At 37.8% G+C, this 144,179-nt stretch overlaps 2 long non-coding RNA genes across 2 annotated transcripts; both read left to right on the top strand.

The window, feature by feature from the left end:
* Positions 1–42,498: 42,498 nt before the first annotated feature.
* Positions 42,499–52,305, top strand: LOC136266880 (uncharacterized). Its single transcript, XR_010706340.1, has 3 exons — positions 42,499–42,572; positions 42,675–42,712; positions 52,252–52,305. It is a non-coding gene; the product is annotated as an uncharacterized lncRNA (long non-coding RNA).
* A 6,657-nt stretch (positions 52,306–58,962) lies between these two features.
* Positions 58,963–80,151, top strand: LOC136267314 (uncharacterized). The gene is made up of 3 exons (XR_010706624.1): positions 58,963–59,023; positions 59,761–59,811; positions 79,877–80,151. It is a non-coding gene; the product is annotated as an uncharacterized lncRNA (long non-coding RNA).
* The last annotated feature ends 64,028 nt before the right edge of the window (positions 80,152–144,179 follow it).

The following is a 144,179-nucleotide window of genomic DNA, read 5'->3' as shown; positions in this document are numbered from 1 at the left end:
CATACAGTGCAGTTTGTGGCTCTCTTAACACAATAACAATTTAGCTATATCTCTTGAAATAGTTAACACTAAATTTATCTATATAGCCTATAATACAGCCACCTCATGATCATTGGCTAGACTTATAGACTGTGGCCCATTGTTAACTGATCTGCACTTCAGAAAGAAATATTACATAGGTGTGGGAAGATAATGGATCACTTCAAGATTTTAGTTGAACGTTTCACTATGTATATATACTACATCATAATTAAAGCATTGAGATAACACACTCCTACCATAATCATGCAGTATATTATATTGTAATGTCATGCTTTACCAATTCTCTCTATTAATTTAGTGTTAATGTGCTATGGAATAGCTATACCATATACAGTACGTACCTGCACCTCTTAACATGCTTTTGACTCTAGTAGTGATGCATTTAACATAACTAAGAACATGGTGCATGGTGTGACCTAGCTATCATAACTGGTATTTAATCCCTTATTACTGATCGGAAAATAAGACAAAGTGTCTATAAAGAAATTAAAGTGCATGTGTATGCATGGTGCATGTACAAACTTTACCATGCTGTGGAAGTGAACAACTAAGTACTGTATATGCCGGACATTGCCAGTAATGGTTACAGGTTTAAATGAGACACAAGTGTCACTCTGGCCGACAACATGATACAACAGCCTTTAGTAGAGCTATACAGAGTAGAGGGTATGTAGAATAATATATATATATATATATATATATAGTATAGAAGTTAGTGATGACAATTATCGACAAAGGCCTTGCTATTCATAATTGATGCAATTAAACTGTGTCTGCAAGTATAGGGTCAGAGGATCAAAATTGCTGAAGCTGAAGACCACACAAAAGTATCTATTACAGGTGTACTAATTTATTAATGAATGGTTTTTAATTGCCCACATGTACACATATATACACAAAGGTACAGTACCCATACTGAGTTATACAATACAGCTATATACAATTAAAATACGCACAACTTAAAAGAAATGTAAACTTACAACAAAAAATACAACAAAAGAATTCATAACTGGCAACTCAGAAAATATAATTAAATTGAAGTACATAGCTATAATATACTGTTTATCCACCTGCTAGTGTTCAACTTGTCCAAAGGTAAGACATGATGATGGCAACCATTAGGATTCACAATTCCCAGCTAGGCCACAAGTATAGCTAATTGAGTGCGTGGATGTTGACGTGTCATCAATGGCATACCGCCATATAATCTTGATTGATTTAACTGACCATGAAAACACAGTGAAACTAGCCTAAAAACTAGCCTAAAAACTCGCCCTAAAACAGGGTGCTGATTTCCTCTGGGTTGTCGTATTGTGGGTACAGATTGGTGGATTGGTCTGCTGAGTATGTACTGTGTCTTTGTGTTTCCATTGCTTCCTCTTCAGGTAGCTCGATATGACTTTGCATTGAACTGGGATCTGATGTGGCTCGTCTGATGTGGAAGCATCTTGCAGATAGTGGTCGGTTCTCGGGTCGGTTGAAGTGGTGTCTACCTCGGTGTCTACTGCCTATGACTGACGCTCTTAGATATCCCTCGCTTTGCCGCCCAACAGTTTGTTCAAATTCTTCCTCTTCTTGGCTAGCTTCATCCAGCGAGCCCAAGTCAGAGCATTCTGATGGAGTAAAGCTACTTAGACTGGATCGTGACGCTAATTCGCTGACTGAATCATTGAGCGAGTCCATTCTTTCTCTAAACTGTGTGTCTTGCTCGCGGAACGATGCTAGCTTTGCTCTGATCTGCATTAGTTGTGCATCTACGACGCTTATCAGTTCAGAATTCCTAGTACTATCCGAGGTAACACTGGATGGCAGATGTCTGTTACCAAACGATGCTCTCTTCAGCAGTGAAATGTAAACTGGATGAGGCCGAATATCACCACAAGACGAGCTCTGTCCGAGGCTCTGTCTGTTGTCGCTACTGGTTCTCCTGGACACGAATGTACTGAACAGATGATCCATTTCTCTTAAAAACGCTTAAAATATGCTGTTAACTTTTCCGTATCTAATTTACTGTGACCTCGCTGCATGTGATCGAGGCTGTTCTATAAGATTTAAGAGGCCAGGGCGCGCGCGTGGCGGAATTACTAACAGCGTGACGTAATATAATAAATAGTTAAATACTCATGCACGTAGATCATACAACAATAAGCATTGGTATGTATTCACTGCAAGCTGAATGTTCTGTCATATTACAAGAGGAGTATGTACTAGTCCTGGAAGAATGCAAGGTGGAAATATGCCACTGAAACTCTTACCTGAAAATATGCTGAGCAAAATTAAGTAGCCAACATGGTAAACTGATTCCACATGCTAGTCTATAATTAATATGGCCATACAATTTAATATTATTGTATACCATAGATTGAATAGCTGTGCAATCTACGTTTTTTACTACTTATTCTAGCCGAGGGGTAGGTAACGACCTGAAATTTCGCAGATCACCTCTGAAATTATTTCTGGAAGATGAAATATTGCCTTAAATTTGTGCAGTTTAAAATGAAAATTTGACGATCGAAAAGATGTAACGAAAATTTACGGAATTTTACGGACACAGAAATTTAAGGATTACTAATTTTAAATATACTGAATTTTACGTAGGTAGTAATAAGTATATAGTTAGGTAATAAGTAGTAGTATGGTGTAGTTTTCAGTATGAATTATACCACCGGTGCTACAGCTCCTCATCTAGCTACTTTTAAAAAAAAATTATTTCATTATAAAAAAAATAATTTTACGGGGATATTTTAACTGAAATTTGTCTTGAAAGATGAAATATGGGCAGTCATATTTCTGAAAGATGAAATATGGGCAGTCAACTTTGAAATTTTGTAGACGACTTTGGCTCGTTACTACCCCTCGATTCTATCTGACAATTTTTTTTATTATACAGGTCCGTACATAAAAGCCAATGTATTACATTTAATAAATCATATTTATCTGTACATTACAGATTGTGGTCTCTACAACCTCCTATTCCAAGAGTTACAATCATATGAAAGCAGCCTTTATAGCCAACTTTAAATAAGAAAGGGCCTTGTTAAATGTGGCCTTCTATTGGAAATGTGCCTTGCTGGTTAAAGAAACATTTACAAACATGCAGTTTGAGAGAAAAATAAGGAGGAGTCAAGGTCCACATTCTTGTTTATTATGTTGAAGGCTTGAATCAGCATATAGCTCTATGATAGTAAAAACCAATTGTTATTTCACAAGTAAGATGATCAATGCCATCAAGTCCAGTGGTCTTAAGCATATCTATGATGTAAAAGGCCCTCAAACAGTGTCACAATATTCTGTCATTGGTTGTGAGGCAAGAGAATTGGAAGGTATGATCACAACTGAATGTTATATGTTAATTCCTAGAAACTTGTTGGCTTTGCCAACTGTTTGTAGAGTATAATATATGTGCATGATATTTTAGGTGGTTGCTCCAAGATCCTTCACACGTGGTTTCCAAGTTCACGATTTCTAAATGATAGGTAAGGTTACAAGTTGACCTTCCCAAGTGCAACACTTGTGTTGGCTCAAGTCACCAAAAACATGATATTAGTCCAAGAAACTATTTCATCAAGATCTTCCTACAAAAACAGAACATCATTCTCATTATGTTTTACTCCCTGTATGCAATTAACTATCCATCTAAATTTATAGCTACTGTGTTGAATTCAGTACAATTAACTCATCTTATAATTTGTATTAGCAAATTTTTACACATATGTGAATATCTGTTTGGGTAACATGAGCTAATTCATTGATCTAGCAGCCTCACCCATAATACCAGTTATACATGTCACTGTAGCAAGTGCGTCATCAATAACGTGGTTATATGGGACCACAAATTGAATTAGTTATACAAATTCTGTCTTGACTGATGGTGATAAGATTAGTAAGGGAATATTTATAACTTTTGCACCAAAAATTTGTATCTAAATTGCTTACATGGTGTCTAAATGTAACTGGCTTGTGCAAGTAAATGTACAAGATCTTTATCAATCAATATAGCCATTTTTTGACTCCTGAGAGTTAATTAATAGCATATTTTGGTTGAGACTCAAGATCTGAGGCTATTTTTGCTGTACACATGAACAATTGCAAGAATAAGTGATCAATGCAACAAACCAAGATATATATGTACTTAAGAGAAAATTTTTATTAATCACTGTTGTAAGAACACTGACATACGTTTAAGCTTGCTATCAATAAACACCTATAGGCACGTAACTCTTCTCCCAAACAAACACTACAAGCTGAACTGAAACAGAAATACTATTTCTCAATTCTCATACCTCTCCTAGTCTAGTATTACAAGGAGATGCTTAGTGAAAATGCTTAGTAAGGCTGCCAGCACATCATAGTTGCAGCAGATAGTTTAAATATTCAGTGTACATATGCTCCTGGAAGAAAATAGCTATGTTGCTATAAGCTTCAGTACATAAATGATGGTAGAAGTTTGTCATTACTCACCTGAAGAAGGATTTACGTATGTGTATAGTTTTTGTTTTACTTACAAAGTTGCACAACTACAGAGAAAAAGTTGTAAAGATAAACTTTGTGTTTAATCTGGTTACATATACAACAGTATCAGGACTCACAAGACTCACTACAATTTCAATATGTAGTTATTCAATGTATGTTATCTTGCTTTCTTCAATTACTGTATAGTAGGTTACTTTATGAAGTCAGAAAACTGATTTTTATGATTTAATAATTAAGACTTTGTTTGTAACAACTGTACTACTTGTAAATTTTTGCCAGCTAGTTGTTCAGTATTGTAGCCTGTGCATTGCACCAGTGATTAGTAATTTTTTTACACCTCAAATTTTGCAGTCAGATACCGGCTTTCAAAATTAACAATAAAGCCTTTTTTGACACTAATGCACAAAGTCTGAGCAATCAACTAATTTTTTACACTGCTATGCAGAGGGACAAAGTTGACATCATTAGCAGACCACACAAGTTCATCATGGTGAGCAACCTTATCTTCTCTGCTCTCCATAAAGAAGTAGAACCATCTGGAGAATGTATAACTGCACATCTTAATATGGTGTGCCACTTCTGCATTATATGTACATTACTAAGATTACAAAACACTGATGTAAAGTTTATTCAGTGTTCAAAATTCCTTTACTGATAGCTAGATTGTGACCATGTCAGGACTGTAATTTTGATTTAGTCAGGCTAAATAATTAATTATTCTGGAGAAATTCCTTCAAGTGTATAAACTACAAGTAAAGTCTGTGAGTGCTGCAAATTACAGTTTACATTGATGCGATATAGTTATACTACGTAGTTGGTATCATATAGAAGTATTAATAACTAGGGTCCACTGTACTTCTTTGAATTGCCAGTATACATAACAATCTCTTACTTTATAACTTTCATTACAGTAAATGTGAATCATATTATTTCACATTGAAGCTCTACAAGTACATAAAACACTATCCACTTACTTTCTCCATTGGTAATTGGTGCTAAATATATTGGGAACAACATCAGGCTCTATATTTAGAACTACATGAATTAAAACTTCATGACAAACTTACAAGCCGGAGCAATCCTTGAGACAAATTCTATGAAATTTTTCCCTTTTAAAGCATTAAAAGTTCAGTTAATGAGACAAATTCTATGAAATTTTCCCCTTTTAAAACATTAAAAGTTTAGTTAATGCAGACACACACAGATACATATGTATATAATGATTAAAGATAACCCACAACTCATTTGGGCAGATGTGCTTGGTACAGCAAAATTACGTAGCTACTAGTAACACTTTAAAGGTTTATGCATTCTTTGGACACACAAGTTCAATTTACACAGCAAATGTATCTATCATCTATTGAAGAGCACTGAGTCCTGCTGAACTAATAAGCAAATAAATTTGAAGATTACTTTAGCCACAATAAAATACTTCGTCACTTAATTGACAGATCATCAAACTTTTCTTAGAGTCTACATATACATACACGAGCAAACATGTGATGTATATTACCAGTCCTACGTGTTGACAACATCCAGTCACATGTCAAGTAGTATCATATCATCAACAATACAACCAAATAACTTGCAGATATACCTTAGACAAGAGTTTAAACATATTCACTACTTTGTACAACCATTACTACAGGCAGCATTACACATTACATAATGTGAGATGGATTTTGATTTCAATTAATTACAGGTTCATACTGTGCTACTTTGGTATGTCAAGATCTAGACTCTTTGATTGGTGGCAGGTTCATAATCTAGAGGGTTAAACAATCATCAAATTTTCATGACATGGTGTTTCCTTACACATGTTGGATTACATAGAAGGTGCAAGGTAAAGTACAGGTATTCATTTAAATTTGAAATGATTTAATTGTTGTATATCACAACTGCTTGTGGTCTCCACATTGGTCATGTAAAATGGTCACATATATTATGCAGTTTGTTGAAATATCTACGGTTGTTGCTAGTATAATAATGTTTTGTTCAGGTAATAACTACATGTGTTAATTTAAATACTGTCAAATGCACTTAAACAGCTCAGAGACTTGCATCCACAAATACAGATCTACACTTGACTATAAACACCGGTTATGTACAGCCAGTATTATTAACATCCTGTGGTGACATGTTAATAATGTATACATGTGGCACACAGCAACATACCTTACTGGCCATATTCAAGGCTCTGATCTGCTGACTTTATAATTACATTTTGCAACAGAATCCCCTCAACAGTGTGAGATGATCTAATTAATATTTTCTCATTACATTATGATTAATTACAAAATTGCAATTAATAATGAGGTAAAAATAATTTCAATCAGTGTTTATTATAGGGCTGTTAGGGGGGGAACTTTCCCCCCCCCCTAAAATCTCAGACTCACCCCCTAAAATTGTGAGTGACTACTACATTATACTTAGGTTAAGCTTGTTTGTAAAATGGCACACCAAAAATGCTCTCAGATTCAATTTTAGAGTGGTTAATATGTAAAAATTTCCCGGATTAAAAATTGCAAATGCAACCTTAAAATGCTCTCAGATTCAATATCAGATCAATCAATCTGCTATGTCGTAAGGTACATATACGACTAACATCATATAGTGATGGCTATTCAATATCCGAGAACTCAAGTATACCCAGTTTTTTTTAACTCTCAAAAATTTTCATTAAATTCAATCTCAGTATGTGTAATTTGTAAAAAATTTCTACTTTTAAAAAAAGGCATGCACAGCCCCCTCAGATTTATTCTCAGAAAGACTGGTCATACAATCTGGCTTCACACAATCGCAAAAATCAAAATCAATACTAATGACACAACCTTAAATGACTAACCAGTGTTTGGTAACTATTTCAATTGTTTTACATAGTTGTGAACTTGGACAATTATATAGCAGACTTTCACCTGGTCACCCCCCCAAATTCCTGATTCCCCCCCAAAGGAGAAATCCTGGAATAAACATTGATTTCAATATCACCATCAAATTGGAATACCACAAGTTTTAGATGAAGTAAAAGAAACAAACATGACTGTATTCACTATTTATTTATACTTTCTGACATTGTGGCAAACTGTACAATATACACTGTACTCTTGCTAGCAGTTTTTTTCAATACTTAGCTCTCATACGGAGGCATTAATGTAAAATATTTAGTGTGGTAGACACAAGTCCATTTACATCACTGTTGTATTACCTTTTCATGTACCAATAAATTTTAGCCTACACATGTCTGTAATATTGACTCTGCAGAGTCTGTATTAGTGAAATAAGCCCTGATAGTTGGGTTTCAAACAGGAAATACGTATGCATATACCATGACATACTAGATTATTTAGACATAGGTGATGTGATACATGAATTTCATTATAAGAAAATATTAAACCCGGAGCAATTTAATTGTCACTGAATTACTCCTATGAAAAACCTTACAAAATCATACTTCCTATACCCACACTATGATTAGGCAACCACAGCATCAGGATGCTCCAATTATGCAAACCACAAGGATATGCTTATGGTGATTTATTGACTACAATGAGACTAATAAAATACTTACTGCAGCCTAAGGCTTTGTAAGCCAGAGAGTGTGTATGTATGCACATGTATATAGTTATCTGTACACATGTGTGTGTGTGGGGTGGTAGTACTTATCAAGACTATATATGCTTGTTGGTGTCTTCTCCCCATGGTGACCCATTTTGCAATACTGGCAGGCCACAATTGGAGTAGTTTAGAGTACAATTGTGGTTTTCTTTCTTTGGGCTTACAACCCAAAGAAAGCACCTGTTTTGCATGACCATGAAATGTCTTAAAAACATAATGATTTAATTGTTTGTTTATGGAATATTTGATCATTAGTAGAATACCCAGGTGATATCCAATTTTGTCGAAGGCAATGGCTTATTACGTTACTTAAGTTGGATTTGTTGGTGAGAGAGTTACATCATTATAAAGTGACGGAATTTAAGAGACCAAATGGTTTCATTGGATCTCTGCAGCCATTGACTAGACCACTTCAGTTTTGCCATGATCACCCTAGAGCTAACTGGCTTCCAGACTTCACTAGCTGCTCTCCATGCAGTAGTAGCTCTCTTATCTAATGCAATGCCTACACCCTCTCTCCTAGCAACATGAGCACCTAATGTAGGTCTTACAGAGTGAAACATTGCATATCCACCAGTAGCCACATATCAGCTCCAAACTTTTGTGAATAATTATTATTAGTGTCTAGGTCTGGAATAGTTGCAAGATACATTGAATTATGTCTCTCAGGGTGACATCCTTGTGATATTGGGAGACTTTAATGCTAAGGTGGGAGTGTTTGATCCTGCTATGGCAAACTATTGGTAAACATGGAATTGCAAATAGAAATCTTTCTGATGAGGAACTGTTTTCAGAAGAAGCCAATATATCTTGGCACATTTTTTCAGCAAGCTTGAAATAATGTTTTTAGCAATATAAAATGAGATAAAGACAAAACTGATAAGTTTTCAAGCTTCTATCTACAATGGAAAAAATAAATGTCATAAGGAGTGCAGTTTGTGTGGTAAATTTCATATATGACACATTGTTTGCACTATGCTATGGAGTTTGTGCATGTGTTTAAGATATGGTGGCTATGCTTGCATATATAATATATATATATATACATATGTGTAAAGAATGGGTGTAATCTGTTGTACTTTTGTGTGTATGTGTAGAGTGTGTGTACGTATGTGTACTGTGTGTGTATCTGTGTATAAAAGTGCTATCCTGTCTTTAACTGTGTTTGAGACCAGGGCTGGGAATTCTCATGATGGCCTTACAAGCCAGTAACAGGGCATGCATTATGTTATGCATCATGCTTTTCTAATGCAGGAGATAAAAGGTGGTTGCAGTTCTCTGTTATAGTCTGTGGCCTATCCACCCTTTTTGGGCCGGGTCTCTCACTTTCAAGAATTGTAAGGTTAGCATATTTTTGGTTGGGTGAATAGGTAAGAATTGGATGATCTCTAGACAGGCAATCAAGAAGTGGTGGTGGTTGAGTGAGTGAGTGAGTGAGTGAGTGCTGATGCACAGTTGTCACTCGGTGGATTACAAGACGTGGAAGGCTAACTTTGAGTATATATGTGGAGATACACAATGGAGGAGGACACTCATTCACCTTCAAACTACATGACTACAAATAAGTACCTACACTACATAAATATGCTACCTACCATGAATGTGCATAAGTAATCATTAACCACTAGTAACTGTTTGATAATCAATTACAAATTTAACCCACTAGTTAATTACATTAACCAAACTGCTGATGATATAGTAGCATGTAATCTATTGGCTTATCACAGGCACACCCGCCAAATCCATTACAAGTATACTATGTGGTTCTGAATCACTGTTCTCAGAAAATGCTACTACAATTTTCACTACCACAATTTGCAATGCCACATAACTGCTATTATAGAATATATATGCAGTTACATGTTTAAGTCTATATTTTATTATTAAAGCTTTACAGTGGCCAGCACTGAAGGTCTGACAGCAACATGAGTTGCAGCTTTTGAATTACCTAACCTAACAAACAGGAACTAGATAATCAAGACACACGGTAGTGTGTCGTGCGGCCAAAGAAGCCGGCGCGTAACACCCGTGAGTATATTGACAGGAAGAAAGAAAACGCAATTTTCGCACCTCCGTAGCTCTGTGCTTCCTTGATGAAACAAGACGATTTTTGCTGTGGACATGCCCTCCAACTGCAGCACTCCACATTCCAAATTTGAGCGAAATCGCTTCGCGCGTTCCCGAGATATGCGACTTCAAAAATTGGCTCAGTTTCTTCGTTTTTTTTTTCTTCTTATTTTTCTTTTTCTTGTCGCACACTTACAAAAACTGCTATAAAACTCGAACGCCATATCCGATTGCCTTGAAATTTGGCACACAGAAGGGGGATATAAGGGCGCATCTCGGTACCAACTTTGGCTGGAATACAATAACAGGCAAAGAGTTATGAGCGATTATTCACGAAAAATAACACCAATATGTTGTCACGCCTACAGGGTAAACCGCGTATGGGAAGAAGCTGAAAATCGGTGGGTGAATAGGTTAACTATTGAACCTCAAACCTTTTGTGGTTTGAAAGAAATCGAGCTAAAAAACAGGAAGATACAACGAAAAACCAACAGTGTGTAACAATTACGCAATCGAGATTAGCTAATAAAAAAAACGACTGTTTGCCACGCCTACCAGATAAACCACTTGGGGTAATGCTTTGAAAATCGTTGTACAGATGGAGTAATCATCTTAGAAAGGCTCATCAATGGTGTAGAAGAATCAGACTTAAAGCCACGGAGTTATAACACGAAATCCAACCTGGTGCAGCAAGTGCGAGATCGAGATACTCTAATAGAGCAGTCATCCTAATAGAGCAGTCACCCTGAAGAGAATTCAAGAGATCAGCTAGAAATAAGAAACCTGTATAGAGATCAGCTACACACAAGTCACCCTGTAGAGAGATCAGCTAGAAGAAGTTACCTTGTAGGGAGTTCATGCAACTGTGGAAAGAGATAGTTCAGCTAGAAAAAATCACCTTGTAGAGTTCAGCTACAAAGAAACCACCATGTAGAGAGTTCAGCTACAAACAAATCGCCCTGTGGAGAGATCAATAGAAGAAGTTACCTTGCAGAGAGTTCAGCTACAAAAAAACCATCATGTAGAGAGTTCAGCTACAAACAAATCTCCCTGTAGAGAGATTAGCTAGAAGAAGTTACCTTGTAGAGAGTTCAGCTACAAAGAAACCATCATGTAGAGAGTTCAGCTACAAACAAATCTCCCTATAGAGAGATCAGCTAGAAGAGGTCACCTTGTAGAGAGTTCAGTTACAAAGAAACCACCATGTAGAGAGTTCAGCTTCAAACAAATCACCCTGTAGAAAGATCAGCTAGAAGAGGTCACCTTGTAGAGAGTTCAGTTACAAAGAAACCACCATGTAGAGAGCTCAGTTACAAACTAGTGACCTTGTAGAGATATCAGCTAGAAGAAGTTACTTTGTAGAGAGTTCAGCTACAAAGAAACCATGCTTTAAAGAGCTCAGCTGCAAACAAATCACCTGTACAGAATTCAGCTACAAATAAATCACCCTGTAGAAAGATGAGCTAGAAAAAGTTACTTTGTAGAGAGTTCAGTTACAAAGAAACCACCATGTAGAGAATTCAGCTACAAACTGGTGACCTTGTAAAGACATCAGCTAGAAGAAGTTACCTTGAGAGAGTTCAGCTACAAAGAAACCACCATGTAGAGAGTTCAGCTGCAAAGAAATCACCCTGTATAAAATTCTACCACAAACAAATTGCCCTGTAGAAAGATCAGTTAGAAGAAGTTACCTTTTAGAGAGTTCAGCTACAAAGAAACCATTCTGTAAAGAGCTCAGCTGCAAACAAATCACCTGAACAGAATTCAGCTACAAACAAATCATCCTGTAGAGAGATCAGCTAGAAGAAGTTAACTTGTAGAGAGTTCAGCTACAAACAAGCTATCATTTAGAAAGTTCAGCTTCAAACAAATCACCTGTAGAGAGTTTAGCTACAAACAAATCACCCTGTAGAGAGATCAGCTAGAAGAAGTTACCTTGTAGATAGTTCAGTTACAAACAAATCTCCTTGTAGAGAGATCAGCTAGAAGAAATTACCTTGTAGAGAGTTCAGCTACAAAGAAACCATCATGTAGAGAGTTCAGCTGCAAAGAAATCACCACTGCCCAAATTTCAAGGCAATAGCTCTTTCCAATCTGAAGTTATCAATTGTCAAAGTTGGCAAATTGTGTGTGGAAGGCCCCTTTTCGCAAATCCAGTCACATATTTATTATATATATAATTTGTACATTTACTGATAAAATATTTAAACTACATCTACTTCATCTTTTCATCTTCCTGTAGTAAAGAAAAAAAACATAGGTTAAAAAAGTCCCAAAGCTGGCCATAGGCCGGCTTTGGGGTATACAAATACAAAAAGAAATGAAATCTAATCCAAAACAGCCAAGCTGTAAAAAAAGTGTGCGGCCCTCAGAAAGGCTATGGTGAAAAAAGATGTGAAATCCAAGGTGGCGGCCAAGAAATGGCTGTGATGGTAGGTTAATGGTAAAAATTTTAATAACGACAATTCAGGTAAATTTTTGTGCCGCTTCACAAAATTTACCTGAATTGTCATTATTAAAATTTTTACCATTAACCTACCATCACAGCCATTTCTTGGCCGCCACCTTGGATTTCACATCTTTTTTCACCATAGCCTTTCTGAGGGCCGCACACTTTTTTTACAGCTTGGCTGTTTTGGATTAGATAATATATATCTTAAGGGAAGTAACACATCAAAGGTTCAATACACAGTCACACATACAGTACAATTCCAGGGAAGAATACACATTACTACTTCAAGTCATGATATTGTTATTCACCTTGATACCACCTGAGGCAAAACAAAACAGCAGTTAAGCTAACAATGATAAACAGATTAAGCCGTTAACTGGGAGATGTTTGAAGCAATCATGTGAAATCATTACACAATCAAAACCCAGCCACCATTTGGAGCCTGTACCATGTGACAGTAAACTTGTTTATCAAGGCAACCATGTTTACTGACTTGTTACCATGGAAACATTCAGAAGTCTCTGAGAAGGACACCTTAGTGCTTCACATATATCATATAGAGCACCAACTATATAACACTTTCCAATGTACTGACATGCTACATAGAGATGGTGACAGGAATACTAACAAGGGAAATGAAGGTATAGCCTACAACATGATTGCATATGTGTGTGTAGATTAAAGAAACCATTCACTGCCTTTCCAGTAAAATATATGCAAAATTTCATTGAACAATACAAACCTTAGGTTTAGCTATATACTAACATATTACACTGTATACAAATCACCAACCACATGTATTACAAGCCCAATAGCAATGCATAAAAATATTTGTCTGTTTACTAATAATGCAGTCTCCACTCAGTGGACCAGTGGGAATTTTTTAAAAGGAAAGATCCACTACTTTTATTAACAGTCAATTATTGATTTAGTTCTATAGTAACATTATCCCCTAAATAGTGAAGAGACATAAACTCTGTCTTGCTCTGTGCGACATGTACCAATCCATCTAAGAATAGTACAAAATGACCTCCTATCAAATTACAGCTATATACCTCCTGAAATTTTAGTCCATGAATTGACCAGATTACACAGGTTTTGTAGTCACAATAACCTTCCCAGGTCATGCCACAAGCACCACTAAACATCTCTACAAAATCAATATTACTACACAATACAGCATGCTTACCTACACGTAGCAATGCATGAGCATGTGTATGATACATGATCATGAATGCGTAATACATGAGCACATGCAATACATAAGCATGTGCAAACACACACACATACACACGCGCGCGCGTGCATGCACGCACGCACACAACACACATAGCATGCACATGTATGTATTCCCTCTAGTCCATTTATAACTACTGTGATTTACCCATCCTTCCTGATTATCATGTTTAGTTGATGTAGACATGTACAACACATAATGACAATGATACATGTATACAAATACTTGTATGTACTGTGCTTACTCCAATATAATGTCCTTAGTCCTGACAATCTGTGTACTTGCACTTTTGTCATATGTACACATTAAATAACAAATCATGGCCACCACTGTAATAATTATATTTCAGTTAGTATCAAGGTATCCAAAATTAGCATTGACAAATAACAGTACAATACTGGACCTGTGCGGCAAGTAGCATAATAGTAATAATATATATTTATTAAATCTCGGGCTTTAGTCTTCTCATGGGTTCATAGTGGGATAAACAATTCCAATAAAATGTTTAGCTGGTGAGAACTCAACTTTTGGTTGAATGCAAAGGAAGTCCCAGATACCAGTTGTTGTAGCACATATGTTGTTAGAAGATTTAGTCACCACTATGTCTGGGATATTTCTGCATCCTGTGTCAAAAGATTCTGACGCCCTACCCTTACTGAACTTTCTCTCGAGTCCATAGTGGCTTAGCTATTCCAGTAAGACCAATAGCTGATTTGTATATTATGAGTTTCATTTAAAGTCCACTTTGTGCACATATTTGAGTAGAATTTAAATTGTGCAACATAACCACCTGTGATCCTTATTAGTACATTTTTGTAGCCAGATATCAAACATCATCCTCTGTGTGTCATGTGAATGATCACCAGCTACCTGTACGTGCTAGTGTGAAGTAATCCTGTAGTGATTTTTCAAGGTGTTCTCCCTAATGTTAACATCAATGGTGTGTAGTTGTATTGTTGGTAGGGTCAATGAAACCATGTTGCTGTTAAAATTTGCTGAGTGGGTACAGCCACAAACAATTTTGTTGTTGTTGGTCAGCTAGTTAAACTGGAACCTGATGGAAAGTAGTCTATTCAGAGAAACCTGGTCAACTATAAGAAAACTTAGCAATCACTAATTGTCTATGCTTCATTTGTCAAGGGTGAAGTTCATGTAGGATTTCAGGTGGCCATGTCTTTATCTGTGAAGCATAGTATATAGTTGCATAAGCCCTAATACCCATTTGATGCACAGGTATTGCAATGTCTCTGGGTTGGTATAAAAGTGTAAATGGGAACTAAAACATAATGTGATGACTACCACTTTAAGCTACTTGAGGTCATGAGGTAAGCCCTTATACGTACATACTGCAAGAGATACAATGCACATAGCCCACTGCACCACACCATCATATGAAAATCTTTAAGTATGCATGCATTCCTGACATGGCCACTATGCCTTATTTATATGGCAGTCACTAAGGGTTTGTTGAACCTACATAGGTGCAACAACAAACTAGAGATATATAACCATCAAGATCACTTCTAGATTCCACCCAATCACAGGGTATTCTAATTTTGGCTAAACTAGTTAGCAACACTGTGACAGATCACATTAATTTTGTCAACATGAACACACATATAATGTATTAACAAGCATCATGTATATAGAGCAAAAAAAGTTCTGGAGTAACAGTGCACATTATACCGGGATGGTCAAATTATTGTGCACTATAGCTACTCATCATAAATGTGATCACAAGGCAAGCTTTTGGATTAACTTTATAGATTTTTTATAAAACATCTAGGTGCGAAATTGAATACACCCACTTGAATCTGACTAGTGTACTTCACTATAAAATGAGGGGACAGATTAACCAGGTAAAAGTAAGGAGGATATATACCTGTGGTATTGTAAGCCCCCCTAGAGTTTGTTTGAACATATTAAAGAACTACGACTAATACAGTGCATGTACAGACATATATTGACCAAATTATAGAGGACTGTTTTTCTTTTATCATGAAGAACATCTACAGTCTTGTTTAGCAATAATCAACACATACGTGTGTACATCATAAGCTGTAAGTTAGTTGAGAAGTCATCTGTAGAAACAATTCATACATCTACATAATATATTTTAGCTCCATATTATTTTTCATACCCTTCAGTTGCATACAAAGTTGGTTAAAGACGCATGTGTACAATAACTCGTCAGTAACTTATAGATCAACAAAGGATTCCCACATATTATACAGTACACAACATGTATGGGACTCCAAATATCATAAACATGTTTACATCAACAGAGCTACTAGACTACTGTTGATGACTTATAGAAAACTGTTATTATGTACAACTCTATAAGGAACATAAACAGTTGGTGACAGCTAGTTGTGAATTGAATTTCAAGGGTTTCACTATTGTAAAGGAAATAGGGCATTATTCAAAATGTATAGGAATTTTAAAGACCTACACAAATTACCTACTAGTTAACCAGTTATTTAGAACCTCACCAGACATAAATTTAACCTTTGCTCTAGCCATGCTATTTAATATAGTTAAAGCAAGGATTAAATTTGTACATGAGATATACTGCTGGATGGCATAATTATGGCAATAAACTACGTATACACAATGGAATGGGCATCCCAATTACTAGCTAATTTTATCTTGTTTTGAACTATGTAATGTCAACCTTACACATATAGCTACAGGGAACGCAACACTACATTTAGTCCACTGACTTCGGCTGTAGCAATAATGCTGCAAGATTTACTATGTATATGCATGTGATAGCAAACACACTGCAGACATATATGACATGCTACCCATAAATAAAATAGAAGTAATGTTGAAATGTACATGTCTGACTGTTTACACCTTTTAACTTATCAATGTAGCTGAATGCTCTAATAGGGTAACTGTACTGCATTAGAGTATCTCAATTGCACACTCGCAATTGCACACGTAGTTAGTTTTCACATTATAACTCATTCAATACTTCTATGACACTGAAAGGACTTTCTATGATGATCAATCCATTTATAGTTAATAGGCGTGAAAACTAATGGATGTTTTATCCCCCAAACTTGATCACACAATCATTGCACATTTTTGGTTTTGCACTATGTCTCTGTAGTTTTCATCTAGATGCACTCCTACAATGGTTAATCTATCCACAAACCAATTTCAACTCATTCCATAAAGCAGTTTACCCTGTAGGAATGACAGGAGTTTGATATTTTTAAAAACTAATAAATAGTCAATATTCTGTAATGTACATTGAATTCACACAAACTTTGGTACTGGGATTCACATTTAAATTCCTTTTAAAGTGTGCCAAATTTCAGCGCAAACGGATTATGCATGTATGCTTTAAAGCAGTTTTGCAAAGTGTGTGAAAAGAAGATGAAGAACAAAAAGCAAAGAAACTCAAAACTTATGTTGCTTGTATCTTGGGACTGGATTGGCAGTATACTCAACATGTTTAAAAGTTGTATCTAGGAAATGTTTTGGAGTAGCTAACTTTCAACGTTGATGACTTAGCTAGTGTATATACCTATTATATAGTTCATCTATTCAAAAGCTTTCAATGCAGGTCATTGGTATTGAATCATCCTGTTCAGCTACATTACAAATTACTCTGTAGAGAATTCGGGTACATAACAGTCACTCTATAGAGTTCAGTTACAATCAAGTTACCATATTAAGTTGCTGCTTTGGTATAGATAATATCCTCATTCATAAGCCCAATCTCAAAGTACTAATAATTACAGTTGATTCAACAGAGAGTACAACTCCATCATCAACACCTGCTCAACTATTCTAAAACCCATGACACCCACAAATGCAAAGGACAAGTAGGGATGCATGCACTAAAAAGTAGTGTGATGGCACATAGTATTTTCAACTTTGACATTGATTAAACTATGATCACAAAATTTTACAATTCCACTTTTTTTCTGATACTTCAAATACCTTATATAACTAGCTACTTATATGTAGCTGCATTAATGAGTTCATGATTAAGTTAGCCAAATACAATATTTGTTGACAAAGAAACTACGGAGTAATAGCCACTTCGGCTAGTCAAACACTTTCTGTGTTGTACTGTTTTGACATGAGAAGAGCTATTGAAGAAAGGAGATAATGTAACAATATAATGATACTCACAGAAACACCAGTTGTTAACAGTCACAACGAACTGCTATCTGCATCATGCTACATACTTGTTCTATTAGAAATTATTGACTGTTCTATTAGAGTATGATGATTGGTTTCGCAGATTTGCAAAGAAGTTTAATAGTTCTTGAATGTGAACTAAAATACCTTGAATGTGATGAGATAATTGTAGAATCTATACCTTTAGCAATAAATTGTCTTCATGAAAACAGCTGCTACTGATATCAGAACCAGTGCAACACTATAATACGTACGCATAATGTCCCTTGTTTGACTATGGAATGTTGTCCATGCTTACTGTTAATGACAACAAGAGATACATAATGTCATGATCAACTTCCTGTATTTTGCATGTGGTCTCATTTTTGAGCACGTAATAAGTTGTGAAATGTATAGCTCATATGTGCACCAAAATAATTACGATTATAAATTTACTACTATACTAATAGGGAGTATAGGAGTAGATAACATAGCTTTCTCATCAGATTTAAGTAAAGAAGCATTATGCAGAAAAATGTGGATACTGGGGATAGTAATTATACAAGACTGTAGAAAGGTGTGGGCCTTTATGTATGCCCTGTGACTCTGGCTTGGCCGGTGGTTCATAATTATACAGTTTTACATACCAATAAACTACACTTTCCTAAAGTTTCAAAAAAAGTTCTTAGTGGTCTGTATGAACATTTTTGTGGAACTCTGTAGGTGTGTGTATTAGGAGGCATATGGGGGTATTATGAGATACTGCACTTGTAAGTTGACTATATATTTCATATAAATTTTACATGGAAAGGGTAGCAGGGGCATTGTAGTCAGTTAAAACAAATCAGTTGACATTGTATGCAACACTTTGCATAGGCAGATCAAAGTAATTTTTGAATAAGCGTATTTCATATTACCCAGTGATCAGGATGGGGGCTCTAGTTATAATACTTTTTTGCTATTGAATACAGTAGCAAAATGTGTATAAAACCTATATGAGCAAGATACACTTTACATTCTGGGTTTCAACAATATCCTGTAGCATGTAATTGAGATTCATGTATCTCTCTATTAAAATCAATTGAATTCCACAATCAAAGCTGTTTATTGGTGATATAGGTTGCTTATACAAATTGAAAACCTTCCTAGGTGAGTTATAGTGTTATAATTGGAAATGATCTGATATAGTAACTATCACACAGTATGATAGTGCACACAGTATGATAGTGCTGCATATTAGATAGTACTGAATATTACGGATCGTGATTGTTTGGGCCTTTCTGGCCACCTAAAACCAGCCTCACAATAATACCTTCATGGAATCTTGGCAGTATTGGTTAGGCATAACCAAGCCCAGAAGTGCCTTCAGTACACTTCCAAAGAGTTTGCTACAAAATTTAATCTTTTTTCTACTGACTGACTGGCTGATTGACTGATGCCTTCACACAAGTGCAACTTGATAACAGCTAAGGCAAAAGGCTTGATTTTTTTACTGCTCGACGTCACTTCAGCCTGACTGGTACCTTTTGGCATGCCACAGTATGTATAATGCATGCTTCCTGGGCTTACTTGTTTCCAATGTCTTTGGCGACAGTGCAAGGTGTTGGATTGTGGTAGTGCCACATGATGGCTTCCCTATGTTGACAGGAATTGTCCAAATTTTCTGTTGTGACCGATTGACTGCAGATGTCCATCTCCTACATTTATAATGCTGCATAACAGACTGGACATAGCTGAAACAAAGCGTAATGGCCACTTCACTATTTCAGTAATTGATATTTGGGGCATGCATTTAGGCAAAAACAATAAGCTAGGTGCCATTCTAATGTGTATTCATGGTTCACTAGTCATAATAATAGTAAATAAACGAGTGTAAGGAAAAAGTAAGAATATTAGGGATCATGGAATTAAAGTAGTGAAACAAGGGAGGTTGCCTACACCTAACGATATGCTAGTGGACATTTAATCTCTGAGATGTCTAGTGGCACACAAAGTGTGGGAGTGTAAGAACAGATGGTACCAGAAGAAGGCTAAATCTATTGAAGGTGCACTTTCTCAAGGCAGACCTAGTGTAGTGTGGCAGGACATTCATGCTATTTGTAAGAGTAGAGCTGGTCTCCAGCCAGTTCAACCAGGAGCTGTGAGAGAAATAAGATGGTAGTTTATGTTGTGGATCAGAGGAGACGTTAAGTTGATGGAGAGGTCATTTTGAGGGTGTTCTTAATGAGGAGAGCTCCTTCAGTTTGGCCACTATTAATGATATTCAACTGATGGTAGTAAGGGAGAAGATGAGTAATTCACCTACTGGAGATGAAGTATTGGCTGCTTTGTCAAGAATTAAAGTGGGAAAGGCAGCAAGTAATAATGGTCTCTTACCTGATATTGTGAAGTGTTGTGGTGGCCCTTTGTTGGACTTTATAGTGTTATTGTTTCGTACTGTGTGGAGAGAGAGAGAGAGAGCAGTACCCGCAGAATGGCATGATGCAATTCTATTACCAGTTCCTAAGAACGGTGATTTATCTGTGTGTGACAACTGGAGGGGTATCAGTTTGCTGGATGTGATGGGCAAGCTCTTTGCGCAAATAATTAATGACTGACTCCAAGCTGTAGTAAAGGACTCTGTTGTTGACTCTCAGTGTGGTTTCAGGGCTGGTAGGGGTTGTGTGGATATGGTTTTCTGTGTACACCAACTTGTGGAGAAGACCATTGAACATCATAGCAAATTTTTTGTCAGTCTTTGCAAAGCTTATGATTCTGTGTCAAGACAGGCACTGTGGTGTCCTTTGCAGAAATATGGTGTACCTGACTGTTTGATAGATTTGGTGTGTTCTTTTCATGATGGGATGGTTACTACTGTTGCAGTGGGTGGAGAGGAAGCACCACCTTTCCAGGTGCGAAATGGACTCTGTCAGGGTTGCACAATTGCTCCAACTTTGTTCATCTTGTATTTTGAATTAGTCATTCAGTGCTGGCTAAGTTGTTGTGATGCAGCAGGATTTGAGGTACTGTACAAGGTAGGTGGGAAACTTGTTGGAGAGCGTACCAGAAGATCATCATTATTTGTCATAACTGAGTGCTTGTTTACTGATGATGCAGCCCTGATTTGTTCTTCTAGGGCAGATATGGTTATAGCAGCTAGGATATTTGAGGAAGTCACTGCAGAGTTTGGTTTGACCCTTAGTATACCAAAGACCAAGTTACTTGTTGCTGGTGTGAATCTTACAGTTGAGAATGTAGCTTCATTGGAATCAGGTGGTAGTGTAGAGGTAGTGAAGGAATTTAAGCATAATGTATTTGGGGTCACTTGTAGAAGCACATGGTAGAATGACAGGGGAGGTTAATTGCCAAATTGCACAGACTTTGAAAGCTTTTGGTGAGCTTTGCAATTCTGTGTTTAAGGCTCGTGATCTTAGTATAGAAACTAAAAGACTTGTTTATCAATCTGTAGTGCTTGGTATCCTTTTGTACAGTGCAGAGACCTGAGATCCCACTCAGGTACTTGTGAAGAAACTAGAGACCATTCATCATCGCTGTATTAGGATACATTATGGGTATTGGATGTGCTGTACAGTGGACAGAGCATATCACCACTGCTCAATTGGCTGAGTGTTTTAGTATGCGAGAGTCTATTAGTATTCTGTTAAGTTTGAGTAGACTTAGATGGTTGGGACATGTGGCATGCATGCCTGATGATCACATACCAAAGAGGATTCTGTCTGGATGGCTCCCAAGGGCACAACCAGCTCATGGTGTGAAACTATGGTGGTAAGATAAAGTTAGGCAGGACTTAAAGAAGTTTTCAACCAATGACTGTTTATGGTACCAGCAAGCTCAAGGTAGAGAATTATGGAAGCAATTAATTAATTAATGGAGGAGTGGAAAGTTAGTTAGCTGCACCACATTCTGAATCTAACTCTTTTCACTGTCAGACCTGCTAAAGGTATTTCAGGATATAGCTCGACACAAATGTATAACTACTCATCCTCAACATGGTCGACATTGATCTAATTTGGATTCTGCAACTAGAGTATCATCGACTGGATGGCTCTCTTCCAAGGTTCCTAGGTGTGTGTGTGTGCGTGTGTGTGCATGTGTGTGTGTATGTGTGTGTGTGTGTGTGTGTGTGTGTGTGTGTGTGTGTGTGTGTGTGTGTGTGTGTGTGTGTGTGTGTGTGTGTGTGTGTGTGTGTGTGTGTGTGTGTGTGTGTGTGTGTGTGTGTGTGTGTGTGTGTGTGTGTGTGTGTGTGTGTGTGTGTGTGTGTGTGTGTGTGTGTGTGTGTGTGTGTGTGTGTGTGTGTGTGTGTGTGTGTGTGTGTGTGTGTGTGTGTGTGTGTGTGTGTGTGTGTGTGTGTGTGTGTGTGTGTGTGTGTGTGTGTGTGTGTGTGTGTGTGTGTGTGTGTGTGTGTGTGTGTGTGTGGGTGTGTGGGTGTGTGGGTGTGTGGGTGTGTGGGTGTGTGGGTGTGTGGGTGTGTGGGTGTGTGGGTGTGTGGGTGTGTGGGTGTGTGGGTGTGTGGGTGTGTGGGTGTGTGGGTGTGTGGGTGTGTGGGTGTGTGTGTGTGTGTGTGTGTGTGTGTGTGACTTATTTACATCACTACCCAATCATGTATACTTATTATTGATATCAGTGCAATGTCCACTCCCATTCTCACCATGGCACAATATATATATATACCAATTGGGAATTTGAATTAATGTCTTGCCTTACCTTGGAGCTATTGGCAATTGCTGATATTATAGGTTGATCAAACCTCAGGAAAAGCAGGGACATACCAGCGGCGGAGGAAGTAGTTGATATGAGGGGGGCTCCACTGAGCTGACCCAGACTTATTTCTATAGTTTGGTAAGGTGAGACCAAAAAAAAAAAAAAAAAAAAAAAGGTCACAACCAACTGACAAGAGCTTTCCACCTCACCAGCTACCATTTCTAGCTGATAAACTACATAAAAATCCTTACATAGCTCGCTACACACTGACCTCGCTACACACTGACTACTTTATTAGAGTGACTGCTCTATTAGAGTATCTCGATCTTTATCACGGTTTTCAGCCCCACTCCAAGAAAACAGATAATTTCGGTGTGATATCATTCTGAGGGGGGGCTTTAGCCCCCTAGCCCCCTTTCCGCCGCCTATGGGACATACAGTACATAATGGGCAGTTGACACGGGGCACTTAGACTTTAACAGTTGCAGCTACTTGGTTAACATTATACCACACCCGCCATAGTATGATGTAATGTTACTAACAATATTCACAGACAGCAAATGCACAGCAAAGCTACTCACTGAATTACTGGAATAGCCATTATGTGAGATGAATCAAATATTCACAGCACAAAACACATTACTATAATATTTGGTCACTAGGGAACCTTAATCATAGCCTCAAGCATAATTATTATCCACAAGAATCTATGCAGATCAATTATAAGCTGATTAGCTTTTAGGATATCCTAAGTGCATCAAATACAGACTGTAACTACTTTCTTTGGACGAAAGAAACTATCAGTATGTATCCTAGAGAAATTTATTAAGTGGAACAACATGTTAAAGCATTTTATTACATGTACTTCTAACTGTGGTTTAAAGTTTTCCACCTCCAATAATGTAACATAACCACTTGTTAGTATCATAATATTATAGTAGCATTGGTGATTGTTATTACAAAGAAGTATTGTAAAGTTGACCCCAGTTATTGATTACATGTATGTACCTATACCTTCATGTTGAAACTTAAAGTTTCACCCATATAGCATAAAATACTTACATTAATTGCATGCATTAAAAATTTCCAGTATACATAAGATAAGTAAAGCAATATCTACTTACTTGATTAGTTTTCAGTGGCAACATTAGGTTCTACATAATTTTAATCAGAATGCTGAAATTACAAACAATTTTAGTAAAACCATTCAAAGTATAAACACAAGACCACGAAATTAATGAATGTTTTCTACCATGCAGATTTGCATGTATTCTACAATGTCAAACACATGCAGATATGTACCATAATTTTTAAACGGATATTGCACTTATTTGCTAGTTTGTCAACTATGTTAATTAATGAAAGGAGGGGAGTACAGTTTTTACACAAAAGGATTCATGCTGGCATACATACCATAGTCTACAAAAACTAACCATGATCAAACTCAGTTCCAAATTTGATTGTGGATATATATGGTGAGGAGGATGGTGCTACTGTAACTAAGAGTTTCCTTTCATTTTTGTTATAAATCTATGAATATACATACATACTATATGTACTATACATACACACACATACGTACATACATTATGTACTACATGCGTACATTTGTATCATACATATGTATGTATGTAGTATGTACATACATACATATTTAAATACTATACTAATATATACTATACTATTTACATACATACGTACGTACGTGCGTACATACATACATACATACATACCTACATACATACATACATACATACATACATACATACATACATACATACATACATACATACATACATACATACATACATACATACATACACACACACACACACACACACACACACATACGTGCTACATATGTACATACATTCATATACATACATACATTGCTTACATAAGCTAATGGTTTCAATTATGTACACCTTTTTTATAAATTAAATTCATTACTACAGGAAGTATGCTATGCAGTTGGTCAACATACACTGATACATGTAGCTGTGTCACAATTGGTCGAAAAATCTTTAATACAGTGTAGCTAGCTGGTTTTCAGGATAATCCAGAATATATCTCTACTTCAGCTATGATTATACATACATTCAATGAGTAGATGTATAGCAAAAACAATCATAGCTATTATAGCAACACTTGGAACATTTATTTATGGCTAGTTTATAGCTAATTGCACTAAATTATTAACTTAGTAATGTGTTGCCTTTTGAAAATTGATAGGTAAAGTAATATATACACCAGTATAGGCAGAATTATCAAGAATACCACACTTGAAGATTAGCTTATTCACTGCAAGCACCATGCATGTGTTACTCAATTGACTGCAGCCAGAAATTCCTTTTGAATATAAAAATCTACTCAGCCAGTGAACATGTGGTGTGTATTACTGTCCTACATCCAGTCACATGTCAAGTACGTAATATCATCAACAATACAACCAAATAGCTTGCAGATATACCTTACACAAGAGTTTAAACATATTCACTAGATTGTACAGCCATAACTACAGGAAATTATACAGCATTAAAGAAATGTGAGGTGGTGTTGTTGTCAATTAGTCACAGGTTCATATACTGTCTTACACATTGTCAAGTTTCAGTGATGTAGACATTTCAATTGATGGCAGGTTTATATACTCTGCTACTCTAGAGGGCTAAGTAATCATCAAGTTTAAATATGTTAGGGGGAGATATGAAAGTAGAAAAAATGCAGAAATTTAGCTAATTGAATTGGAGTTTAATTTTGTTGGAGTAAGGATGTTGCCTTAGTGGATGCAATATTTTCTCAAATCCGCTATTAGATTGTATTACATGGTGGCTAGTAGCAAGTTGTAATGTATGCATTTCTCCTATATAATATTACTCATATTACAATCAAGTAAGGGTAGTATTTAGCTTAATATCTACATTACTACTGTGGCTTTTGTATGAGAAGATGTCATGTAGAAATACGACCACCTCAAGTGGTGACATTAGATTTAGTCTACTTTAGTGGTTGTTAAGGTACATAGATTTCACTTTCAAGTGAGCATACATGGGGTTGGATATTTCCAAACGCTACTATAGGCATAATTATCCTGAGTTTAAGATTTTTGCTGGCTTAAGCTCCTTGGCTCGTAGTAAACACCTCGTATAGACTCTGCCTCCAGGGTTTTCCCTCCAGTGCCCTTGTCATATCAGCATTAAATGAACACTGTTATACCATACAATGTAGTGACTTGATCCATGGCCTTAGACAGCTTGCAGTCTAGACAGGAGCCACAATTTGGAGTACACTGTAGCATGCAAAGCATGCCTGGCCTTTTGGGGGCATGAGAGAGAGAGCGAGAAAAAAAAGGAGAGAGTTTTGACTTTCTGAGATTAAATCTGGAAGCAATTTTGACTGAAATCTTGGAATCTTGGCAATGCTGGGATTTATAGTTATCCTTTACATGTTGACGCAATAATTATTTTGTGACTGAACTAAACAGAAGAATGTGTACTTTAGATGTTTAATATTGTTGAGCTCTTCATCTTTTCAGTAACACAAATGCATAGGTATATCCATTGTAACTATAGGTAGCTATGTAATTGTATGACACCCCATTTATCCCAGTACCTGAACTTGTCAGTATACCTAAGTATGTAGAATTGTAACTTGAATAGCTGAAATCAGGTATGAATTTGTGCTTGTAGCTATGTGCTGAATATTATACTGTATATACGTAGTACATGATAGAGTTTAAAATATTATAGTATATAATTTATCTGCAGGCTTATATAGTATACTATACATTATAAAAGTTTATTTATTATGGCTCCTGTACTTTGTAATGCTTATTATCCACTTCAACACACACACGCGCACACACACATGCACACATACACACATGTATACCCACAAATACAATTGATATCAAATGCATACAATTCCATATGGAGCAATCCATAGTTTAACAACATGCAGAAGACCCTAAGGCAATTCCTCAGTATAGACAGAGTAGTTATATATAGCTATAGAGATACTATAAACTATATAATTATTGAATAGGTTGAACGTTAACATAATGATGAAACTATTAACCATATATCAAGCTATCTCAAGGCATATCTCCATAGATACTGAGCTGAAATGCACAAACTCCCTTCAATATTTGGTAATCTTACACTAGAACTGTACTAGCTATTATTATTCATAGCATGTTAAAAATGTTTGTCATTTCATTCTGGGAAAATATTGTACCTCCTTAGGTAAGCATGCTCTGCATGCTGAGTGTGCTTTGCCCCGTACTGTAGCTCAAGACTCTGAAATGTCCTTATTTGCAGAGATGCATTTGCAGATATTGACTTCGAGTAGCATTAATGATTGATATAAAATTACTCATACATGCTTGCCATTGACAGCACAAAAGTATAAATACAATTACAGAAAGACCTCTACAAAAATGCAGTATATTAGCTTTGCACAAATTTTTAACAAATATATATATATATGTAAATGAAATGTAAACGTTACCACTGAGGCTGTGGCCAATTAAACAATGCACCACATAGCCTTAAATGTTGCATGGACAAAACTGCTAGAATGCTTGACAAGTATAATTATGGCGATGCACACTGAGGTCATGATTGCAGAAAGAATTATATAGATCCAAATTCAACTGGCAGCAGGCTCAAGTTGAAAAATGGAAAAAATGTGACCTTGGAATTCCATACCCATCAATGGCCTTATGCTGTAGGAGCCAGTGTAGGTAGCTACGTCTGGGTTGACTTTTAAAGAATCGAAAGCTTAGAACAGAGTACTGATTTTCTCTGGGTTGTTGTAATGTGGGAACAGACGGTCTGCTGAGTATGAACTGTGTCTTCGTGTTTCCATTGCTTCTGCTTCCTCTTCAGGTAGATCTACGTGGTCTTGCATCATGGTACAATTGGGATCTGATGTGACTCGTCTCATGTGGAAACATGTTACTAGTGGTTGGTTGAAGTGGTTCCTGCAACCTGTAATCATTACAGTTGGGATGCTAAGTAGTTGCTCAGGCTGCTCCCTTTGCCCTGCAGTTTGTTGTTCAAATTCTTCCACTTCCTCCCGCATAGCTTCATCCAAGTCGGAACATTCTGATGGCGTAAAGCTACTTAGACTGGATCGTGACGCTAGTTCGCTGACTGAACCATTAAGCGAGTCCATTCTTTCTCTAAATTCAGTGTCTTGCTCTCGGAACGCTGCTAGCTTTTCTCTGATCTGCATCAGTTGCGCATCCAGAACGTTTACCAGCTCAGAATTGCTCTTAGCACGATTCGACACCCGATTCGAGCTTGGATTGGGTGGTGAAAGTCTGCTGCCAAACAGTGCTCTCTTCAGCGTTCTCCGCTTTTTTGAAATGCGAAGATCGGGCGCACTGGAGGAGATCAGTTTGCTGTCGCTAGTCCACCTGGAGATGAGTAAATGATCCATTTCTCTTTTCGCCGTATGCAGTAGGTTTCAAGTTTAACTTTCTGCTATTCGATAAATGTTTCTGTTAGCTACAGTTTGACTTCGAGTACTTTTATAATGATTTCCCTACGCTGGCATGCGCGCGGAAATAGCTAATCATAATTACGTGCGTGACGTACTAGCTAAGTTCTACATTGATATGTGTTCACTGGAAAGTTATTAAGATCCTCGATTAAGATGATAAGGAAATATACCCAGAAATGTATTTTGGTATTATATGCACTACAGTAAAGTTGAACAAATAAGGGACAATACATTTATAGTATAGCTGCAATAGCTATACGGCTATAACTAGCTAATAACACCTTTTCAGTCAGTCAGTAAGTCAAGTCATTAGGTCTAAGTCCCTGAAATTAGGTTACGTAATCCTAAGGCTGCAGCATATGTTGCTGTCAGACCTTCAGTGCTGGTCACTGTAAAGTGCTAATTATACAACCAAGTACTAAGAATAATACAAAACGCGGTTAAAATTACGTCATAAATAATAAATAAATAATTAATTAATGTTTCAGAAAACTACGAGGCCTAGAGACATAAACTAACCGGGGATCGATTCGCCTGTGAACGAAGGCACAAACGTATAATCGTTGCGCCCGTTCGTGCTGATGACTTGACCTTACGTGTAATTCTATATAACGCCCAGTACCACACCCTTGCTTAATTACAGATTGCGCGAGCCGGGGAGAAGATTAGCGAATGTCCGTGAAGTGACTGCAGCAGAGCGAGAGGCCACTTTACACGTAAACAAGAAGATTACAAGTAAGTTTTTATGTTTGTAACATCTCAAGTCTCCATGCCAGCTGCCAGCCACATCCCTCGAGCCACATAAAACATTTAATTAATTACAAGAAAACATTAAAACACATGCCACGCTCTTTACAATATGAAATACAACTTATACAAGTAAACAATCTTGTCTTATGCAGCTGGCTTGGCGAACTTCCTTTGTGTTGGTGTCAGGCAATTCAATACATGCTTAATCTTTTTTGCCTTCACCTGGCTTAATTAGCTACTAGGTTCTGGCTGGCTTGGCTGTCTTCCTTTATCTGGTTCATCTGGCTTGCATACTCCTACAGTATTGTATAGCTATCTCCTGCAAGCTGTGTATGCATAAATATAGTGTGTCACCCATCACTGTGCCATTGCTATACCACTGATGAACCTTATTTATCTCTAGTTGATGTTGACACTTTACCATATATTGGGATATGTTGCCTATAATGTATTGCTGCATACAATACTGCAATAATGTATAGTTCTCTCCTGTATGTTTTGTATACATAATTACATATACTGTGTACACATCACTGTGCCATTACCACACCAATGATGTACTGGGACTTAGCTACTGGTGGCCTTTAGTTACGATGCCATTATTGTGTTGTATCTGTCACTACTGTGACATATTGAGTTGATTTGGGGATCGTGCCTTCACCACCTAATAGCCTCACCAGGGGGCTGTCACGTTGGTGTATCAGTGTACTTGGTTGTATGTGATGCGGTCCTAGTAATAATAATAATAATAAAATTGTTAGCCAGCTAGTGACCTTATTATTCCTATAAACTGTGATAGATTTATAAACACCAGTTCAGTAATCACCACATATACAATCATCACATATACACATTATGCATGCAGGTATATACACCATTTGCTCACATGCTGCTCAATTAATTACAACATTATAAATCAATTATTACCCATAATAATAATAAATCATGGTAACTGTATGTATATAGTATTCGTAATTACTTTGGATTCTCTTTTTTCTTCTATATAAGCTAACCAAGCAATGAGTGCTGCCTGCTCAGTAACAATAAAGAAATAATTATTTGATATACATGTGTCTATAGCATGCACTGAGCCGGAGCCTTTACACTTGCACATGCTATACACTTGTCTTTCTTGCTTGGAAGTGTATGTTAGCACAGATTCTTTTCAAGCAAGCCTGTATGCCCACTAAGTATTCTATTTCCATGGACATGGATTCGTTCATTGCTGAAAAGCTATTCCCCAGACAACTTTATAAAATGTGGAACTTATTGGCTGTCTAGTTTTCTACAAACACCAGACTGCACACAATGCACCATGCATTCACCAACCATTGTATAAAGAGTTGAAAGATCTATGCTTGAGGAAAAGTGATAAGATAGAGGATATCCTGAGTGCATGATAGAGGATTACAATACCTGCTTTGGCTAGGCAAAATTAATGTAAATATCCTCATTCTAGTGAAAAACCACATGTTAAAGTATGCATATAATAGCTGTCAGTGGTTCAGTGTACTCCACTTACAAAAATGCAATATATATATATATATATATATATATATATATATATATATATATAGTTACCACTAGTTAGCTAGTATTATTCTATATAGTAGTACTGGTATCAGTGAAATTTTACAGTTGCAACATTAAGTACGCAAAGCAATCAGGGTCCGTTATACATGAAATTTAACTAACTCTTCAGATTATATACGCAACAATCTACGTATTATATCATCTACGTATATTAACATAATAGGACTACATGAACTGCATTGAAACTGTACAAATATAGCTACATACATGCGTGTGCTTGGTCACACAAGTAGTTGAATTTCCTTTAAATATTACCTATTGTAAAGTGATAGGTGGGTGGTAAAGCAATGTTGCCACACTATTGCAAGAATTACAAGAATGTAAACTGGAAGACTACAGTTTATCAATAACAAAATTTACACCATTACTGATGAGTGATGATTTGCTAACACTAGAGAGTTAACTATATGTGGTATTACGTAATGAACAGACTTCTTATAGTGATGTAACGTAGAGTATAAAGAGTCGCGTGATTGTAATTATCATGAGTTGTTGTAATCTTGAGTGTGCTGGTGATTGTTGTATTGATTAACAGAATTATTAACAATTGTTTGACTTGTTAGTGAACGCACCGCAGCAACCGCCACATGGTGTCAGAAGTGGGATGGCTGGCATTCAGTTGAAAACGCCGGAACCTTTCGACTTCAATAATCCAGACAGCTGGTCCAAATGGAAAAGAAGATTCGAACAGTTTAGAGAAGCGTCTGGTTATAATTATCGGGAGAATCTGAAACTCGACAAGTGAGCACACTGTTGTATACGATGGGAGAAAATGCGGACAACGTTCTAACTTCCACGCGAATTACTAGTGAAGAACGAAAGAAATATGACACTGTCCTGGCCAAACTTGATGGGTTCTTCAAAGTTAGAAGGAACGTAATTTTTGAAAGAGCCAAATTTAATCGTCGCAACCAATTACCTGGTGAAACGGTGGAGCAGTACATCTCCGAGCTTTATGCCTTAGTAGAGACTTGTGAGTACGGAAACTTAACAGAAGAGATGCTCCGTGACAGAATTGTTGTTGGAATAAGAGATGAAGCCATTTCCAAACGCCTTCAGCTCGACCCGGAACTAACGCTCGACAAAGCTAAGAAGGCAGTACGTTTGAACGAAGCTGTACAAGATCAGCAACGTCAGTTAAAAGGTGAAGGGACCATGCAAGATCCTGTAGTAGTGGATGCTGTATCCAAGTATTCCAACAAGAGAGCCATTGGTGGAAAAACCACACCCCACCCACAACAACTCAGAGGAGGCATGTTGCCAGACAGACAACAATCTGCACAAGCATGCAGTAGGTGTGGTCACAGTAGACATCCAGAAGGTGTTAAGTGTCCAGCTATCAGTGCCACATGCCACAGATGTAACAGAAGAGGGCATTACAGCTCACTTTGTTTTTCCAAGACTAAGAAACAAACATTTTCAGTCGACACTTCACCCACTGATGAATTATCTGTAGATACCACACCCAGTGAGAAACTACCTCCTGTTGAAGAACTGTCCCTTGATACTGCATTCCTAGATGCCATGGCAACCAGTTCAGAATCGTCTTGGTATGTTACAGTGACTCTGGATACCAAAGTTGTTCAGTTCAAACTAGACACTGGTGCTGCAGTAACAGCCATATCAGAGGAAACATACCGTGCACTTCCAAAAACAGAGTTGAAGAAGCCCTCTAAGATATTGTCAGGACCTGCCAACCAAAAGTTGACTGTACTGGGACAATTTACAGGTGCTCTGTCTAACAAAGAGATTTCATCTAGACAGGAAATCTTCGTAGTACAGGGCTTGAGACACAACCTCTTAGGATTACCAGCCATCACAGCACTGCAGCTCATTTGCAGAATTCATACTATGGTTGCTGAGGACATTTACAGCCAGTTTCCCACAGTTTTCCGAGGTTTAGGCACTTTAGGGGATGAATATTTGATCAAACTCAAGGATGATGCACAGCCACATTCTCTTCATACCCCTCGTAACATACCACTACCGCTTCGTAAGAAAGTCCAAGAAGAATTAACTCGAATGGAGTCTGGTGGTATTATTTCTAAGGTTGACGAGCCCACACCATGGTGTGCTGGGATGGTGGTGGTTCCAAAAAAATCTGGGGCCATCAGAATTTGTGTCGATTTGAAGAAATTGAATGAAGGTGTTCTCAGAGAAGTACACCCGATGCCCAAAGTAGATGAAACTTTAGCCTTGTTAGCTGGTGCCACTATATTTTCCAAACTCGATGCCAATAGTGGGTTTTGGCAAATTCCTCTTGCCAAAGATTCTCGCCACCTTACAACATTCATAACCCCATTTGGGCGGTATTGTTTTAACAAATTGCCTTTTGGCATCACAAGTGCCCCAGAACTATTTCAGAAACGAATGAAGAGAATTCTTGAGGGTCTGCAAGGGGTAGTATGCCAGATGGATGATATCCTTGTGTTTGGTTCCACCCCACAAGAACACAACTCTAGATTGTTGGCAGTACTTCAGCAACTACAGTCAGCTAATGTCACCCTGAACCGTACTAAGTGTGAATTCAACCAAAAATCTGTGAAATTCCTGGGACACCTTGTTGATAGTCAAGGAATCAGAGCAGACCCAGAGAAGATTGCAGCAGTATCTAATATGAAACCCCCTACTAGTGTTACTGAGCTACGCAGGTTCCTGGGAATGGCTAACCAGTTAGGGAAATTTTCTCCCCGGCTATCCCAAATTAGTCAGCCATTACGTGAGTTACTGAGTCCGTCACATGCTTGGGTGTGGGGCCCAACACAGGAAGATTCATTCATAGCAATTAAAACTGAATTGACACAACCAACAGTCCTGGCACTCTATGACCCTGAAGCCAGCAGCAAAGTATCTGCTGATGCATCCTCCTACGGGTTGGGTGCGGTTCTCCTCCAACAGTCAGGCCAAGTCTGGAAGCCAGTGGCGTACGCATCCCGCTCCATGACGGAGACTGAACGTCGCTACGCCCAGATAGAAAGAGGCCCTGGCAGTTACATGGGCATGTGACAAATTTGCAAACTACATACTGGGTACTCACTTTCTAATAGAATCAGATCACAAGCCACTCATCCCATTGTTGAATGCCAAAAACCTTGACCATTTACCTCCTAGAATTCTTCGTTTTAGACTCAGAATGGCCAGGTTTAATTACACTGTGTCACATGTACCTGGAAAGCTATTGACTACAGCTGATGCCTTATCAAGAGCACCATCCCCACTTTGTGACAATCAACTTCAAGAAGAAGTAGAATGGTTTGTTGATACTGTAGTAGCAGCTCTACCAGCTGGGGAGCATCGCTTGAAACAGTACAAAGATGCTCAGGATGATGACTCGACGTGCATGACAGTGAAAAGATGGTGCCTAGAGGGTTGGCCTGCCAGATCTCCTACAGATGTTGACCTGAGTGCATTTTGGAAGGTGAGAAGTTTCTTTTCGCTTCATAATAATTTGCTATTATATAACCAGCGTATTGTTATTCCTTCTTCTTTAAGAAAGGAGACCTTGGCAAAGATTCACGAGGGGCATCAAGGGATCGAACGCTGTAGAGCCAGAGTGAGGTGCTCCGTTTGGTGGCCTGAGATTACCAAGGATACTGCTGAGATAGTTCGTCAGTGTCCCACATGTGCTAGAGAATCCCAACAAAGGAGAGAACCCCTGATCAAGTCGACACTCCCAGATTATCCATGGCAAATTATAGGGACAGATTTGTTTGAACTGGAAGGTACCAAGTACTTGTTAACAGTAGACTATTTTTCAAGGTACCCTGAAGTAACCAAGTTGACTACAACTACCTCAGCAGCTGTCATTAGCCACCTCAAAAATGTGTTCTCACATCATGGAATCCCGGAAGTAGTTCGCAGCGATAATGGTCCACAATTCTCAGCTCTAGAGTTTACTCAGTTTGCAAATGAATATGGATTCTGTCACATCACAAGCAGCCCCAAGTATCCCCAAAGTAATGGGCAAGCTGAACGCATGGTTCAAACTGTTAAACATTTACTGAAAAACAGTAAAGATCCATACATGGCGATGCTTACTTATAGGTCAACACCTCTTCCCTGGTGTGGAAGGAGCCCAGCTGAATTGAGTATGGGGAGACAGATCCGAACTTGTGTTCCTACTGCAGACTGTAAGCTGATTCCTCAATGGACCTATTTGGAAGAATTTCAGAAGTCTGATGCCACATACAAGCTGAAACAGAAGGACAATTTTGACAAACGTCATAGGACCAAGGATTTACCTATGATCCCCGATGACACTCCCGTTTGGATAGACTCTGATAATGGTCCAGTTTCGGGCAGAGTGGTTACTTCAGCAGAAACCCCCAGATCCTATCTTGTAGAGACTCCTTCAGGTCAACTTCAGAGGAACAGAATCCAATTAAGAGTTGTTCCTCAAGAATCTAATGCTGGGTTTCATGAAGAACTGTCAGAACCAGAAGAGCCTCACCGAATGATGACTAGAAGTCAAACTGGGACTGAGATTCGTCCCCCCCGCCGTTTCTCTTAAGGGGGAGATGTGGTATTACGTAATGAACAGACTTCTTATAGTGATGTAACGTAGAGTATAAAGAGTCGCGTGATTGTAATTATCATGAGTTGTTGTAATCTTGAGTGTGCTGGTGATTGTTGTATTGATTAACAGAATTATTAACAATTGTTTGACTTGTTAGTGAACGCACCGCAGCAACCGCCACACTATATAGGCTAATTATTATTCACTGGAAACTCTGAGACTCCCTACTGTATAGAGGCTTCAACCTTCTACCTTGAATAGCCTCTGCTAGTGTGCTGCACTGTGGGAATTCCAAATACTTCACTTCTGGTGTGATTTTTTCTGCATTCAGCAGAATGTCAAAATTGTGACTCCCTATAGTTGTAGGCTTTTAGCCTACAATAAGGCTTTTATCCTTCTTGCAAGGAATAGTAATAACTTTACAGACACCAATACGACCAATACGAATAGTCATCAGCGTATTGTGTTACAGCTACACATAAAATCATTTCAAATTACTGTACTTTTCCTTTCTACTTTTGTACCTTCCATGTAGTGCAATGTTTGCAAGAAAATGCCATGTCATCATTGAAAACTTGATTACTTAAACCATCAGAAAGTAGCACAGTATATAAACTGAAACTTGACAATACCAAAGTAGCACAGTATGAACCTGTCCTGTGGCTAATTGAAATCAAATCCATCTCATATTACATAATGCTATGTAATTTCCTGTGTACCATGTAGTGAATATCTAGCTGTTTCAACTCTCTATTTGCATGAAATATGGTTGTATTTTTGATGATATGATATTGCTTGACATGTGACTGGATGTTGTCAACATGTAGGACAGTAATATACACCACATGTTTGCTTGCGTGCACTATACTTAAGCTTTGTTCTCTGCAGCTGGTGTATCACCTGTAATATACACCATAAGATATGATATCTATACAGTACCATTAGCATTAATGGATGATTTGTTATGGTGTAAGAAGCAGGACTCCCATGGCTTATTATCATCATCTTCACTAAATTCTGTGTAATATAGAAAAAACAGGATTCACAAATGATACATTTACTGCTGTTGCTGGCGGCTTGATGAGAACATTTGAATATTGCCATTATTAAGGACTTCGCACAAGCTAGTCTCATAAAGAGTCTTAAATGTTCATTGTATAATATGTAATTTACCAGTCACTACACATAATTGTTATTAATAACACTAGTGGACAAGCAATACACCACACAAGAAGGTCAAATGTTAAACTGTGAGAATGAGTGATTTTTAGCACAATCAAGTATGGTTGAAGTGATCATTTCATGTAACCAACTCGCTATGAATTTCAACCAGCAAATTATCAGCACTATACAGTCTATTTATTTCCCATAGAACAAGGACTGATTTTAAAATATTGTGCGTGTGTAATCAGCAGCGATGGATTGCTTTTCACATGATTGTCTACAGTTGGCAAATGAACTTTAGGATTTTGACCACAAATGATTTTCTTATTGCACACATTATGCATGTAAATGTTTTTTTAGATAATATGAATTGAGGAAATTCCATTTGTTATATGAACAGTCCGTTATTAGGTCAAACTACTTTGTTTTCATTTCACAACTAATTTAGTGTCTATCACATATCCATGCATCTGTGTAATTGACATGGGTCTAAAATTGCAAGATTTTAATCAAGTTACTTTCTCTATATGGTTGAGACTAAACAATTTGAGGAAGACATGAAACACAAGAGATAAAATCAGAACTGTGGAGGTTCTATAATATGCAACATGATATGTATAAAATATACTATCTATGCTAGACCTGACTGTCAGCTTAGAGCTCAGACAAAAAAGTTATTTGAAACAGCTATAGAGTAAGGATGCTGTCTTGTACTTTCTCAAATCCAGCATTAAAGACTAGTAGCAAGATAGTGAGAGTTGTAATGTATTTCTCCTATAGAATTAATACATGTAAACTGTTATTACAATCAAGTAAGGCTGGTAAATTGTGGAGGTAGCTTAATAACTACATTATACTACAGTGGTCTAGTGATGAATAAAGACATACGTAGCTAGAATTTTTATCACCATATAGAAATGCAATCATCTCAAGTGATGATATTGGCAGATTAGCTATATAGTGGTTGATTAGGTAGATTTCAATTTCAAGTGAGCATACATGTGCATGTGTGCATATACATCTGTACTTTTGTGTGTCAATTAAGGCAATAATTTTACTGTTGCCCACCCACTCCACCCATGTAAAAGAACCTGTCAGTGTACTTACAAAATCATGCAGGTATGAATTTGTATTTGTACATGTTACTGAAAACTTATGAATATGCTATATTGTGGTTGAGTAACATGATAGAGTTTAATATATCCACACAAAAACAGCCAAGCTGTGAAAAAATGATGCGGCCTTAAAGCCTGGGTGAAAAAAGTTGTGAAATCAAAGGTGGCGACCAAGAAATGGCTGCAATGATGTTAATGCTAATAAATTTTAACAATGCACACACAGCCATTGTTAATTTTTTTTAGCATTAACATCATTGCAGGCACTTCTTGGTCGCCACTTTTGATTTCATAACTTTTTCACCCAGGCTTTTTAAGGCTGCACCATTTTTTCACAGCTCGGCTGTTTTTGTGTGGATTTCATTTCTTTTTGTACTTTATAAGGCCCCAAAACCAGCCTATGGCTGACTTTGAGGTTTGTTTTTACTCACATTTCTTTTTTCTATGTAGATACAATGATGATTATTGAAGACAGACTTATGAATGTATTTCATTGCATGATTTTATTCAATATTTGAAAATATTATTGTAATACTCTAATAGAGTGCACACTTTTTGAGGACTTCTAATAGAACATACATAGAATGCTTTCTATTGGTAGATCTATGAAATTACAAACTTTGATTATAAGCAGATTTCAACTAGAAATTTCATTTATAAAGCAGAAATTAAGTGAGGTGATCAGCCAAGGTAGCAGTGGTTCAGTGGTTAAAGATGCAGGTGTTAGGTATGGAGGTCCCTGGTTCGAATTCTGGTAAGTTTTTTGTTTGATATTTCTTTCACCTTTTTGACATTTCTTGCACACCATTTCTTGCACACCTTTGCACACCTTTTGACATTTCTTGTGGTGACTGCTCTATTAGAGTATCTTGATCCTGCGATTTTACACTTGCTTGGTTTTTGCTTTATAACTTTGTCGCTGTAACTCTATTGCTATTCAAACTATCAAAAGGCACTGCTACGATGAACAGCCTATCTACACACCAAATCTCAAGTTATTTCTATACTTGGTTTACCCTGTAGCCGTGACAAAAGTTTGATCTTTTTTTACGTGAATAAACACTCTTAACTCCTTGAATATTCCTCAGATTCACAACAAACTTGGTACGTGGATCCACCGTTACACGTTCTTCATTTGTGCCAAAGTTCAAGACAATCGAGTTACACATTTGCATTTTATAGCAATTTTTGCAAAGGGTGCGAAAAGAAATCAAAGCCCCAGTAGCCCCTGTGCTGCATAAGAAGAAAAAACGAAGAAATTAAAACAAAACTTTGAACGCCCATATCTCGCAAATGGCTGTTGCGAATTAAATTTTCTTTTAAATATTATTTTTATTTTCTGGCTCTAATGGCACTCCCATCCTCCCTGATCTCTAGCTAGAAGTTAAACCTAATTTAATTTATAAAACAGAAAGAGCAGAAAAAAGCAGCTAAACCTACAGAGCCTACACTGACCTACAAAAACACTGCATGGACCGCCAGCACACACAGAGCAAACACCCCGGACAGGGGCCTTAAGAAGAAAGCCCTGCAGACTACTGACCAAACTGCAGGGAGTGGGAGCATGAAACAGAGTTCAACTCCCACAAAGGACTGCCAGGAAACAGGCTAAAAAAGTGTAAAAATGTCCGGGAATTATGGTGCCACAGTCAAACAGAGAGTTGCTCTAGCAGATGTCGGTACACTAGGCCACGAGAAATGCCACTCCTGGTGGTTGTCCTCAAAGCAATATCCTACAAGACAGGATGACTAGCAGCAGACCACAAACCCAAGGACTCAACCATCAGGGGGACAAAGCATATCAAAACATATGTATGGGATTAGTCAGATCAAGCATTTTCAGGTGGTCAACATTAAAAGTTTTTAAAACACTGGATTAAACCCTTAATAATTAAGAATTATGCATTAAATAAATCTAATATCTGTTTAATATCTTTTTTGAAACCTAAACTTGGTAAACAAGCTGATCATAAAATCTCATCATTCCTTGTCATTCGTTGTCCAATGCAAAATACATGTATTTTACACTACATACAAAAACACTAATTTATTTATTGTTACTGGGCAGACGGCAATTGCCGATGCGCCCAGGGGGCGATCAACACCCTAAAGAAATCACACATACACATAAGATATACAGCAAACAATTAGATAGACAATAAGTAATTAGTAAATGTATCTATGTTTTCTGATTCTATGACAGATACTGGCAAGCTGTTCCAATCTTTGATTGTTCTTGGAAAAAAAGCATGTTGATAATAACTGGACCGTGTACTGGGTTGGATAAAGTGGTGAGTGTGGTGGTGTCTAATTTACAAACTTTAACTCACAAAATCTCTACAGCACACCATACAATAAAAGAAAGCCCTTGAATTTCTCTATCCAATTCCGACCGTACAAATGGGAAAATGTCACCATAGCGACAGTTATTTACTGCTGATGATGACATAATATGCGCTCCATACATTAACCTATTGGAAAATTAAGACACATGGTAGTGTGTCGTGCGGCCCAAGAAGCCGGCGCGCAACACCCTTGAGTATGTTAGGCGCAATCTGTGAATTTGCGCAGTTTATAAATTTCACTGCGCATTTTGTGAATTCATAAAATGCGCAACAATTAATTATTGCGCAGGTCTTCTTCATGCAATTTATAGCTACGCAATTTAATTAATAGCATAGAGGGAATCTAGGTGCTTTTCTAGTCCTCTTTTCATGGTTCAGTCATCGTACATAAGCGCGCATGCGCAATCTGATTGCGTAATCTTGCTACTCACGTGCTGATCTGATCCCTATAAATTTGCCACCCTCAGCTGACTCGACCCGCCACTGAATTACGGTAAAGTTGCTAATTTTTGCGTTAACGCAGAGTTGGTTGTAACCGTATAGGTACAGGTTATCATCACGTTCGTTGTAAAGACGCCGTTGTGTGAAGAATCTGTCGTTGCCGCGTTCATACTCGATTTCTTCGACTAGTTCGCTACCAGTGGGTGAGTAGCTATCTTAATTGTTGTGTCTACGCAGCATGTGCAGTCATTAAGGCCAGAATGACTTAACAAAACCCGGTGCCTTTTGTAGTCAGTCTACTGCCGATATGACATGGCTCAAACGCTGGGCTATTAGTATATCTGTCACAGTATCAAAAGGTTGGCTCCGAACCATTCAGTCTAGAAGGTGCATGTTCATGGCTAGGTAAGATAGTCAATGCCGTCTGCTTCATGATTCAAGGATTTATAGCAGCTTAGCCAGTGCCATCTGGCTACAAATCTCAGTAGAATATTTTTTTAGACTGCTGTATCAGTTAAAAATTAGCTGATGCATGCATGTTGTTTATGAAAACATGAAAGGTCATCTCAGTGTTTGTTTTAAACGTGTTGGTTAACAACAACAACAACTGAGTAATCCTTTAATATTAGGAATACTTTAGGGGGGAGATTTTACCTCGCATCGATCAACTCATCAGTTGGTTGTGAACCAACATGGTCATCTAGAGGTTACTACAGTATATTATAATGTGATATAGGAATGTCTAGATCTCCATCACCTACAAACACCACCGGTGCAGACGGCAGGAACCGTACACCCACTGATCCCACTGGTGAGTTAAATCTAATGTGTGTAATAGTTGTATTGTAGGTCAAGTAACTTGTTTGTAAATAATAATAATATTATGCCACCCATACCATACCTTATCTGAAACAGCACCCTCCAACTGTCTGAAAAGTGATTATCCATTATGCTTCGTTGTCAGCTATGTTCAACCCTTTACACAGCATTTCAAATCAACAACTGTTGATAAGCACCTCTGCAATCAAAATAGCCACTATGAAAAATAGGGACAGTTTCTGTTAAGAAGGGAAGCCATCATGTGCTACCACTAAATCAACACTTTTCGCTGTCAGCAAAGATAAATGGGACACAAAGGAGGACACTGGTAAGTCCATGAAAAATGCATTGTACTTACTGCGTTATGCCAAAAGGCACCTCTTGGGCCGAAGTGACGTCGAACAGTGAAAAAATTGAGCCTGTAGCCTTAGCTGTTATCAAGTTACACTTGTCTGAAGGCATCAGGCAGTCACTCAGTAGAAAATCCCATTAAATATTTTTTTAATTGTTAAAAGCGTTTTAGGTCGATCTGAAAGCTTGTTTGGGCTTAGAGTTTTACCTAACCAATACTGCCTCATCGTCATCAGGAAAAATTGAGGCTAGTTTTATGGTGACATTATTTCATGGGCCACGCCTACTCCTTTGCAGTCCCTACTATACACTTCTATCGTAGTGTATGATAGTTACACACACATACTGTACATGCACAACAGAACACACACGCACATTTCAGAAAACAATTGTTTCTAGCTCAAAGCATCATGCCAAAGACTCAAATATATGACTCGGATGATAAAATTAATGGGCGTGGAATTCCACTCCAGAATTCTGTGTTTTACCAATAGCCAAAAGATGAAGGCCTTTTAGAATATGTATCCTAGATTCCTCTGATGTTTTCATGAAACCTTTAAGTTGTGCATGCCCAAAGCTACAGTAAGTTGTGTTCAAAATTTCTTCTGTTATGTTTTATAGTCCTACTGTTGTACTGATATTGTTAATATTGTTGTTGCATTGTAATATGTTTATTATGTAGTAGCCATAGTGGCACTTAGTGCCACTAGTGGTAAGTTAATAAAGGTTGCCTATAATGTACTTTAAGATTATAATTTCACCATCATAGGATCGGTGGCATCAAGCAGTGGGATCCACGGTATATTTACTGTAAGAGACATTTTTTCTTGCTGTGTATGTGTGTGTGCGTGTTTGTGAATGCATTGCACCAACAGGGTGCATTACAGTGTTTTGTGTCCCATTTTTTCCCTTTATGTAAGTAGTATGACAATGGCATGGGCTCAGTGCTGATTTTATCACATTGAATGCCATGTTGTATAGTTGTTCAGTTTTTATATGGCCATATCTACTCCCTTAGCACATTACAAATATATTGGCTACATTGTAAATATAACCCATGCATATGGGCTCCTCTGATCCACCCACACATTGTGTTGCAATAAAATTATGATAATACGTTTACTAAATCAACTAGTAATTATTTAGATTAATGATTATGATGTGTTTTGTGTAGGTACAGCCACCACCTCGACGGCGCCAGCCCAGTCAATAACATCTACTAGGGCTGGCGAGCGCCATCTTCCAGGTACGTTCAGTATTATTTTAGTAATTTTACAGGTATTGTTTTAGCTATATGCAAGTACAATTACATATTCATTGATTATTATATTTGTATTTGTCATAATAGATGGTTTCTGGCCGACTAGGGAGATGTACAGAACACCAGTGAGTATGTTTATTTATTTACTCTTGTTAGTATGTACACAAAAATAGGAATTTCAACTAGAGTAGGGACCATAGTACACCAATAAAAAAGTACTGAAACAAGCTGGAGTAGTGCACAATATTAAATCATAGTATAACCAAGAATAACCAAGTATAACCAAATCATAGTATTAACTCTTGGTATAACAATAAGGAGTGTTATATCCCTACTGTGATTTAATGGTTGGACCTATGTGTACCAAATTACACCAATTGCTTACCTTTCAGAGTATCCACTGTGCAAGTAACCAACAACTAAGGTTCCCACCATTTTAGATAGTTTTTGAACCGAGGTTGACTGTAGCAGAAAAGCTCCAAAGAGGAGGAAGGTGGGGGCCCAGCCAGAAGGAAAAATCACCCAAAACGAGCCTCACTTTTCCCAGACAAATAAGAGGCAATATTGGTTAGGCAAAACTAAGCTCAAACAAGCCTTGAGATCGACCCGAAATGCTTTCAACAAATTGCTATGGATTTTTTTATTTTAAATTCTAGTTACTGACTAACAGAGCAAGTAACTGACTGATGCCTTCAGACAAGCATAACTCTATTGGCTAAGGCTACGGCTTGAGTTTTTCACTGTTTGATGTTGCTTCTGCCAGAGAGGTGCCTTTTGCCATACCACAGTATATACAATGCATTCTTCATGGACATACCAGTGTTCTTCTTTGTATCCCATGGTAAAGGATAGAATTACGCTCATCAGACTTCTACTCCTATATATATAGGCAGAAGTACTGTAAAATGGCGCACCCCTACGTACAATGCTAGTCCTATATATATAGGAGAAATTTTGCATGGGGGTATGCAAAATTGCCCCTATATATATGGGAGAAATTTTGCGTGGGGGTATGCAAAATTGCTCCTATATATAGGAAAAATATTGCGTAGGGGTACGCAAAATTTGATTATGCATGTAAGGATTTACGCACAAAGGAGTTTGGTGAGCTTTAAATAAGATGTAAGTAGGTCATTTTGAAGAGCTGCTTTATTTGGCCTCCAGCCTTGTTTATACTGCTATATTTGACATTAATATTATTCCGTAAAGGTGATTTTCATAGCATAAGATGTTTCTAGCAGGGCCAGAGGAGAGTCGGTCAGGCCATTGTATATGTTGAAATTGCTAGTGCTGCCAATGAGAGAGGAGTTGCTGCACAGTGGGTGAAGCACACAGCAAAGCGCGAAGCACAAGCATTCTAGGGGAGTCTGGGGGCATGCCCCATAGGAACTTTTTGAAAAATTAGACACTCAGATATGCAACTTTAGTGATATTTTACTGCTAGGTAGCTAAATATGCTCAAGCCTATCTGTTGCTCCTCAGACTATTTATACTATATATAATAGGTAGATAATTGTAGACCTGACATACAGGGGACGCAGCATGAAACTTGCTATATGGCTCAGTGTACAGTTAGTTATAGCAATTAGAAGTTCAAGGGGGTCTAGAGGTGCAACCTCCAGGAGCTGCAGAATTTTGCACTTTAAAGGCTTGAAAATGCCTTAAAATTGATGCTAAATTAACTAGCTAGCAACTTGCAACTTTTCCTCCAAATTTCACACGGAACCCATGTAGCATGACAGCCTATAATTTACGAATGGCTCAGGGCACGTAGTGCCTGCATGCTATTAGGAATTACATGAGGAAGGTGAAGTCGATATATCAACATGTAATGAGCACAATTACGCACTATCACAGCAATTTGAAGAGTTCACGTGAGTACAAACAAATAAAATGATGTCATTCTTCTGGTATCCGGACTATATAAACCGCCACGTGTCTCTTCCAACTCGGCCCTTTGTAGACTATACTCTACTGGAGATGTGCATCAATGATTACCTGTATGTAGAAAACTGCACATATTATTAGCTATAGAAAGGGGTGGGGGGTGGGAAAACGTTGATATATTGACTTCACCTTCCTCATGTAATTCCTAATAGCATGCAGGCACTACGTGCCCTGAGCCATTCGTAAATTACATTTCGGAAGGCTCTGTCTCAATATCAACATGTAAGTTTGACGCTTGAGCAGATGACAAAACTGCTGTCCCAAAGGATGATTTGTCATCTGAATCCTTGGTTGGACGGAGATAAAACTTTTGGAACGTTCCTGCTGATGACCAATCTGCTGCTTTCAAGATGTCTGCTGTTGTTACTCCAACAGATGCAGCAGTAGAGCTTGATGCCCCCCTGACTGAGTGAGCTTTAAAGATCTCAGTATTAATGCCCGCTTCCGTCAAGCATGTTTTTAGCCATCTGGCTATAGTGCTGCCAGTCACTGGGTCATGCTTTCCAATCCAGGATAAGAACAGCAAGGTTTTCTTGTTCTCTGTTGACCAAGCCCTAAACTCCATTGTTCTGGCTTCGTATGCTTGCAGTGTAACCACTGGGCAAATACTTTGATCCTCTGGATATCTAGGGTAAAAGAAATCTGCCAAGGGCTTTGATTCCCTACTTTGTTTAGATAGATGCTGCGCCGTGAAGGTGACGCCTGCCTCTGAGAAGGAGCGTGCTCTAATGTCCAGTTTGCTTAAGTCCACTGACCTAGCTGGTCTAGTCAAGGCCATCAACATAGCTGATTTTATTGTAAGCAAACGGAGTGACAATGTACCATTCCCACCCAATCCTTTCAGATACCTCAATACCACACCAACATTCCAGAAGGCTGAGTATTTGGCTACAGGCGGTCTTTCATTGAAAACACCTTTAAGCATTCTAGTAGTTAAGGGGTGTTGACCTATTAAGTACCCATCCACCTTTGAGTGTAGCGCAGAGATAGCTGACCTGTATGAGTTCAGCGATCGATAAAGATATCCTTCCTTAAATAGGTCTGCTAGAAAGTTTGCCACATCTTCTACAGGTCCCTCAGTGGGATTTCTATTCCTCTGCGAACACCAGCGGGACCATTTCAAAAACAAGGAGTCGTAGTTTGACTGCGTTTTGGGTCTCCAAGATGCGAGGAGGAGGGCTGAAGCCTCTGAAGAAATTCCTCGTGATTCAAAGGATTCCCGGATATGGGCCATGCCACTAACTCCGGTACTCCTTGGTTCATTATGAATTCTTGACCGGCTGGTAGGATGACTAGATCCTCCCTCGCCGGTAGAATTCTGGGGTAGTCCTCTAGCATTTCCAGAATCGTTGGATACCATGGTTGCGATGCCCACAGGGGAGTGATCATCACTACTCTTGCCATTTGTCTCTTTATCTGACTCAGGCAGCGTGCTATCAGGCACCATGGTGGATTGGCAAATCCCCTCGTCTGAGCCCAGTCCTGGTTGAACGCATCCGTCGCAATTGCTTCTGGGTCTAGTCTCCAACTGTAGAATTTCGACAGTTGCTTCGTCAGTCGGGATGCAAACAGGTCTGTCTGTAGTGGGCCCATCTGCAGCTGTATCCGCTCGAAAACCTGGGGGTTCAGCATCCAGTCGCAGCGATCCTTCGTTGATTGCGATTCCTGATCTGCTGTTGTATTGTCCTTCCCTGGTAGGTGTTTTGCAACCAGAAAAACATCCCTCTGTACACACCAGTCCCAGATCGTGAGTGCGAGCTGACAGAGTTCCTGGGAGTGCGTTCCCCCTAGCTTGTTGATGTATGTCACCGCCGTGACATTGTCCGACTTCATTTGGACGGTGATCCCGTTGCTGTGCTTGACAAAGCACTACAGCACTAGAAAGGCAGCTAGTAGTTCGAGATAGTTTATGTGGTGAGAGGTTTCCTCTTGGGACCATCTTCCACCCATCTGGAGCTCGCCTTGTCGAGCTCCCCACCCCATGTTGGAGGCATCTGACTCTATTGTCATGGTTGGTACCCGGGGTCGGAGAGGAGATTGCATTCGGATCTTCCTGTCTAGAGCACACCACCATTCGAGGTTGTCCCTGGCCTCGTTGGTCAAGGTCAAGTGGGTGCTGAACTTTTTGGCAGTGTTCTCTGTCTCCATGGGATGGCTCTCCAGAGACACAGAGTTGATTAAAAACTGCAGTGCTCTGAAATGCAGAGGAGCTTGCCATATAGCCCGTGTCGAGGCTAAGGCCTTCCCCACAAACCTCGCTAGGTCTCTCACCGAAACACTTGGTTGGTGAAGGAGGTGTTGGGCTAGCTGCTGTATTTTCCTCAACTTCTCGGATGGGAAAATGAGCTGTAGGCTGACTGTGTCTACTTGGAAGCCCAAGAACTCCAGATTCTGGTGTGGAGTCAGTATAGATTTCTTCCGATTGACTACCAGTCCCAGAGCCTTGAAGAGCTGGCAAATCAGTGGAGTCAACTGAGCCAGTTCCTCCATTGACTGATGCAGAACCAGAATGTCGTCTAGGTATATGACTAGACGTATGCCCATGTGCCGAAGTGCTCCCACTACAGGTTTCATTATTTTGGGGAAAACTCGTGGGGCAGATATCAACCCGAATGGGAGACACTGAAATTGGTAAGTTTTGCTTCCCCATTGGAACTGGAGGAGGTGTTGATGCTCTGTGTGGATTGGTATCTGAAGGTAAGCATCCTTCAGATCCAATTTTATCATCCAATCCTCCTGTTGGATGAGGTCGGGGAGGGTGTGTAGTCCCTCCATTTTGAAATGTTCGTGTTTCACGAATGTGTTGAGTGCCTTTAGGTTTATTACCGGCCTCTGTCCCCCCTCCTTCTTTTCTACCAGGAAGATTTGTGATACAAATCCTCCCTGGGAAGGTGTGGTCTCTACCACTGCACCTTTGGACAGGAGTTCTATGATCTCTGTGGAGATCATTTTGCTCTTCTCTACCGAGCAGCTTATTGCTGGCATCGGTCTTAGTTGCCAGGGCAGTTGAACCAGTTTTAGTTGGTACCCCTTTAAGGCTTGCAAGACCCATCGGTCTTGAGTTATTTTCTCCCAGTTTGTTATGAACTGGGCTAGCCTCCCAGCCAACATGGGACTGGTGATGGTCAGATTCATCTGACCTATCAACACCTCGAGGTGATGCTTTTGAGCAGCCACCTGTATTAACAATGGGGTAGGGTTCACAATTGTATGTAAAATTGACACATGAGGTGTTAACATGTTCAAAGGTTCTAGTCAAGATTTTCCTTGTGAAGTCTTTGCTCCTAGCTCCTTCCTTGTCTTGTTGGCTGGCCGTAATATTTGGTCATGTGTTTCGCTGAGGGTGGCCTTTCTGAAAACCCGACTGCTTGGGCTTAGGAGGGATCACAACCTTCCTCAGAGCTGCTGCTGCTTCCATCCTTGCCTTGGCCTTCTCCCCAAAGTTTTCTCCAAATAAAAGTGGCTGGGATTCTTTGAAATCCTCGTCCTTCATCAGGGTCTGCAGCTGAGGATTCAAGTGTTGCATGATGGCCTTCCTCCTTAGGGATGAGTGATGCTGAGCTGCATCTCCCAGTAACTGAATGGCTGATTGTACCATGGGAATGGCCTCCTTAATAGTGAAGGTTTCTTCCGCAGTGTTCTCTAAGAGAGCTGCTAGAGGAGCAATGGCCTCCATATACATCTCTTGTGTTCTGAAGGCCACCTTGTCATCCTTCATGGCAGCACTGGGAAGGGTCGCCGCCACCACATGAGATATGGTAGGACAAGTAGTCCACCTCGAGTCAGGCTCGCCGTATCTGGCGACCTGCTTCTTCCTGTCCTTATAGACCAGGCGGGAGTTAAAGGTGGCTTCCAAGAAGGCTTCGCCCTCTTCTGACAAGGTAAACCGGGTGGTATGAGAACTATCGCTCTCTACCTCGCCGGTCCCTGGGAGATCGCCATATCCTCAACAGAGTCACCATCGTGACTTTCATCTCCTTCGCTATCGTCATTGCGCCGACGTTTCTGAGGGTAGGTCCTTCCATCATCCTTCGCCTTCAGATTGTTGACGTCCTTCTGTAAGGTATTAACTGTGGCGAGCAGTTGTTTCAGTAGATCTTCAGTAGAGTTTTCGCCAGACATATTGATGAGTGCCGAGTACACACGAATCGCTGTCACAGCAAATAAAATGCCGAGTTGGAAGAGACACGTGGTGGTTTATATAGTCCGGATACTGGAAGAATGACATCATTTTATTTGTTTGTACTCACGTGAACTCTTCAAATTGCTGTGATAGTGTGTAATTGTGCTCATTACATGTTGATATTGAGACGGAGCCATCCGAAATGTAATTAATTCATTATTTACGACTAGGCAGTAAGCTGTATACAGTGAATTTACACAGCTACAATAAAAAGGCTACATGGCTACAAAAATGCAGTATACTATACTGATTTGTATGCAACGAAGTGAACGGATCATCACGTAAATATACTGGTGGGCAGTCACGAGACCAATCACTATTCGAAAATGGCGCGATGTGGGGTGAGACTGAAAGTTTGCTCAGTATCTCGACAGGATGAGTGGGTAGTTGAAGGAGAGCAATTTCTACTCGAAATCTCATCCAGATGACCGCCATGTAATGTATGGGTGTACAGCTTCCTGGAGCGCCTAGTTTGTCACAGCCAGCCCTTCGCCCAGTAAAAGAAGCCAAGAGTGACAAGCCATAAAGTGCTAATGATTATTGTATGAAGATTGGAATGAAGTGAAGTGTGCTGGTTTAGAATCAAAGAAGGCACCTGCCGTACATGTGATAAATGCCGACTGTCAGCATACGTGATATGTAGAACCCACAATCATATCTGTACAAAATGATGCGAATGCTATATTGTACTGTAAGGTAATTGGAAGTACTGAACGTGTAGTTTTGCACTTTAGTTAGGCTGAGAAACTATAGGTAACTACGCGTACCATGCATTTTCAATAACATCTATAAAATGCACGTATAGATATGATCATCCTGAGATTGCATGAGAGTAATATAGTTCGAGTTGGTCCAACTCCAGATTATTGGTCCAACTCCAGATTATTGGTCCAACTCCAGATTATTGGTCCGGTTCAGGCCCGATCAACCGGACTGTCTCCTCCGGCCTTGTCTAGGATGACTTTAAAGGCAGCTTTTTGGGCAGCGCCTGTCATTTTAGGGAAGATCCAACTTAACAGTACTAGTGTACTGTTTTGATAGCATGAAGTGTGTTATTTCTAAATTTCTTGATGAAGTGGTACCATGTCAATTGCATAAGCACAACTAATCCTACATCACAAATCCTGGCAATGCAGTTATTGTAGTTGAATTTATTCACTTATTTCCTGCTGTACTACAGTGGAACCCCTCTAAGACAGACAACATTGGGGAATTTATTTTTATCCTACGTGAAGAGGTGTCCTTTATTCAGGGGTTCATAAAGCACTGGTACTATTCATTTGGGACCTAGACCTCTGTCCTTTATTTAGAGGCTGTCCTCAATTCAGGGTTGTCCTTTAAGAGGGGTTCCACTGTAATAGAGTAACCAAGCGTATTAAACAGCATTATTACTATAGCCTGTGAATGATTGGTAGTATAACACGGATATTTCAGTAACTGTTCGATTATGCAAAATGGAAACTTGAAATGCGTATGTGGGTGGGAATGACTTTTCATGTAATTAAACAGTTGTAGATATTCGAGTATGCATTCTTGCTGTGAGGTCTGTCAGTGCTGTTGGCCTACCTTGTAACTACTTGATTTCTGAGGTCTAGGGCAACTACATTTGTTTTTTCTGACTTACCACTGCTCCATTGACACACTATTATTTTTAAATGATGATCCTTTACTACTATTCAATTCTTTGGATCTATTTAGAAGAAGCTTTCTTGGTGCCACCACTGACATATGGGCGTCTACAGTGGAACCCCTCTCAAAGGACACCCCTGAATTGAGGACAGCCTCTAAATAAAGGACAGAGGTCTAGGTCCCAAATGAATAGTACCAGTTCTTTATGAACCCCTGCATAAAGGACACCTCTTCATGAAGGACAAAAATAAATTCCCCAATGGTGTCTGTCTTAGAGGGGTTCCACTGTACTCCTTTAGACATCAGACTGAGAGGTGCTGAAGAGGGGTGGTGTACAGTTTTGAAACTGTTGCAGAGACATCTTTGTGTTTAATTATATCTGAGTTGTATGCTCTTTAGATGTTACTGTAAATAATGTGGAAGGCATTAGACAGTTAGAAGAAAACCCAGTTAAACAAGCATTATAAGTAACACTGATCATACATGTTTTGACTTTATTATGCTTAGTCAATACTGTGCAAGGTCACGGTGTAAAAAGAGAAGTTTTTTAAATGGCAAAAAAGCACAAGTCTTCCTCATCTCAACTATACAGTATGGATCACCCCAAATGGCACACACTGCCAAGAAAACCGTTTTTAAAAATCATCCTACAGACATCTTGCATGAAGAAATCACCTTTGCGGAATAACATTAGTCAAAATAATTGTTATAACATGCCAATGTAGGGATTTTCTCACCAAGCTATATATACATGCCATTATTTATCGCTTGTTCTACTTCTTTTAATCAAAAATTTTAAAGTGAAAAATATAGTGCCAGTTGTTTTGCTATCTGTGGATTCAGTCAACTGCCTATACAAGTGCATTTCTTGAGTTCGAATATGTGACATCTTTAAACAGGTGACTGTCAGCACATCTCATGAAAAATCTTTTAGTATGATAAACAGTTTAGTCCAAGGATGCACAAAATTTCTTACAATTTTGCGTACCCCATGCAAAATTTCTCCTATACATATAGGAACAATTTTGCGTACCCCCACATAAAATTTCTCCTATATATATACGAACAGTTTTGTGTACCCCATGCAAAATTTCTCCTATACATATAGGAACAATTTTGCGTACCCAACGCAAAATTTCTCCTATACATATAGGAACAATTTTGCGTACCCAACGCAAAATTTCTCCTATATATATATAGGAACAATTTTGCATACCCCCACGTAAAATTTCTCCCATATATACAGGAACAATCTTGCGTGGTATGCAAAATTTCTCCCATATATATAAGAACAATTTTGCGTACCCTCACGCAAAATTTCTCCTATATATATAGGACTAGCATTGTATGTAGGGGTACGCTATTTTACAGTGCTTCTGCCTATATATATGTATAGGAATAGCACTCCAATTAGCATAAAACTGTACATTACTGTGTCCCATTTAATCTTGGCTGACAGTGAAAGGTGTCAATTGGTGGTAGCACATGATGGCTTCCCTTTGAAACAGAAATCATCCGTATTTTCATAGTGGCCACTTTAATTACAGAGGCATTTTTCAAACTGTTCTTGATCCGTAATGCTGTGTAATGGGTTGAACATAGCTGACAACAAAGCATAATGGGTACTTTACATTTCAGAGGTAGCTGGGGGTGTGGGGCCATTTCTTTTGATGCAGTATGCGTGGGTTCACCAATCATAATAATTTTATTTTGACAAAAAAAATTAACAAAACAATTGTCAATGAGCACAGTAGGGATTAAACACTTCTTATTGTTTTACTGTGATTTAATATCGTGCACACTCCAGCTTGTTTCAGTACTTTTTAGCAATGTGATGTGGTCCCTATTCTAGTTGAAAATTCAATGTACTTCTTTTATTATATTTTGTATTCTATTACTATGTAGCTACAATGACTACCAGTGGCACCTCACACGGTAAGTTAATAAGTAATGTACAGGAAGATTACGTATAACCATCACCCTCATACAGGGAGCAGCAGTAGTCCTGCTCGAGGTATGTTTACTTGTAAGAGATTCCCTATCTCTCTGTGTGTTGTGTGTGCGTGGGTGTGTGTATGTGTGTGTGTGTTTACGGAGTCTATTGGTGTGTGCAATGGACTACATCAATGGCCCCTGTCTTGTGTAGTCCAGCTTGTTTCAGTACTTTTTATCAATGTCCCTACTCTAGTTGAAAATTCAATGTACTTGTTAATATTGACTTTTATTATATTTTGTATTCTATTACAATGTAGCTACAATGACCACCAGTAGTACCTCACACGGTAAGTTAATAAGTAATGTACAGAAAGATTATTTATAACTGTCACCCTCATACAGGGAGTGGCAGTAGTCCTGCTTGAGGTATGTTTACATGTAAGAGATTCCCTATCTCTCTATGTGTGTTGTGTGTGCATGAGTGTGTGCACGCATGTGTGTGTTTACGGAGTCTATTGGTGTGTACAATGGACTACGGCAATGGCCCCTGTCTTGTTTAGTTTGTATTTTGGTGCAGTAGTTGATGATTGGAGAGGCAAGTGCTCTGCAGCTGGGGTGGAGTTTAGGTACAAACATGGTTGTAAATTGGTGGGCGACATAACTGCAAAGTCCAAACTACTTCTTGGTTTTATCACAGAGTCACAGTTTGCAGATGATGCTGCTTTGTATGCCACCTCAGAAGAGAATTTTGTTACTGTGGAATAGTCTTTTGTTGGTGTAGCAAGTAGCTGGGTCTTACAGTTAGTTTAATCAAAAAGTTTTGTGGATGGTGTGCTGGTGTATGATGAATCAGTAGAAATGGTTAAGGAATTTTCCTACCTTGGTTGTACTATTTCATGTGATGGTGGGATAGATGGTGATGTTAAAGTAAGAATTGCCAAAGCAGAAAATACCTTTGGTTGTCTCAAGAGGTCAATCTTCACTAACAACTGCTTATCTATTGCTGTTAAGCATGCTGTATACAAGGCAGTGGTATTGGCCACACTATTGTATGGTTCAGAGTGCTGGGCAGTCAAGGCTTATCATGTACATCAGTTAGAAGTGTTTCACCATAGGTGTGTACGGTGTATTTTAGGAGTGTCTAGACGTCAACAATGGACTAAACACATTTCTAATCATAGGAATGATTTTAAAATACGCCATATGTTTTTAGTGCTGATATCTACTTCCTGTGGGCTGTAGATGTGCAAAATAAGAAGAAGATGGAGATTCGGGGCAATTTTGGAAATTAAAAAAAACTCCCAAAACCACTTCTTTACTATACAAAGTGAACTGGTCATTTCAAATATGTACAATATTGCCTATTACACAATGTTTAGGCTTTGGTGTCATGTGCATTTTTGTCTACCATCGTATAGTGATGTGCAATATACCAAAAAAATTATGGACATTGCAACAATACAGATATTATGTCGAATCACAATAACTGAACATCAATATTTATTGTGTAGTCTATTTTGCTGCAATTTCAATATATTGAGTAATATTTTGATAATTTACAACTTTTGGTGCATGATTGTGCAGTAACGGTAGAAATGAAGCTTAGTTCTCTAGTTTAGCCATTTTAAAAAGTGTCTACACTGTACCAGTTTCCAACATTAACTTCATCAAAAATTATATTTAAAACATAATTTTCTATTTAAAGCTAAATTGTAAATATTGGCTACCCACACAATTAACCAAAAGAAAAATACCAAAAAAGTATCAGAATTTCAATATTTTACCAATTTCATATCGATATTGTACCAAAATCAAGGTCCTAATATTGCACATCACTACCACAGTAGTTACAATTTTATAACCCTTTTGTGTCCCATTTTTTCTGTAGTATAACAATGGGTTCACTGCTGACTGTATCACATCATTTTGTTTAGTATAAATTGAATCCCATGTTTTATAGTTGTTTAGTGTTTGTATGACCCTATCCACTTCCTTAGCACTTTCGGCTACATTGTGAACATAGCCTTTGTGGCTCCTTTATTCCACCCACACACGTTTATAACACATTGAACAAATCAACTATGATTAATGATTATGATGTGTTACAGTTATGTGTTTTCTACAGGTCCAGTCACCACCTTGAGCCCGCCAGCCCGGTTTATTACATCCACCAGGGCTGTCGAATGCCGTCTCCCCGGTACATTCAGTATTACTTTTATATTATTTTATAGGACGAGACATCATAAAACTTCCAAAACATTAAAATTTTAGGAGAAATTGTTTTTTTCAAAATATCATATTAGGACTACGTATGATGTACTAGGTAATGCATGAAAAACACTTTTGGTTGCTCCAAATATGGAATGGCTCTACAGTACTACGTAGATTTATAATTTCATGGGTTGTATTTTATAGTCTAGTTTTTGGTTTAGTCCTGCTAACTTTTTTAAAATTCTATATATTTCAGTAGAAATTTTACACAATATGTATACACTGTATATATAAAAGAAATTTCAAAGCCATGCTTGTAAAGGTTTGCCAGTTTTTTTTACAATCGGTACTTTCGAAAATGGTGCTATACAGTGTATCATGTTTTCTAAGGATAAATTTGCAAATGTTTTAAGGTGGAAATTTCTGTTACAACTATAGATAGTTTGAGTTTCAGTGAATAGTTGGCAGACACACCCAAACTTTCAAAACATAATTTCTAATAAAGCATATTATAGTTGGTGAATTAGTATGAAAATTAAGACAATAAAATGTGTACAGAACACTTGTTCCAAATTTGGTGGCTACTTTGGACTAAAGTTATGAGAGAAAACTCGTGAGTGTGTTGTTTTTAGAAGTTTATGATGTCTCACACTATAAACAGTGTGTACAGTCTTGTGTACAGAACTAATGTACTATAATGAAGCATTAAGTTCTAATTGTGTAGAGCAGTAATTTTGCAATTATTGTTTGACCTGTGCAAGTACAAGTAGTCAATTACATATTGATCATTATATTTGTGTTTATCATAACAGATTGCTTCATAACTCAGAGGGAAATCGCTAGGACACCACCAGCTAGCACATCGCCAGTGAGGACATCACCAGCTAGCTCACCACCAGTTAGCGCATCACCATCTAGGACATCACCAGGTGTGTTTATATGTATATCTTATTACACAAGTATCACCAAATTTTGTAGGCTTTTTGAAAGTTACCATTTCGGTGTAAACAGCATTACCAAAACATTTCACTATATTACTGTAGCTTCTGTATTTCTCCCCTTTGATAGTCAAAGTATTGAATGATCCCAAAAAGGGAGCTATCCAAAAGCTAATCTTTAAACTTTCAGATGATCTACATAGTCTCTTAGGACTACCTTGAAATGTTTGGTATTGCCTCTCTACTCTGTAAGTTTTGCTTTCTGTATGAAGGAGTTGCACTATACATACCTGGAGCAAACTAGCTGCTCATGGCTTGTAATTTGATTTACATTTTCTGTTTGTGTTTAGTATACTGTTATTTTTCATATTTGTTTAGGGAGGTCTTTTTCTGATGCTGTGAGAGGATTGCCTGCAGCTGGTAAGCTTGCTTGTGTTAGTATGTAAATTGATTACATGTAAATATCTTCATGAGTAGATATTATGAGGCAATGCTTTGTAGTATAATTACATACTATTTAAGGTAGTACTAAATAACAAGAATCACAAAGATTTGCCTTTTTTGCTCAATAATTAAGAGGGAGCCAATATCTCATTGCTTTGTATCATGGGTCAATCCCATGCAAACACACCTAAAGCACCTCCAATGAGTTTTGTACATACTGTACGTAGATTCCCTAAAATTTCATCACCGATCTTGTGTACGTATATGATCTTGTCTAAAATTCAAAACGAAGATAACACACCATTTTTTAGCAGCTGAAGCTCACATGATCTCTGCAATACCTAGAGCCCAAACATCCTTGTAAACATGGTACAGTGTTGTCCACTGTTAGTTTGTGTAACAATCCAGTGCCTGAGCAATGCTAATGCAAGATTCTATCACTTTCAGTTGTAGAAATTCAATTGTGGGTGTTGAGTGCTTTGTTTATCTCATACAGAAAAAACATATTTTGTGGCCATAGTGTAAGAGAGGTCTCCTGGGTGATGACTATTTGCAGTCATGATGTAACTGATGGGTGTTGTATATCAGCGTGTGTATTGGCATTCCTAAAACGAGAAATCCAACAAATAATAATAACCATCATAGTCATGAAGTGTGCAAGCCACATCAAGGACACATCCTAAAGGGAACCAGTTGTACATATTTTCTCCTAATCATTCGGCCAGACCCAAATGAAATTATTTTATTTCTACAAAATTTTAAGAGAATCTACAGTATTAAGAGCATTACAGATTATTGACTAATTAGCTTACCATATAACTCAATTGACAATTCTAACAAGTGCCGTATGATACACATCTGAAGGATTTTATATTTTGTTTATGCTTGTTTACATCGTACTTAGGTACTTTACCACCATCTACAAGTACCAGTGCAGCCTCTCCAAGTAAGTATTACATGTATATACTGTATAGAATATTTAACAAACTATGTTATCACTTTTTCATGATTTGGTTTGTGATTATAGTTGGTAATTAAAGGTGCTATTTGAAAACAAGCAATTTTTTATTCATGTGTTGTGATTTTCATAGGACCTCCCATGGTGAACATGGTCATACCACCGACCATGCCAGGTATGTTGGCATGCAATGTATAGACTTACAGTCAGTACCACTGAATCACTTTAACACATTGAAGATTGTGCATCGTCACCGTGCATCGTCACCGTGCATACGTTATCGGTTCCTGTACATTTCTCAGCATTAATTATTAGCACCTTGTAGAGTTGGGATTGCTGATCCTGCCAAGCATGAATGGCCACTCTGCTATCCACATAGAGTTAGCCATGGTACCAAGGAATCTAAAATTTATGCCTCTTTTTACCATATGTGCATAGATACAATTACAGTACAGTTGCATAATAAAAAAGATCACACAATGCAAATAGACACTACAGTGAAAAACTAAATTTTGAGTAGACAAAGCCATCCATTAGCATCAATCTAATCCTAGTGTATCATGGACCCATTCTTCTACGAGCATCATCTTCATGGATACAGTACATTCGCAACAACTGTGTCTTCATCACTGACAATACACTGTACTTTCTTCGTTCTGATCAGCTTCTTTAAAGGTTGAAGGTTCCAATGATTCTGTCGCTCTTTTCAAACTGCTCTTCTTCCTCATGAAATTCTTTCTGTTGTACTCATTGTGGAATTACTACCACTATCAGACCACACACAGTGGTAGACAAATTTCCTAGATACTGCTGCTGCTGTTATCCTTTCATTTGAAGTAGGAGTTTCTAAAGTAGCACAAGTGTCACCATTAGTACTATGACTATTAGTTGTATTGTGATTCTCACCTGATGAATACTCACTAATAAGTATGGGACCCCTGTTCTAAAGCCTATCTTTCCTACAGTGACTATAAATTCATTCTCTTCTTCAGCTTGGTTTAAGTGTGATTAAGCACCAGGATTAGTCCATGGACTACATTTCCTATGATTCTGTCGTTATTTAGTGTGCAACTTGGTACTTTGCATTCAACTGCAGCTCTTTTTGTGCTCATTCCTTTCTTAACAGTGTCCATAGCTGTGCTTTAGTCCATGGTTTTTTCTTGCATGAGTGTTAAACAGCAAGTGCCGACCGTAAATGGTGGAAGAGACATCCCCCCTTTCGACAAGTTTTAGGCATTGTCTATATAGAAACAAATAGTCACAGGCATATTAATACAAAACACTATTAGCAGTTTAACATATGTATACTGTGAAGGTTAAATCCAATGGATTCAGTAGGCATGAGGTGGCTCAGGTGATAGCTAGCTAGTTTAGTAAATTACTGTAAAATCCTAAATATCACGATGACGATAATTAGAATAATTAAAGGTGCTATTTGAAAACAAATATTTATTCATGTATTGTGCCTTTCCTAGGACCTCCCGTGGTGAGCATGGTCATGCCACCGACCATGTCAGGTATGTTGGCATGTGATACAGTAAAATTAATGTTATTTAAGTTCCTAAAATTGGTTTAAGTTCCGTGTGTAATTAGGACTTTTAACTGTTATGTTTTTGCAGTTGTGACATCACCAGCAAGACCATCACCAACAAGACCATCACCAGCAAGACCATCACCAGCAAGACCATCACCAGCAAGACCATCACCTAGGTCGTTGCCAAGGTCCACCAGGGGTTCTCCCTATAGTGATAAGTTAATGTGTAGTAATTGTAACATGAACCAGGGTGATTTATATGATAGCCAGGATAACTGCTTACGGGATATGCAAACAAACAAAATACTGTGACAACAAACCAAAATAAATATTAGTTTAGTACACTGTTAATTAGGTTTGTTTGCTGGGCACCTGGTTTTTAGAAGTAGCACAACATCAACTTGTTTAATTTCATAGCAACATTTCGGGAGTATTTCAGGTCATACTGAAGGGACTTTTGGACTTCTATCAAGGCATCATGAAGGTATTGTGAGGAGGCTGTGATATTTTGGCCTAACCCCTATGATCCCTAATATACCGTACTGCTGTACTGTATAAAATATTGGCTTACTATATATTGTACAGTGTTTATATTGTATCTGTCTATAGGCAGTGGTCCACTGAGGACATCTGACGGTGTCCCAAGGAGTTCCTCTGGTAAGTTACACTAGTATGTATTTATAATGAATCAGTGCAGTAAGTGACATTAGTCGTGTTGTGTACAATGGCGGATCCAGGATGGGGCAAATGCCCCCCCCTCCCTTCACCTTGTGGTGGAGCCAGCCATACTTCTGATTAAAATAGCTATGTAGCTACTAAACTTTATGTCAGTCCAAGATCAGTTTATAAACTCATGAAAATATGCACATTTTAATAGCTTTTATTACAAATCCACTTGAAACCAAAGCAAACCAAAGCCAAAATAACTTTGAAATTGTTACCCAGCACCTTCGTGCGTACTAAGCGCCACTAATAAAATAATTATCGTGTTGCTGTTGTTTAAGACATTCAGAGCTTTTAAACAGCTTTTAAGACTTCACAACCACCTGAAAAAATCAAAATGGCAAAATTAACAGTGAGACACTACTAAGAGGTGATTATTTGCTGCTTCAAAAATGTAGCAACTAATAAGAGAATCTGGCTCTCCCCAACAACTTGGCCTGTTTGTGCCCCTCCCCTTGCCAACTCCTGGATCCGCCCATGGTGTAGTCGTGTTGTGGTTGCAAGCTTAAGGCCAGTTTTCCTTCTGAAGCTCACAGTTCTTTGCTGCATACTAAAATACCCAATTTGAGTTTTTCCTTTTTGTCTTATACTAAATCCATCTCCTCACAATAGGACAAAAGATTAAAAAGCTTGTGGTCTTTTAACTGCTACGTATATATTTTTTGCAATAGGTGGCAGTGGTGTGACACCACCTGCAGCAACGCCTAGGTCAGTACCTAGTGGTAAGTAAATGTGTAGTACAATGGAACCCCTTTAAGAGGACACCCCATGGATCGTGGACAACTTCTTTATAATGGACAGGTCCCAGATAAACAGTGCTAGTAATTTCGTACACCCCTTAAGGCCTTAACTAAGAACACCTCTTTATAAAAAAACATAGGTTGGTGTCCATCTCAGAGGGGTTCTACTGTAATTGTAATATATGCCAGGGTGCACACTGTATGTACTGTGGATCGTGTATGTATATGTACTATGCAGTCTTCTGTTGCTGGCTAATAACCAGTGTTGGGTGACCAATCACCCAGTACAACTGTATGTCTTAAAAATATTTTAGTATCATACAGTATGATAGTACTGTGTAATAGGCACCACAAAGGAGTAGGCATGGTCCACAAAATAACATCACTCAAAACAAGCCTCAATTTTCCCTGAAGACGACAAGGCAGTATTGGTTAGGTAAAACAAAGCCCAAACAAGCTTTCAGATCAACCTGAAATGCTTTCAACAAGTTGCTACGGAATTAAAAAAAAAAAAAAAATTATTAAATGAAACTTTCTACTGACTGACTGAGTGACTGATGCCTTCAGACAGGATACGGGCTTGATTTTTTCACTGTTCAACGTCGCTTCAAAGTGAGAGGTACCTTTTGGTATACCTCAGTACATACAATGCATTCTCAATGGACTTACCTGTGTCCTCCTTTGTGTCCCATTCATGAAAAGTGTCAATTTTGTAGTAGCACATGATGGCTTTTCTTCGTAATGGAAATCGTCCGTATTTTTCATAGTGGCTATTTTGATTACAGAGGTGCTTTTTGAGCAGTTCTTGATTTGTACTGTTGTATAATGGGTTGAACACAGCCGACAATGAAGCATAATGGATACTTCACTTTTCAGATGATAATTGATATAGCCGGGGTGCCCGGTGCCATTTCAGATTGCGGTAAGCATGGGTTCACGGCCAGTCATAATAATTATTTACATATAAGTTAATAAACAAGTACACAAAATTTTTTGGAATTTTCAACTAGAGTAGGGATCATAGCACATCGATAAAAAGTACTGAAAACAAGCTGGAGTAGTGCATGATATTAAATCACATTGATGTAGTGCACAAGCATCACACCTACTTACCTGATCTGCGCTGCTTCAACTTCACTAGGCATGACACCACTATCAATGATTGTGGTGGGTTTGGTAGATGTGCCGGAGTTTGCCTGCCGGGGGAGTTGTTAAACCTTGATACTAGGTCTAAGCCTGGTGATTAGGTGTTAGGTTACTTATGACGTCCGTTGGTTAACCTGAGCACCCCAAATGACCACTAAATAGCTTGGGTGAGTAGGCCACAGAAAGGCAGCTTGGGCTGTCTTTTCACCCAAGCAGAAGATGAGTGGTAAGGAATTATAACATGGGGAGCATACAAGTAAATGTATTTGTGTTAGCATACAGTTGCATAAAAATTGTGCTTTAGCTGTCATGCGAGTTAAGTTGCTTGGATATGGTAGCAAATTCATTAGGGATTATCCTGATATATCTTTGGTAGCTCCATCTACCCAAGGCCTTGATCTGTAGGGAGGTTAACCTGGCTTGATTGGCTGAAGTAGCTGCGCCGATGCGAAAGCTATGTGTATTATACAGTTGAGGGGTCAAATTCAGGTTGCGCAGAATTCTTGCCAGTGCTGATGCGAAGAGATTTCTAGTGAGCATGGTACCATCTGGCCAAACAAACAGTAGCCCTTCCCGTTTTCCTCGTACAATGAGGTAGTCCACAATGGCACGAACTGGGAATATGTCTCTGTTGCTTTTGGAGAGAAAAACGAATGCTCCTTCCCTGAAAGGATCAGTTTTGGATTGTTTGATGTGTAGCTGTACTACTGTTGGCAAGCATCGGCTGTTTAATGTCAGGTCGGCAAGAGAGAGATGGTAAGCTTTATCATAGCTGTGTTGGGATGGAACAGTGAACTTGCTTACGCGGAGGAAGCCATATAAGGCTACACAACAGGCTGCCCATAGCAATTGTCCTGGTATGTTGGAGGCTGCTTGTTAAGATGGTGCTTGATTTTTGCATTATCTTGAGAGTGATTGGGAGACGTTTTCTGGGCCGTCTAGTTTTGGAAGATTCCTTGTGAATGCCTCTTAAGAGTTGCTGAACTCTAGGAATGAAGTGAGAATCAAAGGCATTGTGGTACCCCACTGTAACTTGTGAATGCCGGACTGCTGCCAAGTACACTTTGATTGTGGCATAAGTTAAACCACGTGTAGCTAGGTGGGTGGCAAACAGTAGCAGGTGTCTTTTCTGATGTAGAGATGCTGGGAAGAGAGGATTGCTGGCAGAATCTCATGTACTGTCTGGTACCTGCCTTGTAGGATCTTCGGGTAGCTGGGGCAGCACCTTGGGAGTAGTACTTTCTCATAATTGTATACAGCTCTGGCATTGTGACACCTATAATATGAGAAGGCAAGGGGTCACATGAGGTGTAGATCTACGTCTACGTACGTATGTATGTGTTTGTGGACAAAGAGGTGTTGAATAAATGTGCATCATTATGATGTGAGGCATGAAAGTGCTCGCATTATTGATCACACATTTCAATAAGTACAGTTAGTGCAAAATTACAATACATGGTAACCAAATAAACGCTGGCTTAAACTACTCGCAGCAAAGTGTTTCTGAAGGGTTTTCTGAATCGTGATGAAGTCCAATCTGGTCCAGGCGGGGAAAGAATTTGTGTAATGATGCTGGGATGGGTGCTGGTAATCTGGTGGCTCTTGGGTTTGCTAGGTGAAATAGAGACATCTGGTTTCGTGAAAGTTGATCAGCTGCAGTGTTGGTGACGTCCAGGATGTGTGTGGCTGTCAAAGCTATGTCATAATGGGCTGTAAAGAACCAAAGGCTGCGAAGAAGGTGCATTACAAGTGTTTGCTTGGCTGTGCCTTTGTTAATGGAGGTCACCAGGCTGAGGCTGTCACACTGTAGTAAGATACTTTGTTTGGCTAATAATGGACCCCACACAGCTACCATTATGACAACAGGAGCAAGCTCTTTTGCCATGATATCTTGGTGCATCCATTCATCTGACCACCTTAGTTGAAGCCAACGGTGATTATAAACTGCACCACAACCCCATGATCCTGAAGCATCGGGCAATTGGAGTGCTAGTCGCCATGGTAGGATGGCGTAGGATACTTAAGCTATTCCAATAGCATACGAATGTGTACCACCAGGCTAAGTATCGAAACTGTCTGTTCAGCTGGGTATATAAAAATGTAGTTTCTTGAGTTTTGCTGCAGTCACATACATTCTGGCTGTAAAGGTACGGCCACACCTCACCACTTTTGAGGCATACTGAAGGTGGCCAAGTAGAGAAAGGATCTTTCGCTTAGTAGCCTTTTTTTCCAAGCCACTGTGAAAGCATTTCCTGTAATCTTGCTAATTTATCCTTTGGAAGTCTCATTTCCATTCGGGATGTGTCAATGGTGATTGCTAGAAAGGAAAGTGAAGTTGTAGGACCCTCAATTTTCTCTGATGCTAGAGGGATCCCAAGATAAGAACACAACTGGATGAAGGTGTCAAGGTCCTGCTGGCAGTCAGATGAGTGTTGTGGGCCCATCAGAAGGAAATCATCAAGGTAGTGTAGCATGCATGAAACTCCATGTTGACCAGCAATCCAGGAGACTAAGTCTGCTAAAATGTTAAATAACTTAGGAGCGGAACATAGGCCAAATGGTAAGCATTTATCTATATACACTTGCTTATACCACAGCATTCCCAGCAGGTGCCTATCAGCTGGGTGTTTAGCATTAAAAAGAATTATTTATTTATCCCTTTAGTAAAATGCAAAATTTATGTCTCAGTCTTTAATATAATACACATGTACAGAACATGTAGGATAGAAATATACTAATTGGTGTGCATTATAATTGTGGGCCAAATTGTTCAATAGTTACTGCATTGGGCTGCTCACCTGGAGGTCCAGGGTACAGATCCACAGTGGGGAACATTAAAAAAATTTTTTTTTTTTAACTTTAAGTGGGTGCTGGCATCAGGGGTTCGATCCCTGGACCAGGAACAGCCAGTTTCCTCCCTTACCCTAACAGCTTTCTTCTGGTAGGTTAGCTAGGCCAAGTCACCAGCAAAGCCGATGACCAAGTCCGCGTGTGGGCCATGTGGTGCCCCACCGGCTGCCCCCTGCATCTATGACCAAGCCCGTGTGTAGCTGGGGAGCAATCAGGATTGCGCCAACTTCCCAATGTGAAATGGCACCCATTAGTGACATTTTTTTACATTTTCTGGACTTTTTGGTAGCACCATTTTGTTTAATTACCTTTTTGTTTCATTTTCTGGACTTTTTGGTAGCACCTATTTTGTTTAATTTAAACATTTTCTGGACTTTTTGGTAGCACCTTTTTATCATTATTTTTACACTTTCTGGATTTTTTGGTAGCACCTTTTTGTTTAATTACCTTTTTGTTTCATTTTCTGGACTTTTTGGTAGCACCTTTTTTGTTTAATTACTGTTTTTTACATTTTCTGGACTTTTTGGCAGCACCTTTTTGTTTAATTGCCTTTTTGTTTCATTTTCTGGACTTTTTGGTTGCACCTTTTTGTTTAATTATTTATTTTTAAACATTTTCTGGACTTTTTGTTAGCACCTTTTTGTTAATTACCTTTTTGTTTCATTTTCTGGACTTTTTGGTAGCACCTTTTTTGTTTAATTATTTTTTTTTACATTTTCTGGACTTTTTGGCAGCACCTGCTTGTTTAATTATTATTTCTTTACAGAAATTGTAAATAAGAATGTGGTATATCTAATCAAAGAATTGTACAGCAAGCTAGAGTTCTACTGTTCCATGGCACCATTGCTCATTTCCAATCCACTACTTTAGTCTGAAGTATTTATCTACACATAGAGTAGTACCATGCAGAGTATACTGTAATAGTACAAGCATCACCCTGCGATAAGTACACTCACTCCCCAAAGGTATATTAATATCTCTTCTTAACTTGTTGATACTTCACACTAATAATTATGATTGTTTAGCATTAAAAAAAATTATTTATTTATCCCTTTAGTACAATGCAAAATTAATGTCTCAGTCTTTAATATAATACACATGTACAGTGCACGATGGATAGAAATATACTAATTGGTGTGCATTATAATTGTGGGCCAAATTGTTCAATAGTTACTGCATTGGGCTGCTCACCTGGAGGTCCAGGGTACAGATCCACAGTGGGGAACATTAAAAAAATTTTTTTTTTGTTTTAACTTCAAGTGTGATGTATTTAAATAGCACATAAAATACTATTCCATCAGTGCCTAGCTGATGAACCAGAGTGGTTGAAGGAGACCGCTTGGGAAACCCTGCGGGTGGTGCTGGCATCAGGGGCTCGATCCCTGGACCAGGAGCAGCCAGTTTCCTTCCTTATCCTAACAGCTTTCTTCTGGTAGGTTAGCTAGGCCAAGTCACTAGCAAAGCTGATGACCAAGTCCGCGTGTGGGCCATGTGGTGCTCCACCGGCTGTCCCCTGCATCTATGACCAAGCCCATGTGCAGTTGGGGGGCAATCAGGATTGGGCCAACCTCCCAATGTGAAATGGCACCCATTAGTGACATTTTAAAAACATTTTCTGGACTTTTTGGTAGCACCTTTCAATAGTCAGAGTAAAGAAAAAAAGGCGGCCAAATTACCAGCCAATTAGAGTTACAAAGAATTAATTTAGGATGTAGCAAGGGTGAATGTATAGAACACAGTTGAATGATTAGGATTCAATGTTGCAAGTTTATAATTGTAGAAAGTTGTATCAACTTAACTTTTCGTCTTGGCCGCTTCAGATATCAGCTGTTTTGGTTGCCAGTTACTTTTATTTACCTGTTCTACAGCCAAGGTATTTTTTGGTAATCATAGTCAGTTGTAGTAACATTATTGATTCTTGGCCCCTCTAGATATCAGCTCTTTCAGTTACCCATTAACTTCATGGAGCGTTTTTCTACAGCTTATCTGTTTTACATGGGGTTACAGATACTTGTAGTTTCTTGGTCGTGCCTTTTTTACAGCAAAGGTGTTTTTGGGGGGGTATAATTAATACACATGTACAGAGCACGTAGGATAGAAATATACTAATTGGTATGCATTATAATTGTGGGCCAAATTGTTCAATGGTTACTGCATTGGGCTGCTCACCTGGAGGTCCAGGGTACAGCTCCACAGTGGGGAAAAAATTTTTTTTGTTTTAACTTCAAGTGTGATGTATTTAAATAGCACATAAAATGCTACTCCGTCAGTGCCTAGCTGATGGACCAGAGTGGTTGAAGGAGACGGCTTGGGAAACTCCACGCGTGGTGCTGGCATCAGGGGCCCGATCCCCGGACCAGGAACAGCCAGCCTCCTCCCTTATCCTAACAGCTTTCTTCTGGTAGGTTAGCTAGGCCAAGTCACTAGCAAAGCCGATGACCCAAGTCCGCGTGTGGGCCATGCGGTGCCCCACCGGCCGTCCCCTGCATCTATGACCAAGACCGTGTGTAGTTGGGCGGCAATCAGGATTGGGACAACTTCCCAATGTGAAATGGCACCCATTAGTGACATGTTTTAAAATATTTTCTGGACTTTTTGGTAGCACCTGTTTGTTTAATTATTTAAAAAAAAGATTTTTGGACTTTTGGTAGCACCTTTTTTGTTTAATTATTCTTTTAAAAACATTTTCTGGACTTTTTGGTAGCACCTTTTTGTTTAATTATTTTTTTTACACTTTCTGGACTGTTTAGTAGCACCTTTTTGTTTCATTTTCTGGACTTTTTGGTAGCACCTTTTTTTGTTAAATTTTTATTTATTTTTTTACATTTTCTGGACTTTTTGGCAGCACCTGCAGGCTGCTTGTTTAATTATTATTTCTTTACAGAAATTGTAAATAAGAATGTGGTATATATAATCAAAGAATTATACAGCAAGCTAGAGTTCTGGTCCGTGTATTTTCTCGCCACTCGAAATTCAAAACGTTTGGAAATAAGATTTTTGATCTTTCTCTTGTGTAATTCGAATTTTATACATTTGGAAATAGGATTTTAAAGTTGAACTTTCTGTCGTGTAATTTCGAACTATTGGAAATAGACTTCTCCCCGTGATCCAGATATACTAGTCGAGAATCTATGACTATCAGTTACTATTTGTCTATTTACCACCCTTTCATTGAATGTAGCTACACTGCGGCGGATTTCAGCGGGGAACGTGCGAGTCTGGTCAGCTAGTGAGTGTGGGTCTTGTTATAACGCCGTTACTGACTCTGAGCTAGACACTACGCAGCGGTTGTGAGTGAGGCTGGCCTTCCGGTGAAGTGATATTATGTTATGATTCTTAAACTCGTGTCCTGTCACTGAGCTCAGGGCGAAGTCTCGATTCAGTGAGGCACGGTGAGTGTGCATTATGGCCGCTGCTAACTCAGTGGTGGTTGAGAACATCATGGCGACAGTACAAAACTTCTCCAATAAAACTGGACTAGATATCCTTGTAAACATGATATTCTCTTATCACAGAGTCTAAAAGATTCCACTTTATGCAAGAGCTCAGGGGCCATTGCACATAATAGCAAACCACGAGGGTGTACTGAGGTAAAAGAACTAGAAACATCTCATAGTGGTGGTGCAAGCAAGTCAAACCTACAGAAGACACAAACCTACAAGGAAGTTTTTTTTTCAATTCTCCAAATGATTACAATAGTGTAAACTGTGGACACGTCATGTGCTGCCACGTAAGGTTACTCCAAAAATTATAGTTTCCCATCTGGATGTTTTCAATTTTGGTACGGGCCGGAGGCTTTATTGATTATCAATTTTATCAGTGTGACTGCTCTATTAGAGTATCTCGATCCTGACTGGATTTCAAGGCAAGGAAACTAGTGAGTTAACCATAGGTATCAACTACCAAACTGTATTTTAGTGTTGTGGTTTTTGGCAATGCAAAATGGGAGGCTCCATAGGTAATTTTCATATAGCTAACTTCTGCTGGGCAGAATATGTACACATGCTATTGGAACACAAATTTGTTTTCTCAGGAGCAAGGAGCAGAGTAGTATAAGATGTAAGTAGTACAGTATATCCATGCTGGGAAAGTTATGGCTGAAAGTTGCATTGACATGTGGCCGGATTTTGACACTGATAATTAAGTGTGACAGAAGAGTCCCACAACATTTATATCATAAAATCGACGTACAACAATACATAATTGTTTATTGAAGTGTTTGGTGACAATCACTTTCTTGAGTTGAGCCCAAAACATTGTTATGTCCTTGCAACCTTGTTAAAACCAACCTGATTCCCAAATAACATTTAATTTGCCATCATCTTACCCAACTTCTGTTCTATATCCTGTGTAATTTCCAAGCAGAATACATGTAAATCCTCAGAAGCTAAGTTGTAGCCTCCTGAAGGACCCCCACCATTGAATTTTCCCCACTTCTTTCCCTGCAGAAATTACGGTTATGCATTTAAATGCAATTTTGTGATCCACGTCTTGTCCTGCAGAAGTTACTGTAATGAATTTTAAATGTAATTTTGTGACACAGTAGTATACTCTAATAGAGCAGTCACCCTAATAAAACAGTCAACCAACAGTAATGGTAAACTGGATGCTGAAATTTTTGAGAAGATATTGGGAAATATGTCCCCTAATTTAGTAAATGTCTCGAGATCAAGATGTATCCTAATAGAGAAGTCACCCTAATTCTACAGTCAAGCTGCTATTAATAGTATCGTGATAAACTGCTAAAATCACTCTTAGATTCAGTCTCAGAGAATCTGATTTTCTTGGACATGTCTTAGGGGTGAATCCAGGCTTTTAAAAAGGCAGGGAGTAGCTATGTGTTCTACTCTGGAACATTGTTGGTGCAGTTGCAGTGTATGTAGGTACCTATTCCATACCAAACAATTGCTTCCCAGCAATGTTTCACTGTAGAAGTATAGTTCAAGACCTTATAAACTTCCAAAACTTCAAAATTTTAGAGAAAGTTTCAAGATTTTTTCAAAATATATTTTTAAGACTATGATGTACTCATAAGGTGATGCGTTAAAACACTTTTGGTTGCTTCAAATATGAAAAGGCTTTTAGATATTAATAGATTTATAATTGTGTGGGCAGCATTTTATAGTCTAGTTTTTGGTTTAGTACTAGTACTGTTGACTTAAGAATTTTAAACTTCTGTTGCAGTGCATGAGGTGTTCTCAATTTATAACACAAAATATTTGAAAACACCAAGCCATCAAATACCACTAGCCAACAAAGAAGAGACAAATGACTACCACATCAAACCACAGACAAATGATTTCTGTTTAACTTATACCAGAAATCATTACACCAGAACAACACTTGTGTACTCACTGATAATCACATTTCCCACAGCTGAATCAGTAAATGGTACTTAAGTCAACTTTTGCATGCATGCATGCAATTTGAGTAGTCTTCTTTATGGGTCTAATGTTAACAGTCATTACCAAACTGCATGGTGTACATGAGCTATAGCTTGAGCCAAAATTTGTGTGTTATTAACCTAATGCCTGATGATGCATTAACCAAAGTGCATCACAGTTGTGAACGTGTATCTTAAACGCTGGTAGTAACTGCCACTAATTGGTCTAAGAAGACTGCTCAAATTGCACATGCATGCAAAAGTTAAGTTACAGTGCCTTTAACTAATTCATTTGACAAGTCTGTACATACTGAATGTCAAATGTAGTTCAATTAAAATAGGAAGACCAACCACTATTATTATTTTTTCAAGCAGAAAATTAAGGATTGTTTAATTAGAGTGTTTTGAGTGTGCACTTTATTAGACTTCTTAAACTCCATTGATTCATTGTTATGACATTCAAGTCCCCAAATAGGCATCAGATTAATCATAAAATAATTGGGTTATATTATTATTATCATTATTGTTTACTGTGCAAAACATCTTACAAACAATACGCACAGCTAATGGTACAATTAATCAACAAATTATATAATTAATAATTGTCCAGTTAGCTTTGCTTTAAATTGTTCTAAACTTGAACAGGTGATGAAGTCATCAGGTATGTTGTTCCAGACCTTTATAGTTGATGGGAAGAATGAGTGAAGATATGAATCTATTCTAGTGTTTGGTTGTAGTAGCCTCATAATAGTACTTATGTAGTTCAGTAAACATTAACTATTATAATAGATGAAATGGTAGATAGACAAAAACAGCATATAATATTATCACCACATAGAAAATAATGATACCTTTATAAAACTATTTGTGCTGTCTGGTGACTTGTACATGATCGATCTGTACTCTTGTCATTAGCCTGGCGTGATGATCACTCATTACAATGTGTATGCATGTTGACTCCTTCTTAGTTATGCATATATGCTTTGCATGTTGACATTTCCCAGTCACAGTTTGCATGCTGACTTGTCCTATAGGCTATAGCTAGCAACATTGATTTGTCCCTACTAAACTTTGCATTTTGACTTGCACTGACGTGTCCTAGCTATTGCTATACAACTTTGAATGTTGACTTACTCTAGCTGCACTGACTTACATCTTAGCTAAATATTGCATGTTGATCTGTCCTAGCTGACATGTTCTAGGTACACTGACTGACTTGTCCTAGCTAAACTTCAAATAGCTACATCATCTTGAACTTTGCATGTTAACTAGCCCTACATTGACTTGTCCTAAGTAAACTCCATTGGTGGCCAGTGCTATAATAGCTATAATGTTATGTTCTAGCTAAACATTAAAGGCTGACTGTGATGGCTACACTGACTTAACTTTGCATGTTAGCCTGTGATATATATCAAGACACACGGTAGTGTGTCGTGCGGCCCAAGAAGCCGGTGCGCCACACCGTGAGTATATTGACAGGAAGAACGAAAACGTCATTTTCACACCTTTGTATCTCGGTGATCACTTATCTGATTGGAACCAAATTTGCTACACAGTTGCCCGCCAGCCAAGGGAGTCTACATTCCAAATTTGAAGGAAATTGCTCCAGCCATGTCCGAGATACGAGCTGCCAAAGTTTCGTTTTTTTTTTCTTCGTTTTTTTTTTCTTCTTCTTCGTCTTTTCGCACACTTGCAAAAATTGCTATAACAAGCAAACGCGTACTCCGATCGCCTTGAAATTTGGCACACAGAAAGGGAGTCCAAAGGCGAATCCTAGCATCAAATTTGGTACAAATCCGATGAATGGTTCAGGAGTTATGACCGATTATTCGCGTAAAACAAGATCGATTTGTTGTCACGCCTACAGGGTAAACCGCTTCATGGAATGAGTTGAAAATTGCTATGTAGATGGAGTAACCATCGTAGGAGTGCCTTATGGTGGTTTGAAAGGAATCGAGATAAAGACCACGGAGATATGACACAAAACCCAACCTGTGTCACAATTACGCGATCGATTTTTATGAATAAAAAAGTATTAGTTTTCACGCCTACTAGGCAAACCGCTTAGAGCAATGAGCTGAAAATCGGTGTATAGCTGGAATAATCTTCATAGAAAGTCCTTGCAGTAGTACAGAAGAATCGGATTACAAACCACTGAGTTATGATTCGAAAGCCAACTCCGTGTAGCAAATGCGAGATCGAGATACTCTAATAGAACAGTCACCCTAATAGAGCATTCGGCTAATTTATTTACTCCATTATAGAATTTTATTACATCACAAGTTATTCTGTAGGGAGTTCAGCTGCAAACTGTTAATCTTATAGACAGTTCAGCAAGAAGACAGTCACCATGTGGAGAGTTAAGCAAATATATCACTATAGATATTCAGAACATTACAAGTCACACTGAAGAAAGTTTAGCTATAAAAAAAGTCATGCACTGTGTAGAGAATTCAGCTACAATTAAGTCACTCTCTAGAGAATTCAGTTACACAGAATTCAGCTACACACAAGTCACTGTGGAGAGAGTTCAGCTACAAACAAACCAACCTGTAGAGCGATCAGCTAGAAACAAATCACCCTGAAGAGAGGTCAGCTACAAAAAATCACCCTGTAGAGATATCAGCTAGAAACAAATCACCCTGAAGAGAGGTCAGCTACAAAAAATCATCTGGTAGAGAGATCAACTACAAACAAAACACTTTGCAGAGAGTTCAGCTACAAACAAATCAACCTTTAGAGCAATCAGCAACAAACAAATCAACCTGTAGAGAGATCATCTAGAAACAAATCAACCTGCAGAGAGATCAGCTACAAACAAATCAGCTTGTAGAGAGATCAGTTACACACAAATCAACCTGTAGAGAGATAAGCAAGAAACAAATCACCCTGTAGAGAGTAGCTACAAGCAAAACACCCTATAGAGAGTTCAGCAACAAAGAAACCACCATGTAGAGAGTTCAGCTGCAAACAAATCACCTTATAGAGAGTTCAACTACAAACAAATCACCCTGTAGAGAGATCAGCTAGAAACTAGACACAATGTAAGCAGTTCAGCTACAAGCAAATCACCCTTTAGTGAGTTCAGCTACAAACAAATCAACCTGCAGTGAGATCACCTACAAAAAAGCACCTTGTGCAGAGTTCAGCTACAAACAAATTACCCTGTAGAGAGATCGGCTACAAACAAATCAACCAGTAGAATGATCAGCTACACACAAATCAACTTGTAGAGAGATCAGCTACAAACAAATCACCCTGTAGAAAGATCAGCTAGAAACTAGACACAATGTAAGGAGTTCAGCTACAAGTAATTCACCCTGTAGAGAGTTCAGCTAAAACAAATCAACCTGCAGAGAGATCAGCTACAAATAAATCACTTTACAGACAGTTCAGCTACAAACAAATTACCTTGTAGAGAGATCGGCTGCAAATTAATCAACCTGCAGAGAGATCAGCTACACACAAATCAACTTGTAGAGAGATCAGCTACAAACAAATCACCCTGTAGAGAGATCAGCTAGAAACTAGATACAATGCAAGGAGTTCAGCTACAAACAAAATCACCCTTTAGTGAGTTCAGCTACAAACAAATCAACCTGCAGTGAGATCACCCACAAAAATGCACTTGTACAGAGTTCAGTTACAAACAAATCACCCTGTAGAGAGATCAGGTAGAAGAATTCACCTTGTAGAGAGTTCAGCAACAAAGAAACCACCATGTAGAGAGTTCAGCTGCAAACAAATCACCCAGTAGAAAGATCATCTAGAAGAAGTTACCTTGTAGAGAGTTCAGTTACAAAGAAACCATCATATAGAGAGTTCAGCTACAAAGAAATTACCCCGTAGAGAGTTCAGCTAGAAGAAGTCACCTTGTAAAGAGTTCAGCTACAAAGAAACCATCATGTACAGAGTTCAGCTACAAAGAAACCACCTGTACAGAATTCAACTACAAACAAATTACCCTGTATAGAGATCAGCTAGAAGAAGTTACCTTGTGGATAGTTCAGCTACAACAATTCACCCTGTAGAAAGATCAGCTAGAAGAAGTCACCTTGTAGAGTGTTCAGTTACAAAGAAACCATCATGTAGAGAGTTCAGCTGCAAACAAATCACTCTGTAGAGAGTTCAGCTACAAAGAAACCACCATGTAGAGAGTTCAGCCTCATACAAACCACCTTGTAGAGAATTCAACTACAACAAATCACTCTGTAGAGAAGAAGTTACCTTGTAGAGAGTTCAGCTACAAAGAAGCCATCATGTAGGGAGTTCAGCTACAAAGAAACCACCATGTAGAGAGTTTAGCTGGAAACAAATCACCTGTAGAGAGTTCAGCTAGAAACAAATCACCCCGTAGAGAGTTCAGCTGGACGAAGTCACCTTGTAGAGAGTTCAGCTGCAAAGAAACCATCATGTAGAGAGTTTAGCTGCAAACAAATCACCCTGCAGAGATTTCAGCTGCAAAAAAATCACCCTGTAGAGAGTTCAGCTAGACGAAGTCACCTTATAGAGAGTTCAGCTACAAAGAAACCATCATGTAGAGAGTTCGGCTACAAAGACACCACCATGTAGAGAGTTTAGCTGCAAACAAATCACCTGTAGAGAGTTCAGCTAGAAACAAAATACCCTGTAGAGAGACCAGCTAGAAGGAGTTACCTTGTAGAGAGTTCAACCTACAAAGAAACCATCCTGTATATAGTTCAGCTACATTTCAAGTCACCCAGTAGAGAGATCAGCTGCAAAAAACTATCCTGTGGGGAATAATGGGCATGTAATAAATATATGTATATAATTTGTATAATTACTAATAAAATCAAAAATAATTGAAGTACTAAAATTCTTCTTTAAGTTCTTTTCTTCTTCCTGTAGTAAAGAAAAAACACATGGGTTAAAAAAGCCCCAAAGCCAGCCATAGGCCGGCTTTGCAGTATACAAATACAAAAAGAAGTGATATCTAATCAAAAACAGCCAAGCTGTAAAAAAAGGTGCGGCCCCCAAAAAGGCCATGGTGAAAAAAGATGTGAAATCCAAGGTGGCGGCCAAGAAATGGCTGTGATGGTAGGTTAATGGTTACATTTTAATAACGACAATTTAGGTGAATTTTGTGCCGCTTGGTCTTGGCACCAAATTCACCTGAATTGTTGTTATTAAAATGTAACCATTAACCTACCATCACAGCCATTTCTTGGCCGCCACCTTGGATTTCACATCTTTTTTCACCATGGCCTTTTTGGGGGCCGCACCTTTTTTTACAGCTTGGCTGTTTTTGATTAGATATATATAGCTACTATGATTTGTCTTAGCTAAATTTTGCATGTTGATGTTGACTTGTGCTACATAGCTACAGTAACTTGTCCTACGTACATGTTGACATGTTCTACACTGACCTATCCCAGCTAAAGTTTTTGTGTTGACGTCCTATAAAGCTACACTGACTGTGACTTGTCCCCAGTAAACTTTTATTTTAATTGGCATGCTGATCTGTCCTATATAGCTACAATGACTAAACTTTGCATGTTGAGTACAATGACCTGTCCTAACTAAATTTTGCATGTTGACTATAGTGCTAGTACAATGGTTTGTCCTAGCTAAACTTTGCATATTGATTTGCAATGACTAAACATGCATGTTGACTAACGCTAGCTACGTCCTAGCTAACCTTTGCATGCTGACTAATGCTAGCAAGTCTAGCTATGCAATAACTTTTCCTAACTAAACTTTGCATGTTGACTTGTGCTGGTACAATGACTTAACCGTCCTAGCTAAACTTTACAAGTCTAGCTACTTGTCCTAACTAAACTTTGCGTGTTGACTTGTGCTAGTTGCAGTGACTTGTCCTAGCTAACCTTTACAAGTCTAGCTATATATACAATGACTTGTCCTAACTAAATTTTGTATGTTGACTTGTACTAGCTACAATGAACTAACTATACTTTGCAAGTTGATATGTGCTAGCTACAATGACTTGTGCTAGCTACAATGACCTAAACTTTGCAAGTCTGGCTACAATGACTTGTCATAGCTAAACTTTGCATGTTGACTTGTGTGACTTGTCTTAACTGAACTTACTGGTGATATATAGCTATAATGACTTGTCCTAGCTAAGCTTTGCATGTCACTTTTCCAGTAAAAAGCTACATGCAATGTGTTTAATGAACATGTGAAGTGAAGCAAATACGCAACATCACTGAAAGGTGTAAACTGTCTGGTAAGTAATGCATGCATGTACATGCTATTGTGCAGATTACAGTTGCATGTTAACTGTTTCACTAGCTTTGTTCACTCCTTTGACTTTACTTTGATGATATAATGTTGCCCTAAATTTGATTTTATAGTTTAGGCCATGAAAATGGTACTAAAACAAATTTGAAGGAAACAAAAACAAACATACTAACAAAAAAGTAGTCAGACATATAGCTCCTAAAGGGCATTGTTTTAGTGTTTAATAGTACTTGTACTTAGCCTAGTACAATCACCTCTCCTGGAATCGAAACATTTTCTAACATTTAATTCAAACAAAACCAATTCAATCAGAGGTTTCTCTAATGAAATATGAGTTCATGCCCAATACCAGTCAAAGAAGCATGTCATAAGACAATGGCAAAATCTATTCTTAAATACACCTCACCTGTATGATCTCCATCTAACATGGTGACTATACAGGTGAGGCATATTCAAGAATAGATCCTACCATTGTCTTACAACATGCTTCTTTGACTGGTATTGGGAATGAACTTACATTTCATTGGAGAAACCTCTGATTGAATTGGCTTTGTTTGCATCGTGTTGATTCCAGGAGAATTCCAGGAGAGGTGAAATGCAAGATTTGTATTGAATCATTTTTAAGATACTCATCAATCTCAAGAATGATAGTACAATAGAATGGCCAACGCTTAAACAGCAAGAACTGAAGTTATTTTAAAAGCTGTGATGATGTAAGATACTGAACAACTCTGTATTTGTGGACCATAATTTATAATATAATACTAACCACACTTGGTGCCACTCTTTTAAACTAGACACATTATCAACCAGGATAAATGGCTACCATGATTTGTTTTTCCCTTCAACTATCACTTTATGATATAATCCATGACCTTCAGTGCTGGTCACTGTAAAGTGTTAATAATAAATAATAATTAATAATAATAACTGTTGCAATTCTTTTTTAAGTTTCTAAATTACTAGAAGTGACAGCCTTCTCTAGTAGATTGTAATGAACCGAAAGTCAGTTCAACAAACCATACTGGTTATTGACCCAACAGTAAAACTTAGACAAAACAGGGTCACTAAACGGAAAAAAAAACCCACAGAATTCAACTGGGGCTTGAATTCTGGACTACTGCAGCTTTAGGTAAGTGTGCTAACCACTGTGCTACTGCTGCTAGCTACCCACCTCCCCTACCTTTCTATCTTATAAATGTTATATACTCAAGTAGTAGTCTCAGTATATAGTAAGAATAACGTAACATAATTATTCCTTGCTGTCACCATCAGCATCACAAACTTTATTGATCATGTGCATATGCACTACTTCAGGTGCACTAAACTCTGCACTGAATGTCTGAGTGCCATTAGCTATGCAGGGTTGGAAAAGTAACAAAGGGGTTGCACCTCCTCCTTGGTTCATACAATGAGGAAATATATCTTGCTATTGTGTATTTTCCTGTTCCTTTTTGCATGATTCTGACTGCTCCCACCAATACAGGACACTGAGAATAATGCATAGTCCTTCCACCTTTTAAGATTGTGATACTCTAATAAAGCAGTCACATGCATGTAAAAGTACGTGTACAGTTGACTTATAATTAATCATCAATAATTACTTTCCACCCCATCTCTGTTCTGACTGCTTTTGGGGATGGGAAACAAGCAGTGCAATAATGATGACTAATTATATAATTTTCAATTGGTAAAATCACAACAATTATTGTTCCATAAAAATGGTTGTTTTGCATCTATTAAAAGTTTTAAACTTCTGTAGCCATGGCAAATGCTCAATGATAAACCAGTCCAGCAGGTGGAATGGGTGTATATATACTACAAAAATAACTAAAGACCACATTGCAAACTTCACCCTTCCCGTAGTTATTTTGGTGGATATGGTATGAATAGCTAAACTTTGCATGTTTACTTGTCTTGCCTACACATTGCATGATATAATGTCCTAGCTATGTACACTTTGCATGACTTGTCTCATTACTCTGAATTACCCTTTTGCTACACCTTTTATGTTGACTTGCCTACAATAGATACACTGACTTGTTCTACAGCTAGCTATACTTTACATATTAACTTGTCCTAGCTTTGTACACTGTATTGTCTTAGCAATACACCTTGTGTGATGACTCTTGTCACTTGCATGTTCAGTTTTCTTACCTATACATATGATTTGTTGTATAGACTTGTCCTAGTTACAGTTTACATGTTGACTTACCTAGGACAAGTCAATGTAGCTAGCACTAGTCAACACACAAACTTTAGCAGGGACAAGTCACATGCAATCAGTGTAGCTACTATAGGACAGGTCAACATGCATAATTTAGCTAGGATATGTCAGTGTAGCTAGAACAAGTGAGTGTAGTGTATAGGCTGAAACTTTGGTAAACACTAATATGTGCTGAGATATTAAATTTTATATATAAAATTTACAAAATGTAGTTCTACTGGTAAACTGCCCATTCCATGTTAAATTTTATTTTGTGGCACATATATACTGCAAATACTCAAGTACTTGTATAGAATTTTGGCACTTGGAATAGTAAGATTGACATTCAAGTACTACCAGCTCACACAATGTATTTGTCATCATGAAATGACACCATGAAGACTGTAGAGTTTAATATAGTTCCCAGTTGCTGTAAGAACACTACTTGAAAACTACAGAGATCAGACAAAAATGAGAGAAAATAAGAACAAGAAATGACACATAGGGTTTGTTAGCAGAAAGAGGCTGTGAAATTGATATTACAAAGTACGTTTAAATATTTACATGTAAGCGTAGCTATAGTGGTAGACCATAATTCCGAATTGTCATGTGCAGATTACTTTATATATTAATACCATACCTGTTTCACTGCCCATACAAAAGTCTCAATAGTAGCAGTGAAATTTATCCTGTATTTCACTGGTAGCAGCGAAAAAGTCGTAATTGCAATTTCATTGGCTAGAATTTATGTTAACAATATAGCGTCAATTAGTGTTGACACGTGTTTAGTACATAGTGACAAATTGCGTACATAGCAATGCTAATGCAAAGCATGCGTATATGCAGTGAGTATGGTGTTAACATGGGTATAGCAGTGAAATTTGGGATAAATACCACTGGAATTTATCCCAAATTTCACTGCTACCCATGCTATTACTAGTACATATAGCATGCAGTAATTGCAGGTTGCTCTAATATACAAATATATATACACGAGTACTTATACAAAGTACTTGTATTTAACTTAAATACTTTCTGTACTGAAGTTTTTTGCCAAGTACACTTGAACAATTAAATTATTTATAAGTATTTTGCACCTTTTAGTACTTGTTAAAGCACTGCAGTGAGTGCAATACAGAAAATATAGCATGAGGGTGTGGTCAAGAGACAAATATGGCATGAGGTGACTGAAGCCTTGGCTTGAGACCACACCCCCATGTTTTCCATAGTGCATGAGCATACATGGTTCTTTAACTCAAGAAGGTAACTATAATACAGTTTATCATGACATGATTTCAGTGGCAGCGAGAAAACTAGTGCCTATTTGTAATTAGCAGATTCTAGATTAGGCCATGAAAAGTTAATTATTTGTTTCTGGTTCCCTTCCTGGTCATGTTTTTGCAGAATGAATTGTGCAATCACCATACAATAATTTATAATATTTTATATCGGTTGAAAGGTTCAAGTCTTGTAAACACTCTTTCTTATAAAGATGCACTAACTTTATGTTAACCTTGTTTTCTCCTATAATTCATGTACTGCTATGTCAAATGTAGTACAACCACATCAGAAGTTGCAATTAAACAACATCAACAAAAAAAAAACAAGCCTGGTCACCTGGTCAATTTCGGGGAATTGGTAGGACCAGAAACATAGAATTAATTTTACACAGCCTTAATTTGTAGACCAGCGTTGAAACCAGGTCGGGTCATCCGGGTCACATTTTCTCCGGGTCATCCGGGTCTGACCCAGAAAGGATCACGTGAGAAACGAAATTGTTCTTTTGACGACGTGGAACTTATAAATGCTATTGCGTAGCTCTTTCGTGAACCACGCCCACTTATCGCATTACCAACATATGCTCAGCCATGCCCATCTGTTAGTAAGTGCAGTATGTAGCACGAAACTGAGGGTATCTATGGTGAGGGGTAGCTATTGTCAGTAGGTGAAGACCTTTTTTTTTTTTTTTTTTTTTTTTGGTCTTCAACCTACAGCTAGGCTGAAGTTGCAATATTTACTCAACACGAATCGAACGCTCAAAATGTAGACTTGTTCGCTCGCTCGAGACTAGCCGAAACACGTCTCGGCTTTAATTAATCCGGGTCACATCCAGGTCAATCCGGGTCACATCCGGGTCAAATCCGGGTCAGTGGGTCATCCGGGTCAGCAGTAGTGACCCGGTTTCAACGTTGTTGTAGACTATATAATGCTGAGTTATCACATAATTTGGGATCCATCAGATCCAGAATTCACTCAGTAGTAAGACAGGAGGATGAGGAGAACGACTGAGGAAGGCTAGCTATGGTGTATGTGAGTAATGGACAGTTTGTACAGCTACCAAATCTTTCGAAAGTGTTAAATTGCCATTAATGTGACAAAGTTGAAGGTGTCAATATCAAGTGGCCACTGAATGATTGGCTGGACTTACAATGATGGACAGTTTAGTGAACAATAATATTTAATACTGAATCATATGATTATTGTAGTGGAATTTCAAACATTTGTGTGTAGCCATTAATTTGTTGATAGTTGCTATGGTAATGTTGTTGATAGCTTTGTTAGTGGGGGTAATTGTGGTCACTCCAGTGTCTCTGTGGGTTGTGTCACATTCACACTAAGTATGTTTTATTACCATACAAAGGAAAAAAAAAGTATACACTGATGAAAAATGAAGCCTATACCTACAGTATATAGGCACAGCATGGAAAATAAAGCAAACCTTTTCCCCTTTAAACTTAGGTGTTATCATACATTTAATGTAAATATCATAATTAAATAAAGTTGGTAAAAAACTAAAGAATTCTATGAAGTTCTACGCTACATCTGTGAAGTTTGCCACTGAGTTTTCCAATCAGGATCACATTACAATGGAACCTCTCTTAACCGGATGGTCTGGTACATATTACCATCCGTATCTCAGAAATTTCCATAACCATTATTGCTATCAGTTAGTGCTATGCAGTTTAATGAACAGAGGAGGAAGTCACTACAGAGCATTCATGGTCACTTCCCTGGGCTGTAAAAATGTATTATCACCTAGAGACCAAGTGGTATATAATTATTAGTAAAATAACCACCAAACAGGTAAATAGCCTATATATAGGCTCCCTCCCTGTGCTTTCATCTAAACCAAACTTCATTATGGTCAATAGACTACAAGTCACATGACCATAGTCACTGTAACATGATGATGACAATGACAATGCTATCTGGAGAATTTACTTAAGAAAATTAGTGCTAGCAAACAACATTGTTTATTTTGATCAGCATCATCTGCAGGTTCCACTGAGTCATCCTTTAACGTTGATTATATGATGAAAGGTTTTACATACCATAATGGTTCTGTGACCCACTTTTACTTGTAAAGAACACTTATATACAGCAATAGTTGAAAAGTACATACTTCTACTTACTGTCTGTACTTTACTTAAGTATTCCCTTGATTTCAACTAGAGTACTAACATGGTGTACATTTTCATATCAAATAATAGAACTAAAATTAATGTTTAAATCACATAGAGTAAACCAATGCCAGTTCCACATACCACATACCACATCCTTTATTCAATTTTGGTTGGTTATAGCGTGCATCTTGGTTATTACAGTTTCCAGTTTGTTTAAATATGCTTTTACTATTTTCTTACAACTGCATTGTGGGAACCTTATATCATCAATTCTGTAATGACTAGATGTATATACGCTAATGGAATAATTGTATATATGCAACTTACAGTGGTCCTTCCACATTGAGCACAGCATTTGTGCACAGATCTAAATCAAAACTTCCATCTTCCATAGGGAGAAATGCTGCATTGTTTGATACCCCACATAACCATACAGCAGCAGGGTCAACCTGCAGATAAACAAATTATTTACTGAACTGAGCAGGTGAAACACAGTACTATTTACTTATCAGCATTTAGTATCCCCGACTAGAGAACCCTGAAGCCTGTGAAGTAAGTAGTTGTGGTTTGCATATCACTTGCAATTAGTACTAATAAATCAAATGAGTCATCAAATTCCAGTTGCATGAATTACAATCACTGGGTGACATTATTATTTATTCTGTTCGGCAAATTCATATATCCTGTCACTTTGCTAGGCATCATTATGTGACTACGTGTAGCTATATGAGATTGGCTGAGTGAAAACCCATACTTTTTGCAAATGTAACCAGGCTTGCAAAACAGGGCATGTGGGCACAAACTACATCCCGTCAATCGAGTCATATCTCAGCACTGGAATAGAATATTGACATTTTGTAACCTGTATCATAAAGCCAATATAATGTGGGCTGAAAAATTGCATGGCTATAGTGTGATGATATAAAAAGTTACGAGACATGAAAGTTTGAAAAAGTAGGCAGATTTTATGTGCCCACATACCATGTTTTTGCAGGCCCAGTTACATACTCCATTTTGCTATAAAAACGTATTGAGTAAAACTATAGGTGCCACATATAAATTCAATTGCTTTGGTGTGTAGAGAGACTGGCAATGGCTACTGCGATTGCTGTTTTATAAGATTTATGAGGCCATGGCGCAGGCCGCGCTTATACTTTATTATTGTGACGTAATAAATATCACACTAAACAGTCAAGCTGTGAAAAGCCTGGGTGAAAAAGTTGCAAAATCAAAGGTGGCGGCCAAGAAATGGCCGGGATAAGGTTTAGTTTCTTCTTCACTTTTTCTTCTTCAGCTTTAGGGGACACGAAAAGTAGCATTAGCGCTAGGGTTAGGACCGGTATCAGCTTTGGTTTCTTCTTCACCTTTATGTTACGTTCTTCTTACTATATACAAGTACACCAAAAAATTTTGGAATTTTCAACTAGAGTAGGGGCCATAGCACATCGATAAAAAGTACTGAAACAAGTTGGAGTAGTCCATGATATCAAATCACAGTAAAAAAAATAAGAAGTGTTATATCCCTACTGTGCTCACAGTAAAAAATAAGAAGTGTTATATCCCTACTGTGCTCACAGTAGGGATATAACACTTCTTATTTTTTACTGTGATTTAATATCATGGACTACTCCAACTTGTAGCACAGTAAGGATATAACACTTCTTATTTTTTACTGTGATTTAATATCATGGACTATTCCAACTTGTTTCAGTACTTTTTATCGATGTGCTATGGTCCCTACTCTAGTTGAAAATTCCAAAATGTTTTTGGTGTACTTGTTTCTTGACTTTTTTGTAAATAATTATGACTGGTGAACCCACGCATACCACATCTGAAATGGCACCACACACCCCAGCTATGGTAATTATCATCTGAAAAGTGAAGTATCCATTACGCTTTGTTGTCAGCTATGTTCAATCCGTTACACAGCATTTTGAATCAAGAACTGCTCGAAAAGTACCTCTGTAATTCCCAAAGAAATGGTGCCACGCACCCTAGTTATATCGATTATAGTCCGGATGAAAAGTGAAGTATCCATTACGCTTCGTTGTCAGCTATGTTCAACCCGTTACACAGCAGTACGAATCAAGAACTGTTTGAAAAGCACCTATGCTAACAAAAATAGCCACTATGAAAAATACAGACGACTTCCATTACAAAGGGAAGCCATCATGTGCTACCACCAAATTGACACTTTTGCTGTCAGTAAAGATGAATGGGACACAAAGGAGGACACTGGTAAGTCCATGAAGAATGTATTGTACATCAGTAGAAAATTCCGTTAAATATATATATTTTTAAAATTCCGTAGTAACTTGCTGAAAGCGTTTTGGGTCGAACTGAAAGCTTGTCTGGGCTTAGTTTTACCTAACCAATACTGCCTCATCGTTGTCAGGGAAAATTGAGGCTGGTTTTTTGGATGATGTTATTTTGTGGGCCACGCCTACTCCTTTGTGGTCCCTACTATACAGTACAATATAGTGAGACTACTACATGAGTAACATTTAGCTATAAGGTAGAAAAGTAGTGGTAGTGGGTAACTAGCAGCGGTAACAAAGTATTTAGCACACTGCCTACAGTTCCAGTAGTTCAGAGTTCGAGCCCTGGCTGAGTTTTGTGGTGTATTATTTTTTTGTTTAGTGACCCTTTTTTGTCTAACTTTTACTGTCGGTTCTTAATAGCAAGTCTGGCTTATTGAACCGACTTTCGGTTCAGTATCCACTGCCAAAAAATAAACATGCCAGAAATTATTAGCTAGCTAGCTAATAATTTGCTAGTTTTGTTTAGCTAATTGCTAAAGATATTATTCATGGATTTTTATTTTTATGATTATGAATTTTCAAATAGTTACTAAAGGGTCTTTTTCTTAGAACTTGGCTACAAAAATGCACTGACAATCTAATAGCTAAGTTTAGTACTATGTGCATCACTTTATAAACCGCATGAAGTTTTCAAGTAGCTACGTATGTCTCCTTTGGATAAATTATTTCATTGCCACACAGGCACAGCAGCCTCACCCATACTACCAATGCAGTAATACATGTCACCACCAGAAAACAGTACGTATGTCATTAATAATGTGGTATATGGGCCACAAATTGAATATATTGAATTCTGTCTGCCACTTAATGACTTCAATTATCCATAAGTGTTGATGCCAGCATGATAATAATTATTTAAAAAATGGAATATCACAGAACTTTGGTGCCAAAGTATATAAAATCCTCCTATGGCTAGCTATGATGTTTTTATGGTCTCCATAAATGTAACCTGTGTAAGTAGCTATGTATCAGATGAAAGGCACAAGATGTTTATCAATAAATTAATCCGGCATTTCTTGATTACTAAGTCAATACAACATTTTGACCGAGACTCTTTTTGCTGTATGTGTGCCACTTAATGACTTCAATTATCCATAAGTGTTGATGCCAGCATGATAATAATTATTTAAAAAATGGAATATCACGGAACTTTGGTGCCAAAGTATATAAAATCCTCCTATGGCTAGCTATGATGCTTTTATGGTCTCCATAAATGTAACTTGTGTAAGTAGCTATGTATCAGATGAAAGGCACAAGATGTTTATCAATAAATTAATCCGGCATTTCTTGATTACTAAGTCAATACAAAATTTTGACCAAGACTCTTTTTGCTGTATGTGGACAATTGCAAGAATAAGTGATTAATGTCTATAACACAATACCTACGTATATCACTCAACAATGTCATAAGGTCTAATCATACATATCTCTTCTCCCAAATATTACAAGATGAAAACAGAAACTGCTTATAGTAGGCTACAAGCTACAGGGATTAAACCAACACATGCATTATAGATAGTTTAACTATTGCTGAAAGGAAATACGTACCTTATACTCCCTTAATAAATTTTAACAAGCTGTTTGTGTCACAATGGTAGAAATTTGACGTTCTTAAGGATTTATGTGATGCCATATATAGTTTTCTATTTTCACTGAGTTGAACTGCAGGGACAAGTTTGTGTTTAGTCTGGTTACTGGGAAAAATAATTTAGAATGCCAGTGACCATGTCAGGACTGTAATTCTGGGCTAAACAAATAATCAGTAATAACTATTCTAGAGAAGCTGTAAACCACAAGTGATTACTGCACTTGCTGTGGTTTAATGTACGTACGTACTTCTAATGATTCAATACAGTTAGTACCACTATAGTTAGTATCATATACATAGTAGTATCAGTGAAACTGTTCAGTTACAACATTAAAGTACACATAACAACCAGAGTCCACTTTACATTGATTTAGATAATTCTTTGAATTTTATCCACAACATTCTTTTATAGTTGATTAACATTGTAATTGTCACCTTTATTGACGTAAAATAACTACATGAATTACATTTAAGCTGTCAGTATAAATTACTACGTACATGAGATAAGTATACATTATATCTACTGACTTGTTAATAACATGAACCTTTATCAGAACATGAATTTTTAAAAATTTACTTTTACTTAGAATTACACAGTAATCTTACTAAAACATCTTTTGGGACATATTCTAAAGATTCTGTTTAATTTTGTTTTTTAAAGGGTTATACAGGCTGACAAGAAATGTTCATTTATAATTGATACACATGTATGCATGTATACTTGGTCTATACAGCAATATGTGACTACCAGCAACACTTATAAAGTTTATTCATCAATTCTTTGGGCATGCCGGCACATAAGAAGCAATGGTTGAGGTTGAGTATATATACATATGTGACTGGATTTTGGAAAATCACCCTTATGGGTGCATTGTTGATTCAGAGAAAAATGTGTTTTAATAATTTAAAGCTTTGTTACTCACCAGCCTTGGCAGCTACATGTTTGGGTTTTTCAGCAAAGATGGAGCAATTCGCAACCTTTAAGAGCAGCTAGTGGCCAAGGTAATCCCTGTAGAGTTTCCCACCATTTTAGATAGGTTTTTTCACCAGTGTTGCTGTATCACGAGTCCACAAAAAGGGGTGGAGGGTGGGGAGTGGGCGATGGGGGGTGGTGGGGTGGGCACGAGATAGACTACAAAATGGATGACAATGGTAACTGAAGGTACCAGACCACAAAACAGCCCGTCAGAGGCAGGAAATAGACTGAAATCTCACAAAACAGACATACATCACACATTCAGCTCCCTGCTCGTCTGTCTGGAGTGTATGAACCCCCAAAAGCACTTCCCTGTTGTCCACAGACCTGTACAGATGTCTGGGGTGGTTATACAGGCTGCCAGAGAACAGTCCACCAAAAGCAGACCCGACAAGTTGAAGGCGATTTTGATATGGAAATTGTTAGCCTGATGGTGTTATCTCACTTTTGGCCATATGGTTGATTTTGCTAAATCCGGTCACATATAAGTCTAATTTACTCAACACCGATTTACACAATAAATACATTGTTGATTGGAAAGATGATACTTTAACTTGAATATATAGGTTTGAAGACTAACTTAACCACAACAAATATTATAATATGTTACTTACTATAATGAACAGACCATAATCCTAAGCGCTACTGAAATTTCTCATAATAAAAATCTACATAGTGCACATGTAAAACAACATCCAGTCATATACATCGAGTAATATCTTTTCATCAATACAACTATATTTCATGCAAATAACATGTTGGTATACCTTACACAATAGTTTAAACATATTCATTACATTGGACAACCATTACTACAGAAAATTACACAACATCAGAAACATGAAGTGGATTTGTTGTCAATTAGCCACATCTGCAGGCTCATACTATGCTACTTTAGTATGTACATCCTAAATCATTCATCTGGCAGGTTAAGTAATCACCAAGTTTCAATGACGTGGTGCCTCCTTATACAAATGTTGGACTACATGGAAGGTACAAGGTGAAGTACAGGTATTCATCTCAATTTGTATAACACAACTGCTGATGACCTTTCATTACTCACCCACATTGATCATGCAAAATAATTTTTAATGCAGCAGCTTTGCTAATGCAAATGTACAGTTGTTACTATATACTGTCAAATACATTTAAATGACTGCATCCACAAATCCAGATAGACACTTAACTATATAAGTACTGATTACCATAGTCTGGAAAGTTTAGTTAGTGGTGTAGCTAGTGACCTCAAAAAGCTTTGCTACTGATTGTAAGTATACTACATTTTAAGGGTATTCATTTTTTGTAAAAAAATTCCTATATAGCTAATACAACAGTGGGAGACCACTTCATATTTGAACATCTTTATATTGTGATTAATTGACTGAGTTTAACATCATTGGTTTGGGATACCATGAGTATACCATATCAGTATGACCACCAGTACCACGAAATATTTATAATACTGTTGCAGCTTTTGCACTTCACTCTCTGTCATACCTCACTTAACATTTAATGTTTAATTTTTAAATTAAAGATCTAAAATGTGGTAGCCACAAGTCCATTTACATCACCTATTTCATTCTCATGTACTAACAAACTTTAGCCTACACATGTCTGTAATACTGACTCTGTATTAGTGAAATAAGTCCTGATATTAGCTATTGTGGTATGCACCATGACATAATATATTATCCTGTATAAGCACTATAAGTTGTTAGACACAGGTGATGTGATACATGAATATCATTATAAGAAAATATTAAACTCTGAGAAATTTAATTGGCTCTGAATTATTCATTACACTTCCTACGAAAAACCCTACAATAGGCCAAAATCATACTTCCTGCCATATCATCACAATGCTACTTATAGCAGACTTTTTACTGACTACAATGAGACTCAACAGTAACCTAAAAAACTCAATGTATATTGCAATAACATTCCCTTTCTAGCACAAATAATACATACTGTATGGTGGAATTTCAAGCCTTAAAATCATTTCATATTTCTATATAGCTAAAAATCTGTAAAAGCCTCATCTGTATGACCTTCAGTAAAACTGGTAATCAGGCCTTACCAAATTAATGATATATTTCATGGATTATTTCCCCTCTAGTAGTGACCCAGCAGGTAGAAAAATAAATAACAATGTAAATCATATCAGCTGCAACTGCTGTTAATTTGTTAGAGTTTATATGACTGCTCTATTACGGTATCTCTATCTTGATTGGTGCAAAAAGCTAAGTCCTTCTGGAATAAAGTGATGGAGCTCCATTTCCTTCCCCTTTGTGACTACACCTGCTACTGCTTGCATAATATTAAAAAGTCTGCAGCCATAATATTAGCACTCTTTTAAGAGATCACATGATTTACATTTACTTTGGGTTTGCCAAAACATTGACCCACTCATATACAGTTGTCCATCCATGGCTGAATATTCAACAATTACGTGCTTGGTCACTTTAGGAAGTGAAAGTATAACAAGCAGTATAGAAGCGGAGATGAGAAGACAGGAATGACATGACAATAATGTCAACATAACCAATCTGTCCCGTGGGGGAACTATTCTATTCTGAACACCTTGTGGACATCATAAAGTATCAACGTTTAAATGGAAACAAATGAGACATGCCCTGTTTATTAAGGTGTCCAGTGTCTTGTGGTTCCACTGTAATATTAAAAAAAATCATCCATTCCCATGCAGACAATGACTTAAATATTAGCACCTTTTTGTCCACCCAATCTACCCATGTAAAAAGAAGGTACTGTTAGTGTACTTGACACATTATAATCTGTTGCTATATAGTTGCCCATGTTACTATAGCACAAATGAATGTTATACTGTACTATCATCTGATCACCTATTATGTAGTAGTATATGTATAAACATTTGTAAGTTAATAGTACATGGCATAGATAGTTCTTCAGGAAGCTGAAACTTTTACTGTATACTGACAATGACAGGGTGCAAGCAAGAAGAAGTTCATGAACAACACACATTGTAGCCAAACACATGTAAAACAGCTCTTGAAGCTGTGAAATGCATAATCTGACTGCTGTAGCTAGCAGAGATTGAAGCAAAACATGATTATTGTGATGCATGATCAATCTCAAAGTCCAATAAAAGGATAGTTAAAATATTTCAGTCCATTGAGCTTAATAGACCATAACCTGTTATGAAAGTGTTGCAGTGCAGGGGCGGATCTAGGGGGTGAGCTTTGGGCCCCCCTTCACTTTTTAGGCTTTACTTGATCACTATGCTGAGGATTATAATGAAATTTTGTCTTAGCATAATTACAAGAGTTAATAATAGTGGAGGGAGAGTGTCTAACACTGCATAGGCCTGTAAAAAATGATCCTGAGAAATTCAAAGGGATTCTTTCTGTAAAACTCTGTAATTTGTAGTATTCTCCATAGGTGAAGATTGTTTCAATCATCATATTTCTTTGTTCTCTCAGTGTGCAATCATCACATTACCTTGTTCTGCCTGTGTGAACATTTTACACATCTGAAGGAATCCCTTTGAATTTCTCAGGATCATTTTTACAGGCCTATGCAGTGTTAGACACTCTCCCTCCACTATTATTAACTCTTGATAATTATATGCCCACTAATAATACAAATACTTATAAACCCACCTTATAAACATCTTTCCAAGGCATTATCAGTGGATTTATGCTAAAGGTTATGCAACAAGGAACTAGGGGGGTCTGGGGGCATGGAAAATTTTGAAATATAGATGCTAAAATACTGCAATTTGGAGGAATTTCCACATAAAATACATATTTCTGCCTGTATATATTTTATATACTGCCTTTAGATATATATATATATATATATATATGGCTCTCTGCAGCATTAGTAATGGCAAGGTTTGGGTGTAGGTTCAGACAACCAAGCACATGATGCACCCTCTCACAATTGCATGCATGATAGAATAATAATGTTGAAACTGGAAAATTTTGAAATTTGAATGATATGAGATTGAATCTGAGAGCATTTTCAATGAAAATTGTGTACCTGAATTAAGTATACCGGTACCAGTAATAACCACATAAGTAGATGAACAAGCCTTTTCAACAGACCATGCAATGCACTTCATTGTATGTAGAGGCACAGGCAGATTTGGAAAAATTCCATAACAGAACCAACTTTTATACTTATACTGAATGTTCTATTAGAGTAGTTAGGTGACTGTTCTATTAGAGTATCTCGATCTTGTACACCTCCAATGCTGATTCGCTTTGCATGCTGGGACTCCACCCAAGAGACTAGTACCTTGAATTAGCCCCCCCTTTTATAAATCCTAGATCCTCCCCTGCAGTGTTGAACAATATCAATGTGTTACCTAGGTTCATATGTAGCACTCTAAACAATCTCTAATGGCATCCTTAATAGTCTTATGGTATTAAGCATATAACAGTTAAGCCAATTTTCTATTCATTGATAGTTTATTATTTCACCAGTGATGCAAGGCTTAAAAGGATTGTTTATATCCCAGTAGTGTAAGTGAAGACAGTAGCCAGAGGCGGCTACAGGACTTTTGTTGACTGGTTTCTGATCAGGAGCATAGCTATATAGACTTTTGGTGAAAACCAAATAAAAGGTAACTAACTGCCTGCTGAGAATAGCTGCATGCCTTCAACTTAATATCACTGATATAGTTCATAAAAATCCTTACATAACTTGCTACACTGCTTTTCTCTGAATACTGTGTCTGCATTATTAGAGTGATTGACTGCTCTATTAGAGTATCTCGATCTGAATGTTTTGTACCTTTGCAAAATATTTATTTAACTACTTGAATACACTTGACCAGTTTCTGGACACCTTAGAAACCTCCTGGAGCTGCCCCTGATTGCATAATATGCCCAGTCTTTTTTGACCTCACTATAAGTCCTCTTAAGAAATATATCTGCAACTATTATAAACACGCTAAGGCTCCTATTTGGTGATTAATAGTTTCTCATCCAGTCTTTCTGATTATTACAATTAAGGGGGAGTTACGTAGGTACGCGCTGTAGGTAGATCTACGACCGCGGTCAAAGTCTTGACCGGCCGAAATTTCGCTTTGACCTGTAACTAAGAGCCTTTTTCGACCTTTGACCGGTGACTTAGCGACGATATTTCAGCACTTTTCGATTGTGGGTTGGAAGCTTTTACCCTTGCCGACCGTTGAATTGGCACGATTTTGGTCGATTTTGGTGGCCTTGACCTTTGACTTAGACTTTGACCGCGGTCGCAGATCTACCTACAGTGAGTGCCTGTGTGTCACCCCCTTGATGCGGGCCGGAGGGCATTACCATTAGGCTATTTGTACACTAATGTACAGACCTTGTCCAAATCGTCTTTCTTTCCGCGCACAAATTTACATTGGTTTTTAGCTGCAATCATCATGAATCATGCTCTATCGACTTAATCATAGCGGGATTTCAGTTGACTGTTGAAAAACAGAATCCACTGCAGTAATTTGCCCAGTGGCTAAAGAAACTATTTTTTACAACTAGCCCAAACCTGAGACCGGAGGGGAGTAGTACATATGAATAAAATTTGTGTTTGAATTACATATTTTGTGTTCTATATTGTAACGATTGTTGTGTAGCAAATGTCAGTGAAGGGAATGATAGAAGGGATTTCAAGGGAGTGTGGGAGCATATTTACCTATTTGAAATATAATTGTGGCAAGATTGAATCTGGAAGCTATTTGAAATAAGTGATTGAGACCTTGAACTAGGAAATAGCAAACAAACAGTGACATACAAGCCAATTCTTTAGATCAAACTATTGTTTTATAAGATTTTAAAGGCAATTATTTTATATCAATAGTGGACTGTGAAAATGACCACGACTATAAGTTGCATTGAATTTTAGTGGACCATAAGTGGAAAATTTTTGAAAATGGCAATCTCAAGACTGGATCTTGAGGTACTTTTAGTCAATTAATAAACTAGTGTCCATTTGGTTCTACTTGGGGTATACTTAGAGATAATGAGTTACTCTCTAGAATTCCTATGGATATCAAACAGTACGATAGTACTGTTTAAGTAGGGATCAGGGTGGATTTGGCGCGCGCCTCAAATTTCAATCCCTCAAAAATCATCCTAGAAATATCTCACGCAGCAAATAAACCCTTTACTAAAGAGTCTTCAAGCTTTATTTTTAGCGTTATATATCAGGAAACGACTAGAAAAGTGCTGGAATTTTATTTCTAAAAAATCGCTAAAACAAATTTTCGTCTGCCTGCCAGCCTGCCTGACCACATTCGCAAGGCTACAGGCCAAACGAAGCAGCGAAGGATCACCATTCTTTGCCACAATATTTAACTCGCTGCTGGGATGTGCCTTTTCGGGTTCCGAAGAGTGTCTGCCTTCTGCCATAGATAGTATACCACAGACTGTGGTATACTATCTATGCTTCTGCACTTTGCCTTTCCTTTTATCTTCAATTCGTCTTCTTCTTTTCCAGTCACGGAGGCGTTAATAATTCGTATCGACACTTTCCTTAGAGCAGCCGTATTCGGACGCCACAAAACTAATAACGGATTCCGTACTGTAAGGGCAAGTAGATGCCTGTATAGCAACACTTGCAAAGCGATCAAACAGCCTAGCGAAGTAAGCGCAATAATAACACACTGCCACGCCCTTATCAATCAGAGCGCGCGCTCGTACTTAACGATCAGTGGACCACGCCCATTATTAATGGTCCAGCTGTAACTAATTGTAGAAAACAGGAGATAGAAACCCTGCATGCCTTTCAATTTAGTAATTGAGCAGCTTGCATAAAGCAAGCAGCAAGATCGAGATACTCTAATAGAGCAGTCAGTGCCAAAGATCAATAATAGCTATATACCTATACCAAAAAAAGTTAACAAACTAGTGAATTTAAAAAAATTGTTAATTTAGAAATGGAAGTAGGGATCAAGCGATAAAAACTACTGAAACAAGTGATTTGAATGATGGCAACTATTACAACATAGCTTTGTGGGGAAATTCCTACTTTGGCATTGAACATATATGGTGAGGTGGTGAGATGCCAATGTAAGGATTTCCCGACAAAGCTATGTTGTAATAGTTGCCATCATTCAAATCACTTGTTTCAGTAGTTTTTATCGCTTGATCCCTACTTCCATTTCTAAATTAACAATTTTTTAAATTCACTAGTGATTACATGAAAATAACAAGGAGAAAACATCCTGACCACCTGGTAGACTCCTGTAAGCGTTCGAGCGTAAATTGGATGGCTGCAGGTTCGAGGCTACCTAGGTCCAGTCATGGATTTTTTCTCCTTTCTCCAACTTTTCAAACACATCTTAAGTAGCTAAAGTCTTTGAGCAGGCTGTAGGACCAGGTGTCCTACAGACCTTCAGCACTTGTGTTGTAAAGCATTAATAAATCCCTCTAAACATGCAAAGCATGTGTATGTAATTTTTGACTTTATTCTTTTCTGTGATGCAGCTTATTTTAGTCTGACTTCTACAACTAGCCCAATCACCATTTACAACTAGCCAAAAGTCACTTACAACTAGCTTTTTGGCCACAACTAGCCTCTTTTTTTAGCCCCAATTTGCCAAGGAAAACAGCGATGCATATAGTACACTGTAGCGTTAATTTTAAAAATGCCATCTAGTTTCAATGCATATTATGATGGTTCAATTGGTATCACGTGTTCTTCTGAGCATGCGCAGAGTAAATAATGGCTTACCATGCGGGTGATGCGGGCGGTGGGTGAGAAACTAATAATCACCAAATAGGGGCATAACTAATTGTGCATACAAGTTCATTGTATGTTTTGCTCTATCACTCTGTCCCAACAGCAGTCCACTCTGTCCCAACAGCAGTCCTTTGATGAATAGCATACTACAAGTATTACTCTGGCTCCTCAAGTGTGCAGAGAGAGTGCGTGCAGCTCTCCAGATTGAAGTAACAAATATCCCACACTAGTGATTCCGGGAGAATTTTAAAATTAATGAAAATAGTTTTTATTTAGCCGCATAGCATTGTACAGTACTCCCTGAGGATCTCATAAACACTTAGTTTTTTAAAATCTGTCATAGGATGATAGTTATAACCAATTTTGTCCTTGAAAATAGGCAAAATTTTCTCCATATCTTTCCATTGAAAATAGTTCCAAAAATGACACAATTGAACAAATGCTTATAACTGAGCTTTGCAATAACATTTTGAACTTCTGTTTTCTGTTATAAATACCTTAATACATGGACCACAGTGTAACCATACTTGTAAGATCCTCTGAATACAGGTCACCTCCATAGAAAGCCACTAAATAGTTGCATGCATTTAGTATCTTGCAGGTGGCAAAACAGCATACACATGGTGAAGTGCAACCACTCTGTACCAGTCAACTCCACTCAAAAATACAATGTGCATGCAAAGCAAGGGGTTCTGCTGTTGATTTATAGCTGCTTATATGATTATTTTTTCTCTTAATGTACAGCTCCTTGACAGCTACCAAAATGGTGCATCAAAGAGATGAGCTATTTGTGGTGCAAATTTGCTGACTTTTAGCATAGTAATATTGAAACCTACATGGACAAAAAATGCTCACCTTGGTGTAACTAACATGTGCTGGGTCGTTTCTTGCAAAGAGAATATAACTTTGTGGTGACTATATTGCAAAATAATCTTATGATTAGCATAAAACTCCACACAAACATATTTGTAGCAGAAAACTAACTGCACCATCGTATTCCTTGCCTCCAGAAACCCTAGAAATGATCCAATTGTTTGACCAATCACATGTATGGCAGAGAATTGATTGTGCCAACTCTCCAATGGAAGATTCACGGAGAAAATTTTATGCAAAATTTATGGAATTCCAGAATTGCTACACTCACAGAGTCTAAAGTAAAGCCTATGGCAGCTCTACGACACAGCTATTGCCACCCAGCAAGCCAGCACTGGGATGCCTGTGCACCACTCAGCCTTGTGCAGGAAAAACCTCACAAGAGAGGTCACGGAACCAAAGTTCCACAATGACCTCAGCACCGCTAAGCGAGACAAGGACAGTTCAGAATTTGCTTTCCTAGTTAACGCTGGGTACCCATTGGTGTTACAGCTAGGTGGACTGCTTCCCCAGTTGACACTAGGTCACCATTAACAGCTGGGTAAACTGGAGCAATGTGAGTAAAGTTACTTGCTCAAGGAAACAACAACACCAAAGTGGCATGACTGGGAATTGAACCTGGGACCTTTTGATCACCAGGCAGATGCCCTAACCACTTGACTATGCTGCCTCACACATGTTTAACATAACAATCAATCTGTTAGCTATTTCAAGTTATATCTGCATAGTTATATCTCCAGAGATACTACAGCTGAAATGCATACAGGAACAACCTTATGCTAAATAGTTATTCTGTAAGTAGATCTGTACTATTGTTCAATGCTGCTAAGCATGTTAGAAATAGTTGTCATTTTATCCTAATAATATGTATGGACACAATGAAATGTGCCCAGAGTTATGTAGAGGATGATATGCACATACTTATATATGTTCAGTTGTAGAGCATGGATACATTAATTTTGTAATTTGATACAGTAGTTGTAGCTGCACTTCTAAAGTTTTCTAGATACAATCTATTTTTGACAATTGGTTGGGTCCATTCATATTTATACTCAGATGTTTCTGAAAACCAAACACTTCTGCATGCATGCAGTTTCATGGTCAGAAACTGGTAGGACTAGAATTTATAGTAGGCTTCAAACAAATCTTCTCTGCAGTCAACTGAAATTTTAAAAAGAATTCAGTATTTCTTGCCAGCAAATTGGGGTTTCATCTGTAAGTGCTATCTAATTTACAAATGTTCAGATCCTATAGATTTATAGTGCATGTCTAGATCAGGGGCATAGCCAGGATTTTTCTGAAGGGGGTTCGAATGAAAGTGGAATGTCTTAAGGGGAAGGCCTGGGTGCTTCCCCTAGACCATGATTGGATGAAAGTGATGCATACACAAAATGTGCCCTTAGGCAGTAACAGTAAAAGTTGCTGTTTGTGCATCTAACTAGCTAAAACCTACACACTGCTGTTTATGCAACTTATAGAAAAACTATAAACCTATTGTAAAAGCAACTAATCTTCACTTCCAGACAACATACTGACAGCCAACTTCAATTTCCTAGCACACGGAAGCCTTCCACACTTGAGTCCCTAGTTGGCAATACTTCTTCCAGCTATACATTTTTCTTGGCCGGTCCTCCTGTTGATGGTCAATAACTTCAGACTTGGCTTGTACTCCAATATGTTCCAGACATCACGTGCCCACAACATGTAACAAATAAACAAACCATTCATTAAGTAAATATACATCAACAATTCACAGTTTGTGCTAACTTGACACATGTATAACACGACCACTCAAGTTTAGCAGCTGCTGCCTCGTAATATGTCTCAACCGACTATTGAACAATCCTTCGCTATTTCACTCGCGCCATTTCAACCATGCATCACGTGCGCAATTGATCACGTGATTCAATAGATATGCTGTGCAATGGTTCAGCATTAATGTGATGTGACCCTCAATAGTACAGAGGAGCGCCAGTGGGCAAGTAGCTACCGGAGAGCTCTAGAGCTGTAAGATTTGGTATGATTTTTAATTTAAAAAAAAATTCTGCCTCTGAAAGGGGGGGTTCGTCCGAACCCCCCCTGCCTACGCCCTTGTAGATTACATGTTGCTGGGCACCATTTGTTATCAATAAATAGGTAGTTTCTACAAATGGTCCCTGCTGTGTTGAGAATTAGTCTCTAGCTACGTACAGCTTATGAGAGTGTAGGCATTGCCACTATTACACTGCCTCAGTGATATGATTACCTTAGGATCTTCCGTTGTTGAGCTACTTAATATTGTCCCTAACACATTTACAATGGTATTGAGAGTCCAGACTGTATTTTAGTAATGAAACAACATTATCTATGGGAATTTTCCTTTTTTGTCTATATCATCAAAGGATGACTGCATGAACATTGTGTGAGTATGGGTTATGTCAGTTGTGTGTGTGTGTGTGTGTGTGTGTGTGTGTGTGTGTGTGTGTGTGTGCGCGTGCGTGTGTGTGCATGTGTGTGACAATAACATCAACACACAAACACGCTACACAAGCTTATACAACAAAAAATCTTCATTATGTACACTCAATAAAACACTTCACGTATATGGTTTTATAAAATACTACAATATCTGTTATCATTGAAAATTATAGTCATGCAGTGACAATCATCTGTATAACAAAAGAATGGAATGTAAACTAGCTTGTCATAGAATTACATGCAGGAACCAGACAGGCAGAACATACATATAAGCATTATACAGACTTAAACAAGTCACTGGCTTCAAACAATAATAGTACAGCAATACAAGTCTCTATTAGAGAAATTGTTATGTACCACTTATATCATGGCTTTTTCTGTGTGCCTCCCTATATTATATGGGATGTGAGCAATACTTGGCAAGTGACAACACCAGACATACTAACTCATATATGGCTTACAGTTTAGAACAATTAATTAATTCATGCTTTGTAAATTTTTACTTTCACCAAAATACAGCATGCATGGTACTGATTAGTTGGGAAACTTTTTGCTAGTTTTTCAGACTCAAATTTACAACTCATACCCATATAAAATACTTGTTATAAGTACATAATATTATGTTATGAGCATGCCAGATAAGGTAGCTTTAAAGTGCACATGGCTAGTGATGGGTATGCCTCGGTGCAGATATAAAATGTGCCTATATATTTTAGTATAGTCATTCAAATGTGTGATTTATACCATTATAGCATTATTACTAGTAACTTGAAGTAATCACTTAAAAGATTGAACTATTGCTTAATTGTGCTATTGTGACAGTCTACTTATCCACCAATACAACTACATAAGCCAGCTTTAATTTATTGCTTGTATTGTAAATAATATAGAAAAGTTATGTCAAACTGTACCATGACCCCATATAGCATTTGATGTGTGGTCCTTCTGTATGGATGACTATATAGAAGATTATTCATTATTTTTAACCCCCACATAGTGGCATGGCCATCACAAATAAAGTGCTGAATCATCTAGAGGATAATCAATTAATGTAGCATACAGCATACATATATGAAAAATAAATTTCTATATGCTATGTGTAACATGTATGTAATCATGTCTAGTCAACTTTGACTGGCTGTAACTTCCAAGTATAATTTTATACTTTAAGTACATAGGTGACATACAGTGCGTTTGTGGCTCTCTTAACACAATGACAATTTAGCTATATCTCTTGAAATAGTTAACATTAGATTTATCTATATAGCCTATAATACAGCCACCTCATGATCATTGGCTAGACTTATAGACTGTGGCCCATTGTTGACTGATCTGCATTTCAGAAAGAAATATTACATAGGTGTGGGAATATAATGGATCACTTTAAGATTTTAGTTGAACATTTCACTATGTATATATACTACATCATAATTAAAGCATTGAGATAACACACTCCTACCATAAATGCAGTATATTATATTGCAATGTTGTGCTTTACCAATTCTCTCTATTAATTTAGCGTTAATGTGCTATGGAATAGCTATACCATATACAGTACGTACCTGCACCTCTTAACATGCTTTTGACTCTAGTAGTGATGCATTTAACATAACTAAGAACATGGTGCATGGTGTGACCTAGCTATCATAACTGGTATTTAATCCGTTATTACTGATCGAAAAATAAGAAAAAGTGTCTATAGAGAAATTAAAGTGCATGTGTATGCATGCATGGTGCATGCACAAACTTTACCATGCTGTGGAAGTGAACAACTAAGCACTGTATATGCCAGACATTGCCAGTAATGGGTGCAGGTTTAAATGAGACATAAGTGTCACTCTGGCCGATAACGTGATACAGCCTTATAGAGTTGCCCTAGCTAGTTTAGTTTAATTGCTTTACAGAATTGAAGGTATGTAGAGTAATATTTACAGTCTAGAAGTTAATGACGACAGGTATCAACAGAGACCTTCCTATTGATGCAATTAATATGTATGCGCAAGTATAGGGTCGGAGAATCGAAATTGCTGAAGCTGAAGACCACGCAAAAGTATCTATTACAGGTGTACTAATTTAATAATGAATGGTTTTTAATTGCCCACATGTACACAATTAAAGGTACAGTACCCATATATACAATACAGTTATATACAATTAAAATACACACAACTTAAAGAAATGTAGACTTACAACAACAAAAAAATACGACAAAAGAATCCATAACTGGCAACTCAAAAAATCTAATTAAATTAAAGTATATATAGCTATATAATATACTGTTTATCCACCTGCTAGTGTTCAACTTGTCCAAAGGCAAGACATGATGATGGCAACCATCAGGATTCACGATTCCCAGCTAGGCCACAAGTATAGCTAATTGAGTGCGGGGATGTTGTCATCAATGGCATACCGCCATATAATCTTGATTGATTTAACTGGAAACTAGCCTAAAAAAGGGTGCTGATTTCCTCTGGGTTGTTGTATTGTGGGTACAGATTGGTGGATTGGTCTGCTGAGTATGTACTGTGCCTTTGTGTTTCCATTGCTTCCTCTTCGGCTAGCTCAATATGACTTTGCATTGAACTGGGATCTGATGCGGCTCGTCTGATGTGGAAGCATCTTGCAGATAGTGGTCGGTTGAAGTGATGTCTACTGCCTATGACTGACGCTCTTAGATATCCCTCGCTTTGCCGCCCAACAGTTTGTTCAAATTCTTCCTCTTCTTGGCTAGCTTCATCCAGCGAGCCCAAGTCGGAGCATTCTGATGGAGTAAAGCTACTTAGACTGGATCGTGACGCTAATTCGCTGACTGAATCATTGAGCGAGTCCATTCTTTCTCTAAACTGTGTGTCTTGCTCGCGGAACGATGCTAGCTTTGCTCTGATCTGCATTAGTTGTGCATCTACGACGCTTATCAGTTCAGAATTCCTAGTACTATCTGAGGTAGCAGTGGATGGCAGATGTCTGTTAGTACCAAACGATACTCTCTTCAGAAGTGAAATGTAAACTGGATGCGGCCGAATATCACCACAGGACGACCTCTGTCTGTAATCGCTACTGGTTCTCCTGGACACGAATGCACTGAACAGATGATCCATTTCTCTTAAAGTCGCTTAAAATGTTCTGTTTCTTGCTTAACTTTACCTCGCTGTGATCGAGGCTGTTGCGAGGATCGCTGTTTTATAAGATTTACGAGGCCAGGGCGCGCGCGTGTGGCGGAGTTACTTAACAGTGTGACGTAATAAAATAAATAGCTACACATAGGAATGTAGAGATTGTCAAGCTATGCTGAAGGCCTTCCTGACGAAACAAAGTAGCGATACAAGGATAAACTATGAATTATAGGTGGGATCTACCAGTTTCTCAGCGATTTGCGAATTTAGCTGACGGTTTTTCCGAGTTTTCCTCCTGTGGAATCCATTGATACCGTTTGTTACTTTGTTCTAAGGACTAGTTTTGTCACAGCTGAGCAGCTTCTAGCGTAGAAAGGCCTTGAAGGCTACAACCAGTTTGTATGCTAGTGGATGGGGAAGGATGTATATCGTACTGAACAGGAAAGTTACTGGCTGGGTAAGAATGCAGCTAAATGAATGTTGACAAGTCAGAACGTGATGGTTCTGGAACTGTGCAGGATCAGCTTACTGATTGCCAGACAGCTACTCGTGAACTAATGAACTGAGCAAGCAACTGAACCTCTACCACCATTCTGTTTTGTGAGAGACAATTTCACTGGAGCACACACCGGTTTACCTAACTTAGGAGTACTGAAGGCTACATATGACTGTGTGAGCAGGACATTGCCAGCTGACAAAGCTATCAAATTTTCAAGGTTTAGGGTGTGTCAGTGACAAATAGTTAACAGAACACTGGTATTTTGAAGAAACTCTTGCCAGGGGATATAATGTTGGCAGACTGTGAATTTCACATTACTGTTTCTTTGGGAGCCATGCAAGCTACATTGCACCTTCCTACATTCACAAAAGGAAAAGTCAACTGTCAGCAGCAGAGGTTAAGCAAACTAGAACTATTGCTAATGTCCGCACACATGTGGAATGTATTGTTAGCTGTGTCCAGCAAAGGTTTACAATTCTTCAAAGCACTGCTGACTCATTTTTGATCAGAAAAAAATAAAGGTGAAAAGGCACCTTTGATTGATTGAATAATCCGTGTTTGCTGTGCTTTAATCAATGTATGTGACTCAGTTGTACCATTAATTTGACTAAACCTAAAATTAATGGACGATTGTACAGTAAATATTTTATTTACATGAATGGTTGTACATCCCAAGTAATACGGCATGCCTCACGTACTTCTTAAAGTATTTTTTACTGTTGCCTTTTCCTTTAGAAATTGTGGCAAATTCTACTATCAAGGCATGCAGTATCACTTCCCCTTGGAACAGTCATGAGCTTAAGTAAAACCATTTACAGTTACTGTTGTCACACCTAACTGTGCATGGATCCTTTCTCTGGACCTTAATCGGCAAAAGCACAAGTTTGTTTTCCCTGTTTCCTCGAAATTGTCTGTATGAACCAGATAAAAAGCACTGCTGCTACAGTATATGTGTACAGACTTCTCCAAGGCCAGCCATGCAATTGCAATGAGAACAGCAGACATGACCTGACTCCTCTAGAACTTTCCACATGCACAGCGGCGTCTCACTCATCATCTGTGAATGGCAAACCTATACAACACATAATGTATAATTACAACTTTGTGTGTGTATAGAATGAACTGTACATGTAAGAAGATAGTTTACAAGTATCAGAGGCTATATGATTCAATAAAGAAATATACCTTACCCAGCCAGTGACTTTCCACTTTAGTACAATTAATATAACCACTAGCATACAAACGGGTTATAGGCTTCAAGGCCTTTCCACGCTTTAAGTTGCTCAGCTGTGACAAAACTATAGTCCTTAGAACAAAGTAACAAATGGATTTCACAGCAGAGGCAGGAGGAAAACTCGGAAAAACCGTCAACTAAATTCGAAAATCGCTGAGAACGGGGCGATCCCACCTATAATTCATAGTTTATCCTTGTATCGTTCCTTTGCTTCGTCGGGAAGCCTTCAGTCTAGCTTGCGGTTTACGTAATTTTGATCACGTGCTGAAATAGCTCTCTCTCTTTTCCATAGATTGAAGAGCTGCATGTGCAATCTACGTTTTTTGCTACTTATTCTAGCTGACAAAATCTTTATTATACAGGTCCGTACATAAAGGTCAAGGCATTCCATTTAATAAATCATATTTCACTGTACATTGTGTGAATACAATTGGCAGGTTGTGGCCTCTACAACCTCCATGTAGAAGACTATTCCAAGAGTTATAATCATATGAAAGCAGCCTTTATAGCCAACTTTAAAAAAGAAAGGGCCTTATCAAAAGTTATCTTCTGTTTGTTGGCAAATGTGCCTTGCTGGTTAAAGGAATATTTGCAAACATGCAGTTTGATAGAAAAATAAGGAGGAGTCAAGGTCCACATTCTTGTTTATTATGTTGAAGACTTGAATCAGCATATAGCTCAATGATAGTAACTACAGCCAAACCAATTGTTATTTCATAAGTAAGATGATCAATGCCATCAAGTCTAGTGGTCTTAAGCATATCTATGATGTAAAAGGCCCTCAAACAGTGTCACCATATTCTATCATTGGTTTTAAGGTAAGAGAATTAGCTAGAACTGAGGTATGATCACAACTGAATCAGTGCTATATGTTAATTCCTAAAAACTTGTTGGATTTGCTAACTGTTTGTAGAGTATGTGCATGATATTTTAGGTGGTTACTCCAAGATCCTTTACAAGTGCATGTGGTTTCCAAGTTCACGATTTCTAAATGATAGGTAAGGTTACAGGCTGACCTTCCCAAGTGCAACACTTGTGTTGGCTCAAGCCACCAAAAACATGATATTAGTCCAAGAAACTATTTCATCAAGATCTTCCTACAAAACAGAACATCATTCTCATTATGTTTTACTTTTTACTCAATGCATGCAGTTAACTATCCATATAAATTTATAGCTACTGTGTTGAATCCAGTGCTACTACACGTATGTGAATATCTGTTTGGATAACATGATCAAATTCATTGATCTGGCAGCCTCACCCATATACATGTCACTGTAGCAAGTACATCATCAATATGTGGTTATATGGGACCACAAATTGAATTAGTTATACAAATTCTGCCTGCTACTCTGTGATACACTGAAAGCATTTCTGTGTGGTGATAATATTAGTAAGGGAATAGCTAGTTATAACTTTGGCCCCAAAAAGTTGTATCTAAAATTTAGTGCTTGCATGGCGTCTAAATGTAACTGGCTTGTGCAAGTAAATGCACAAGATCTTTATCAATCAATATAGCCACTCCGTGACTACTGAGAGTTAATTAATAGCGTATTCTGGTTGAATCTCTGAGACTATTTTTGCTGTACACATGAACAATTGCCAAGACCTATATGTACCTCAGAGAAACTTTTATTAATGACTGTTGTAAGAATATGACACATTATAAGCTTGCTATCAATAAAAGCCTATAGGTTCATAGCTCTTCTCCCAAACAAACATTATACAAGCTGAACTGAAACAGAAATACTACGTATTTCTCAATTCTCATAGTCTAGTATTACAAGGGGATGCTTTGTGAAACTGCTTAGTAAGGCTGCCAGCACATCATAGTTTCAATAGATAGATTAAATATTCCATGTACATCTCTTCCTGAAGGGAAATATGTTGCTATAAGTTTCAGTAAATAAATTTTAACGAACTGTATGTGTCATGATGGTAGACGTTTGTCATTGCTCGCCTGAAGAAGGATTTATGTATGTGAAGCCATAGTTTTTGTTTTACCTACAAAGTTGCAGAGCTACAGGGAAAACGTTGTAAAGACAAGTTTTGTATTTAATCTGGTTACATATACAACAGTATCAGGATTCACTCCAATTTCAATATGTACGTAGTTATTCAATGTATGTTATCTTACTTTCTTCAATTACTGTACAGCAGGTTACTTTTTGAAGTCAGAAAACTGATTTTTATGATTTAATAATTAAGACTTTGTTTGTAACAACTGTACTACTTGTAAATTTTTGCCAGCTAGTTACTCAGTATTGTAGCCTGTGCATTGCACCAGTGATTGGTATTTTATTTTTTACACCTCAAATTTTGCAGTCGGATGCTTTCAAAATTAACAATAAGTATATAAACCTTTTTTAACACTAACTTGAATCCACAAAGTCTGAGCAAGCAACTATTTTTTTTTACACTGCTATGCAGAAGGACAAAGTGGACACTACTAGCAGATCACACAAGCTCATCATGGTGAGCAACCTTATCTTCTTTGTTCTCCATAAAGAAGTAGAACCACCAGGAGAAAGTATAACTGCACATCTTAACGTGGTGTGCCACTCCTGCATTATATGTACATTACTAAAATTACAAAACACTGATGTAAAGTTTATTCAGTTTTCAAAACTCCTTTATAGTGAACATGCCAGGACTGTAATTTTGATTTGGTCAGGTTAAATAAATAATTATTCTGGAGAAATTCATTCCACAAGTAAAGCATGTGAGTGCTGCACATCACAGTTTAGTGTACTCCACTGATGTGATATAGTTATACTATGTAGTTGGTATCATATAGAAGTATTAATAACTAGGGTCCACTGTACTTCTTTGAATTGCCAGTATGCATAACAATCTCTTACTTTATAACTTTTATTAACATAAATGTGAATCACATTATTTCACATTGAAGCTGTACAAGTACATAAAACACTATCCATTTACTCTTTGTAATTGGTTTTGGGAACAATGTCAGGTTCTATATTTAGAACTACATGAATTAAAACTTTAGGATTACATGACAAACTTACAAGCTCAGCAATCCTCCATGGAATTTTCCCCTTTTAAAACATTAAAAGTTCAGTTAATGTGGACACACAGAGATACATATGTATATAATGATTAAAGATAACCCACAACTCATTTGGGCAGATGTGCTTGGTACAGCAAAATGATGTAGCTATTAGTAACACTTAGAAGGTTTATGCATTCTTTGGACACACACACACAAGTTACATACTGATTTACACAGCAAATGTATCATCTATTGAAGAGCACTGATTCCTGCTGAACTAATGTATGTATTTAATAAGCAAATAAAATTTGAAGATTACTTTAGCCACAACAAAATAGTTCGTTACTTAATTGACAGATCATCAAACTTTTCTTAAGAGTCTACATATACACACACACACAAGCAAACATGTGGTGTATATATTTCTGTCCTACATGTTGAGAACATCCAGTCACATGTCAAGTAATATCATATCATCAACAATACAACCAAATAGCTTGCAGATATGCCTTACACAAGAGTTTAATCATATTCACTACATTGTACTACAGGAAATTACACAGCATTACATAATGTGCGATGGATTTTGATTTCAATTAGTCACAGGTTCATACTGTGCTACTTTGGTATGTCAAAATATAGACTCTTCGATTGGTGGCAGGTTCATACTATGGAGGGTTAAGTAATCATCAAATTTTAATGACACGGTGTTTCCTTACACGTGTTGGGTTACACAAAAGGTGCATGGAAAAGTACAGATATTCAATTGTTGTTGTATATCATGACTGCTTGTTGTCTTCATCACTCACCCACATTGGTCATGTAAAATGGTTGCGTATATTATGCAGTTTTTAAAAAAAATATTAATGCTTTACAGCACAAGTGCTGAAGGCCTGTAGGACACCTGGTCCTACAGCCTGCTCAAAGACTTTAGCTACATAAGGTGTGTTTGAAAAGTTGGAGAAAGGAGAAAAAATCCATGACTGGACCTAGGTAGCCTCGAACCTGCAGCCATCTGATTTACGCTCGAACACTTACAGGAGTCTACCAGGTGGTCAGGATGTTTTCTCCTTGTTGAAATAACTACAGTTGTTGCTAGTATAATAATGTTTTGTTCAGGCAATAGCTACGTACATGTGTTAGTTTAGTTACTGTCAAATGCACTTAAACAACTCAGAGACTTGCATCCACAAATCCAGATCGACACTTGACTATAAACACTGGTTACGTACAGCCAGTGGTATTGACATCCTGTGGTGATATGTTAATATGTACATACGGCATACAGCAACATACCTCACTGACCATATTCAAGGCTCTGCTGACTATCCCCCCATACAATGCAACAGTGTGTAACGATCTAATTAATATTTTCTCATTACATTATGATTAATTGCAAGTTGCAATTAATAATGAGGTAAAAATAATTTCAATATCATCATCACATTGGAATATCACAAGGTTTAGATGAAGTAAAGAAACAAACATGACTGTATTCGTTATTTATTTATACTTTTTGACATTATGTGGAAAACTGTGTAATATATACTGTACACTTGCTAGCAGTTTTTTTTTCAATGCTTAGCTCTCATACGGAGGCATTAGCGTTAAATATTTAGTGTGGTAGATGCAAGTCCATTTACATCACTGTTGTATTACCTTTTCATGTACGTACCAACAAATTTTAGCCTACACATGTCTGTAATATACACTCTGCAGTGTCTGTATTAATGAAATAAGTCCTGATATTAGCTATTGTTGGGTTTCAAACAGGAAATAGGCATATACCATGACATACTAGATTATCCTACTATATAGTTGTTAGACACAGGTGATGTGATACATGAATTTCATTATAAGTCCTGAGCAATTTAATTGTCGTTGAATTACTCCTATGAAAACCTTACAAAATCATACTTCCTATACCCACACTATGATTAGACAACCACAGCAACAGGATGCTCCAATTATGCAAACCACAAGGATATGCTTATGGTGATTTATTGACTACAATGAGACTAATAAAATACTTACTGGATGGCAATAACATTTCTCTCTCTAGCTCACAATTATAATACAAGCTGTACAGTGTAGTGCATTATAAGAAAATGCAGCATTCTCAATCCATAGATTGTCATATTTATTATTATAAAATTATCTGTATGACCTTATAGTTCATAATGAACTCTTATTTTGGTTGAGCTGGTATCTCATGAAAAAGCAATAAACATTTTTTGATTAGCTATATAACTTGGTTGGAATTGAATTCATTTTCATACAACTACAGTAAAATAATACTGACATCAGAATCAGATTCACAGATTGTAGTATTCTAATAAATCCAATATGTTCATTAAAGGTTCCTTTATCAGTTGTATTATATAAAATAGTTAGCTTTACTCATACGCAATTGTGACCAACATTGTGATTTGACTATCGTTTAGCTCTTTGTTTCACTATCAATGTTTTAAAACATAATTTCTGTTTACAGCTATTGTCTGCATCCTATTACATACATGTGTATACATATTTCAATGATTTTTTTTTTGCAAACTGTGGGCTGGCCTACTTTTAGGTGTGTCACATGTGAATTGTTACTTAACAACTGTGTATGCGTGGTGGTAGCAGGACAACTGGAACATTGGCCTGAAATCCCAGGTTTATTTCCAGTGATGCCAAATTATTGTTGTTGTTGCTTTCTTGAGTAAGAAATGTCAGTCTACCAAGTATCTCTAGTGTTAGACAAGCACTGGCATAATCTAGGATATGGAATTAATCAAAGGCCAGTGGCCTAAATGTATACTTGTATGTCCATTAATTATAATAACAATAATAGGGAAGCAAATGTAAACTGTATACATGTCACACTTCAGGTGAGATTCAGGTGGAACTCTTAGTACCTATGTACAATGCACATAGTATAGCCTACTGCAGAGTACTAGTTCTGCATTCAAGAGATTGCCTGCACTGATTCTTATATAGCTGCAAATGTGATTCAATGTTCCACTGGATAAGTACGTATGTTGTGTAAACTGCAGCCTAAGGGTTAGTAAGCGAGTGTGTGTGTACATGTATATGCTTGCTGGCATTTTCTCCCCATGGTGACCCATTTTGCAATACTGGCAGGCCACAATTGGTATTCATATGGAGTAGTTTAGAGTTCAATTGTGGTTTTCTTTCTTTGGGCTTGCAACCCAAAGAAAGCACCTGTTTTGCACTAGAGACTGACTAACTTTGTTTTTGTTAAGTAGCAGGTTTTCATGACTATGAAGTATCTTAGAAAACATAATGATTTAATTGTTTGTTTATGGAATATTTGGTCATTAGTAGAAAACTCATGTGATATCCATTTTTGTTAAAGGCAATGCCTTAGTATGTGATTCAGTGGATAGGAAGTTGGATTTGTTGGTGAGAGATTTACATCATTATAATGTGGGAATTTAAGAGACCAAAATGGTTTTCATTGGATCTCTGCAGCCATTGACTAGACCACTTCAGTCTCCCTAGAGCTAACTGGCTACCAGACTTCACTAGCTTCCCTCCATGTGGTAGTAGCTCTTTTGTCCAATGCAATGCCTACATCCTCTCTCTTAGCAATATGAGCACCTAATGTAGGTCTTACAGAGTGAAACATTGTATATCCACCAGTAGCCACATATCAGCTCGAAACTTTTGTGAATATTATTTGTGTCTAAGTCCCAGTTTTTGGAATAGTTACAGGATACATTGAATGATGTTCTTCAGGGTGACATCCTTGTGATATTGGGAGACTTTAATGCTATATGGTAGGTGTGTTTGGTCCTACTATGGCAAACTATTGGTAAAAATGGAATTGCAAAAAGAGACCTTGCTTGTAAGGAACTGTTTTCAGAAGAAGTCAATACATCTTGGCACATTCTTTCAGCAAGCTTGAAATGATGCTTTTAACGATGTAAAATGAAATAAAGACAAAAATGAGGAGTTTTCAGTGTAAAGATAGCTTCTGTCTACAATGGCAAAAATAGATGTCATAAGGAGTGCAGTTTGTGTCGAAAATTTCATATATGACACATTGTTTGCACTATGCTACTCTATTTTGCTTACTTTCCTGAAGCACTTTACAGTCATGTATGCATTGATTGCTCTGTTAGAGTATTTGACTGTTTTATTGGAGTATCTCAACCTTGTTTGCATCAAATGGTAGGTCCAAACACGAGACCTGGATTATTCATTGATATATGTGAGACTAACAGTAAAACCTTGAGAGCTGGCAACTTCAATACACATTGTACTTGTGCCTGAAGTATGTGTGCATTTGTTTAAGATATGGTGGCTGCTATGCTTGCATATATATACATATGTGTAAAGAATGGGTGTAATCTGTTGTACTTTTGTGTGTATGTGTAATGTGTGTGTACGTATGTGTACTGTGTGTGTATATAAAAGTGCTATCCTGTGTTTGAGACCAGGGCTAGGAATTCTCATTATGGCCTTACAAGCCAATAACAGCTTAACATTATAATTGCTTTTCTAATGCAGGAGATAAAAGGTGCTTGCAGTTCTCTGCTATATTCCGTGGCCTATCCGGGGTCTCTCACTTTTACGGATTGTAAGGTTAGTATATTTTTGGCTGGATGAATAGGTAAAAATTGGAATGGGGATGATGATTTCTAGACAGGCAATCGAGAAGTGGTGGTGGGTGAGTGAGTGTTGATGTGTGGTTGTCACACGGTGGATTACAAGACGTGGAAGGCTAACTTTGAGTATATATGTGGAGATGCACAATGGAGGAGGACACTCATTCACCGTCAAACTACATGACTACAAATAAGTACCTACGCTACATAAATAAGCTACCTACCATGAATAATGGAGTTTAACTAGTTAAACTAGGTTAATGTTGCAGTCAAGCTTGCGTGAGTGTATTATGATAGTGACTAACCCGAAGCTCCACCATGACTAGGGGGAAGATTGGGCAGGCACATACGTGAGAAGGGTTGGCAATAATTGGAGAATAACATTGCGCATGCGTTACAAGAAAAAGGCGCGTGGAGAGGTGTTAGAACACACGGTGCTACATGGCGTAGCGAATCTTGTCCCACCCATACCACTCCCCTCTACCAACTATCTCATGTTAGTATTTTTAGAAGATGATAATCACAAAAGGGATTGTTCAGTGGGGTTTAATGTAATATATTGCCCAAAAAAATAAATAATAAGTAAAGAAGTAAAATAAAATTAATAACAGGGGTGTGGGGAGGTGAAGCATGCACCACAGACAGTCCCAGCAGGGAGCTTAGTAAATACCCCATTTTTTCCATTGTCTTTTCCATCTTGAGGCTAGCTCAGGGTGTGACAGTGCAGGGTTTCTATTAGGAACATTGTGGCATGCAGAAATTCTTGTGGCTTCAGAGAATATTAGAATCCCCAAGCATTCCTATCTCCAAGCCTTTGTAGTAAAACATGCTGTATACATCATGTAAAATTGTTGAAAAGGGGCCTATTTGAGAATTAATAGGAGAATCCATGGAACCCTGCACACCTACCAAAACAACCACCATCTGTTGACGGTGGCAACCCGCTCACAACAGGGTAAGACCTGCTGACCGGGTTAAACTGACAAGCAACATTAATGCATAGGTAATCATTAACCACTAGTAACTGTTTGACAATCAATTACAAATTTAGCCCATTAGTTAAGTACATTAACCAAACTGCTGATATACATATAGCAACATGTAATCTATTGGCTTATCACAGGCACACCTGCCAAATCCATTACATGTATACTATGTGGTTCTGAATCACTGTTCTCAGGAAATGCTACCACAATTTGCACTACCACAATTTACAATACCACATAACTGCTATTACAGAAACTTATGTAGTTACATGTTTAAATTATTAAAGCTTTACAGTGGCCAACACTGAAGGTCTGACAACAACATGTGCTGCAGCCTTTGGATTACCCTAACCTAACAAACAGGAACTAGATAATAATAATATATATCTTAAGGGAAGTAACACATCAAAGATTCAATACACAGTCACACATACAGTACAATTCCAGGGAAGGATACACATTACTACTTCAAGTCATGATATTGTTATTCACCTTGATATCACCTGAGGCAAAACAAAACAATAGTTAAGCTAACAATGATAAACAGATTAAGCCATTAACTGGGAGATGTTTGAAGCAATGACATGAAATCATTACACAATCAAAACCCAGCCACCATTTGAAGCCTGGATCATATGACAGTAAACTTGTTTGTCAAGACGACCATGTTTACTGGCTTATTAGCATGGAAACATTCAGAAGCCTCTGAGAAGGACACTTTAGTACTTCACATATACCATATAAAGCACCAACTAAATAACATCTTCCAATGTACTGACATGCTATGTAGAGATGGTGACAGGAATACTAGCCACATAAGCTAACCTGATAATTGGTAGATGATGGTTTCATTTAGGACTGGTGTAGTGTAACATTCTACACAGTTCACAAAGGCAGTAGGCACCTAAATGTGATGGGTAAGACAAATATCACATTACAGTCATACAACATTTCTACTGGACTGTTCATGGTGACATCTATTGGTCTCAACTCAATATGTGTTGTCCAAGAATTTCATGACATAGGTAATAATAGAACAAGGGAAATGAAGGAATAGCCTACAACATGATTGCATGTACTACCTTTCCAGTAAAATATATACAAATTTCATTGAACAGTACAGACCTTAAGTTTAGCTATATACCATATTACATTGTTTACACATCACCAACCACATGTATTACAAGCCCAATAGCAATGCATAAAAATATTTGTCTGTTTACTAATAATGCAGTCTCCACTCAGTGGACCAGAGGGAATTTTTTAAAAGGAAGACCCACTAGTCCACTAAGTGGAGACTATGTTATTAGTAGGAACAGGAAGTAGACAAATATTTTAAGAGCACTTTTATTAGCAGTCAATTATTGATTCAGTTCTATAGTAACATTTTCCCCTGAATGCTCAATGGTGAAGAGACACAGACTCTGTCTTGCTGTGTGCAACATGGTCATATATTAAGAATAAGGATGGTAGTACAAAATGACCTCTTATCACTATATATACCTTTTGAAATTTTAGTCCATGAATTGACCAGATTATACACAGGTTTTGTAGTCGCAATAACCTTTCCTGGTCATGCCACAAGCACCACTAAACATCTCTACAAAATCAATACTACACAATATAGCATGCTTACCTACACATAGCAATGCATGAGCATGTGTATGATACGTGATCATGAATGCATAATACATGAGCACACGCAATACATAAACTGAACATAAACATGTACAATCACACCGCACGCGTGCGCAGGCACGCACACAACACACATAGCATGCACGTGTATGTATTCCTTCTAGTCCATTTACAACTACTGTGGTTTAGCCATCCTTCCTGATTATAATGTTTAGTTGATGTAGACATGTGCAACACATGATGACAATGATTGGATATATGTATACAAGTACTTGTATGTACTGTGCTTACTCCAATATAATGTCCTTAGTCCTGACAATCTGTGCACTTGCATTTTTTATCATTTGTATGTACACATTAATAAACAAATCATGGCCACCACTGTAATAATTACACTTCAATTAGTATCAAGGTATCCAAAATTAGCACTGTCAAATAACAGTACAATACTGGACCTGTGCAGCAAGTAGCATAATAATAATATGTTTAAATCTCAGGCTTTAGTCTTCTCATGGGTTCATAGTGGGATAAACAATTCCTATAAAATGCTTAGCTGGTGATAACTCAACTTTTGGTTGAATGCAAAGGAAGTCCCAGTTACCAGCTATTGTAGCATATACCTAGACTACATGTTGCTAGAGGATTTAGTCACCAGTATATCTGCATCCTGTGTCAAAAGATTCTGACACCCTACCTTTATTGAACTTTCTCTCGAGTCCATATAGTGGCTTAGCTATTCCAGTAAGACCAATAGCTGATTTGTATATTATGAGTTTCATTTAAAGTCCACTTAGTGTACATATCTAAGTATAACTTACATAGTGCAATATAACCACTTGTGATCCTTATCAGTACATTTTTGTAGCCAGATTTCAAACATCACCCTCTGTGTGTCATGTGAATGATCACCAGCTACCTGTGTTAGTGTGAAGTAATCTTGTAGTGATTTTTCAAGGTGCTCTCCCTAATGTTAATGTAGTTGTATTGTTGGTAGTGTCAATGAAACCATGTTGCTGTTAAAATTTGCTGTGTGAGTACAGCCACAAACAATTTTGTTGTTGTTGACAGTTTGGGTCAGCTAGTTAAACTGGAATCTGATGGAAAGTAGTCTATCCAGAGAGACCTGGTCAACTACGGGGAGAAAACTTAGCAATCACTATATTGTCCATGCTTCATTTGCCAAGGGTGAAGTTCATGTAGGATTTCAGGTGGCCATGTCTTTATCTGTGAATCATGGTATATAGTTGCATAAGCCCTAATACCCATTTGATGCACAGGTATTGCAATGTCTCTGGGTTGGTATGAAAGTGTAAATGGGAGCTAAAACATAATGTGATGACTGCCACTTTAAGCTACTTGAGGTCATGAGGTAAGCCCTTACACTTACATACTGCAAGAGATACAATACACATGCTTGCTTGTGTACAGATGCTAGCCCACTGCACCACACCATCATATGAAATCTTTAGGTATGCATGCATTCCTGACATGGCCACTATACCTTATTTATATGGCAGTCACTAAGGGTTTGTTGAACCTACATAGGTGCAACAACAAACTAGAGATATATAACCATCAAGATCACTTCTAGATTCCACCCAATCACAGGGTATTCTAATTTTGGCTAAACTAGTTAGCAACACTGTGACAAATCACATTAATTTTGTCAACATGAACACACATATAATGTATTAACAAGCATCATATATATAGAGCAAAAAGTTGTGGAGTAACAGTGCACATTATACTGGGACAGTCATATTATTGTGCACTATAGCTACTCATCGTAAATATGATCACAAGGCAAGCTTTTGGATTAACTTTATAGAGTTTTTATAAAACATGAAGGTGGGAAATTGAATACACCCACTTGAATCTGACTAGTGGACTTTGCTATACAATGAGGGGACAGATTAACCAGGTAAAAATAAGGAGGATACATGCATGTGGTACTGTAAGCCCCCCTAGAGTTTGAACACATTAAAGAACTACAACTAATACAGTGCACGTACAGACATATATTGACCAAATTATAGAGGACTGTTTTTCTTTTATCATGAAGAATATCTACAATCTTGTTTAGCAATAATCAGCACATATGTGTGTACATCATAAGCTGTAAGTTAATTGAGAAGTCATCTGTAGAAATAATTCAACAGAACTGTGTTACATCTACATAATATATTTTAGCTCCATATTACTGTTCATACCCTTCATTTACAAGTTGGTTAAGACGCATGTGTACAGTAACTAGTCAGCAACTTATAAATCAACAAAGGATTCCTACATATTATACAGTACTCAACATGTATGGGACTCCAAATATCATAAACATGTTTACATCAACAGAGCTACTAGATTACTGTTGATGACTTATAGAAAACTGTTATTATATAAGGAACATAAACAGTTGGTGACAGCTAGTTGTGAATTGAATTTCAAGGGTTTCACTATTGTACTTGATGTCTAAAGGAAATAGGGCATTATTCAAAATGTATAGGAATTTTAAAGACCTACACAAAGTACATAAGTCCCTGCTAGTTAACCAGTTATTTAGAAACTCACCAGACATAAATTTAGCCTTTGCTCTAGCCATGCTGATTTAATATAGTTAAAGCAAGGATTAAATTTGTACATGAGGTATACTGCTGGATGGCATAATTATGGCAGAAACTACATATATGCAATAGAATGGGCATCCCAATTACTAGCTAATTTTATCTTGTTTTGAACTATGTCATGTCAACCTTACACATATAGCTACAGGGAACACAACACTACATTTAGTCCACTGACTTTGGCTGTAGCAATAATGCTGCAAGATTTACTATATACATGCATGTGATAGCAAACACACTGCAGACATATATGACATGCTACCCATAAATGAAATAGAAGTAATGTTGAAACGTACATGTCTGACTGCTTAAACCTTTAACTTTAATTCTACATATGTAGTTTGGTTTGAGAAACCTCTACTATGACTTCATCCTCAATCTCATGCCATCTTTATGCATGAACATCATATGAAAAAAAGAGCTTATATGTAGAATTACTTACATATGTCAGCTGATGATGAAATTACAGTGGAACCTCCACAATATGGAGACCATAAGGTTTTGATGGTTAACGTAGGTACGGCAAATATGGTATAGTACTCACGGTTTACACAACAATAGCAAACTCACACTGACATGCGGCATCATTGGTATGTGGCTCCTTCAGGGTTGTGATGAATATATTCCCCCTGTGCCTCATACTTCTACGTCATCTCCAATCATTTCATTATCATTTTCTTTACATGAGGAAACCGTACTAAGGTATTGCTTTTAGTACTAAGCTACTTGTCTGTACAAGCTACTTGTCTGTACAAGCTACTTGTCTGTACAAGCTACTTGTCTGTACAAGCTACTTGTCTGTACAAGCTACTTGTCTGTACAAGTGTACACACAATGCTATTTAAATGGAGTGGATATAGTTACACCTATAGGTTATGCACAATGAAACAATTCAATGCAACAACAGATTGAAATTTAAAAAAAAACATAAAGTAGTGTGTAATTGTGCAGCCCAGAACACTGAGCCAGTAGACTATACCATTGTGTTATTTACAGGAAGAACAATGATGTAAGTTTTATGGATACGCGTAGCCTTGTTTCACAAAGCAAGACAGTTTTTGTTGCAAAAATGCCCTTACTCTTCAATAGTCAGCATATCAAATAGTAAAATCATTTTGGGCATTACCAAGATGTGAGCTTTCAAAAATTGGATTTAATTTCCTCATTCTATTTCTTTTATTTTCTTCCTCATTTTGCACACTTATCATAAGATGCAAATGCATTATTCAATCACCTTGAAATTTGGAACACTTGAAGTGAATCTTAGTATCAAGTCTGGCTTATGACCAATTGTCATGATGTGTTGTCATGCCTACAGGGTAAACCACTTATGGGAATAAGTTTAAAATTGGTAACTTCAATCTTTTTGTGGTTTTCAAGGTCACTCCAAATTGATTTCTTGTTTCTTGTCACGACAGGAGGTGGGTAATTCCATTATCCAATATGATCCACAGAAGTGTATTTAATACAGAAATACTTGGTGGCTTATTGGATTATGTATAGCTACCTAAGAATAACATTTGTATACCTGCCAGCATATAAGGGCTCGCATTTGGTGGTGTTATTTCACTCATGTGTCAAGTATCTAAAATAAATCTCATATGATTTGTAGGATAGAAAGAAACAGAATTTGTAAACTTTGTAGAATTTAGAGAAACAATGGAATTTTCTGGTTTGCTAGAAAACCCATTTGAGAAAAGGATGAGAGAAACAGGAGAGTGGCCCAAATGGCTAATAGTAACAAATTGAAAATTGTTGTGTGTATTCATCATAATTTGAGGTTGCAAACAATCAAAACAACAGCTACAGGTTCATGATGCAAAAGCCTATCGTGTACCATAATCCATGGTAAAGATACTTTAAGAGAGCAGTCATCCGAACAGAAGGTCCATTCGACAAATACATTACACATGTGTTAAGTTATAAAGGCTAAAATTAAATTCAATTTGAACAGTAAATACAACAAACTGCTTTTCTCCTATCCTATATACTTTGTTGTTGAAAAAGAAGACAAGCCCCAAAGCTGCCACCGAGATTTTACACATCTGATATCAAGGGTTAGTAGAATTCTAGGAAAACAGGAATGCGATTGGAACGGAAAGTGGGAATGGGAATGACCAATGGAAAATTCCTGATAACTTTATCATGTAAATATACAGGATATAGGCTTTACAACAGTGCTTCTTTGCAGCATTAGTGGGTCCTGCTTAACCAAACAAAACTCTAATAGAGCAGTCAACAATTGTTTTGGTAATAACTATCTTACCAATGACCTGCATTGAAAGCTTTTGAATAGATGAACTATATATTAGGTATATAGACTAGCTAAGTCATCAACATTGAAAGTTAGCTACTCCAAAACATTGCCTAGATTCAACTTTTAAACATGTCTAGTATACTGCCAACCCAATCCCGAGATACAAGCAACCAAACTTTTTAGTTTCTTTCTTTGATTTTTGTTCTTCATCTTTTTTCACACTTTGCAAAAATTGCTATAAAGCATACTTGCATAATACGTTTGAGCTGAAATTTAGCACACTTTAAAAGGAATTTAAATGCGAATCCCAGTACCAAATTTTGTGTGAATAATGTACATTCACAGAGTATTGACTATTTATTAGTGTAAAAAGGATCAAACTCCTGTCATGCCTTCAGGGTAAATTGCTTTATGGAATGAGTTGAAAATTGGTTTGTGGATAGATTAACCATTGTAGGAGTGCATCTAGATGACAACTACAGAGATATAGTGCAAAACCAAAAATGTACAATGATTGTGAGATCAAGTTTGGGGATAAAATACCCATTAGTTTTCACACCTATTAATTTTTAAATCATAGAAAGTCATTTCAGTGTCATAGAAGAATCGGATGAGTTATAATGTGAAAACTAACTACATGTAGCAAGTGTGCAATTGAGATACTCTAATGCAGTACAGTTACCCTATTAGAGCATTCAGCTATATTGATAAATTATTCTATTGAATCATCCTGTTCAGCTACATTACAAGTCACTCTGTAGAGAATTTGGGTACATAACAGTCACTCTATAGAGTTTAGTTACAATCAAGTCACCATATTAAGTTTCTACTTTGGTATAGATAATATCCTCATTTATAAACCCAATCACAAAGTACTAATAATTACAGTTAGGGACTAGTGATTCAACGGGGAGTCCAACTCCATCATCAATACCTGCTCAACTATTCTGAAACACATGGCACCCACAAATGCAAAGGACAAGTAGAGATCTATGCACTAAAAAGTAGTGTGATGGCATAGTATTTTCAACTATGACATTGATTAAACTATGATCACAAAATTTTCCAATTCCACTTTTTGCTGATACTTCAAGTACCTTACATAATTAGCTACTTCATAGCTTTATTAATGATTTCATGATTAAGTTAGCCAAATACAATATTTGTTGACACAGAAACTATGGAGTAATAGCCACTTCAGCTAGTCAAGCACTCTTCTGTGTTGTGCTGTTTTGACATGAGAAAAGCTATTGAAGAAAGGAGATAATGTAACAATATAATAATACTCACAAAAATACCAGTTGTTAACAGTCATGACTGAACTGCTACCTGCATACTTGTTCTATTAGAAATTATATATATATATATTGACTGTTCTATTAGGGTATGATAATCGGTTTCGCAGATTCGCAAAGAAGTTTCAGCATAGGAAATAGTTCTTGAACATGAACTAAAATATCGTGAATGTGATGAGATAATTGTAGAATCAACCTTTAGTCCTTTAGCAATAAACTGTCTTCATGAAAACAGCTGCTACTGATATCAGAACCAGTGCAACACTATAGTTCATTAATTCGCCTATATCGCTAGCAATGATACAAGCACTGCTAAACGCATCTGTCTATCTTCTAAATAGCATAACATTCAGTCAGTTTTATACCTGCAATTATATTGAAATAATGTAGCATTGCCTAGCCTTTCAGCACTCTGTGTATTCACTATAGAATGCTAGGTTTATAATGCTTGTAAATACAGTATCAATAAGTGCATGGTGTTTAGTTTGCCAGAATAACGCTTCCCAATGATGCATCTTTGTGAAGAACTACAGTAGTTTACATAAGAAGAATTTAACCTATTAATTATGAACTTATCGTACCATTAAATAGACCACTAAAACTAGGATACATGCAGTTAACTGCATGAGTTAACTGTACATATACGTATGTGCCTCTAAAATGCAAGACAAGACACCGAGAACCCTGAGAGTGTGGTATACAAAGTAATGGTCACATGGCTAATCACTTTTAATGGTTGAAAAAGATATTTGAGCAAATTTTATGTGAGTCCAGTAGTCCAGTCCAGTAATCCAGTCCAGTGAATAGATACACCCTGCAGAAAAATGTGGATACTGGGGATAATAATTATACAAGACAGTAGAAAGGTGTGGGCCTTTATGTATGCCCGACTCTGGCTTGGCCAGTGGTTCATATACAGTTTATGTACCCATAAACTACACTTTTCTAAAGTTTCAAACAAATTTCTTAGTGGTTTGTATAAACATTTTTCTGGAACTCTGTAGGTGTGTGTATTATGAGACATATGGGGGTATTATGAGATACTGCTCTTGTAATATGACTATATATTTCATATGAATTTTATATGGAAAGGGTAGTAGGGATGCTGTAGACAGTTAAAACAAATCAGTTGACATTGTATGCAACACTTTGCGTGGGCAGATCAAAGTAATTTTTGGATATACATATACCATAATTACCCATGCCAGTGATCAGGGTTGGGGCTCTAGTTAGTTATAATACTTTCTTGCTATTGAATACAGTAACAAAATGTGTATAAACCTATATGAGCAAGATACACTTTACATTGTGGGTTTCAATGATATCCTGTGGGTTTCAATGATATACTGTGGCATGCAATTGAGATTCATGTAGCATCTTGGCAGTATTGGTTAGGCATAACCAAGCCCAAAAGTGCCTTCAGTACAATCTGAAACACTTCCAAAGAGTTTGCTACAAGATTTAATCTTGTTTTTTATTTTCTACTGACTGGCTGACTGAATGATGTCCTCAGACAAGTGTAACTTGATAACAGCTAAGGCAAAAGGCTTGATTTTTTTACTGTTCGACGTTGCTTCAGCCTGACTGGTGCCTTTTGGCATACCTATAATGCATGCTTTACAGGCTTACTTGTTTCCAATATCTTTGGCAACAGTGCAAGGTGTTGGTTTGTGGTAGTGCCACATGATGGCTTCCCTATGTTGACAGGAATCGTCCAAATTTTCTGTTGTGACTGACTGACTGCAAATGTCCTTCTCCTACGTTTGTAACACTGCGTACAGGCTGAACATAGCTGAAAACAAAGCGTAATGGCCACTTTGCTATTTTAGTATTTGATATTTGGGGCATTCATTCAGGCAAAAACAATAAGCCAGATGCCATATAATAGTAAACAAACAAGTATAAGGAAAAAATTAAGAATATTAGGGATCATGGAATTAAAAGTAGGGAGGTTGCCTACACGTAACGATATGCTAGTGGACATTTAATCACTAATTCAATTGCATCATCATTTGTCATAACTGAGTGCTTGTTTGCAGCCCTGATTTATTCTTCTAGGGCAGATATGGTTATAGCAGCTAGGATATTTGAGGAAGTCACTGCAGAGTTTGGTTTGACCCTTAGTATACCAAAGACCAAGTTACTTGTTGCTGGTGTAAATCTTACAGCTGAGGATGTAGCTTCATTGGAATTAGGTGGTGGTAGTGAAGGAATTTAAGTAGGGGTCACTTGTAGAGGCGCATGGTAGAATGACAGGTTCTGCCTCCTTGCTGAGTCTATTGCAAGGGGGCCTTGGAAAAACCCTGGCTTGCCTTGGATCCAGCACCTCGAGCCTGGCAGAGGGTCTTGAGCTGTGTCAGATGCTCCACTGCTTTTGGTCCAAAAAGTGTTGTCGTGGCTGAGGAAAATAGATTGGAGTCTTGGCCAAATGTTATAAGGTCCTTGTTACACTCTTCCAAAATGAGTGTCCTCCTCTCAACGTTACATGGGAAGAGGCGTTCCCCATGAAGGTAAAAGCAGCTTTTTACTGCGGCCTTCATATCCTCCGCAACAATAGGATTATCCTTATTAATGTTGTCTATCAGACCCGTGAGAGGGCTAGCTGCATCCAGGAATAGTGCCTAGATATGGGAGTGGGATTGGTCTGCGGATTTAATGCTTTTTGAGCATTCCGTAGCCATCAGTTTATCTAAACGAGGTGGAGTGGTGACAGGCGTGTCAGGAACAATGAACTTTCCCCAGAGGTCCTTCCGGTCCTCATTGGACATGGGTTTAAACACCTCCCATAGAAAATCCTCTGTGCTCTCCTCCACCTTAAGTTTGGGCACTTTCCTGACTTGTCAACAAGGTCGACCTTGTCAACATCTGCTGGGTCATCTTCAAGCTCCATTTGCTCTTCCCAGGTTAGGTGTGTAGCGACATTGTCATCATCATCACCGTTGAATACATTGTCTGGCATTGAAACGACACTTGGCACCGCATTACTTGATAACGTGCCGGGGTGATGACACAGCTCCCTGCCCTCCTGGGGACTGACTGCGCTTCAAGCTCTCCACAGCTGTGCATACAGTTATCAGGTGATCATTCATCTGTTTGCTGTATGGCAGCAAGCAGATATACACCAGTATAGGCAGAATTATCAAGAATGTACACTTGAAGATTAGCTTATTCACTGCAAACACCATGTGTTACTCAATTGACAGCCAGAAATTCCTTTTGAATATAAAAATCTACTCAGCTAGTGCACACCAGCAAACATGTGGTGTATATTACTGTCCTGCATGTTGACAACATCCAGTCACATGTCTTGCAATATTATATCATCAACAATACAACCAAATAGCTTGCAGATATACCTTACACAAGAGTTTAAACATATTCACTACATTGTAAAGCCATAACTACAGGAAATTACACAGCATTAAAGAAATGTAAGGTGGTATTGTTGTCAATTAGTCACAGGTTCATACACAGTGTTACACATTGTCAAGTTTCAGTGATGTAGACATTTCAATTGATGGCAGGTTTATATACTGCACTACTCTAGAGGGCTAAGTAATCATCAAGTTTTAATATGTTTGAGGAGATATGAAAGTAGAATAAATGCAGAAATTTAGTTAATTGAATTGGAATTTAATTTTGTTGAAGTAAGGATGCTGCTTTAGTGGATGCAATATTTTCTCAAATCTGCTATTAGACTGTACTACATAGTGGCTAGTAGTGAGTTGTAATGTACCTATTTTTCCTATATAATATTACTCATATTACAATCAAGTAAGGGTAGTATATTGAGGAGGTAGCTTAATATCTACATTACTACTGTGGCTTCTGTATGAGTGATGGATGAAGACGTCATGTAGAAATAGGTGCTTTAGTGATAGAAATAGGTGCTTTAGTGGTTGTAAAGTACATAGATTTCACTTTCAAGTGGGGTTGGATATTTTCCAAACCCTACTATATATATCCTGTTTCATTTTAGTTTAGTAGATATATATAGCTACAGAGATACTATAAACTACACCTATCGAATAGGTTTAACGTTAACATAATGATGAAACTATTAGCCATATCAGCTATCTCAAGGCATATTATCTCCATAGATACTGAGCTGAAATGTACAAACTCCTTCAATATTTGGTAATCTTACACTAGAACTACACTAGCTAGCTATTATTCATAGCATGTTATAAATGCTTGTCATTTCATTCTGAGAAAATATTGTACCTCCTTAAATTAGCATGCTCTACATGCTGAGTTTGCTTTGCCACTGTGCTATATATTGCTGTATTACTAACTGTATATAGCTACTAGTTGTACCAACTAGTTGCCACATTTCTTAGCTTCTGCTATATAGATGCCCCGAGCTTAACACTCAGGCCCCCTTGGGAAATCCTAGATCCGCTCCTGATACAGGGTAACTGGGTCAGTATGACCATGCATGTAAACAGCAGCTAGATGCTGTGTTTGTGTGCACATGCTAGTGCATATATCAACTTAATCTATAGTATTTTAAAAATTGTTATTTAAAAATGAAGTAGGGATCTATGCAATAAAAGTAGAGATGAATGATGGTACTATTACAGCATAGCTCAGTGGGAAGTCCCTACTTTGGCATTGGACAGAATAATGGTTATAGCTAATGTACCAAAGTAGGGACTTTCTCACCGAGCTATGCTGTAATACCCTCATTCATCTCTTGTTTCACTACTTTTATTGCATAGATCCCTATTTCATCTTTAAATTAACAATTTTTAAAACACTAGTTTGTTTAGTTTTTTGTTGTAGCCCAGCTAGAAAGCTACAGTGTAACTTGTGAGTGTTCAATTAGAGTATCATACAATGCTGTTGTATTAGAGTATCGCGAGTCAGCCAAGGGGTGTGCAGCTAGCTAGACCAATAAGGGGCAGTGTTGGGAGTAACGCGTTACTTATGTAACGCGTTACGTAATATTATTACTTTTGTGGTAACAAAGTAATATAACGAAATACACTATAAAAAGAGGTAATATAACGCAAGTTATGTTACTTACAAATGTAACGCGTTACCTAAGTAATATGGTTACTGTAACGAGTCTAATATTACGTAATATTATTACTACAAGTAACGAAGTTACTAATCTCGTTAGTTATCCTCTGAGTAACGCCTAGCCACAAAGAAGTAACGAGGCCTACTGAATGAAGCTTATTCACCAGCTTCTTACTTATCAGTGGCGGATCCAGGATGGGGCATTTGGGGCAAATGCCCCCCCCCCCCCCCCCCCTTCAAGAAATTGCATACAAGATCGATATACTCTAATAGAGCAGTCAATTACTCTAATAAAGCAGTCACAATGTTCATGAGGCAGTGTAGCTTACCTATGAAGCTACAAATAGGATTTTATTTTACATAACAGACGTGATATAGTAGGTAAGGATAACTAGCTATTATTGTTGTGACCTTTTTTTTTTTTTTTTTTGGTCTTCAACTGGTTTTCAGCAAGTTTTTTTGGTCTTCAACTGTTTTTCAGAAAGGTGCCCCCCCTCTTTCGAAACTCTGGATCCGCCCCTGCTTATAACCAAGATTTGCATATTGTCCAACAACGCAATCATGTCACGTGATAAGGTGGTAGTTTCACACATGACAGCTTAAGGCTGTGGACACAAAGTAATATAATATGTAAAGTTACTTTATTTTATGGGTAATATGTAACTGTAACTAAATAGTTCAGTTGCAAGTAATATGTAATATGTAACTAGTTACTTTTACAAAGTAACTTGCCCAACACTGATAATAGTCTCGCGTGGCCAGACCGCTTTTTTCCGTATATTGGGTGGGGAAAAAGGGTCTGGTGCAACTCCAATAGCTGTTTACTTCTGAGCCGTCCCCACATTCCGGGGACGCTAATTGAATAACATTGGTCACAAAGGAGGTGCCATGACGTCAGTAAGTTAACTAGAGATCTTTTTATCCTTTAAACGAATCTTAATTTGCTCCGATGTCTCTTTTATAGCGTCTTGAAAGTTAATCGTCATCGTGTAACAAGACTCACAACCGGAGCAGGAGTGTAGGAATACTTCATAGTTTTACTGACGTCATGGCACCTCCTTTGTGACCAATGTTATTCAATTAGCGTCCCCGGAATGTGGGGACGGCTCAGAAGTAAACAGCTATTGGAGTTGCACCAGACCCTTTTTTTCCCACCCAATATACGGAAAAAAGCGGTCTGGCCACGCGAGACTACACTGATAAGGGGTGAGGTCATCTTGTTCACTTTTAAGTAAATGTTATCAGCTAGACTGTTAAGAGGTGTCAACCATGGTCTCCGTGTCCTATCGCTATTGTCCACTTATATCTTTATTTGATGGGTGTGGTCGCGAACTAGTCTCGCGTGGCCAGACCGCTATTTCTCCGTCACGGCGCTTATCGATTAGAGATTATAAGCGCCTACTCCTATTTATATTTCGGAGTAGGCGCTTATAATCTCTAATCGATAAGCGCCGTGACGGAGAAATAGCGGTCTGGCCACGCGAGACTAGTCGCGAACCTATCGTCCCAATCGCGAAGTTGCAGATATATCTACCGTATCAGGCGCTGATCCAGGATTATTTAGAGGGGAGTGGCTAGGAGCTTTGGCAATTCATAGCTTTGACATTCCACTAAATATTGATATTTGTGAAACTTTCAAAAGAAAACATCCAAGGAAAATGTGCAGTCCTTCTATTCTGTATGATTAGATTTGATTACCTTGGTTTTGTAAAAGACTATATACATGTGCATGCAAGAATGAAAAATTACATAATGTATATGGCTATGTATGTACAAGCAAACAGTACAGAAAAGAAAGTTTTTTTGTTTTTTTTACAAATTAATGACATAAGATAAAACAGAACATAATAAACAAAAACAAATTATCTTACATATGGGCCTCAGCGACCTGCACAGCAATCGGTGCCTCAGCAATGGGACAGCGCAAACTGGACTTGGCACCGCGAATGCACATAATTGCAGACCTCAACAAAGAGAAGCTCAATTTACATCTCAGCCATCCCATCACTATTCCATAGGAAAGACTGTGCTTTGCACTCAAAAGGTTGGCCAATCTCTTATAAAACTGAGTAGCAGCATCACCCATTCCACAAGTAGTAGTAAAAATTAAGGGAGTAAATGAGGCATTCTCTACTTCATGAACCCGTTGTTGGTATTCACGTCTCTTTTCCTTGTCATGACGTCGGTATGCAGAGTGTAGGGGTTGATTTGAGGGTGCACTAGGTTAATAATTCTGACATCAAAGTATGACCTCTCAAATCGTCCTCCCCAAAAACCATTAGCTGCAATGTCAAGCCTTGTGTTATCATCACGATTAGCTGTTTTGCATTGAAGGGTCTCACCAGAAAGAGGCTGAAGGTGGGGTTCAGTGACAACATTGTTACAGACCTCGGAAAGTAAATTGGCAGTTAGATCACGCACTTCATTATGTCTCAGAGAAGGAAACCCGCCCTTTGGGCAAGACAGAGCATGTTCTATGGTAAAAGAGTGACTACAGGCACAGGAAGTAGGGCAGGCAGATGGTAGCCAATGATAGCGAAGCGCAATTGCATCACGAAAAGCAGTTTTATGAAGAACAAAATTATGCGACTTCAATGGAAGACAAGAGAGCCAATTCGATGCACCCTTCTCCTGAGCCAACATGACTGAGGAACGCATGCTAGGAGGAAGTTCATTGAACAAATGATTGGCAGATTGAAGTTGCTCTTGATGGCTCCTAGAGTGAAACTTGGATCGCAACTGAACCTGTGCATCAAGACAGTCACCTAGTTGATGTACCTGAGAGATAATCAAGCCAACGAGACCAGCATTTACTTCTACAGAGCAGGAACGCAGCTGTGACACAACAATCGAAGGATCAAACACACCAAGGCCTCCTAGCCGCACAGGCAAGGCAAATAGCTTTCTCTCAACATCACCAGGGACAGTTCGACCCAATAGACTAGGAAGGAAAACAGATCTAACAAAATGTTCAAGAGGAAGGAAAAGGTCTGTAGAACAAGAAGAAACACGAAAAAAATAGTTCCATCAGAAAGAGAGACCATGACAAAAAGCAGCATAGGAAGCATGAGGTTGTGTTTCGGCAAAGAGGCTCAAGGTCTTAAGATCATCAATCCAGCCATCCACTTTACGTCTCAAAAATAGCTGTTCAAAGGCAGGAGTGCCAATTACACCTCCCAGATAACGGTGTCCTTCAGCAGTAACCTGAATGTCACAATCTCCAAAAATTGTTCTAGCATCAGTTAAAACAGTTTCCTTGACTATCAAGATAGTTTTAGTAGCATTTGGAAAATAGCCATAACGGGGCCCTACGGAAGATAACAAGTCCCACCATTGCTTAAGCTTGGAAAGCTTGCCACCAGCAGCAGAGCCATCAGCATACCAGCACTGCTTTACTAGACCAGTAAGACGAGAAATCAAGGGCAAAGTACCGATAGTGTACATAGCCATAGCGAGAGGATCACCCTGGGTAGTCCCTTCACTAGAAAAGATGGTACGACCTCCAGTAAACAAAAAAGCATCAGTACGATAAGTGTTAATTAAAATGGGAGCAAGAGAAGGGCAGAGGACCTCAACGTTTCAGAGTGTTACTTGACGATTTAACTCATTGAAGGCATTCTTAGCATCAACAAGGAGAACACCATCAACCTCAGGCAAGTCAAATATTTGTTTCATTGCATGGACAGCAGCTTCACAACCACCCATTTGACCAGCACATAATTGAGAGGATCCTGCAGCCTGCTGTAAATCACGCCCTATAATTCTCATCACAGCCTTTCCAATAATTCTTCGCAAAACTTCACCCACACCAACAGGGCAAACACCAGGACGCTTGTCAAGAGGAATTAGGCGACAAGCACAGTAAGCAGATAAATATTTTGAATTAACATAAGAGGTGGAAATACGATGGGCAAAAGCAGAAATAGCTGCACACAAGTCATTAGAAGTATCACCAAATGCTGTACAAAGATGTCTCCAAGCATGAGCATCAAGACCAGAAGGGCCTGCAGAGCCACTTATCTGCATGACCACTGATTTAATTAAAGCAGCATCTAAGCCATCAAATAGAACTGGATGAAACGATTGAGAGGAGTCAATGGGATCAAGTATAGCATCAGGGTCTGCAGCACTACCAAAAGGATGTTTTTCACGCAATACATCCAACACAGTTTTGGGAGAACCATCAGACAAGGAACCCACTACATGATCCAAGTTAAGAGGGCCACTGTCGCAAGGAGACAGACAGCGAAGAGCAGCATTAACACGGCCCTGAGTCATAAGGTGGGAAAACCTGGAAGAATGAGTTTGATCATCACAGGAAGGACGATAGCGAGGTGAAGCAGATAGATGTTTCTGTATGACAATACCTTCATTAAATAAAGCTAAAAAATCACCCTTAAGCCAAAGATCAAGTCGTCTCTGAAGGAAAGAGCGAACTACTCGAAAACTGAGTTTGGACTCGTTGTGGGGTTTCTGTAAAAGCAAGTTGGGCATCAACATGGCAGCCTTTAAGGCAAATGGCTCTAGAGCTGACTGTTTACTAAAGGAGTGCAGCAATGATGCAAGTTCAGATACAAAAGATTTACCCAAGTTACCTGATGGCACGGTAAACAGGTTTGGTTTCCAATGGACAACTTGAAAGTATAGTTGGTCGAGTAATTCAAGCACAGCAGGGCTTGGTGAGCCACGCCACTCAAAAGTAGTAAGAGTTGACAAGTTAAAGGAAGGAAGGTTTCGCACATCTGAACTGGTTGCATAAGTGGGGCAAATAAATGGTCCATTATCAACATCAAGTATTCTACCTTCAGCAGCAGTGATTCCGACACAATGGCCATGATACCACTGGCAGCAGTTCTCACTGTGGCCATCACACTTAATCATAAACCCATCAGTACCAAAAGGCCGCCCACAAGAGCACCACACACGGTCAGGGTCATCATCGTCAACATCATTAGACAGATCAACTGGTTGTTTTCGACGGCTCTTCTTACGCCGTCCGGGCATTCCAATAAGTGCGCATCAAAGGATCAAAACTCAAGAAGCAGAGCGACAGAATAACACGGTAACAAATGGTAAACTCAACCTACTTAGCGCCGGAAAGGAAAGGTGGGGTCTATTCTACGGAACGGAACGATGGACTAAACTACGGAACGGAATGCTTTCTCGCTAGTAGCTTACCATTGCTGTACAAGTTATCGGTGGCACTTCCAGCAGGTAATCAAACCATATGGGGTGTCTATTATCTATGATCAAACGAAAGATAAAACGGAATTTAAGGATCGATTGTGGGTTCTTGTTGGTTGTCATTAGTAACGAAGTACTAATTGTGGGAATAGCTGACTCAATGTGTTCTATCTTCAGATGTATCAAGTAGGGAACTTAATGCATGACTTGTTTTTACTAGTATGTGAGTTGTTTTTGCTTACTTTGACTTTAGAATGTACAGTCTGGGGCCCATTCTTTCTAATCGGCATAAATCAGTATGTAGCTACACTAGTACAAAGGAAACAAGTATGGTGACAAGCTGAATCAACTCAGTCTAAGCAGAATCTAAAGAAATTTTGTGCAGTGTGTGAGGAGCAAACATTCAGATACCTCAAGGAGGCTATATTGTGTGAACATCAATGATTCATTAACAGAGTAGTGGACTGGCAGATATCTCAGCCTGAGTAGTGAGTTGAATCCAGGATAGGGTCTATTTTACAGAATGGAATGCTTTCTACATCAAAACTTGCAGCTTGGCTAGCCATTATCATTGCTAAAATTGCATTTTATCAGTGGAGCCTCCAGGAAAATGGAATAGGATAATAATAAAATATTAATAGCTGTCTCATGCAGTGATTGTTCTACTACCTGATATATCAAGCAGGTCTCTTCAATTCATTTATTGCATGACCAAGGCAAGTTTTGTTACTACAATGCAGTAGCCGATTGGATGTCAGTTGTTTCTGCTGATCTTGACAAGATAGTTTAGAAGACCCGGCACTCAATTTCTTCAGTTTCAGAGCATAGTATCCACAGAGAAATTAACTAGAAAGTTACTGGTGACAGGAAAAGGCTAGGTGATTATGACTTTATTCAGTCTAATAAACAGAATATATGGTTGATTGAGTGAGGTATCACTTTCAGAATGTTCAGACGACCAGCGATGAGATGCTTGGATTCATCGAATTTTTGTTGCAGTTCGAGACATTAAATATCCAAAAGCAAACTGACTGTATAATATTAATTCACTTTCTTTATATTTTCTCAATTTTGAGCCTGTATACAAATAATTACTAGTAAGTTTTTCTGAGTCAATAGAAATCCTAGAATAAGATGGGAGAGAAAATTTATCTTTGTTTACCTATACTGTACAACTTCAAAGGAAAATGAAGAAAACATACAGACAAATCAATAAAATTAGTACAACTACAATAAGAGTGTTGCAGATTTAAATACTTAATATGAATTAGAGCCTTTAGATAATTATTGTTCCAAAGCAAAATTGTAGATAGAAAAAACAAAGATTATTGGTAAATTAACAACAGTGGTTGGAGATTAAAAGGGTAGTAACTTCTTGAATATGTTGCAAAGTGGAAGTACAAATCAAAATGGGATATCAATTTCATTATGAAAAATTTGTATACAAAAATAATCTAGCATTACTGTATTCATTTGTCCTCCACTTAAATATGCTACAACAGTGTCGGTACATTGGTAGTCTACCTTGAAATCTCAACTCTAGAGTAGATCCAACACAGAGCAGCCCGCACTGTAACAAATACATGTGATCCCACTGTAATTTCATGGACCAGCTGGACTGGGGATCACTTGAAATTAGACAAACAAATTTAGCCTATTTTATTTGAAGTGAAGCATGTGAAATGTTACACTTAAGAAATCCTAGGATTCTTAGGTGGTATGTAATTAATGTGAGTGTTCCATTTCAGGTCTGACTAGATACATTGAAATTACACACACATCTTGGTCCATGCCTGGTGGCTATGGACATGCATAGAAGGCTTATAATTGAGATTTGGTTGATCTTGGAGTTTTGGCATTTAGCCTGATTCAAGGCTAACAGTCAGACACATCCTTGAATTTGTGCAACAGAAAAAAATCATTTGAACACGGCATTAGTCCACTGCACCGGCTGCTAATAACTCCATGCATACACTTCAGTGATGTTTGCAGAATATAGCCTCTTTGCAGTCTGCCAAAATATTTGCTCCTCACACACTGCACAATATCCTTCAAGTTTTAGTTCAGCTGGCTTTTTCCTGTTACCAGTGTCTTCCTGCTTGCTTTATTTGTATACTGACTTATGACTTGAAAAGCTGGCCCAGACTGTTTTTAAAGTCAAAATAAGTAAAACAGCCCACATAAAGTGCCCTTCTTGATATATCCGTAGATGAACCATGGATGAACATCACTGATACAGCTCATCAATTAATACTTCGTTACTAATGACAACCAACAAGAACCCACAATCGATCCTTTAATTCTTTTTATCTTATGTTTAATCACCCACTGGAGGTGCCACTGATAACTTGTAAGGGCAGTTTCAGCAATGGTAAGCTGCAAACTTCAATTTGAGAAAGCGTTCCGTTCCGTGGTTTAGTCCATCATTCCGTTCCGTTCCGTTCCGTAGAATAGACCCCACCGAAAAGAAATACGAAAAAGGATTAAAACAAAATAACAGGGTAATGGATACTAATCATTAGCCACCTTATCCACCCCCCTGGATCAGCCGCTGCGCATGCGTATGCAAGGAAATTTTGACGTCAAAAAAATTTGACTAATTTGACGAATCGGTTTAATTCATCAAACTTAAATTAGTCAAATGTTTACAAGCGCCTTTAAAAGTACAGGTTTTGCCTAAAACTTCTTGATTTTCGTCACCATTTTATTCATCAAATCTGCTGAAGTGTGAATTCGTCAAAATTAATTTTTCTAACGTCAAAATTTCCTTGTGTACAGTAGCTAGTATACCTGTAATAGTAGCGCCAGGACTGAAGCGCTTCTGAAATCCAGCTCTGAAATAATTCTGTGGCATCTAAATGTACAGCTGAAAGAAAGTGCTGATAAGGAAAATTGACGCCTCGATATGGTTTTGTTGGATGAAGAAGAAGACAAGCAGCTTGATTGAAGATAAAGTTCACTCCCACCTGACCTAACTCAACAACAATCATTACAAATTTTTAAGCACCAACTGAAACTATTATTACTTTCCCCTACCAATCAGTAATCCCATAATCATGATCATATTGTAAAACATTTTGTATGTATGTTTCATATGTGCATTAATCCTCAAACTGAGGCTGCACATTTTTTGGAAATAAATAAAAGAAAATACAAGGCGCAGAAGGCCTACACTCATCGAAACCCTAAAAGGCACATCCCACTGGTGAGTTTGTTATTGTGACAAAATGGTGGCTGTCAGGGCTGTGCTGCTTTGTTTGGCCTCTAGCCTTGTGACTCAGGGCTGGAGGAGGGAAAATTGAGTTGGTCAGGCCATTGACTATAATGTTGAAATTGCCACTATATACATGCCAATGAGAGAGGAGCTGTTGCACAGTGTGCAAAGTACACTCTGTGAAGTGCAAAGCACGAGCATTCTAGGGGGGTCTGGGGGCATGCCCCCACAGGAAAGTTTTGACAATTAGACACTCAGATATGCAATTTTAGTGATATTTCACTGCTAGCTAGTTAGCTATATAAATATGCTCAAGCCTATCTGTTGCTCTTCACACTTTCTATACTATGTATAATTGTAGATCTGACATACAGGGGACACAGCATGAAACTTGCTGTATGGTTCATTTAGTTATAGCTAGCAATTAGAAGTTCAAGGGGGGTCTGGGGGTGCAACCCCCAGGAGCTGCAGAATTTTTGCAATTTAAAAGCTTGAAAACGTCTTAAAATTTAGCTAAATTTTAAAGTAAAACTAGCTAGCAACTTGCAACTTTCCCCCCAAATTTCACAGGGAACCCATGCAGCATGGCCCCCTTTAGCTAGGACTATACAGTGAATTCATACAGCTACTGTCACAATAAAAAGCTGCACAGCTACAAACATATAGTATACTACTATACTGGTTTGTATGAAGTGAATGGATCATCACATACATATACCGGTGGACAGTCACAAGACCAACCAGTATTTGAAAATGGCGCGATGTGGGTGAGACTGAGAGTTTGCTCAGTATCTCGACAGGACGAGTGGGTAGTTGAAGAGGAGTGAACATCTCATCCAGATGGCCACCATGTAATGTATGGGTGCACAGCTTCTTGCCGCGGAATGAGTCATCTGGTTTGTCACTGCCAGCCCTTCTCCCAGTAAAAGAAGCCAAGAGAGACAAGCCAAGGAATGCTAATGATTATTTCATGAAGATTGAATTGTGATATAAGTGTGCTGGTTTAGAATCAAAGAAGGCACCTGCCTTACACGTGATAAATGCCAAATGTCAGCACACGTGATACTGTACGTAGAACCCACAATCATTTCTGTACGAAACGATACGAATGCTATGCTGTACTGTAAGGTAATTGGAGGTACTATACGTGTAGTTCTGTGCTTTAGTTAGGCTGAAAAACTAGGTAACTACTCGTGTCATGCATTTTCAATAACATCTGTAAACTGTACGTAGCTACATGTAGATGCGATCGTCCAAAGATTGCATGAGAGTAATGTAGTTCGAGCTGGTCAGCTACATGTAGTTGGTTCCAACTCCAGATTATTGGTCCGGCTCATACCTGACCAACTGGACCGTCTCCTCCGGCCTTGTGACTATGGTCAGTCAGGCAGTCTCAGTTACTGAGTGGATCCCCTGTTAAAAAATTACAATTAAAATTACAGGCTGTCAGTCTAAAATTTGAGTTTTGGCGATTTTTAAAAACTCTATATCTAGCCACCTGTAACTGTGCTATATATCATATGGAGTAGTACTATTCTGTAAAGGCGATTTTTGTCTCGTAAGATGTCTCTAGGATGATTTGCAAAGGAGGAATTTTGGGCGGTGCATGAAATTTTCAGGGGATCCCTACTTAAATGGTACTACCATACCATTTGATACTATACTGTAACCAATTGATACTGTATAGATCTCAAGACTGTATGCATAATGACCTCATTGCAGAGTTGTATGTGCGAATCTTGACTTTGAGTAGTATTAATGATTGATATAAAATTGCTTATATATACATATATATGCTTGCAATTGACAGTACAAAAGTATACATACAATTAGAAATACATCAACAAAACAAATATAGATGTAAAGTAGTGAAATGTATACATAAATGTCTCCACTGAGGCTGTGAACAATCAAACAATGTATAGAGTCTACCACATAGCCAAATGTTGCAATTGCATGGACAAAACTGCTAGAATGTTTGACAACTACAAGCAGAAAGAATTAGATCCTGGCAGCAGCTCAAGTTGAAAAAAGGAAAAAATGTGACTTTGAAATTCCATATCTATCATTGGCCTTACGCCGTGGGAGCCAGTGTAGGTAGCTATGTCTGGATTGACTTTTAAAGAATCGAAAGCTTAGAACAGAGTACTGATTTTCTCTGGGTTAACGTTGTAATGTGGGAACAGAAGGTCTGCTGAGTATGAACTGTGTCTTCGTGTTTCCATTGCTTCTGCTTCCTCTTCAGGTAGATATACGTGGTCTTGCATCATGGTACAATTGGGATCTGATGTGACTCGTCTCATGTGGAAACATGTTGCTAGTGGTTGATTGAAGTGGTTTCTACAACCTGTAATTCGTACAGTTGGGATGCTAAGTTGTTGCTCAGGCTGCTCGCTTTTCCCTGCAGTTTGTTGTTCAAATTCTTCCACTTCCGGCTCCATAGCTTCATCCAAGTCGGAACATTCTGATGGCGTAAAGCTACTTAGACTGGATCGTGACGTTAGTTCGCTGACTGAACCATTAAGCGAGTCCATTCTTTCTCTAAATTCAGTGTCTTGCTCTCGGAACGCTGCTAGCTTTTCTCTGATCTGCATCAGTTGCGCATCCAGAACGTTTACCAGCTCAGAATTGCTCTTAGCACGATTCGACACACGATTCGAGCTTGGATTGGGTGGTGAAAGTCTGCTGCCAAACAATGCTCTCTTCAGCGTTCTCCGCTTTTTTGAAATGCGAAGATCGGGCGCACTGGAGGAGATCAGTTTGCTGTCGCTAGTCCACCTGGAGATGAGTAAATGATCCATTTCTCTTTTCGCCGTATGCAATAGGTTTCAAGTTTAACTTTCTGCTATTCGATAAATGTTTCTGTTAACTACAGTTTGACTTCGAGTACTTTTATAATAATTTCCCTACGCTGGCATGCGCGCGGAAATAGCTAATCATAATTACGTACGTGACGTAATAACTAAGTTCTACATTGATATGTATTCACTGGAAAGTTATTAAGATCCTCGATTAAGAAATATACCCAGAAATGTATTTTGGTATTATATGCACTACAATAAAGTTGAACAAATAAGGGGCAATACATTAGTATAGCTGCAATATACGGCTATAGCTAATAAAATTGTTAGCCGGCTAGTGACCTTATTATTCCTATAAACTGTGATAGATTTATAAACACCAGTTCAGTAATCACCACACATACAATCATCACATATACACATTATGCATGCAGGTATATACACCATGTGCTGCTCAATTAATTACAACATTACAAATCAATTATTACCCATAATAATAATAAATCATGGTAACTGTATGTATATAGTATTCGTAATTACTTTGGATTCTCTTTTTTTTCTTCTATATAAGCTAACCAAGCAATGAGTGCTGCCTGCTCAGTAACAATAAAGAAATAATTATTTGATATACATGTGTCTATAGCATGCACTGAGCCGGAGCCTTTACACTTGCACATGCTATATACTTGTCTTTCTTGCTTGGAGGTGTATGTTAGCACAGATTCTTTTCAAGCAAGCCTGTATGCCCACTAAGTATTCTATTTCCATGGACATGGATTCGTTCATTGCTGAAAAGCTATTCCCCAGACAACTTTATAAGATGTGGAACTTATTGGCTGTCTAGTTTTCTACAAACACCAGACTGCACACAATGCACCATGCATTCACCAACCATTGTATAAAGAGCTGAAAGATCTATGCTTGAGGAAAAGTGATAAGATAGAGGATATCCTGAGTGCATGATAGAGGATTACAATACCTGCTTTGGCTAGGTACAATATTAATATCAGTGAAAATATTCTAAAGAACTCATTCAAGTGAAACTACATGTTAAATCATGCATGCAATAATAGCTGTGGTTCAATGTACATAGCAATCTACATATTATATTACCATAATAGGACTACGTGAACTGCATCAAAGCTGTACAAGTATACTACATACATGCATGTGCTTGGTCACGTAAGAAGCAATTCCATTATTTCCATTATATCTATCGTAAAGTGATATATAGGTGGGTGATAAATAAGACTACAGTTTATCAATAACAAAATTTGCACCAATTAAAGCCATTACTGATGAGTGATGATTTGCTAACACTAGGAAGCTATAGGCTAATTATTATGCACTGGAAACTCTGAGACTCCCTACTGTATAGAGGCTTTCGGCCTTCTAGTAATAAATAAACAACCTCTGCTATAGTATGCTGCACAGAGGGAGTTTCAAATCCTGACTCCTTAGGCACTTGCCTATAGAGTGAGGGGATCAAATTACCACTTCAGGATCCTAGGCTTTCAGCCTGCAAGAAGGCAGGGAATAGTAATAACTTTATGGACACCAGTATGACCAATTTGAAAAGTCATCAGCGTATTGTGTTACAGCTACACATAAAATCATTTCAAAATTACTGTACTTTTACTTTCTACTTTTGTACCTTCCATGTAGTACAATGTTTGCAAGAAAAGCCATGTCATCACTGAAAACTTGATTACTTTAACCATCAAAAAGTAACACAGTATATGAACTGAAACTTGACGATACCAAAGTAGCACAGTATGAACCTGTGGCTAATTGAAATCAAATCCATCTCACATTACATAATGCTGTGTAATTGCCTGTGTACCATGTAGTGAATATCTAGCTGTTTCAACTCTCTATTTGCATGAAATATGGTTGTATTTTTGATGATATGATATTACTTGACATGTGGCTGGGTTTTGTCAACATGTAGGGCAGTAATATACACCACACGTTTACTTGTGCTGGGTGTGCACTATACTTAAGAATCATTGCCACTGAGTGTGCTAAGAGCCTATAGCCTATGACATATGCAGTGCATTTGCACATGTTACTCAAAACATATGAATATGTTATAGTATTATTGTGGTACATGATAGAGTTTAATATATTACAGTATCATTGCACGGCTCCTGTATTTAATTTTGTGATCATTTTATAATGTATACTCATACGTTTACTTCATTTAAGTACACCTGAATTTCAATCCAACACATGAGGAAATACCCATTTTCAGAACTTTCATATCAGTTAAGGTGTTTAATAGTCATGTAAGCCAACATGTAACTTAAGGGGTATGACAGACACATGTACACATATAAATAACACATTTTTCTGTGTGTCCATGAGTCTATAGTGATCAAGCGCATCTTAATGGCCTTAGGGGATGGTGGACATAATGGAATTGCTACAAAAGAATATAAATACAGCATATTTTAACATGTGCTAGATAGGAGAGTCTTTTGCATGTGTAAGTGAGTAATACTTAAGCATTTCATATAGTGAATACAATAATTATTTCATTACTGGTACTTCTTTTCATTAAACCAGATGCACTGGATCAATATGTTTGCGGGATCTTTGTGTAGCACACTATACAGCATAATGCATGGTCTTCCTTTGCCAGGCAGCCTTAATCATATTCTATGTAATATGTATAACATCTATATACACCAATTTTCTACCCATTAGTAGTTTCCTAGCTACCCCAATCTACTTTGCATGGATGGTTTCAGGATTACCCCACATCTGACAACAAGTTGACTCCAAAGTGATACATGTTCCCCCATTACTTCTCTATCTTACCCCAAGAAAGGCAGGATAATCCTACTACACCAATAGAAACAGTTTAGGCAAATGAGATCCGCGTGGTGTCCCATTTGGTACACATAAGGCATTTAAGCATGTTCACCCGCACATGTATGCACCAACAAATACATGTACACATACACAAAATTAACATACACCCCAAATAGAATTTCATAGGAGCAACCCATAGTTTAACAACATGCAGGAGACCCTAAGGCAATCAGAGTAGTTATATTATATAGAGATACTATAAACTACCTATTGAATGTATTGATGAAACTATTAGCCATAATTTCATTCTATAGGAAATATTATGTGCTGTTGGATTGTTGGTAATCATCCTACTTACCACAAGTGTAATAAAAGCACTATACTAGCCCTGTCATGAACAGGAAGGCAAGTGTGTAGGCCTACATATGTAGTACATGTTACATGTGTATATATGACCACCATGCATGAAATGTGACCATGAGAGTTGTGTAGTGGATGATATGTAGACATTTATTTGTTTGTATAATAGGATAGGAGAAGCCATCAGGAAACTACAAGATAGATATTTTTGCTTTGATGATCATGTTGTTTGTCATTTCATAGTACATGATAAGTTATGGCAATTATAAAACCATGCATGTTTTGAAATTTGTAATAGCACCTGAAGAACAATAATAGCTACAACTGCTTCAAAACAAACTTATTTGAAAATTATCTGAAGACAAATTGAAAACTGGGCCACAGCCAGCTAGACAGTTAGCTCATGTATATGCAACTACGTAGAAGTAGGAGTTAGAAATTCAGCATATGTCTTACATTTGTATGGGCAAGGGTAAGATGGAACTTAGGCTGCATGTCATTGTCAGCCATGCATGCATGTGGCATGATACAGTGTACTATAGTATGTATGCATTGAGCTGGATCCTCTAAAAAGTATAAAGGGTGGAATCACACAAGTTCTTGAAATTTGGTTCATTTGTAACAATACTTAACCCGCTAAAAATATTCTAAAATGTTTTCATCAAATGTCTGACACTTTATTGTTATAACCTTAATCACCTGGTTGACATTAATTTCTATTCATTTTTAGCTACTATCTCAGGGTTCAGATCAACTTGTACATAATAGTACTATAGTTAGTCTACCGATTTAGTTTTCAAGTGTCCCAGTGGCCACACAGTGTAATTGGGCCAGTATGATCATACATGTAAACAGCAGCTGGATGCTTTGTTTGTGTGCATGCATGCCAGTGTATAATAATCATAGGAGGTGGAAGAGTGCAACAGTTGGGGGTGCCCAAATTTATGTTGGTAGTAGTAGGTGCTTTACACACCCAGCATGCAAAGCATGTTAATTATAGAGGTCTGAGGGCATCCCCCCAAGAAAATTGGTGTCAGGAGATTGAATTTCGGTGCATTTTTAGTGGTTTTAGTGGTTTTAGTGGTTAATACATGCTTGACTGTTATATTAGGGTGACTGCTCTATTCGGGTGACTGCTCTGTTCTATTGGGGCGGCTGCTCTGTTAGAGTATCTCAATCGTGATTGACCAGTTTCTGGAAACCTTGCAGGAGCTCATGTGGTGACTATTGCACAATACGGCTTTGAATTGGGGGGTGTTCAGCAGCCCCAGTAAAATAGTTATGGGTGCTGGAGCACTCCTAGCACCCCCTCTCTGATGCCTATAAATGTGAATGCATGGTATCTAACAACAGATAAGCTACTGTAGCTCAAGACTGTAGCTCAAGACTGTATGCATACTGAAATTTTCTTATTACAGAGATGCATGCACTGATCTTGATGTTACTTGACTAGTGTAATGATTGACAATTATTGATAAATTGCTCATACTTACGTATAATTATATGCATGCCATTGACAGCACAAAAGTGCATGCAATTACAAAAAGAGATCCTATAAATGCAGCATGTACAAATTTGAATCAAATAGATGTGTGTGAAGTGTTAGTGTCACCACTGAGGCTGTGAATAGTCAAACAACATAGAGTTCTACCACATAGCATTAAATATTGCATGGACAAAACTGTTAGCATAAAAATCTTGACAGCGAGGTAATAATCACCTAAAGAATTAGATCCAATTTCAGGCTCAAGTTGAAAAATCAAAATATAGGTATTCTTCACCCATTAATGGCATGCTGTAGGTAGGAGTGTATAGGTAATATGATTCTGCATTGACTTTCAAAGAATTCAAAGCTTAGAACAGAGTGCTGATGTCCTCTGGATTGTTGTCTAGCTATACAGATGGTCTACTGAGTATGTACTGTATCTTTGTGTTTTGATTGCCTCTGCTTCTTCTTTGGGTACATCTACGTGGTCTTGCATCATGATAGAACTGGGATCTGATATTCATGTGGAAACATATTGAAGTGGTCTCTACAGCTTGTCCTGCAGTTTGTTGCTCAAATTCTTCCACTCTCTCCATAGCTTCATCCAGTGAGCCCAAGTTGGAACATCCTGATAGCATAAAACTACTTAGACTGGAGTGTGATGCTAGTTCGCTGACTGAGTCATTAAGCGAGTCCATTCTTTCTCTAAACTCAGTGTCTTGCTTGCGGAACACTGCTAGCTTCTCACTGATCTGTATCAGCTGCTCACCTACAACATTTACCAGTTCAGAATTGCTCTTAGTATACAATCCGATCTAGGACTGGGTGTTGAGTGTCTACTGCCAAACAATACTCTCTTCAGCATCCTCTTCGAAATGTGAAGATCCAGAATATCACGATTGGACGAGTTTTGCATGGCTATAGTTAGCCTGGACATGAGTAATAAATGATTCATTTCTCTTAATGTTGCATGCAACGGTGCAACCACTTTAACTTTCTGCTATTCGCTTAATGTTTCTGTTAGTTGCAGTTTAACTGTACGGTGACTGTGATCAGTGCTTTTAGGCCACATTATTAGTTTATCATCCTCCTGTACTCAAAATAGTAGTGCAGGGGGAGGATTTTTATTTTATTGTATTAACTAGATAGCTGAATTAGCTAGCTAAAATGACTCAAAATGCAATTTTTTTAGACTGCTCTACTGAACAAGGTACCAACTATAAAAGGTGCTAATTGGCCTCCCTTAATAGCGACTAGTAATGCAAAAATCCTTGATGAGGAAAAAAGGAAGAACGGCGAAGCGGGCGGGGATGAGAAACTAATAGTTTATACGTGGCCTCATTACACTGACTGCTGGCACGCGCGCGGAAATAGCTAATTATAATTACGTACATGACGTATAGCTACATAGGTCTACATTGTTATGTATTCATTCACTGGAAAGAAAGTCACCTCGTTTAAATTCCAAGTTAATTTGAACAGGAAATACATGATCTGTGAGCACTGTAATATAGGTAGACCGCACGGAGGTAGCTAGCTAATATACCCTTATCTATGCTACAACTACGGGTTCATCTATCACAGTATCAGCTTTACACCTTATTCATGCGCTACAATAACATGTAAACGATTTACAAACACTAAAGAGTACTTTGATACGAAGCGATGAACTGCAGACGTCGATCGAGCTTGATGGCATAAATACTGCGCGTCCATTTAAGGATCACGTGATTTTCTATTAGACTATTATACCCACATTTAACAAAATCCTAATAGAACACACATCTAAACACCACCTTAGGAAGTTTCATCAACCACAGAAGAAGCCTTATAAGTTCGTTTAGAAGAAGCATGGGTCCACTGGAAAATATGAAATCAAAAGGAACCAGTACTGAGAAGTATTTTTGTATTAATAACTGAAATATGCCATTTTATTCATCTTATTTTTTCCCCATAGGGCTAGAGCAAAATGTGAGTACTTCTTGGAAATAAAAACTACATAACTTTCCTTCCTTCATGTCCATGACCTATTTTTAAATGCATAATAGCTACAATGATAACACCCATTCTGAAGTAAATTTGCTTATTGTAAGTTCACTTTGCCATCCATCTGATTTAGTCTCTGCAACGTGTTGATTGTGTTAACAAGTATCTAATCTATTCATGTTAACACATTCATTTGGAAAACCTATATCATTACCAATATTTAACCACAGTATATTAAGTTCATACCAGAGCAATAATGTTATTGTGGACCACTGTGTGCTCGACATACTGTGATCACATAGCTGCACAAGTGTACATGAATCAGAATCCACACCATTGTTGACCACAGCATGCTATACACTGCCTATAGTTGGATATGTCAAAGCTGTATAGTACAAAGTACATTCAATAGTAAGGAAACAATACACTGGCGTTTGCTAACTCTATTAAGTTATAATATCAACTGACTATAATACTGTACATGATGACTGACTTAATATACATATTTAGTACTGTGTAATATCAAGCACCACCAGAGCAAGTTAGCTAAGTATATTATCTATTCTACAGTAGGTTGCAAAATAAAGTTTACGTTTCGTAATTGTAATTACGGTGTGATTACTAAGTAATTACCATGTTTGTACTGTAATTACATTTTGACCGTAATCCGTAATTATGCAAAAAAAGTAGTTTTTCACCAGCCATATATACAATATACTCATAGTTACCAATAGAGCATAATTCGTAATTATGCTTTGTAATTACGCTACTACAGCGTAATTACAATTACGAAACGTTAACTTTTTCTGCAGCCTACTGTACTTCTAGGATTTTCATGGATTGTAAAGAGCAGTATATAGGACCTGCATCCCCAGACAACATTAAGGTGTGGTTTGAATGGAAGCTTACTGGTCATGTTTCATAGTAAATGCTAAAAGGGATTATAAAACTGTACAAAATACACCTGTGATATGTAATTATGCTTGAGGAATAGCAATAGTATATGAAAAGTTATATCATGAGCACATAATACAGGATTTGGTTAAAGGTGAAATATTATCATCAGTAAGTATCCTAGAGAAGTTCATTCAAGTGAAACTACATGTTAAGGAATGCATGTGATTACTATATAATTGTGCTCCATGCACTTCCAATGATGCAATATAGTTATGTAGCTAGTTAGTATCATTATAGTTGCAAGTCAGATAGCATCATGTAGCAGTATTAGTGAAACTCTACAGTTACAGCATTAAAGTACACACAACAACCAGGGTCCACTTTACATTGAATTCAGTTTCAGATTGTATACATAACAACCTATGACAGTATTATATAATAATATAATAGGACTAATTAAGTGTGCATTGAAGCTGTACAAGTAGCTACATGTGATAAGTATGTTAGAAAAAAACCATTTACTTTCTCCATTGGTGATACTGAGCTAGGTTGAATATTCTGGGGAAAACATTACATAGCTATATAAATTAGAACTATGTTTAACTGAGTATTTCACACTTTAGCTACAGTTATTTGTAGTTGAACACAATACCATGAAACTCATAGCTATCTTGTGATTAGGCTCAAATTTGGTCTAAATGTAAAGGAAATTTCTAAAGTAAAAATTGTCTTGTTTCTGTCGTATAAAGGTAGCACAGAGTGTGAAAATTGCATAATTATTTTTTTCCTAAATATAGTACACTTGTAATTTTTGGGCCTCTTGAGTCGCATTACACACTACTGTGTGTCTTCATCTTTTAGTTCTTGAAAATGTTGAATGCATGCAGTAAGACACAAATGAGTTCAGTTTCATCATCATTGGCTAGAGCTTTAGTTTATTATGATTGCACACATTCATTCCCTACTATCTTAGCCTACAGTTAGATGACTGCATTTGCAGATATGTTCAGTGAAGGTAGAGCTATTAACAACATTTAAAAGGTTTATTACACATTCTTGGTCGCACAAGAAGCAAATTAGGCTAATCATTTTGGTGAATACGAAATGATTGGTCTAATTGATGCTTACAATGATTATTTATATACAAATACATTGCTTATTTGAAAAGTGATAGGTACATAAGTGCATGGTAAATATTACCTATTTATTGCATAGATTCAATAGAATTGCCAAAAATGTAAACTGGAAGACTAAAGCTGAGTTTATCAATAACAAAATGCACTAAGTGAAAGCCAAAAATTCTTAAATTAAAATTTTATAGTGCACAGACAAGCAAACATGTGGTCATATTACTGTCCTATAGTATGTACAGTAGGTTGCAGAAAAAAGTTAACATTTCGTAATTGTAATTACGCTGTAGTAGTGTAATTACAAAGTGTAATTCTATTGGTAACTATGAGTATATTGTATATATGGCTGGTGAAAAACTACTTTTTTGCATAATTACGGATTACGGTCAAAATGTAATTACAGTACAAACATGGTAATTACTTAGTAATCACACCGTAATTACAATTACAAAACATAAACTTTATTTTGCAACCTACTGTATGTTGACAACATCCAGTCACATGTCAAGTAATATCATGTCATCAACTGAAATGTATTCACTACATGGTATATACAACTACAACTACAAGAATGTGAGATGGATTAGATTTCAATTTCAGATACTACTTTGGAATCATCAAGTTTCAGTTTATATACTGAGCTACTTTTGGAAGATTAAGTAATCATCAAGTTTTCACTAAAGCATTAAGAAACAAGTTTGTGTGTGTGCGTGTGTGTGTGTTTGTGCACATGTTTGTACTGTGTACTCTGTGTATCACACAGATTACTTTACTAAGTACCTACGTACTGTATAGTCTAAATACTTTGAGGGGGGAATTTTTGCATTTTTGAGGTTTTGGGATTAACAGTGAAAATTTTATCCTTGACTTCCATACATTACATCAAATCCATGAAAATTTTATTTCTAAATTGCTCAGCCTTAAAAATATTACCCCTCGAACTATATACAATACATTTTGATTGATAGTAGCTATACTTATTCCCCAGAAATATCTCCACCACCTCAGCTTTCCCACCATGTCATTCTTTAGTGTTTACATCATA

The sequence above is a fragment of the Dysidea avara genome, chromosome 9, assembly GCF_963678975.1.
Source record: "Dysidea avara chromosome 9, odDysAvar1.4, whole genome shotgun sequence".
Lineage (NCBI taxonomy): Eukaryota > Metazoa > Porifera > Demospongiae > Dictyoceratida > Dysideidae > Dysidea > Dysidea avara.
Note: the sequence above shows the minus strand (reverse complement) of the source record. Positions and strands in the feature narration are given on the sequence as shown.